The sequence below is a fragment of the Aegilops tauschii genome, chromosome 1 (assembly GCF_002575655.3).
Source record: "Aegilops tauschii subsp. strangulata cultivar AL8/78 chromosome 1, Aet v6.0, whole genome shotgun sequence".
Taxonomy (NCBI): Eukaryota; Viridiplantae; Streptophyta; class Magnoliopsida; order Poales; family Poaceae; genus Aegilops; species Aegilops tauschii.
Window position 1 is genome coordinate 416,618,012 of NC_053035.3, and position 144,179 is coordinate 416,762,190.

The following is a 144,179-nucleotide window of genomic DNA, read 5'->3' on the forward strand; positions in this document are numbered from 1 at the left end:
GCAGCCCAAGCACGCGAAATCCCCCTTCTACCCCTCAGCCGGAAATGAAGCTCCACGTCGCGGTGTCAAAACCGGTGGGGGTACGCTGGTAACTTACCCTACATTTCGGACAAGCGCGTCCCTAAGCTTGGCTCCCCCTCCCCCTTCGCCCCCCCCCCCCCATTCGTACACCGAGGCCGCCAAAACCCGTGAAACCCCACGCTCCTCCGTCGGCCTCCCGACCGCCGCCCAGCCGGAGACTCTTCCCCGACTACGTCGTCCACCGTAACAGCTCGCCGTCCCTCATCCACCGCACCGGATGAGTATCCGTTGTCGATCTCGTCGTCCCGCCGGATCAGCCGCCCCGTCCTCCACCTCCAAGGAGCTGCCCCGATGTTCGCCTCGTCTATCGCGCCACCTCAATCCCCACAGCGCCGTCTTGACCTGCCCTACCGGAACCGCAGCACCCTCACCAATTCCTCCGATGAAGCTGAGGCCAACTCGGCGCCACCAAGGAGGTTCTGCACTCACCGCTGCATTTTATCTTTTATTCGATCTCACGGGGCTGCCGGTGCTCGATACCGAGCAGACATGGCGTGTCTCCATCGACGGCGCCGTCGCCGGCCACATCATCCACGACGTCTCTCCCCCATGTCGTTGCTTCCTCGGCGGCGACTTCAACAACGGCACTAGCTGCAGCTGCTCCGGCTCTCGCTCGCGCTGCGGCTCTGTTCTTGCTGTCGGTCGCGCTGCTGCACTGCTCCTGCTTTCGTTCGTGCTGCTGCTCTGCTCTTGCACTCGCTTGCGCTGCTGCTGCTGCTGCACGACCTCCGGCAGCTACAGGAGTTGCTGCTTTAGCACTCGCTCGCGGTGCTACTGCACGACTTGCTCTCTGCTAGTGCATTCCCTGCTCGAGCGTCTGCTGATTTAGATCACCGCTTCTCTGCTACTAGTGCTCGAACGCCCTAAACATCTATTGCAATGCTCTGTTACTAGTTCAATCAGTTTCGACAGTAAAATTCAGTTTCGACTATGAAGTTCATTTTCTTCAGTTAAGTTCGGAGTGAACAGTACTTACAGCATCTGTCGGAGCGGCCATGGCGCGGCTGATGTGTTTTACATCTACTCCCTCCGTTCCAAAATATTTGTCTTTCTAACATTTCAAATGGACTACAACATACGGATGCGTGTAGACACATTTTAGAGTGTAGATTCACTCACTTTGCTTCGTATGTAGTCACTTGTTGAAATATCTAGAAAGAAAAATATTTAGGAACGGAGGGAGTAGCACTTTTTGGTGATGTATTTTACATCATCTATTGCAGATGATATTAGGGTCCCTCTTCAAATTAACGTTGTCTGTCTTGTCACGCTTCAGCCTCGTCACCGTACACCTTAGCGGAGCTGCTCCAACGACGAAACCGTCCATCATAGCGGAGCAGTACCCTCGGCGCCGTTTCCAGAGGCCTCGGATCTTCTTCCCCGCCTCCGACAGTCACACCAGCATCATCACCATCCTCCACGTCCAACCCAATGATGCTGAGATCCACAAGGCTATGCCAAAGAGGTTGTACACTCGTCGCATCACTTTGTTTCTCCATTCCTCTGTTCTTCCTATTCATGTCAGCCAAACACCCAGGTTGACTGAAATCCTATGTTTCCAAATGCTCTGTTTTGCACGTGCATTCCTATCCTATTCCTGTGTTTTTCCTGTCCCTGCGTTTATAGAATCCTCCAATTGTAAGGAGCCCTTACAGATTTACTTCATTTTTAGATAGGCATCAAAGAAAACTCTGTGTGTTATGTCCTGCTCCTGCCGTGCCGTCATCCACCCCACTTGAGGTGCACCATCGACAGAAGCGTTCACTGCAGCAGAGATCCCCCTGCAGACTTCCTTCCGCCGCCTCAGATCATCTTCCCCGTTGCCGGCAGCCACACCAACTGCATTACCATCATCGACTGAGCAGATGAACCTGAGGACTACACAGTTCTAGAAGAGAGGTCGCAGTCTTTCGTGTTTGCTTACGTTATACATCGGTTATTATTACCTGCTACTTTATCGTTCAATCTTGAGTTTTGAATTGCCCATGGGTCTCATATCGAGCCAGCAACGAATAGTATCTGTCTACTATCTGGTTCATCTGGGGTCTTCTATGTGGTTCATGTTGGGTGGGCAACAAACAATAGATGATCCATTATCTATCTTTTTAAACTGAAGCTATAATCTACCTGCTATCATTAGTTTTGGATCCATCCACTTGTTTGCTACCATCAGTCTTGATTTTTGCATGCACCCCTTAGGCCTTACAAAATCTAACTATTTTTTTTATTATGCATGTCAGATATTGTACACAATCGTACGGAACATGTAGAGAAAAAGAGAAGATCGTTGCGTGCGAATATAATGTCATGCAGACGCCGCTCCATGGTGGGCGAAGTGCCCCCCCCTCCTGCATTTCCAGATTGTATTCCAGAGGAAGATACCTGTTCAGATGGAGATTCAGAAGGAGCCGACCATGCATGTTTACCACCTGAGGTGTTTGCTCTAACCTGGCATGCTGATGTTGGTCATATCATGCATATGGCGCCTTGCATTGCTTACATTATACATCTTATATGTCATCAGCTTAGTTTAGATTTGCTTTGTGTGAATGCCACCTGTTTGGTTTCTATATCATACTCCCACCATTCCTAAATATTTCTATTTTTAGAGATTTCAACAAGTGACTACATACGAAACAAAATGAGTGAATCTACACTCTAAAATATGTCTATATACATCCGTATGTGGTAGTCCATTTGAAATCTCTAAAAAGACGAATATTTAGGAACGGAGGGAGTATATGGGAATTATGCAATGCCATCTTCTTTAGCTAGGCATCATATACGTGAATCATGCAATGCCATCCTGTTTGGCCAGTCATCGTATATGTGAATTGTATTGTGCCATATTTTTTCCATAATGTATTCCATTTGTCAACAATGTTTATACATTCATCTACTCTTCCTGTGCATCAGCCATTTGAGTCGGTCATGGGAAAATCTGGAGTGAAAACAAGGTCTTCTGAGCAGTCAGTGCTACCTATCGATGCAGATTTCTTGCTGGTTACAGATAGCTCCTTAGAGGAGGATTCAGAGAGAGATGACCAGTCGGCTGGGTTATATTGCTCATATCATGCATATGGTGTCTTGCATTGCCATGCCATCTGCTTAGATTAGACATGCTTTGTGTGAATGCCTCCTGTTTGCTTTCTATATCAGATATGTGAATTATGCAATGCCATGTTTTTCAGCCAGTTATCATATATGTGAATTATGCACCGCCATGGAGCCAGGCATCATATATGTGAATTATCTCATGCCATCTTTTTTTTCATTACGTATTCCATTTGTTGACAATCTGTGTATATTGAACTACTCTTCATGTGTATCAGCCATTTGAGCTGGTTATGGAAAAATCTGGAGTGAAAACAAGGTCTTCAGAGCAGGCAATGGTACCTGTTGAAGCATATATCTCGATGGTTACAGGGAGCTCCTCAGAGGAGGATTCAGAGACAGATGACCAGTCCTATATCCCACCTGAGGTGTATGCTCTAAGTTGCAATGTTTATATTTCTCATATGATACATATGGTGTCTTGCATTGCTTAGTTTAGACATCATATGCACAATATTGAATTCTATCTGCTTAGTTTAGAGATCATACATGCGAGTGCCAGCTGCTTAGTATGTGAATCAATTATGTCAATTATATCGTGCCATCCTGTATACTTAGACAACATGTATGTGAATTATTTCATCCCAACATATTTTAGAAAGACATCATATAGTTTTGTCATGTCATCCTGTTTAGGTACTCATCGTATGTTGAATTATGCCATTATATCCTGTTAAGTTATCCATCATATATCTGAAACTGTGTCATGCTATCCTGTTTAGTTAGGCATCATATATGTGAAATTGTGTCATGCTGTCCTGTTTGGTTAGACAACATATATGTGAATTACCACATCTGTCTATCATACAATGTCTGTATGTTCAATTTCTTTTCTTGTTTATCAGCCATTTGAATTGGAGGGGGTGATGGCAGTATCTAAGGGAGCAAAAACCCGTTCTTCACAAAAGACAGTGCTACCCGTCGATGCAGATAGAACCATGGTTGTACTGGCCCACAAACTAGCCCCACCACACATAATCGAGACTCTTCCAGATTGCACACTTACACCGTTGGGCAGAGAACCAGCTACAACCCATCTAACTGCAACCCCAGCGGATAGTAACCCACTTATAGTTGACAAAGCACCATGTCCAGCACAGAGTACCCCCACACGAGCAGTTTCTAAAGCTACTGCAGTGCCCAAAGCATGAAGACCACCACAGCTAACCCAAACTCCACGTTTAAAGCAGAAGAGCAACTGTTCTCAGGTCAGATTCCGTAGCTATGGTCCATACTCCTTTGCTGTTGCATCACTGTATTTACTCATACCAACTACTTTCGAATTTGAAGGATCCAATTGAAACTCCAATGGCGCAACAGGTATGTTTTAAACCTATTTCTTTAACTGGATTGTTGTTCTAACTTCTTGCTCTATGTTGATTTCAGTTTAAGTTGTATAAATAGTTATGTTCTCATGTGATGCACATTACAAGTGCTGCCAATGTTGTGTAGTTTCTCACACTTATATTCTGTCTATGCTGCTGTGTCTTCAAAATATATGAGTTGAACTGTGTCTCTATCTTGATTAGGGAACATAAACTAGAATGATATGGACAATACAGTGACCATAGTACATAGATATATGTTTGTTTCATGCTGTTATCCTGTCCACCTTACTACTGAACCGGTTTACCAAAATGAGTTTCGTATACTACAAGCTAAACATGTGATGTGTCTGCTTGTTTCTCTTGTAGTATGCAAACAGAATATTGGAGAAGAGCACCCCACTATGCAATGGTAGAGAAAGTAATGCAGATAAGGTTCAAGATAGTGAGACAACCCTGTTGGTCTTCAAGAAAGGTGATAAAAATGATCTTGTAGACAGTGAGAAAACCCCACAGTCCTGCGTTGATGTAGTCTTCGAGTTACTGGCCAGTACCGCTGGCACAAGCTCTTCGAACTCGCTGCCTGAATCACTTCGGCTTCTTCAGTCTCAGCTACAAGCTGAAAGGCATCAGTTAGCTGTGCTGCGGCAAGAAGCCAAAGGACTGAGGAAGTCCCTGCAGAATTCAGATGCGTACTTTCTTGTGCAACAGCAAGCGCTGGAGGATTTAAGCGCCAAACAAGAGAATGTTAATAAGCTTGCTAAGCATCTTGCCAGCATTATGGGTACCCAGGATATTGTTTCTTGAACTCTTCTGAAGTGGTTTCAGTTCTGGACTTGTTTTGCTGCGGCGTTTATATGCTGCTTTGTTCCCGATATTTGCACTGGTGGCGAACTTTGATGCCCAGTGGATGTAATATGTGTAATAGCCGTGATAGCGTAGCATAAGTTGCTTGCTTATTTATTTCCTTGTTGTCTTGTTTATTTGTTTGCTTGTAGTCAGTGCAATTCTTTTTCCGCGGTTTGCTAGTGGCTGCAATAACCTATTTTTTAAAACTAGGCCACAATAACCATGGGCTAATATTTACTGTAGTGACACTGGGCCTCCTACGGGCCATAGAAACAGTGGGCCTTCTACGGGCCGTAGAAACAGTGGGCCTTCTACGGGCCGTAGAAACAGTAGGCCTTCTACGGGCCGTAGAAACAATGGGCCTTCTACGGGCCGTAGAAACAATGGGCCTTCTACGGGTCGTATCATCAATGGGCCTTATACGGGCCGTATGATCGATTGGCCAAACATGGGCCAATAACAGGCCGCATTATGGCCGTAAACGGGCTAGAGTTGGAATCGTCCGTTCATGGGCCGACCATAACGGCCATCGTTAATAGGCCATACTTGATGACGCTATGAAAATGGCCCAACGTATTAACGGACCACAAACGGGTCGACTATAACCACGGGCTGAATTTGGCCCACAAGCAGAAAATGACAGTAACGGGCCGTAAGTAAACGAATGCTGGAAATGAGCCCAAGAATAAATGGGCTCTGAGAAGGCCAAAAGATAACATGGGCTGGAAACGGCCCAGCGGAATAACGGGCCGTTAATGGGTATAAAGTGATACAATGTTCATTACGGGCCAGTTTCACCACGGGCCGTTAACGGGTGTAAAGTGATACACTGTTCATTACGGGCCAGTTTCACCACGGGCCGTTAATAGGCCAAGAGTTACATAGGGCCTCATATGACTCGAAAGACGTCATGGGCCATACATGGCCAAGAAGTGAAAACGGGCTGGAATCATATTGGATGGCCCAGATGACGCTACTGGGCCTAATTCGGATAGGGCCTAATGGGCCTTGGGTTAGCGGGCTGTAAATGGGCTATATGCGAACAGGCCGTAAACAAGCTTTCCATGGGCCGGCCTGCCACCTTTTGACCAAGTCAAACGGGCTGGCCTTTTCGCAGGAATGGGCCTCTGTTGGGCCGTGCCACGTGTCGACGTATCATAGGCGCCTTCTGTCCAATGAGTGGATGACATCTGTCCCAACGATGAGCCGACACATGTTTCCTCCAGCCAATGATGATTTTACACGTGGAAAATCCCAATTGGTCGGGGCTGTTAACGGGTTATCGGATCCAAAACTCGACCCGATAGCTTAACGGCGTTCCGTTACGGTGGATGCCACGTGTCGGTCACCCTTGACGAAAGCACTTCTGTGACGCGCGATTTATCGTCATGGAAGTGCACACTTCCGTGATGATAATTTTGGTAATGTCATGGAACACTTCTACGACAGCACGGCTATGACTATCTTGATTCTGTCATAAAATCGTCATGGATGTACATGCATGACAAAAAACGCGACCTACTGTGACAAACACGTATCATCACGGAAGTGTATTTTTTTGTAGTCTTACCACCAACGTCTTATTTTGATTCAGCGGTATTGTTGGATGAAGTGGCCCGGACCAACCTTACATGACCACGTTCATGAGACCGGTTCCACCGACAGACATGCAACTAGTTTTGCATAAGGTGGCTGGCGGGTGTCTGTTTCTCCAACTTTAGTTGAATCGAATTTGACTACAGTCGGTCCTTGTTGAAGGTTAAAACAGCAAACTTGACGAAACACCGTTGTGGTTTTGATGCGTAGGTAAGAACGGTTCTTACTAGAAGCTCGTAGCAACCACGTAAAACTTGCAACAACAAAGTAGAGGACGTCTAACTTGTTTTTTGCAGGGCATGTTGTGATGTGATATGGTCAAGACATGATGTGATATACGTTGTTGTATGAGATGATCATGTTTTGTAAAAGTTATCAGCAACTGGCATGAACCTTATGGTTGTCGCTTTATTGTATGAAATGCAAATGCCATGTAATTGCTTTACTTTATCACTATGTGTTAGCGATAGTTGTAGAAGCAATAGTTGGCGAGACGACCACGACGCTACGATGGAGATCAAGGTGTCAAGCCGGTGACAATGGAGATCATGACGGTGCTTTGGAGATGGAGATCAAAGGCACAAGATGATGATGGCCATATCATATCACATATTTTGATTGCATGTGATGTTTATCTTTTATGCATCTTATTTTGCTTAGTACGGCGGTAGCATTATAAGATGATCCCTTACTAAATTTTAAGGTATAAGTGTTCTCCCTGAGTATGCACCGTTGCGAAAGTTATTCGTGCTGAGACACCACGTGATGATCGGGTGTGATAGGCTCTACGTTCACATACAACAGCTGCAAGACAGTTTTGCACATGCAGAATACTCGGATTAAACTTGACGAGCCTAGCATGTACAGACATGGCCTTGGAACACTGGAGACCGAAAGGTCGAACATGAATTATATACTAGATATGATCAACATAGAGATGTTCACCATTGAAGACTACTCCATCTCACGCGATAATCAGACATGGTTTAGTTGATATGGATCACGTGATCATTTAGATGACTCGAGGGATGTCTATCTAAGTGGGAGTTCTTAAGTAATATGATTAATTGAACTTAATTTATCATGAACTTAGTCCTGATAGTTTTTGCAAATTATGTTGTAGATCAATAGCTCGCGTTATAGCTCCCCTATGTTTTTTGATATGTTCCTAGAGAAAACTAAGTTGAAAGATGATAGTAGCAATGATGCAGACTAGGTCCATGATCTGAGGATTATCCTCATTGCTGCACAGAAGAATTATGTCCTTAATGCACCGCTAGGTGATAGACCTATTGCAAGAGTAGATGCAGACGTTATGAATGTTTGGCAAGCTCGATATGATGACTACTTGATAGTTTAGTGCACCATGATTTACGGCTCAGAACTGGGACTTCAAAAACGTTTTGAACGCCACGGAGCATATGAGATGTTCCAAGAGTTGAAATCGGTATTTCAGACTCATGCCCGTGTCGAGAGGTATGAGACCTCTGACAAGTACTTTGCCTACAAGATGGAGGAGAATAGCTCAGCCAGTGAGCATATGCTCAGAATGCCTGGGTAGTACAATCGCTTGAATCAAGTGGGAGTTAATCTTCCCGATAAGATAGTGATTGACAGAGTTCTCTAGTCACTATCACCAAGTTACTAGAACTTTGTGATGAACTATAATATGCAAGGGATGACGAAAATGATTCCCGAGCTCTTCGCGATGCTGAAATCAGCGAAGGTAGAAATCAAGAAAAAGCATCAAGTTTTGATGGTTAACAAGACCACTAGTTTCAAGAAAAAAGGCAAAGGAAAAGAAAGGGAACTTCAAGAAGAATGACAAGTAAGTTGCCATTCCCGTGAAGAAGCCCAAAGCTAGACCTAAGCCTGAAAATGAGTGTTTCTACTGCAAAGGGAATGGTCACTGGAAGCGGAACTACCCCAAATACTTGGCGGATAAGAAGGATGGCAAAGTGAACAAAGGTATATTTGATATACATGTTATTGATGTTACTTTACTAGTGTTCATAATAACCCCAGGGTATTTGATACCGGTTCAGTTGCTAAGATTAGTAACTCGAAACAGGAGTTGAAAAATGAACAGCGACTAGTTAAGGGCGAGATGACGATGTGTGTTGGAAGTAATTCCAAGGTTGATAAGATCACCATCGCACACTCCCTCTACCTTCGGGATTAGTGTTGGACCTAAATAAATGTTATTTGGTGTTTGCGTTGAGCATGAATATGATTGGATCATGTTTATTGCGATACGGTTATTCATTTAAATCAGAAAATAATTGTTTGTTCTGTTTACATGAATAAAACCTTCTATGGTCATACACCCAATGTAAATGGTTTATTCAATCTTGACTGTAGTAATACACATATTCATAATATTGATGCCAAAAGATGCAAAGTTGATAATGATAGTGCAACATACTTGTGGCACTCCCGTTTAGGTCATATTGGTGTAAAGCGCATGAAGAAACTCCATGCAGATGGACTTTTGGAATCACTTGATTATGAATCATTTGATGCTTGCAAACCATGCCTCATGGGCAAGATGACTAAAACTCTGTTCTCCGGAACAATGGAGCGATCCACTGACTTATTGGAAATAATACATACCGATGTATGCGGTCCGATGAGTGTAGAGGCTCGCGGTGGGTATCGTTATTTTTTAACCTTCACAGATGATTTGAGCAGATAAGGGTATATCTACTTGATGAAACACAAGTCTGAAACATTTGAAAAGTTCAAAGAATTTTAGAATGAAGTGGAGAATCATCGTAACAAGAAAATAAAGTTTCTATGATTTGATCGCGGAGGCGAATATTTGAGTTACGAGTTTGGCCTTAATTTAAAACAATGTGGAATAGTTTCACAACTCACGCCACCTGGAACACCACAGCGTAATGGTGTGTCCGAACGTCGTAACCGTACTTTATTAGATATGGTACGATCTATGACGTCTCTTACCGATTTACCACTATCGTTTTAGGGTTATGTGATACGTCCATTTTGCATCATGTTTTCTTACTGTTATTTATAATGTTTTTATCCATAATAATGCTTTTTGGAGTAATTCTAATGCCTTTTCTCTCATAATTTACAAGGAATACACAAAGAGGGAGAATTCCGGCAGCTGGAAATCTGGACCTGGAAAAGCTACGTCAGGCTACCTATTCTTCACAACTCCAAACAAGCTGAAACTACACGGAGAATTTTTATGGAATATTGAAGGAATATTGGAGCAAATAACTACCAGAGGGGGCCCACCAGGTGGGTACAACCCACCTAGGCGCGCTAGGGAGCCCAGGCGCGCCCTGGTGGGTTGTGCTCACCCAGGCCCACCTCCGGTGCCCATCTTCTGGTATATAGGTCAATTTGACCTAGAAAAAATAAGGAGAGGGTTTTTGGTATGGAGCGCCGCCGTCTCGAGGCAGAACTTGGGCAGGAGCACTTTTGCCCTCCGATGGAGTGATTCCGCCAGGGGAACTTCCCTCCCGGAGGGGGAAATCATCGTCATCATCATCATCACCAACAACTCTCCCATCTTGGGGAGGGAAATCTCCATCAACATCTTCAACAGCACCATCTCATCTCAAACCCTAGTTCATCTATTGTGTTCAATCTTGTTACCAAAACTATAGATTGGTGCTTGTGGGTGACTAGTGTTGATTACGTCTTGTAGTTGATTACTATATGGTTTATTTGGGGGAAGATTATATGTTCAGATCCAATATGCTATTTAATACCCCTCTGATCATGAGCATGATTATTAATTTTGAGTAGTTATTTTTGTTCTTGATGTCACGGGAGAAATCATGTTGCAAGTAATCATATGAATTTGATATGTGTACGATATTTTGATAGTATGTATGTTGTGATTCCCTTAGTGGTGTCATGTGAACGTAGACTACATGACACTTCACCATATTTGGGCCTAAGGGAATGCATTGTGGAGTAGCAATTAGATGATGGGTTGCGAGAGTGACAGAAGCTTAAACCCCAGTTTATGTGCTATTCCGTAAGGAACCGATTGGATCCAAAAGTTTAATGCTATAGTTAGAATTTATTCTTAATACTTTTCTCGTAGTTGCGGATGCTTGCGGGAGGGTTAATCATAAGTAGGATGTTTGTTCAAGTAAGAACAACACCTAAGCACTGGTCCACCACATATCAAATTATCAAAGTACTGAACACGAATTAAACCAACATGATGAAAGTGACTAGATGAAATTCCCGTGTACCCTCAAGAACGCTTTGCTTATCATAAGAGACCGTTTTGGCCTGTCCTTTGCCTCAAAAGGATTGGGCTACCATTCTGCACTTTTGTTACTACTATCGTTACTTTCTTGTTACAAATTATCTTGCTATCAAACTACTCCGCTACTTACAATTTCAGCACTTGCAGACATTACCTTACTGAAAACTATTTGTCATTTCCTTTTGCTCCTCGTTGGGTTCGACACTCTTACTTATCTAAAAGAGCTACAATTGATCCCCTATACTTGTGGGTCATCATTATGCATTAGATATAGTTGCATTCACGTTAAATAGGGCACCGTCTAAATCTGTTGAGATGACACCGTATGAACTGTGGTTTGGCAAGAAACCTAAGGTGTCGTTTCTTAAAGTTTGGGGTTGTGATGCTATTTGAAAAAGCTTCAGCCTGATAAGCTCGAACCCAAATTGGAGAAGTGCATCTTCATAGGATACCCAAAAGAAACTGTTGGGTACACCTTCTATTACAGATCCGAAAGCAAGATCTTTGTTGCTAAGAATGGATCCTTTCTAGAGAAGGAGTTTCTCTCGAAAGAAGTGAGTGGGAGGAAAGTAGAACTTGATGAGGTAATTGTACCTTCTCTCGAATTGGAAAGTAGCTCATCACAGAAAACCGTTCCCGTGATGCCTACACCAACTAGTGAGGAAGCTAATGATAATGATCATGAAACTTCAGATCAAGTTACTACCGAACCTCGTAGGCCAACCAGAGCACGTTCCGCACCAGAGTGGTACAGTAATCCTGTTCTGGAAGTCATGTTACTAGCCCATGACGAACCTACGAACTATGAGGAAGCGATGATGAGCCCAAATTCCACAAAATGGCTTGAGGCCATGAAATCTGAGATGGGATCCGTGTATGAGAACAAAGTATGGACTTTGGTTGACTTGCCCAATGATCGGCAGGCCATAGAGAATAAATGGATCTTCAAGAAGAAGACTGATGCTGATGGTAATGTTACTGTCTACAAAGCTCGACTTGTCGCGAAAGGTTTTCGACAAGTTCAAGGAGTTGACTATGATGAGACCTTCTCTCCCGCAGCGATGCTTAAGTCTGTCCGAATCATGTTAGCAATTGCCGCATTTTATGATTATGAAATCTGGCAAATGGACATTAAAACTGCATTCCTTAATGGATTTCTTAAAGAAGAGTTGTATATGATGCAACCAGAAGGTTTTGTCGATCCTAAAGGTGCTAACAAAGTGTGCAAGCTCCAGCGATCCATTTATGGACTGATGCAAGCATCTCGGAGTTGGAATATATGCATTGATGAGGTGATCAAAGCATATGGTTTTATACAGACTTTTGGAGAACTCTGTATTTACAAGAAAGTGAGTGGGAGCTCTATAGCATTTCTAATATTATATGTGGATGACATATTGTTGATTGGAAATGATGTAGAATTTCTGGATAGCATAAAAGGATACTTGAATAAAAGTTTTTCAATGAAAGACCTCGGTGAAGCTGCTTATGTATTGGGCATCAAGATCTATAGAGATGGATCGAGACGCTTAATAGGACTTTCGCAAAGCACACACCTTGACCAGATTTTGAAGAAGTTTAAAATGGATCGGTCAAAGAAGGAGTTCTAGCCTGTATTGTAAAGTATGAAGTTGAGTAAGACTCAAAGCCCGACCACGGCAGAAGATAGAAAGAGAATGAAAGTCATTCCCTATGCCTCAGCCATAGGTTCTATAAAGTATGCCATGCTGTGTAACCTGTTATGTGCCTTGCTATGAGTTCGGCAAGGGGGTACAATAGTGATCCACGAGTAGATCACTGGACAACAGTCAAAATTATCCTTAGAGGACTAAGGAAATGTTTCTCGGTTATGGAGGTGATAAAGGGTTCGTCGTAAAGGGTTACGACAATGCAAGCTTTAACACTAATCTAGATGACTCTGAGTCTCAATCTGGATACGTGTTGAAAGTGGGAGCGATTAGCTAGAGTACCTCCATGCAGAACATTGTAGACATAAAAATTTGCGAAATACATACAGATCTGAATGTGACAGACCCGTTGACTAAGCTTCTCTCACAAGCAAAACATGATCACACCTTAGTACTCTTTGGGTGTTAATCACATGGCGATGTGAACTAGATTATTGACTCTAGTAAACCCTTTGGGTGTTGGTCACATGGTGATGTGAACTATGGGTGTTAATCACATGACAATGTGATCTATCAGTGTTAAATCGCATGGCGATGGATTATTGACTCTAGTGCAAGTGGGAGACTGAAGGAAATATGCCCTAGAGGCAATAATAAAGTTGTTATTTATATTTCCTTATATCATGATAAATGTCTATTATTCATGCTAGAATTGTATTAGACCGGAAACTTGATATGTGTGGATAGATAGAAAAAACACAGTGTCCCTAGTAAGCCTCTACTAGACTAGCTCGTTAATCAAAGATGGTTAAGTTTCCTAACCATAGACATGTGTTGTCATTTGATGAATGGGATCACATCATTAGGAGAATGATGTGATGGACAAGACCCATCCGTTAGCTCAGCATAATGATTGCTAAGTTTTATTGCTATTGCTTTCTTCATGACTTATACATATTCCTTTGACTATGAGATTATACAACTCCCGGATACCGGAGGAATGCCTTGTGTGCTATCAAATGTCACAACTTAACTGGGTGATTATAAAGATGCTCTACAGGTATATCCGAAGGTGTTTTGTTGGGTTGGCATAGATCGAGATTAGGATTTGTCACTCCGAGTATCAGAGAGGTATCTTTGGGCCCTCTCGGTAATGCACATCATAATAAGCCTTGCAAGCAATGTGACTAATGAGTTAGTTGCGGGATGATGTATTACAGAACGAGTAAAGAGACTTGCCGGTAACGAGATTGAACTAGGTATGAAGATACCGACGATCGAATCTCGGGCAAGTAACATAACGATGACAAAGGGAATAACGTATGTTGTCATAACGGTTCGACCGATAAAGATCTTCGTAGAATATGTGGGAGCCAATATGAGCATCCAGGTTCCACTATTGGTTATTGACCGGAGAGGTGTCTCGGTCATGTCTACATAGTTCTCGAACCCGTAGGGTCCGCATGCTTAACGTTCGATGACGATTTGTATCATATGAGTTATGTGATTTGGTGACCGAATGTTGTTCGGAGTTCCGGATGAGATCATGGACATGATAAGGAGTCTCTAAATGGTCGAGAGATAAAGATTGATATATAGGATGACAGTATTCGGACACCGGAAGTGTTCCGGGATGTATCGGGTACATATCAGAGTACCGGGGGTACCAGAACCCCCCAGGGGAAGATATGGGCCATATGGGCCATATGAGGGGAGCACACCAGCCCACAAGGGGTGGAGCGCCCCCCCCCCTTATGGTAGGAGGCCGAATAGGAGAAGGAGGTGGGGGTTCGCCCCCCCTCCTTTCCTTCCTCCTTCCCTCTTCCCTCTTTTCCCCCTCCGGTAAAAGGAAAGGGGGGAGGCCGAATTGGACTAGGAGCTCAAGTAGGATTCCTCCTACTTTGGCGTGCCCTAGGCTGCCTCTTTCCCCCTCCCTCCTTTATATACGTTGGGAGGGGGCGCCTAGAACACACATCAAACATTGTTAGCCGTGTGCTGCGCCCCCTCCATAGTTTACGCCTCCGGTCATATTCACGTAGTGCTTAGGCGAAGCCCTGCGCGGATCACTTCACCATGACCATCACCATGCTGTCGTGCTGACGGAACTCTCCCTCGACACTTTGCTGGATCAAGAGTTCGAGGGACGTCATCGAGCTGAACGTGTATAGAACTCGGAGGTGCCGTATGTTTGGTACTTGATCGGTCGGACCGAGAAGAATTTCGACTACATCAACCGCGTTAACAAACGCTTCCGCTTTCAGTCTACGAGGGTACGTGGACACACTCTCCCCCTCTCGTTGTTATGCATCTCCTAGATAGATCTTGTGTGAGCGTAGGAATTTTTTTGAAATTGCATGCTACGTTTCCCAACATCTCCTTGCCTCACACCTCTCTTATATTTTTAAAGTTTTCCCAGGGACACCATTTAGGAGAGTTGGGCCCAGCTCTGGATACTCAGGGACCTCAAATTTTTATGAATCTCCACACTTGGCATTGGAGCTGAACTTGCTTAATATGGTTCCCACAAATTTGGCTTTGGCAATGACCTCAACATGAGCGGTGGCATAACTCAAAAGCGAATTTAGCATTGGTATTTGTTGGGGAACGTAGCAATAATTCAAAATTTTCCTACGTGTCACCAAGATCAATCTAGGAGATGCTAGCAACGAGAGAGAGGGAGTGCATCTTCATACCCTTGAAGATCGCTAAGCGGAAGCGTTACAAGAACGCGGTTGATGGAGTCGTACTCGCGGCGATTCAAATCGCGGAAGATCCGATCTAGCGCCGAACGGACCGCGCCTCCACGTTCAACACATGTACAGCCCGGGGACGTCTCCTCCTTCTTGATCCAGCAAGGGGAGAGGAGAAGTTGAGGGAGAACTCAGCAGCACGACGACATGGTGGCAATGGAGCTCGTGGTTCTCCGGCAGGGCTTGGCCAAGCACTACGGAGGAGGAGGAGATATATGAGGAGGAAGGGGCTGCGCCAAGGGAAGGGTATGGCTGCCCTCCCACCCCCTCACTATATATAGGGGGAAGGGGAGAGGGGGCCGGCCCCTCTAGATGGATCTAGAGGAGGAGGCGGCGGCCAAGGAAACCCTAGATGGGTTTGGGTGCCCCCACCCCCTAGGAAACTTGCCCCCCAAGCCGGGAGGGGCGGCTGCTCTAGGGGTGGCGCCCCCACCTCTCCTGGTTACGTGAGAGGGGTTGGGAGGGGCGCACAGCCCCTTAGTGGGCTGGTTTGCCCCTTCCCCTTGGCCCATAAGGCCCCCCAACGCTTGCCGGGGCCTCCGAAACCCCTTTCGGAGATGCTGGCCATAGCCTGGTACCCCCGGAACAATTCCGGACTCCAATACCCTTCGTCCAATATACCGATCTTCGCCTCCGGAGCTCCTCGTCATGTCCGGGATCTCATCCGGGACTCCGAACAACCTTCGGTAACCACATACTATTTCCCATAACAACTCTAGCGTCACCGAAACTTAAGTGTGTAGACCCTACGGGTTCGGGAACCATGCAGACATGACCGAGACGTTCTCCGGCCAATAACCAACAGCAGGATCTGGATACCCATGTTGGCTCCCACATGTTCCACGATGATCTCATCGGATGAACCACGATGTCGGGGATTCAATCAATCCCGTATACAATTCCCTTTGTCTATCGGTATGTTACTTGCCCGAGATTCGATCGTCGGTATCCCTATACCTTGTTCAATCTCGTTACCGGCAAGTCTCTTTACTCGTTCCGTAACGCATGATCCCGTGGCTAACTCATTAGTCACATTGAGCTCATTATGATGATGCATTACCGAGTGGGCCCAGAGATACCTCTCCGTCATACGGAGTGACAAATCCCAGTCTCGATTCGTGCCAACTCAACAGATACTTTCGGAGATACCTGTAGTGCACCTTTATAGCCACCCAGTTACGTTGTGACGTTTGGTACACCCAAAGCATTCCTACGGTATCCGGGAGTTGCACAATCTCATGGTCTAAGGAAATGATACTTGACATTAGAAAAGCTCTTAGCAAACGAACTACACGATCTTGTGCTATGCTTAGGATTGGGTCTTGTCCATCACATCATTCTCCTAATGATGTGATCCCGTTATCAATGACATCCAATGTCCATGGTCAGGAAACCATAACCATCTATTGATCAACGAGCTAGTCAACTAGAGGCTTACTAGGGACATGTCGTGGTCTATGTATTCACACATGTATTACGGTTTCCAGTTAATACAATTATAGCATGAACAATAGACAATTATCATGAACAAGGAAATACAATAATAACCATTTTACTATTGCCTCTAGGGCATATTTCCAACAGTCTCCCACTTGCACTAGAGTCAATAATCTAGTTCACATCACTATGTGATTGTAATGAATCCAACACCCATGGGGTTTGTTCATATCTCCCTTGTGAGAGAGGTTATTAGTCAACGGGTTTGAACCTTTCAGATCCGTGTGTGCTTTCCAAATCTCTATGTCATCTTGTAGATGCAGCTACCACGCGCTACTTGGAGCTATTCCAAATAACTGTTGTACTATATGTATCCGGTTTACTACTCACAGTCATCTGGATTAGTGTCAAAGTTTGCATCGACGTAACCCTTTACGATGAACTCTTTTACCACCTCCATAATCGAGAAAATTCCTTAGTCCACTAGTTACTAAGGATAAGTTCGACCGCTGTCATGTGATCCATTCCTGGATCACTCTTGTACCCCTTGACTAACTCATGGCAAGGCACACTTCAGGTGCGGTACACAGCATAGCATACTGTAGAGCCTACGTCTAAAGCATAGGGGACGACCTTCGTCCTTTCTCTCTCTTCTGCCGTGGTCAGGTCTTGAGTCTTACTCAATACTCACACCTTGTAACACAGCCAAGAACTCCTTCTTTGCTGATCTATTTTGAACTCCTTCAAAATCTTGTCACGGTATGTATTCATTTGAAAGTACTATTAAGCGTTTTTGATCTATCCTTATAGATCTTGATGCTCAATGTTCAAGTAGCTTTGTCCAGGTTTTCCATTGAAAAACACTGTTCAAATAACCCTGTATGCTTTCCAGAAATTCTACATCATTTCTGATCAACAATATGTTAACAACATATACTCATCAAAAATTCTATAGTGCTCCCACTCACTTCTTTGGAAATACAAGTTTCTCATAAACTTTGTAAAAACCCAAAATCTTTGATCATCTCATCAAAGCGTACATTCCAACTCCGAGATGCTTACTCCAGTCCTTAGAAGGATTGCTGGAGCTTTGCATACTTGTTAGCATCTTTCAGGATTGACAAAACCTTCTGGTTGTATCACATACAACCTTTCCTCAAGAAAATCGTCGAGGAAACAATGTTTTGACATCCCATCTGCAAGATTTCATAAATAATGCAGTAACTGCTAATATAATTCCAACAGACTCTTAGCATCGCTATGAGTGAGAAAGTCTCATCGTAGTCAACTCCTTGAACTTATCGGAAAACATCTTAACGACAAGTCGAGCTTTCTTAATGGTGACACTTACCATCATTGTTCGTCTTTCTTTTAAAATCCATCTGCACCCCAGCCTTACAACCATCAAGTAGTTCTTCCAAAGTCTATACTTTGCTTTTATACATGGATCCTCTCTCAGATTTTATGGCCTTGAGCCATTCGTCAGAATCCGGGCCCACCATCGCTTCTCCATAGCTCGTAGGTTCATTGTTGTCTAGCAACATGACTTCCAAGACAGGATTACGTACCACTCTGAAGTAGTATGCATCCTTGTCGACCTACGAGGTTTGGTAGTGACTTGATCCAAAGTTTCATGATCACTATCATAAGCTTCCACTTCAATTGGTGTAGGTGCCACAGGAACAACTTCCTGTGCCCCGCTACACACTAGTTGAAGTGATGGTTCAATAACCTCATCAAGTCTCCACCATCCTCCCACTCAATTCTTTCAAGAGAAACTTTTCCTCGAGAAAGGACCTGTTTCTAGAACAATCACTTTGCTTCCGAATCTGAAATAGGAGGTATACCCAACTGTTTTGGGTATTCTATGAAGATGCATTTATCCTCTTTGGGTTCGAGCTTATCAGCCTGAAACTTTTTCACATAAGCGTCGCAGCCCCAAACTTTTAAGAAACGACAGCTTAGGTTTCTCTAAACCATAGTTCATACAGTGTCGTCTCAACGGAATTGCGTGGTGCCCTATTTAAAGTGAATGCAGTTGTCTCTAATGCCTAACCCATAAACGATAGTGGTAATTCGATAAGAGACATCATGGTATGCACCATATCCAATAGGGTGCAGTTATGATGTTCGGACACACCATCACACTATGGTGTTCCAGGCGGTATTAGTTGTGAAACAATTTCCACAATGTCTTAATTGTGTGCCAAACTCGTAACTCAGATATTCATCTCTATGATCATATCATAGACATTTTATCCTCTTGTCACGACGATCTTCAACTTCACTCTGAAATTACTTGAACCTTTCAATAATTCAGACTTGTGTTTCATCAAGTAAATATACTCAGCATCTACTCAAAACATCTGTGAAGTAAGAACATAACGATATCCATTGCGTGCCTCAGCACTCATTGGACTGCACACATCAAAATGTATTACTTCCAACAAGTTGCTTTCTTGTTCCATCTTACTGGAAACGAGGCCTTTCAGTCATCTTGCCCATGTGGTATGATTTGCATGTCTCAAGTGATTCAAAATCAAGTGAGTCCAAACGATCCATTTGTATGGAGTTTCTTCATGCATATATACCAATAGACATGGTTCGCATGTCTCAATCTTTTCAAAAACGAGTGAGTCCAAAGATCCATCAACATGGAGCTTCTTCATGCGTTTTATACCAATATGACTCAAATGGCAGTGCCACAAGTATGTGGTACTATCATTACTATCTTATATCTTTTGGCATGAACATGTGTATTACTATGATCGAGATTCAATAAACCATTCATTTTAGGTGCAAGACCATTGAAGGTATTATTCAAATAAACAGAGTAACCATTATTCTCCTTAAATGAATAACCGTATTGCGATAAACATAATCCAATCATGTCTATGCTCAACGCAAACACCAAATAACAATTATTTAGGTTTAACACCAATCCCGATGGTAGAGGGAGCGTGCGATGTTTGATCACATCAACCTTGGAAACACTTCCAACACATATCGTCATCTCACCTTTAGCTAGTCTCCGTAGCCTTCTTATTTCGAGTTACTAACACTTAGCAACCGAACCGGTATTTATTACCCTGGTGCTACTAGGAGTACTAGTAAAGTACACAATAATATAACTTATATTCAAAATACTTCTGTCGACCTTGCCAGCCTTCTCATCTACCAAGTATCTAGGGTAGTTCTGCTGTAGTGACCGTTCCCCTCATTACAGAAGCACTTAGTCTCGGGTTTGGGTTCAACCTTGGGTTTCTTCACTAGAGCAGCAACTGATTTGTCGTTTCATGAAGTATCCCTTCTTTCCCTTGCCCTTCTTGAAACTAGTGGTTTTACTAACCATCAACAATTGATGCTCCTCTTGATTTCTACTTTCGCGGTGTCAAACATCGCGAGTTGCTCAAGGATCATCATGTCTATCCCTGATATGTTATAGTTCATCACGAAGCTCTAATAGCTTGGTGGCAGTGACTATGGAGAACCATCACTATCTCATCTGGAAGATTAACTCCCACTCGATTCAAGCGATTGTAGTACTCAGACAATCTGAGCACATGCTCAACAATTGAGCTTTTCTCCCTTAGTTTGCAGGCTTAAGAAACTTGTCAGAGGTCTCATACCTCTTGACGTGGGCACTAGTCTGAAATCTCAATTTCAGTCTTTGGAACATCTCATATGTTCTGCGACATTTCAAAACGTCTTTGGTGCCACAATTTTAAACCGTTAGCATTACGCACTGAACTATCACGTAGTCATCAAAACGTGTATGTCAGATGTTTCGCAACATCTACAGACGGCGCTCGAGGTTCAGCACACCGAGCGGTGCATTAAGGACATAAGCCTTCTATGCAGCAATGAGGACAATCCTCAGTATACGGACCCAGTCCGCATAATTGCTACTGTCAACTTTCAACTAAATTTTCTCTAGGAACATATCTTAAATAGTAGAACTAAAGCGTAAGCTATGACATAATTTGCAAAGACCTTTTGACTATGTTCATGACAATTAAGTTCATCTGATTATCTAATGAACTCCCACTTAGATAGACATCCCTCTAGTCATCTAAGTGATACATGATCCGAATCGACTAGACCGTGTCCGATCATCACGTGAGACGGACTACTCATCAACGGTGAACATCTCCATGTTGATCGTATCTACCATATGACTCATGTTCGACCTTTCGGTCTCTTGTGTTCCGAGGCCATGTCTGTACATGCTAGGCTCGTCAAGTCAACCTAAGTGTTTTGCATGTGTAAATCTGGCTTACACCCGTTGTATGCGAACGTTAGAACCTATCACACCCGATCATCACGTGGTGCTTCGAAACAACGAACCTTCGCAACGGTGCACAGTTAAGGGGAACACATCTCTTGAAATTTTAGTGAGGGGTCATCTTATTTATGCTACCGTCGTTCTAAGCAAATAAGATGTAAACATGACAAACATCACATGCAAATCATAAAGTGACATGATATGGCCAATATCATCTTGCGCCTTTTGATCTCCATCTTCGAGGCGCAGCATGATCACCTTCGTCACCGCCATGATACCATGATCTCCATCATCATGTATTCATGAAGTTGTCTTGCCAACTATTACTTCTACTACTATGGCTAACGGTTAGTAATAAAGTAAAGTAATTACATGGCGTTTTTCATTGACACGCAGGTCATACAATAAATTAAGACAACTCCTATGGCTCCTGCCGGTTGTCATACTCATCGACATGCAAGTCATGATTCCTATTACAAGAACATGATCAATCTCATACATCACATATATATAATTCATCACATCCTTTTGGACATAACACATCACATAGCATACCCTGCAAAAACAAGTTAGACGTCCTCTAATTGTTGTTGCATGTGTTACGTGGCTGTTATGGGTTTCTAGCAAGAACGTTTCTTACCTACGCAAAACCACAACGGTGATATGCCAATTGCTATTTACCCTTCATAAGGACCCTCTTCATCGAATCTGATCCGACTAAAGTGGGAGAGACAGACACCCGCTAGCCACCTTATGCATCAAGTGCATGTCAGTCGGTGGAACCTGTCTCACGTAAGAGTACGTCTAAGGTCGGTCCGGGCCGCTTCATCCCACAACGCCGCCGAATCAAGATAAGACTAGTAACGGCAAGCAAATTGAACAAATCATCGCCCACAACTACTTTGTGTTCTACTCGTGCATAGAATCTACGCATAGACCTAGCTCTGATACCATTGTTGGGGAACGTAGCAATAATTCAAAATTTTCCTTGTCACCAAGATAAATCTAGGAGATGCTAGCAACGAGAGAGAGGGAGTGCATCTTGATACCCTTGAAGATCGCTATGCGGAAGCGTTACAAGAACGCGGTTGATGGAGTCATACTCGCGGCGATTCAAATCGCGGAAGATCCGATCTAGCGCCGAACGGACGGCGCCTCCGCGTTCAACACACGTACAGCCCGGGGATGTCTCCTCCTTCTTGATCCAGCAAGGGGAGAGGAGAAGTTGAGGGAGAACTCCAGCAGCACGACGCCATGGTGGCAATGGAGCTCGTGGTTCTCCGGCAGGGCTTCGCCAAGCACTACGGAGGAGGAGGAGATGTATGAGGAGGAAGGGGCTGCGCCAAGGGAAGGGTATGGCTGCCCTCCCACCCCCTCACTATATATAGGGGGAAGGGGAGAGGGGCCCGGCCCCTCTAGATGGATCTAGAGGAGGAGGCGGCGGCCAGGGGAAACCCTAGATGGGTTTGGGTGCCCCCACCCCCTAGGAAACTTGCCCCCCAAGCCGGTAGGGGCGGCTGCTCTAGGGGTGGCGCCCCCACCTCTCCTGGTTACGTGAGAGGGGTTGGGAGGGGCGCACAGCCCCTTAGTGGGCTCGTTTGCCCCTTCCCTTGTCCCATAAGGCCCCCCAACGCTTGCCGGGGCCTCCGAAACCCCTTTCGGACATGCTGTCCATAGCCTGGTACCCCCGGAACAATTCCGGACTCCAATACCCTTCGTCCAATATACCGATCTTCACCTCCGGAGCTCCTCGTCATGTCCGGGATCTCATCCGGGACTCCGAACAACCTTCGGTAACCACATACTATTTCCCATAACAACTCTAGCGTCACCGAACCTTAAGTGTGTAGACCCTACGGGTTCGGGAACCATGCAGACATGACCGAGACGTTCTCCGGCCAATAACCAACAGCGGGATCTGGATACCCATGTTGGCTCCCACATGTTCCACGATGATCTCATCGGATGAACCACGATGTCGGGGATTCAATCAATCCCGTATACAATTCCCTTTGTCTATCGGTATGTTACTTGCCCGAGATTCGATCGTCGGTATCCCTATACCTTGTTCAATCTCGTTACCGGCAAGTCTCTTTACTCGTTCCGTAACACATGATCCCGTGGCTAACTCATTAGTCACATTGAGCTCATTATGATGATGCATTACCGAGTGGGCCCAGAGATACCTCTCCGTCATACGGAGTGACAAATCCCAGTCTCGATTCGTGCCAACTCAACAGATACTTTCGGAGATACCTGTAGTGCACCTTTATAGCCACCCAGTTACGTTGTGACGTTTGGTACACCCAAAGCATTCCTACGGTATCCGGGAGTTGCACAATCTCATGGTCTAAGGAAATGATACTTGACATTAGAAAAGCTCTTAGCAAACGAACTACACGATCTTGTGCTATGCTTAGGATTGGGTCTTGTCCATCACATCATTCTCCTAATGATGTGATCCCGTTATCAATGACATCCAATGTCCATGGTCAGGAAACCATAACCATCTATTGATCAACGAGCTAGTCAACTAGAGGCTTACTAGGGACATGTCGTGGTCTATGTATTCACACATGTATTACGGTTTCCAGTTAATACAATTATAGCATGAACAATAGACAATTATCATGAACAAGGAAATACAATAATAACCATTTTACTATTGCCTCTAGGGCATATTTCCAACAGTCTCCCACTTGCACTAGAGTCAATAATCTAGTTCACATCACTATGTGATTGCCAATGGAAACAAGGACGATGGTGACAGCTGGGGGTGCCGTCATGCCGATAAGAGATAGGATGTCTGTTAGGATTTCTGCTTTTGACCGGCTGTCCACGCAGGGTGGGGAGGCTTTGGTCGTGGTGGGGCGAGAAAATTCGAACCCGAGGCCTGGGATCGAGGAGACTGACGCACGCCAGCCAATCAGCGACGCAGAGGCGGATCGCTTGATTGCTCCAAATGACGGCCCGTGCCTGCCAGAGACCCATAGATGCTTTGACAGCACATGAGATAGAGCCTCCACGCGATCAAAGCCGGACCGATAGTGCGGCAGATGCTCCGGGAAAAGAGACCAATCATGAAGCAACTATTCCCACGGGAGAGGTGGCCGTTGATAATCCGTCGCATCGCCCAATCATTGAGCATGCACAGCCAGAGCCAGTGCGCGTGGAGGAACCAACGCGGCTTGCAATGCGCGGAGAGAACAAAACACAGCCCGCTTTGATTGAGCGTCGACGGCTAGTGCCACACGTGCAGCCTGATGTAGGTCCAGGGAACAAGCATATTGAGATGTTTTGCATGGAGGGGAGTGCATGTGCAGAGAAGGGACAGGACAAAGAGAGAGAAATAGCACCTGGCGAACTGGATTGCGACCAGGAGGGCGGTGCTGCTTCCAAGGAAGAAGGTGGGCCCAGCACGGAAATCCTCGGCGAACCGACAAGAGAAAATGCCATGTCTATTCCCGAGGAAGTGCCGCTGCAACCAATAGAGGACGAGGGCGTGATGGCTTGTGATTCGCTGCATGGCGCCCTTGACGTGACCACGTCCCGTGCAGCTACTAGAGATTTGCACATGGAAACGAATGAACTTGAGAGCAGACCATGCACGGAACGGGCCATGTATGAAAGGGAGATACTTTCAGAAGTGCAAGACTCGGTTCAGCAAGGAATGACAGCACTAGAGGTGATTGCATTCGCTAAGCTCAAGGCTTTTTGCTCATGCATTGTCAAGAAGCTGGCTCCCCCGCTACTAAAGGAAATCCAGGCCTCATCCCTGCACCCGGCTATCGAGCCATGCACGCCTAGGCGCACCACTCGAGCCACGAAGCGCACCGCGGGAATTGGATCATCCAAAGCGTCGCCTGCAGAAAATGTGCTTCTCCGGACGCTAGGACTTGCGGCAGAGGATCTCGTGGTTGACGATAGAGAAGTGGAAGAGCTCAAGGGGCTGTTTGAGTCACCGCTACGCGAGCAGCACATCCGAGTGATTGCAGCTCTGTTCGGCAAGACCCTGCCCATCAGAGGGGCGCTTGCCCCACAGGATTCGGTAGTTGTGGGAGCGCAGTAGTCCCCGGAGTGGGATGGAGTTGGTGGATGCTCGTTCATCTATGGATCCAAGCCCATCAATCATATGCTGGAATGTGAGGGGGCTGAACAACCCAGCCAAACGAGATGTTGTGAGAGGCTTCGTGAGCACCATTAGGGAAAATGTAGCTTGTTTACAGGAGACTAAACTTGATGTAATTGATCGCTACTCAGTTATGCAATGCTTGGGGCCATCCTTTGATGGTTATGCTTATTTGCCGGCTGTTGAGACTAGGGGAGGAATCCTACTTGCTTGGGATTCTTCTGTGGTGGATGTGGACCAGCTACAGTTGGACACTGACTTTATAACAGGCATGATACATACTAAAGCGGGAGATCGTTGGTGGCTAACGGTTGTTTATGCTCCGCAAGGAGATGCGCTCAAAACGGCCTTTCTGGAGCAGCTTAACATGCGGAGAGAGCTCTGTCCAGGACCATGGATGGTCTTGGGAGATTTTAACATGATCTTGCGAGCGTCGGAGAAAAACAATGCTAACCTAAACCGAAGCATGATGGGAAAGTTTAGGGCTTTCGTGGACAACAACGAGCTCAAAGAAGTGTACATGCATGGAAGGAGATTCACTTGGTCAAATGAGCGAGACTTGCCTACCATGACCAAGATTGATAGAGTGCTAGTCTCGGTGGATTGGGAGTTGGCGAATCCGGACTGTCTTCTCCAAGCTTTATCGTCTGGTGTGTCTGACCACGCCCCGCTGCACCTTCACACGGCAGCCATGTTCTGCCCTAAAAAGAGATTTCATTTTGAGCTATATTGGACCAAGCTGGAGGGCTTTGAGGATGTTGTGCGGGAGGCTTGGGTTTGCGATGATAGCATAGTAGATCCCTTCAAGAGGCTTGATGCATTATATAGAAACACGGCAGTTGCATTGCAAGCATGGAGTCAAAGAAAGACAGGAAATATTAAACTGCTCATGGCCGTTGCAACTTTGGTGATCTTTCGGCTTGATCAAGCACAAGAGAGCCGCATCTTAACGGACCAGGAACTGTGGCTTAGGCGCACCCTTAAACTTGCTCTGTTGGGCATGTCTTCCCTTCAAAGAACCATTGAGAGGCAGAGATCACGGATGAGATGGATCAGGGAGGGCAATGCAAACACAAAACTATTCCAAGCTTTTGCTAACGGAAGGAGAGCTAAAAATTTCATCCCGCACGTCAAAGTTAGAGATGTTGTGTACACGGAGCAAAGACAGAAAGAAGAGGTTTTAACAGCTGCGTTTGAATCCTTGCTTGGGCTTGATCAAGCACGTGACTTCACGATTGATCTGGATTACTTAGATGTCCAACCAATTGATCTAGCTGATCTTGACGACATGTTCACGGAGCAGGAAGTCCTTGATGCTATAAATGAGCTGCACCCCGACAGAGCCCCGAGTCCTGATGGCTTCATTGGAGCGTTCTATCAGAGAGCATGGCCTATCATCAAGAATGACATTATGGCAGCGGTGCACAAGCTTTATGTATGTGATGGAGCCGGCTTTGCGAAACTCAATCGAGCCTACATCATACTTATACCGAAGAAAAGTGATGCTGAGGAGGTGGGCGACTTCCGCCCAATCAGCTTGACGCATAGCTTTGAGAAGTTGTTTGCAAAGATGCTCACAACCAGAATAAGGAGGCAGATGAAAGCCCTAGTTAATGCCAATCAATCTGCTTTTATCAAGGGGAGAGTGCTTCATGACAACTTCTTAATGGTTAGACATGTACCAAGGAGAATCCACGCTAGAAGAGCCCCAGGTGTGTTTCTTAAGCTGGATATATCAAAAGCTTTAGACACACTATCCTGGCCATTCCTCTTCCAAGTGCTAAGAGCCAAAGGTTTTGGTCCAAGGTTCATTCGCTGGCTGGAAATCTTGTTGCAATCTGCGAGCACTAAAGTGGTCGTAAACGGATGTCCTGGAAAAAGATTCTACCACAGCCGAGGATTGATGCAGGGAGATCCTAGCTCGCCTCTTCTCTTTGTTATAGCCATGGACATCCTTACAGCAGTGATTAGCAAGGCAGCTAGTGAGGGTGTACTCTCATCCTTCTCGGGCATTAAAGACACGTAGCGGCTATCCATATTTGCCGACGATGTGGCCCTGTTCATTCGGCCATCTGCTTCTGACCTGGCTTGTGTGAGAGAGGCGCTCAGTATATTTGGGACGGCCTCAGGACTTCGAGTAAACTACAGGAAGACTTCTGCCGTACTAATCCATGGAGATCAAGACGACAAGGAGAGAGTGATGAGCTTCCTAAACTGCCAATCTGGGATGTTTCCATGCAAGTATCTTGGGTTGCCGCTCGCCATAAACCAGCTCACGAGGACTGATTGGCAGCCGCTGCTAGACCAGGTTAAGCATTTCATCCCAGCATGGCAGAGAGGCCTTATACAGAGACCAGGCAGACTAATCCTTGTCAAGAGCGTCATAGCAGCTAGGCCAATACACTATCTGCTCGTCCGGAACCCACCCCTCTGGGTGTTTGAAGAAATCAATACTTGGATGAGATCTTTTTTCTGGGCTGGGAAAGACAAAACTAATGGAGGGCAATGCCTGGTTGCGTGGAACACCATATGCAGACCAACGAAATTTGGAGGCCTTGGAGTCAAAAACCTGCAGTTACAAGCACTAGCTCTTCGAGTCCACTGGGAATGGCTACGCCGTACTGACATTGAGCGGCCATGGCATGGGCTGACAAATGATGTGGATGAGGAGGCGAGAGCGGTGTTTGATAGCACCGTCCAGATCACAGCAGGGAAAGGAAATAAGGTGCTCTTCTGGACTGGTCGATGGATCCAAGGGTTCGCTGCCGCGGATGTTGCGCCCATGATAGTGCCTGTTGTGGATGTGCGCATCAAAAATAGAAGAACGATCCAGCAAGCAATGATTGACAATGCATGGCTCAATGACATTCGAGGTGATCTATCTTACATGGCTCACATTCAACTTATCCACCTCCAACATGTCATTGCTACCACCCCGAGACATGTCAATACAGAGGACGTATTCTGATGGCCATGTGAACCATCAGGATCGTACACGGCCAGATCCACATATGAGAGGTTATGTCAGGGGTTGGTTAGATCGAGCACGGCCTCATGCATCTGGCGAAGTTGGGCGACCCTCAAGTGCAAGATCTTTGTATGGCTGGTTGTGCAATATCGCATCTGGACGTCTGATCGAAGAGCTCGTCATGGGTTACAGGATGTGCCTTCGGCTTGCTATACGTGTCAACAGGATGAAGATAACGTGGATCATATCTTGGCACAATGTGTTTATGCGAGAGAAGTCTGGCACCAACGTTTCCTTATCATGCAGGTCAATGTGGAGATCCCAGACGCTCTGGATACTTTTCAGGAGTGGTGGTTGAAGACAAGGAGCAACTTCCGACAACCATACAAGCGAGGGTTTGACACTTTTGTCATTGCTGCTGCCTGGTTGCTTTGGAAACAAAGAAATGCGAGTGTTTAACCGGGCCGAGCAAGTCAGTTCCCCCACTAGGTTAGCCCAGCAAATTCTAGATGAGATTAAAACTTGGAAGCTTGCGGGAGTGGGAGTGGTAGGGTTGAGTAGATTTGTGAGAGAGTAGTTGTTAGTTTTGTTGGAGTTGGAGTCGGTGTAACCTCGTCGATGTTCGCATCGTCGTAGGGCTCTTGTAAACATTCTGCTTCCTTTTATAAAAATATGGTACGCTATTGGCGTACTCTCGAAAAAAAAATTGTTGGCAATCCTCCGTAAGCGTAACATACTACTTTTTTTCGGGGTAAAGACTACTTTAAACTTACTAATAACTATACTATACCTCACACGTTGCTGCAAAATTGGATATATAGTTTCTAAATATTGTGTGGAATACTAATGCAGTCATTAGGATTTGAGCTTTGTGAGAATTATTTGCATAACCAATAAAAATCTTAACCAGAAAAGTTCTGCATGTCACACTAAAATGCAATGTAGTGTTTTGGGGTCAAAATGCAATGTGATTTAAAGCCCACTTACGAGTATTCTCATGCGAGATGCTAATGGATGAAGCTAGTAAACGTAACGAACACAATAATTTTGATGAAGTTGAAGCACACATTTTGAGATAAAGTATGAGATCACTCGGAATGTAATCTTATTTAGGTTACTGAGATTTATGAAAGCCTCACATAATTGAATTAGCAAACTGACTTAATCGTCCTTGCTGTTACCCGTGGGATTGCCCTTAAACCGATTGATTTTAAAGTGCCGGAGCTCCACCCCGGCCTCTGCCGCAGTCCTGGCCTCGCCGTCGATGGCCAGCTCGGCGAGGATCATCCCCACCGCCGGTCCCATCTTAAACCCATGCCCAGAGAACCCGGCCCCGAGCACCACGTCCTGCCCGAACTCCCCGCCGAGGAAGTCGATCACGAAGTCTTTGTCCGGAGTCATGGAGTACATGCATGACTGCCGAACGACCGGCCCGCCGTCGGTCACCACGTGCCCCGGCATGAACTCCTCGATCCACCGCGCGACCCGATCGGCGGCGTCGCCACCACCGGAGATCCAGTCCCGGCTGTTGGGGTCGCACGGCGGCCCGCCGTCGTAGTTGATTTTGATCAGGCCCGGGAGCTCCAGCGACGGCGTGCTGTACACGTGGGGGTCCCCGTAGCTGGAGAACGTCGGGAACCCGGCCGCCGCAGTGAGGTCTCGCTCGTGGCCCGGCTTGATCTTCCAGTACAGGGTGAGCATGTGCAGCGGCTGGACGGGCAGCTCCAGGCCGGCGACGGACCTGACCAGCTTGCTCGTCCAAGCGCCGACGGTCACGATGCATTTGGCGCCGTGGAACTCCTCGCCGTCGCTCGTCGTCACCCGGACGCCAGGCCCTCCCTCCTCCTTGACGATACCGACGACCTCCTTGTTGTCCCTGAGGACGGCGCCCTTCTTGACGGCCAGCGCCTGGAACATGGCGACGGCCTTGGTGGCGTCCAGCACGCCGCCGCCGAGCTCGCTCACGGCCGTCACCCACCCGTCCGGGACGCGGAACACGCCGCCTCCCCACCTCCCGGCCACGTCCACCTCCGCGGCGCCCCCGTTCCCGACGGCGGCGAGGAGCGCGGCGTTGCTGCGCGGGCCCATGGCGAGGTGCGGCGACGGGGTGAGCACGCGGTAGCCGGCGTCGGCCTGGGCGTCGCCCCAGAGGCGGCGGGCGAGGCGGACCATGGGCGGGTAGCGCGCCTTCGGGTAGGCGTCGCGGATGGTGCGGGAGTGGCCGTGCGAGGAGCCGAGGTGGTGGAGCAGGTCGAAGCGCTCGAGGAGGAGGACCCGGGAGCCGCGGCACGCCGCCGCGTGCGCCGCGCAGCTGCCCATGATGCCCGCGCCCACCACGATCACGTCGAAATCGGCCCGGCCGAGGTCACCGGCGGCGTCTGCGGCCATGATGCCAACGCGCTCTCGGCTGCTGTGGTCGGTTGCTCTCCGGTGCACAGCCAAGTGAGCAGGGCAGATGTGTGCTCTAGTTGAAGAGTGGCAAACAGTATATATAGATGTAGCGGAATTGAGTGCCCTAATTGATTAACTTTTATCAAAGCCGCCACCCCTTTAACATGTGCCCTTGACAAATTAAACGTCACAAGCGAAGGTAAAGAGTGCTAGGACGTACTATCTGTTTATTGCAACACTCTGGAACTTTCTAAGCTCAAGACTAAACAAATCGGGACAACTTTTTTTACTTTACCTTTGGGAGCACAACAACAATCGTCTGCTTGTTATAAAAAAGGCCGGTGGATTAGAGCAACTCCAATGGGGCGACCCATTTCGTCCGCCCGCGTCCGTTTGGGTTGGCGCGGACAAAAGTGAAGGACCAACGCGTCGACCCAAACTCAAATCGTGTCCGCCTGGCGTCCGCGCCGACCCATTTCCGGCCCAAAATTGCGCCTGGAATGCGCCGGCGCGGACGCGCCGCGCGTCTCCTTGCCGTCCGCCGCGTCCCCACCTGGCGGCCACCCAACCGCCACCGGTCGTCTTATTTATGACGACCACCGACAGCGGGCCCACGCGTCAGCCAGTGAAAGCGTCCTTTTTAACCACGCGTGCGGCGGGGTCGGCCTCATCCACTTCTCCCGTCCACATCTGCCCCCCCCCCCCTTGCTTCCTCGCCGGCGACCGCAAACCCTAGCCATGGGCCTCTTCGGCAGCAGCAATGGCAAGGGCAAGGGCAAGGGCACCCCCGGCGCCTCGTCCTCCAGTGCTCCCCTTCCCCTCCTCCTCCTCCGGCGGCGACGCGTTTCCGCCCTGGTCGCCGGCGCCTGCACATCCCGGTGCACCAAGCGCGGTGGCACTGGGAGTACAGGCAGCCATTGCCGTACCCCGATGTCACGCTGCCGCACCGTTGGCATCTGGATCCGCAGTATGATATCATCAACAATGGTGAAAACTAACACTCCCTCTAATCCATTTTAATTGTACCAAATCAGCAACAAATCGAAGGAGTACATTTTTTCAAGGGTTTTTTTTTTCAAGGGTTTTGGCACTTACAGCTTCACCCTAACCTGTCAGCCACAGCCAGCTATGAGTTACAGCTCCTTCACTCACTCCTGGCTTCTACCATGCCATCGCCAGATCGTCCAGACACCAGGTTTTCTGCCATCAATGACAAGTCTATCACTGCAGCTCACGTCTATGAGCTACTCACCTTCAGGGGAATGTCTTGTGTTTATAGTTCATGGGTTTGGGACCGGATCATTCCCCTCAAGCACCGTGTCTTCTTATGGCTCCTGTTCTAGGGCTGGCTCAACACTCGAGATAATATGAAGAAGAAACACTAGACGTCTATCATGACACACCAGGATTGTGATATATGTCCTGCTTCTGAATCTGCATCCCACCTGGTGCTACGTTGCTATCCGGCTTCACTGATTTGGAACGTGTTCGGCCTAAATGACCTTGCCTCCGGTTCTCTAGACCTCATAAGCTTTGTGGAGCAAGCTGAATAGCGTTGGCCGGCCACTAGTAAGTTTCACATTCTCTTTGCTGCCACCGCTGTCACCACATGGCACGCCCAGAATGACAGGGTTTTCAACTCTAAGAGATGGTCCTCGGCTCGTGTAAAACAGTCTGTAACACAGCTGCTTCATCTATGGCAAAATAGGAGCCGTGAGCAAGATGACAACAATGCTATAGCCGCTTGGATACATTGCCTAGCTTAAGCTAGTTTCAGTTTAAGTTAGCTAGTTGTATATCTCTCTCTTCTCTCCTCCCCCTCCTTACTTGTATCTCTCCAAACTGGCAGCTTATAGCCAGGGCACCTTGGTACTAAATATAAGCTTCATGTAATCGACCCCTCCGGTCCCCAGGCTTTGTTGCCTGTTTTGAAATATATAAGGTAGACCATATCTACCTTTCATTTCAAAAAAAAAAGAAGGAGTACATTTTTTTAAAGGGCGTTTTTGCATACATAGTACTACTATATACTACTTTCGTCTTGATTTATCAGTCCCCTTGTATTTGGAGTCATATTTTGACCATAAATATGAGTTACATAGGAAAATTAATATTATCAGAAACTATGTTCAAATACGAAACCAACGATATAATTTTTGATGACATTAACATTTTATTACTTATATCTATGATTAAATTTTAACACAAAATACGAATGGGACAAATAAACTAGGACAGAGGTAGTACCCAACTAGCTGTACAACCTGACCACGAAGTTCAGTTTGCTATAATTGACTCTAATCATCTGATGCACGTTTTCCTACTTATTTTCATGAATATCAGCCGAATGTGTGCACTACTCTACCGATTAAGGTAAAAATGTTGATACTCGTACTTTTAAAGGTTATGTGCATCCCTAGTCAGTGCAAAATGTTAGAGAAATAAAAGTCTTTTCTAAAAATGCATCAGTTATGTGCATCCTAACTATGCATAGACTGGTGTGAAATCACTTTGCTTATATCTTTTTAATGTGACGTTATGAACTAATAAAAGTGACCTTTATTAGAGAAAAATGTGTTATTTTCACCATTCTTGGTCATACTGTCAATGTGCATTTGACGGCGAAAAAAATTTGACATGCTTTCTAAGACAAGAAGATTATTATTTTGAGGTTCTTTGAGAGTATAAACACCTAGGACCGTTCCATTTCTCGGTCCGCCCCGCCTTCGATGGCCTTTGGGCCTTGGAGGTGCGGAGGAACCCGGCCCCTCGTCAGCGGGAGGGATCACATCCTTGTTTTAGGTAGTTTTAGCATCTTTGGGGGGCAAATTTGACAAATTTGACCTATAATCGAAATCAAATCACAGAATGAACTGGTTACGAAACTATTTCACTCCCCTGACCTTTTTGTGCAGCGCCCAGGCGCTGCACTAGTGCAACGCCCAGGAGCTAGGCACTGCACTAGTGCAACGCCCAGGAGCTAGGCGCTGCACTGTGTAGTGTGGCGCCTAGCTCTCAGGCGCTGCACGCTGACTTGGGCACATATGGGTGCGACGCTGGCCGTGTAGCGCCTATCTGGGAGGCGTTGCACAGTAGGTGTGGCGCCGGCATGGCGGGCGCTACACAAAAGGGTCAGGGGAGTGAAATAGTTTCGCAACCAGTTCATTCTGTGATTTGATTTCGATTATAGGTCAAAATTGTCAAATTTGCCTCTTTGGGGGGAGGGGGGGGGGGGGGGGGGGGGGAGGGAGGGACAGGAGGGGGGGCTATGAGGTGACGATGACTTCCTATAGTAGAAATAATGTCTCCCGCGTACCATCCCCTTCTTGCCGGTGCGTCTAGGGCCGATGGAGGGAATGTGAATGTGTGTCTCCGACGAATCTCTTCCAGGATTCGGCCGACGTTAGTCTTCTGTGGATCTGCTTGGATCCAGTCTGCGTTTCGCCTCCGGTGGATCCATCTGGATTCGGCCGGCATAACATTTTCTTAGAAGGTTACATCAAAGGAGGTAAGACCTTTGTCTACTGGTGCCTGGACGATCATATAAAGTAGAGACAGGTTTGTAGGACACGGCCGATTGCACTAAAGTGTGGCCACGTGCTCCCAACTAGCACACGGTGCGGCTGCGCAGCCTGGTTATGTTGTTAATACCTCCCCTGGTAGTAAGTGGTAACTCTTTCATACGCTTAGGTCATCGCTTACGGAACGATCAATGGACCGCTGAGCCCACTAGTATTTGGTGTTCCAAGCTTCCACATGTTTTAGCTAGCCGCCTAGCGAGGATGGAGACGCGAAAATATAGAATTTGGGACGGTGAACGGAACAGGACACAGGTAAAAATCTGAGCCGAACGCGAGACGAGACTAAGCCACATGTTTTTACAGCACCGAGTCTTGACAAGTCGCAGCTAACAGCCAGGGGTCCAGTTAAAACTGACGCTAGCCTACACAGAAACGGATGGCAAGGAGAAGGGAAGACAGATTAGCAGCAGGAAATACATCAACACACGCATCCACCAAGTATCTGAACAAATGGCGGGCACAAAGCCACCATCCGGCAGAAGAGAGGCCAAGTGCGGCATTGACACGACATGGGCATTCTATAGCTCGAAGATAGCTTACTGTCTTCGCAGTTCCAGACGACCGATTATTAACCATCTTCCCAGGAACTAATCTGACATTGGTAGAATCTAGGTAGCAGCACAAACATCTGCAAGGTGAGCAGACAAGTAGTGAGGGGAGCAGATGCTCAAAAGATGGTATATGTTCCTATCCAAACAAATAAGATGGTATATGAACCCACAAGTAAAGCAGAAAGGTGGTAAACATACTAACATCTACAGTAGCTTTAAATACTTTTGAGACGCGGAAAGCGAAGCCTTTCTTATACTGTATGAAGTATAAACACAGATGCAGCTTAGCTATGGGTAAATAGCATATGATGTGCAGCATTTCAAGACTACAAGAGCTGTGCTTTTGCCTATCATCATCATATGTATGCGGTGCCAAGTAATTACAGCAGTTTGTTCGAACAAGAATATTAGTGCTAGAGGAAGATAAAATGCCAAATTCGATGACTAGTCACTCCAGAAATATAGCGATTCGGCATCAGGTGAAATAGATGCATACTTGAGTAATACAGTAAATGGATGAACACATCGGCAATACATAAACCAATCTGGCAGAGAAGATACCTAGCATATTGGCCTGCATGTTGATCCACCACAATATACATGCGCCCTAAATGTAAATCAAAATAACCCGCGACAGGTTAATGATCCACACAGGCAGGTCTTGCCACGACTGGTCCCAGCTCGAACCACACCATAGTCATAAGTTAACTCCGTCATGGGAGGGATGTGATTAAGTGCAAAGAACATTATATGTGGGTGCTTGTCATCTCCATGGTCGTATTGCACTGGTTGCCAGAAGACATTTGGGGAGCAACTGTGGTTTATGAAACGTGAGACATTTCCAATCTGTTTTGCACTTATCTTGATGGGCAGCGGCTGAAATTCATCAGGTGATACATATGTGCTTTCCTCGCCTATCAATTCAGGCCCAGAGTTCCATTTTAGCGTCTTCTCACCAGGGCACACGGTCTGAAAAATGTAATCATCTTCACTATCATCCAAATTAACCTGAAGCTCATCAATGACCTCCCCAGCATACTCGCAAATAAATGCACCAGCACGAATAGGACCCCAACAGCGAAGACCCCAGCCTCGATTTGTGGTCCTGAAGACCTCAAAGTGGTACCTGATCCCCTTTTGGCACACTCTGTTCCGACAATTCAGGCTGCAATGGCAAGCTTCACCACATTCATATATTACTGGCTTGCGGCACACCAACACTCCTGCTGAGCTGTACGGTAGATCACCTCCATTATGTTGCCCACAAGCACAGTTTGCATCGCCGGGTAGGCAAACACTCTGGCAACCGCAACCCTGCAAGGCTCTCATGGAGCTTAGAGGTCTCGGGTATTTGACCTCAGTAGTATAGGTGAAATGCCCAGGTCCTTTCTCATGGTCTTCCTCATTGACGACACAAACTGGGAACGTTTCAGCCCCAGATGATAGGTCATGTTGTATAACCTTGCCTCTTGTTGATGCATTTTGTATCCATCGCTGCGTCCTCTTCCATACCGCAGCTCCATCACGCTGTCCAGGTTCACGCTGCAGCCTGTACTTGAAGCAGTTGATGCCAAACTTTGTTCTCTCCTTCCAGGACTCCTGGATTTTATAGAGGCCATCGTATATGTAGATTTTGCCAGTTATCGTAGCTGGATCTTTGAATCCCCGCACGACCCTTATCTCATTCTTCCTGTGCAAACTCCTCTCGAGAGCAAGGTTGCCCCTCTCAAGCTTCTGGTCATGCCTCTCCTCGGTGTTCCTACTGTTACCCCCTGAACCACTGTACACCAGCGTGTCTGTGTCATCATCGTCATTCTCATAACCACCTGCCGCGACAATACATATAGCTACAGAATCCTCGCCATTTCCAAAGTTAGCACTCATGTAATCAATGCCACTCATGCTAGGCGCGTGCAACCCGATGATGCATAGCTCCATCCTGAAATAGAAAATATCACCTATTTCAACACCAGGAACAGTCCCTACCCTCTTTCCCACATTGGCCCTGATATCACTGGCCATCATGATAGCGCCAGCTTTCAGGTCTGCACGTCTGCTAGCGTCTAGCGTTTCATCCATCTGAAGATGTCTACGCCTGAGTGCCTCAAAGGTCATATGAACTGCTTCCACAGCCTCCCTAGGAGTACTATCTGAAGTGGGCAGAAAAGCAAGCAGCTTGCCAGAAACATGATTCCTGTAGATAGGCTTAGGGCGCTTGACCTTAACTCCATTTGAGCCCTCAGCAGCCAAACCAGCTGACCTCTTAGCCTGACGTTCAGATGCCGAAGTCTGACTAACCGAATAAGGTTCACCGTCATCATTACGTGGTGTAACCCCAGATGATCTCGTCTTGTATGCTGAGACAGGGGTAACATCAATGGGCACACTAGCACTTGTGCCTGCAGGCGAAAAAGCATTCACAGTAGCACTGAAGGTGGCGAACGATCCAAAGGCAGGAAGGCTCCCAGCACCAAATCCTGTAGGAAACTGGCCAACCGGAGTCACAACGACCAACGGTGGGGTGCTTGACTGATTAATGTTGACTCCCATAGGTGCAGGGAACATTGGAGCTAAAGACCTTAATGGCTTGGCATCCAGAAGCTCCTGATTAGGGGCAGGTATGAAATTCCTAGCCCTGTCCATGTTAAATCAACCAAAAATTCCTGCACAAGGAAGGAAAAACCTTAGTGGACTATACAGTAACAAAATCACAAAGGATTAAGCAGCGCTTAGTGAATCCTGAAGCATGGTTGCACCCTTGAAAAAGTACTGCATGCGATTAAAACCAGCATGAAAGTAAGACACCAAGCTAAAATCTCACCTGCTTTTGTTACTCCTTTGATCTTTTCCAAACCAAAACAGAAACCACCTATAGTGAATCTACAAGAATTGATGGGTGCCCTTTGAGAACTACATTGGATCATTGCAGTTATCAACTAGATGAAGCATTTTCTTCCGAGTACTAAACAAGACGTAGCATTGAACCATTGGTACCAGGGTAAAACAGTAGTATATATCAGTAGCATTGATAGTGGAAGAATTACTAGGACACCAAGAAAACACTAAAAAATATATATGTAAACTTACTATAATAACAAGTATCAAGGGTAGAGTAGCCACCAAATGCAAGAGCCATATGAGATGTAATAAGTTGGCTTATATTAGTTTTATGAATTCAATATCAACACACAAGCACAACTCAAGCCATGCAGATTAATATTGCCATCCATACTAAATCAATGACACCATACTCTTTCCATCGATTGCCGGTCACAGAGGGAGGGGGACCAGCAGGACTAGAGTCACAACAAAATGGAAATTGAACATATGTAAGCTGGCGCTGTAGGAAACTGGCCAACCGAAGTCACAACGACCAACCGTGGGGTGCTTGACTGGTTCATTTGGTGGATTAGCAGCCGCCACATTTGTAATTGAACATAAGTAAGCTGGCGCATTTGTATTTGAACCTCTTATGATCCTACTTCATCAATGAAAACGAAGTCTCATTTGTGTTTGAAATGGGAGGTCGTCTGTTCGATTCGTCAATTCAGCATTTCCTTGTTTCTTGCAGCTATTGGAGGAATACATGATATGAAAATGAGAAAGAAAGCATGGGTTGATGGGCTTAGGACACAAAACCTTTACTGCTAGGACAATATAACTGTTATGCTCACATTTAAAGTGTTTCTCTTATTTAAAGTATATATGTCTGACCCAAGTTATATCTTTTCTCTGCCACTGCCACCGTGGATTGCTCTTACGAGAGTGAGGACGAGCAAGGGAAGAATTTGGAAGATAGGAATACTTGATAATTGAAGGGCTAGGATTGGGCCCTGCCATCAGTACTAGATTAGCACGAACGGTGTGGAAGTTCAGGCGAAGATCAGCCAACAAGTGGAGATGCATTATGAAAAAGAAGAGAAGTGGAGGCACATAGCCCGTCGCCCTGTTGCGTCACGCATCTGGCGGCTGCTAGCAATCCGCCCCTGTGTCTCCCCCTTCGAATGAATATGGGAAACATGCACTCCGCTGGGTCTGCCAGCCACGCTCACTCCTTTCTTCCTTGTAGTTATACTGTGGTAAATCTGGGATGCCACTATCTGCCGTGGATGTAGTATTAAGGAACATAGTCGATGACCTCACTCTGTGGTCAAAAAGGCTAAAAACAGCTGATGAAAAAGCCCTTGCCGGTTTGTGGCGGGACTATCTATCCTCTCGGTAGCACTCTGCACACGAGCTTCTTTCAAATATATTCAGGTGGGGATTCACTCCCTCCTGGTGAAAATTTCATCAAAGAGAAAAAAAAACAGATTTAGAGCCAAATTTCGCAAATTAAAACATAAAAGTATTTGCCTGGCTGATCCTCAATCATAGAATTTACACCAAGGATATGCTAAAACGTAGGCATTAGCATGTGTCCGATGATGATCATTTATGCTATGCCCTTTGAGAGCTAAAGAGAATTGGCAGCATCCATTCTTCCAGTGCAATTTCAGCACAATGGTATGGACCTGTCTCCCTATTACTTGAGCCCCGGGGAGCTTAGCCTTTTCAATCCAGTGGGCTTGTTGACATTTAACTGGTCCTTACTTCAAGGATAATGTAATTTGGCTTGCTCGCACATTTGGAAGCAGCGTAATGGCCACATTTTGAAAGGTTCCAGGCCGACTTTTAGAGCTTGGAAGTCTGGCTTTTGCCCCTTTCTTAAGTGTAGGGTGAAGAAACATCTAGTTAACCTTCTGTCACTATGGATTGGTAGACTGTTGAAAACTGTTTTCCTTTTTCCTAGCTGATGTAAACAGTTGATTGTAATTATTTATTTGTTGAGTAACTAAAATGGATGTACAGGTAGCATTGGCAAAGTACATTTCAAGAAGCAAATTTTCATTGAAATCAGTCCACCTATCTATGACTATAGCGAAGGTTTTATCTTGGTAGTACAAACAAATAGCGCAAAAACTTTCTATCTATTATCTATAATAAATAGGAACAGAGCGCAGGGTTCCAATCCATAAACTTGTGTCAACACTCATGGCCAACATTCATTTTTTTTTTTCACCCACAAAAGTCCCTTTCTAATCGCCACTCACTCGGGCCATCGGAATGGAGGAGGGAAGAAAGCAGTATTCGGCCCGACGGGGAAGCCCCGATCACGCGTCCGTCCGTCGGACGGGGAGAAGATAAGAAAACATGTTCCGGTTCGCCGCGAGGCCGCGCGGAGTCCGTCCCCAATCGAGAAATGGGAGCGGGCATGCATGCGTCGGAGGGAGGGAGAGGGTGGAGACGGTACCTGAGCCGAGCGGGAGGCCGCCTCCCGGGGACGAAGGGAGAGGAGCGGAGAGTGGCCGCCGCCGCCGAGGCCGACAGCGAGCGATCTCTCTGACGGCGGTTTGGTCGAAACGAAGAGAGGAAGAGGGCGGCGCCCAGTGTGTGGGTGTGGGACGGGACGGGTGCGCGGCGACTGGGTTTATTTATCGAGGGCTTCGGAGGTCGTGGGGCTCGACCGCATCCCGCGCGTCGGCAGCGAATCCGACGGCGCGGACGGCCCCCGTGCCCGCGTGCGCGTGGCGGCATGGGCCCGGCGCCACCACCTGGCGCCGCGAGAAAGAGACCGGAGTCGCGCGGGGTCCGAGGAAGGAAGATGGTGGTGACGGGGGTGGGTGGGTCTCGGCGTTTTCTTGGGCTTGTTTCGTTGCACGACGAGATGGTACTACCGAGGAAAAGGGGGCTTGCGGCGCGCCCGAGATAGCAAGCCGACGAGGCAGCAAGCTCACACGACGCGAGCAAAGGCGCCGTCTCTCTTGTGCGTTGTTGTTCGCGACCACCGCGAACCACGCGCTTCGATCTTTTTATACGTTTCTTTTTTCAAAAAGATATAAAAAGAGGTAATAGCATCCAGGTACCCAACTTGCACCTCATGTGATGATTTAGTCCCAGGCCAATCACAGCTCGACAATTGGCAGCCAGGTGGCTGGACCGGTCAGCGCACGCACTTTTGCACAAAACCCCCTGCCGTTTCTTTTAATCAACCCGCTGCTCGCCAACTGGTTCCTCGAGTCGTCCGGCAGCGCGTCCCCCTCCGCGGTCGAGCACCCCAAGCTGAAGAACTTCCTGCGCCAGGTCGGGCTCTTGGAGATATCGCGAGCCGACCTCGCCGGCGCGCGCCTGGATGCGCGCTTCGCCGAGGCCCGTGCCGACGCCACCGCGCGCTTCTGAGTGCAGTGCTGAGTGTTTAGTGCTGACTACTCTACTACTCTACTATGGCAGCAGAGAGAGGTGAGGTGTGACGATTTCTCCAAGTGCAACTTTGACCATGACCATCGGTTTCTATTATCATATACTCCATATACAGCACACTGCTTGAGAAAAGGCACTGCTGCTACTATAGAGTATACAATATTTCACGCCTAATCTAGCGGGGTCAAATCCTTGATATCAATATGGGCAAAATATTCCAACATTCATGTTTAAGCTTAAGATTGGCTGGCTTAGACTCTCCAGCAAGTATGTTACTCTACAATGAGAGACTGCTGATGAGCCAACCATATAGTATATGTATGTGTACCAAAGAGGTGTAGGGGCAAATGATCATCCAATTGAAATGGCACTAACTAGTAGAGTATTATTTGCACAATAGCTAACACACACACACTCCCCCACTGCTCATCTTGCCACTTGCTGATTCTGAATTCGATTTCTAAATAGTTCATTCAGGATCCAGCAGCAGAACCAGCAGGGTATGACAAGGGATGAGCCATTTATTAATTAACCACACTTGACAAGCAAATTAAGACTGACTGGGTGCAGCATATCTCCATCTCTCATGCCCCTACCCCCTACCCAACCAAAACAAGAGGAGGGGAGCAAGAACTAGCGACATGGGGGGCACAAGCAAAAAAAGAATCTAGCAATTCCTAGAGAGATCAAATTCTAAGGGATGCTAACATCAAATGCACAAAGAGCCCAAGGAAATTAAGCAGCAGCAGCAAGGAAGGAAGGAACGGAACGGAGGGATGCTACACTGAGGAGGAAGGATCCACATTGCTAGTCTCGGTTAGCATGTCATCGTCTCCTTCCGTGAGCAGCTCCACGTCCTTGTCGTCGTCGTTTGAGAAATCCCTCCTCTCCAGCTTCGAGTTCGCTGCGATGAACACCAGCCGGTGCGCCCGGCCAATGCTGCCCGCGGAGCTCCCCGGCGCGGTGAGCCACCGCGTCATCGACGACGTGCATTTGAACCCCTTGGCGGTTGCATGGAGGAAGATGAGCCTGACGGCCACTTTGCCAAGTGACTTGAACTCGCTGAGACATGTCTCCCACACCAGCCGGCTGCTCTGCTTGTTGGCTATCTTCATCTTCCCCGTTGATGGGTCTGGCTGCCGGACCTGCACCACCTGCGCGTACAATGGGTCGAGCCCTTCCGACCGCCATTTCATCAGCTCCATCAGCGCGAGGTGCGCCTCCTCCGACGAAACCAGCCTCGTGATCAGCCTGTCCACGTCCTTCTCCTGCTCTGGTGTCAAGTAGTTGAACGGTGGAAGGTACCTCCTGCCGGCGTCCTTGATCAGATACAATGGGTCCAGTATGAATGCCGCTGACCACGCCGGGTGGTAGTTCTTCCTGAACCTCCTCTCGACCACATTCATGGCAGTGGCCTCTTCTACGCTGAATTTCCGGCACCAGCCTCTGACCTTGCCACACAGATCCTCCTAGAGCGGTGGGCATTGCTCGACCAGGGGCCTCTCGGTCTCCATCTCCTTCACCAAGTCCATGATCATCTTCACGACTGAATGCGTCGCCTCGACCTCGGTCCAGAACGCCACATTCTGCACCATGGCCGCGATCTCCCTCGCAGAAAGGTCATCGATGCAGACCACCTTGTAGGACTCCTCGAGCACGGCGAGCTGGAGCGGCCGCGCCGAGGTCAGGATGCTCTCGAGCATCACGAACGCGGCGGCAAATTCCCCGCCATTATATGGCGGAGCGGCAATGGGGAGGAGGAAGGCGTGCCCGTGCTCCTGGACTTGGTGCTTGTGCAGCAGCGCGCGCACGGAGGGCGTGGTGTTGAAGTAGCCGGCGATCTTGGCGCAATTTGACGCAGCGTTGTTGAAGAGTGGGAGCTCCCGCGCCATGTCGCTTACCAAGCGGGACAGGCCATGGACTTGGCAGGTAAGGTTCACCATCCAATGGTGCTTGGTCTCGAGATCGCGCAGAGTCTTGGAGCCGAAGCGGTCGGCGATGATGCCGGCGCAATGCCGAATGTCGCCGGAGGAGGCGGAGACGGACGATGCCGCGTCCAGGAACAACTCCTGGGCGTAGTCCGGGGACGCCGATGCCGGCGCGGGCATGGGCACGGCGCGGTGGAACACGGACGTGTCGTTGGGGAGGTTGACGGAGAGGGTGATCACCTGCTCGCGCAGGCCGTCGGCCGCGAGCTGGAAGAACCGCGCCTCGCGGAAGCACGCGGTGGCGTCGGCACGGGCCTCGGCGAAGCGCGCGTCCAGGCGCGCGCCGGCAAGGTCGGCTCGCGATATCTCCGGGAGCCCGACCTGGCGCAGGAAGTTCTTCAGCTTGGGGTGCTCGACCGCGGAGAGGGACGCGCTGCCGGACGACTCAAGGAACCAGTCGGTGAGCAGCAGGTTGATTAAAAGAAACGGCAGGGGTTTTGTGCAAAAGTGCGTGCGCTGACCGGTCTAGCCCCCTGGCTGCCAATTGTCGAGCTGTGATTGGGCTGGGACTAAATCATCATGAGGTGCAAGTTGGGGTATGATGGAGTCAAATTTTGCAAGTTTGAGACTAAATCATCGCATTCTGTGCAAATTAGGGTACCTAGGGTGCTATTACCTCTTATAAAAACTCATTGGAAGTAACAAATGATCTGAAACATAAAGGATGATGGCCTCACTTACAATGCTCGTATGTTGGACCATATGAAATGAGAGGAATGACAGAGTTTTCATGAAAAAATCGCCGCCGTCTTTCTACATCCTAAAACTAATCCAAGAAGAGGCTAAGCTTAGTAAGCTATGGGTCATCGCGAGAGCATAGCACTTGAGTAGGATCATTCCGCGAGAGTAATAACCTTCTGTAATTTCCTTTGGTGGGCTATGTGGTTCATCCGCTGAGATGTACTATGAATTTGAACTCCTTCTCTATAAGTTTTCTTTAGAAAAGGAGGATGATCTGCGGCCTCTGCATCTGGGCGATGCATGTGGCCACTTTATTAATTATTCTCACAAGACCTTACAAAGTCATACAACAGCAAGACTAAAGCCACCGCCTAAGCAACAACTGTCGCTACACCTATCCAATTGATGAAGGGGCGCTGATAGCCTGGGCCTAATACCAAACAGACATCGCAGCCAAACCTAAACATCTAAGACCTGAGGTCCCAACCAGAACGTCTGTCTGGTATGGGGCACCTACCAGTCCGGCGCATTCCTTCTCTATAAATAAATGAGGCAAATATTTTACCCCAGTTTCAAAAAATGCAAACATAGTAAACAGTGGACTTGACAGGAACGACGGGGCACCACTATATCACAATGGTTATAGTAGATTATTTGATCCTTGTGTTGGGGAACGTAGTAATTTCAAAAAAAATCCTACGCACACGCAAGATCATGGTGATGCATAGCAACGAGAGGGGAGAGTGTGTCCACGTACCCTCGTAGACCGAAAGCGGAAGCGTTAGCACAACGCGGTTGATGTAGTCGTATGTCTTCACAATCCAACCGATCAAGTACCGAACGCATGGCACCTCCGAGTTCAGCACACGTTCAACTCGATGATGTCCCTCGAACTCCGATCCAGCCGAGCTTTGAGGGAGAGTTCCGTCAGCACGACGGCGTGGTGAGGATGATGATGTTCTACCGACGCAGGGCTTCGCCTAAGCACCGCTACGATATGACCGAGGTGGATTATGGTGGAGGGGGGCACCGCACACGGCTAAGAGATCCAAGGGATCAATTGTTGTGTCTCTAGGGGGTGCCTCCCTCCCCGTATATAAAGGAGTGGAGGAGGGGAGGGGGCCGGCCACCCTTGGCGCGCCCCATGAGGAGTCCTACTCCCACCGGGAGTAGGACTCCCCCCCTTCCATGTTGGAGTAGGAGAGGAGAGGGAAGGAGAGAGAGGGGGAAAGGAAAGGGGGGGGCGCCCCCCCTCCTTGTCCAATTCGGACTTGGGGGGGCGCGGCTGCCCCTTGGCCGCCTCTCCTCTTCCACCACTTGGGCCCATGAGGCCCAATAACCTCCGGGGGGTTCCGGTAACCCCCCGGTACTCCGGTATATATCCGATAACCCCCGGAACCATTCCGGTGTCCGAATATAGTCGTCCAATATATCAATCTTTATGTCTCGACCATTTCGAGACTCCTCGTCATGTCCGTGATCACATCTGGGACTCCGAACTACCTTCGGTACATCAAAACACATAAACTCATAATATAACCGTCATCGAACTTTAAGCGTGCGGACCCTACGGGTTCGAGAACTATGTAGACATGACCGAGACACGTCTCCGGTCAATAACCAATAGCGGAACCTGGATGCTCATATTGGCTCCCACGTATTCTACGAATATCTTTATCGGTCAAACCGCATAACAACATACGTTGTTCCCTTTGTCATCGGTATGTTACTTGCCCGAGATTCGATCGTCGGTATCTCAATACCTAGTTCAATCTCATTACCGGCAAGTCTCTTTACTCGTTCCGTAATACATCATCCCGCAACTAACTCATTAGTTGCAATGCTTGGAAGGCTTAAGTGATGTGCATTACCGAGTGGGCCCAGAGATACCTCTCCGACAATCGGAGTGACAAATCCTAATCTCGAAATACGCCAACCCAACAAGTATCTTCGGAGACACATGTAGAGCACCTTTATAATCACCCAGTTACGTTGTAACGTTTGGTAGCACACAAAGTGTTCCTCAGGTAAACGGGAGTTGCATAATCTCATAGTCATAGGAACATGTATAAGTCATGAAGAAAGCAATAGCAACATACTAAACGATCAAGTGCTAAGCTAACGGAATGGGTCAAGTCAATCACATCATTCTCCTAATGATGTGATCCCGTTAATCAAATGACAACTCTTTGTCTATGGCTAGGAAACATAACCATCTTTGATTAACGAGCTAGTCAAGTAGAGGCATACTAGTGACACTCTGTTTGTCTATGTATTCACACATGTATCATGTTTCCGGTTAATACAATTCTAGCATGAATAATAAACATTTATCATGATATAAGGAAATAAATAATAACTTTATTATTGCCTCTAGGGCATATTTCCTTCAGTCTCCCACTTGCACTAGAGTCAATAATCTAGATTACACAGTAATGATTCTAACACCCAAGGAGTCTTGGTGTTGATCATGTTTTTCTCGTGGAAGAGGCTTAGTCAATGGGTCTGCCACATTCAGATCCGTATGTATCTTGCAAATATCTATGTCTCCCACCTGGAATTGATCCCGGATGGAGTTGAAGCGTCTCTTGATGTGCTTGGTTCTCTTGTGAAATTTGGATTCCTTTGCCAAAGCAATTGCACCAGTATTGTCACAAAAGATTTTCATTGGACCCGATGCACTAGGTATGACACCTAGATCGGATATGAACTCCTTCATCCAGACTCCTTCATTTGCTGCTTCTGAAGCAGCTATGTACTCCGCTTCACATGTAGATCCCGCTACGACGCTTTGTTTAGAACTACACCAACTGACAGCTCCACCGTTTAATATAAACACGCATCCGGTTTGCGATTTAGAATCGTTCGGATCAGTGTCAAAGCTTGCATCGACGTAACCATTTACGACGAGCTCTTTGTCACCTCCATAAACGAGAAACATACCCTTAGTCCTTCTTAAGTATTTCAGGATGTGCTTGACCGCTGTCCAGTGATCCACTCCTGGATTACTTTGGTACCTCCCTGCTAAACTAATAGCAAGGCACACATCAGGTCTGGTACACAGCATTGCATACATGATAGAGCCTATGACTGAAGCATAGGGAACATCTTTCATTTTCTCTCTATCTTCTGCAGTGGTCGGGCATTGAGTCTTACTCAACTTCACACCTTGTAACACAGGCACGAACCCTTTCTTTGCTTGATCCATTTTGAACTTCTTCAAAACTTTGTCAAGGTATGTGCTTTGTGAAAGTCCTATTAAGCGTCTTGATCTATCTCTATAGATCTTGATCCCAATATATAAGCAACTTCACCGAGGTCCTTCATTGAAAAACTCTTATTCAAATATCCCTTTATGTTATCCAGAAATTCTATATCATTTCTGATCAATAATATGTCATCCACATATAATATCAGAAATGCTACAGAGCTCCCACTCACTTTCTTGTAAATGCAGGCTTCTCCAAAAGTCTGTATAAAACTATATGCTTTGATCACACTATCAAAACGTTTATTCCAACTCCGAGAGGCTTGCACCAGTCCATAAATGGATCGCTGGAGCTTGCATACTTTGTTAGCTCCCTTTGGATCGACAAAACCTTCTGGTTGCATCATATACAACTCTTCTTCCAGAAATCCGTTCAGGAATGCAGTTTTGACAACCATTTGCCAAATTTCATAATCATAAAATGCGGCAATTGCTAACATGATTCGGACGGACTTAAGCATCGCTACGGGTGAGAAAGTCTCATCGTAGTCAACCCCTTGAACTTGTTGAAAACCTTTTGCAACAAGTCGAGCTTTATAGACAGTAACATTACCGTCAGCGTCAGTCTTCTTCTTGAAGATCCATTTATTCTCGATGGCCTGCTGATCATCGGGCAAGTCAACCAAAGTCCACACTTTGTTCTCATACATGGATCCCATCTCAGATTTCATGGCCTCAAGCCATTTTTCGGAATCTGGGCTCACCATCGCTTCTTCATAGTTTGTAGGTTCGTCATGGTCCAGTAACATAACCTCCAGAGCAGGATTACCGTACCACTCTGGTGCAGATCTTACTCTGGTTGACCTACGAGGTTCAGTAACAACTTGATCTAAAGTTTCAATTGGTATAGACGTCACAAGAACCGGTTTCTGTGATGAACTACTTTCCAATAAGGGAGCAGGTACAATTACCTCATCAAGTTCTACTTTCCTCCCACTCACTTCTTTCGAGAGAAACTCCTTCTCTAGAAAGGATCCATTCTTGGCAACGAATGTCTTGCCTTCGGATCTGTGATAGAAGGTGTACCCAACAGTTTTCTTTGGGTATCCTATGAAGACACATTTCTCCAACTTGGGTTCGAGCTTATCAGGTTGAAGCTTTTTCACATAAGCATCGCAGCCCCAAACTTTAAGAAACGACAACTTCGGTTTCTTGCCAAACCACAGTTCATAAGGCGTCGTCTCAACGGATTTTGATGGTGCCCTATTTAACGTGAATGCGGCCGTCTCTAAAGCATAACCCCAAAACGATAGCGGTAAATCAGTAAGAGACATCATAGATCGCACCATATCTAGTAAAGTATGATTACGACGTTCGGACACACCATTACGCTGTGGTGTTCCGGGTGGCGTGAGTTGCGAAACTATTCCGCATTGTTTCAAATGTAGACCAAACTCGTAACTCAAATATTCTCCTCCACGATCAGATCGCATAAACTTTATTTTCTTGTTACGATGATTTTCAACTTCACTCTGAAATTCTTTGAACTTTTCAAATGTTTCAGACTTATGTTTCATTAAGTAGATATACCCATATCTGCTTAAATCATCTGTGAAGGTGAGAAAATAACGATACCCGCCGCGAGCCTCAACATTCATTGGACCACATACATCAGTATGTATGATCTCCAACAAATCAGTTGCTCGCTCCATAGTTCCGGAGAACGGTGTTTTAGTCATCTTGCCCATGAGGCATGGTTCGCAAGTACCAAGTGATTCATAATCAAGTGATTCCAAAAGTCCATCAGTATGGAGTTTCTTCATGCACTTTACACCAATATGACCCAAACGGCAGTGCCACAAATAAGTTGCACTATCATTATCAACTTTGCATCTTTTGGCTTCAACATTATGAATATGTGTATCACTACTATCGAGATTCATCAAAAATAGACCACTCTTCAAGGGTGCATGACCATAAAAGATATTACTCATATAAATAGAACAACCATTATTCTCTGATTTAAATGAATAACCATCTCGCATCAAACAAGATCCAGATATAATGTTCACGCTCAACACTGGCACCAAATAACAATTATTTAGGTCTAATACTAATCCCGAAGGTAGATGTAGAGGTAGGGTGCCGACGGCGATCACATCGACTTTGGAACCGTTTCCCACGCACATTGTCACCTCGTCCTTAGCCAGTGTCCGCTTAATCCGTAGTCCCTGTTTCGAGTTGCAAATATTAGCAACAGAACCAGTATCAAATACCCAGGTGCTACTGCGAGCTCTGGTAAGGTACACATCAATAAATGTATATCACATATACCTTTGTTCACCTTGCCATCCTTCTTATCCGCCAAATACTTGGGGCAGTTCCGCTTCCAGTGACCAGTCTGCTTGCAGTAGAAGCACTCAGTCTCAGGCTTAGGTCCAGACTTGGGTTTCTTCTCTTGAGCAGCAACTTGTTTGCTGTTCTTCTTGAAGTTCCCCTTCTTCTTCCCTTTGCCCTTTTTCTTGAAGCTGGTGGTCTTATTGACCATCAACACTTGATGCTCCTTCTTGATTTCTACCTCCGCAGCCTTTAGCATTGCGAAGAGCTCGGGAATCGTCTTATCCATCCCTTGCATGTTATAGTTCATCACGAAGCTCTTGTAGCTTGGTGGTAGTGATTGAAGAATTCTATCAATGACGCTATCATCCGGAAGATTAACTCCCAGTTGAATCAAGTGATTGTTATACCCAAACATTCTGAGTATATGCTCACTGACAGAACTATTCTCCTCCATCTTGCAGCTGTAGAACTTATTGGAGACTTCATATCTCTCAATCCGGGCATTTGCTTGAAATATTAACTTCAACACCTGGAACATCTCATATGCTCCATGATGTTCAAAACGTCGTTGAAGTCCCGGTTCTAAGCCGTAAAGCATGGCACACTGAACTATCGAGTAGTCATCAGCTTTGCTTTGCCAGACGTTCATAACATCTGGTGTTGCTCCTGCAGCAGGTTTGGCACCTAGCGGTGCTTCCAGGACGTAATTCTTCTGTGCAGCAATGAGGATAATCCTCAAGTTACGGACCCAGTCCGTGTAATTGCTACCATCATCTTTCAACTTTGCTTTCTCAAGGAACGCATTAAAATTCAATGGAACAACAGCACGAGCCATCTATCTACAACAAACATAGACATGCAAAATACTATCAGGTACTAAGTTCATGATAAATTTAAGTTCAGTTAATCATATTACTTAAGAACTCCCACTTAGATAGACATCCCTCTAATCATCTAAGTGATCACGTGATCCAAATCAACTAAACCATAACCGATCATCACGTGAAATGAACTAGTTTTCAATGGTGAACATCACTATGTTGATCATATCTACTATATGATTCACACTCGACCTTTCGGTCTCAGTGTTCCGAGGCCATATTTGCATATGCTAGGCTCGTCAAGTTTAACCTGAGTATTCTGCGTGTGCAAAACTGGCTTGCACCCATTGTAGATGGATGTAGAGCTTATCACACCTGATCATCACGTGGTGTCTGGGCACGACGAACTTTGGCAACGGTGCATACTCAGGGAGAACACTTTTATCTTGAAATTTAGTGAGAGATCATCTTATAAGGCTACCGCCAATCAAAGCAAGATAAGATGCATAAAAGATAAACATCAGATGCAATCAATATAAGTGATATGATATGGCCATCATCATCTTGTGCTTGTGATCTCCATCTCCGAAGCACCGTCATGATCACCATCGTCACCGGCGCGACACCTTGATCTCCATCGTAGCATCGTTGTCGTCTCGCCAACTATTGCTTCTACGACTATCGCTACCGCTTAGTGATAAAGTAAAGCAATTACAGGGCGATTGCATTGCATACAATAAAGCGACAACCATATGGCTCCTGCCAGTTGCCGATAACTCGGTTACAAAACATGATCATCTCATACAATAAAATATAGCGTCATGCCTTGACCATATCACATCACAACATGCCCTGCAAAAACAAGTTAGACGTCCTCTACTTTGTTGTTTCAAGTTTTACGTGGCTGCTACGGGCTGAGCAAGAACCGTTCTTACCTACGCATCAAAACCACAACGATAGTTCGTCAAGTTAGTGCCGTTTTAACCTTCTCAAGGACCGGGCGTAGCCGCACTCGGTTCAACTAAAGTTGGAGAAACTGACACCCGCCAGCCACCTGTGTGCAAAGCATGTCGGTAGAACCAGTCTCGCGTAAGCGTACGCGTAATGTCGGTCCGGGCCGCTTCATCCAACAATACCGCCGAACCAAAGTGTGACATCTGGTAAGCAGTATGACTTGTATCGCCCACAACTCACTTGTGTTCTACTCGTGCATATAACATCAACGCATAAAACCTGGCTCGGATGCCACTGTTGGGGAATGTAGTAATTTCAAAAAAATTCCTACGCACACGCAAGATCATGGTGATGCATAGCAACGAGAGGGGAGAGTGTGTCCACGTACCCTCATAGACCGAAAGCGGAAGCGTTAGCACAACGCGGTTGATGTAGTCGTACCTCTTCACGATCCGACCGATCAAGTACCAAACGCACAACACCTCCGAGTTCAGCACACGTTCAACTCGATGACGTCCCTCGAACTCCGATCCAGCCGAGCTTTGAGGGAGAGTTCCGTCAGCACGACGGCGTGGTGAGGATGATGATGTTCTACCAACGCAGGGCTTCGCCTAAGCACCGCTACGATATGACCGAGGTGGATTATGGTGGAGGGGGGCACCGCACACGGCTAAGAGATCCAAGGGATCAATTGTTGTGTCTCTAGGGGGTGCCTCCACTATAAAAAAAAGACACATCCGTGACATTTTGGGCCGAACGATTTTTTTTTCTGTTATACATATGACACTTCTATGACGATAATTGTGACAAAACCCGGTATCATCATAGATGTGGTGGGCTCCTACTTCTATGACAAAAAATCATGACAGAAAATGGGCTTTTCGTCCTGCGCGGGCCGGAGACGCAGCTGCATGACATTCTTTGGGTCGTCCATGACGGAAAAAATCGTGGTAGAAGCGAGGGGGAGCAAAATTTCGGGGAGTTCCCGGTTACGGTGGGAGGTCGGGGGCCGAGCGATGCGCGTTTCTCTCGTACACGTACGCACGTGTGTGCGAGGCGTTGGCTCTAACTGAACCCGAGCGAGGCGTTGGGCTCTAACTGAACCCGAGCGATTGCACTGCAGGCTACGCGTTACTGAACCCGAGCGATCGATCGATGGCTGTTAACTGAACCCGATCGAGCGATTCCTTCGCTGCTGCTGCTAACTGAAGCCGATCGATTGGATGAACAGTGAGCGTTGCAGGGGGGTTGGATGAACAGTGAGCGGTTGCATTGCCTCTGGATGAACAGGACCCCGTGGTGTGGAGGGCTGGATGAACAGTAGACGGTGGAGGGGTGCCCGTGGAGGGGTGGTTGAACAGGACCCCGTGGTGTGGAGGGCTGGATGAACAGTAGACATTGGAGGGGTGCCGGTGGAGGGGTGGTTGAACAGTAGTCGGTGGAGGCTGGATGAACAGGAGCCCGTGGAGGCTGGAGGAGGTCGACGGTAGCCCGTGGAGGCTGGAGGAGGTCGACGGTGGAGATGAACAGTATCCCGTGGAGTCCCGTTTTGCGGTACGCCACACCCCTCCCGATGAACAGGACCCCCGTTTCGACCGTAGGAGGTCCGTTTCGTCCGTTTTGCGGTACACCACACCCCTCCCGATCAACAGGACCCCCGTTTCGACGGTAGGAGGTCCGTTTCGTCCATTTTGCGGTACGCCACACCCCTCCCGATCAACAGGACCCCCGTTTCGACGGTAGGAGGTCCGTTTCGTCCGTTTTGCGGTACGCCACACCCCTCCCGATCAACAGGACCCCCGTTTCGACCGTAGGAGGTCCGTTTCCTCTGTTTTGTGGTACGCCACACCCCTCCCGATCAACAGGACCCCGTTCCGAACGTAGGAGGTCCGGTTCCTCCGTTTTGCGGTACGCCAGGCCTCGTTTCCATCGCCTGTTCTGTCCAAGCCCTCCCGATGAACACGACCACGCATTCCGTTCCGACCCAGCCGGTTGGCTCCCACGCGTTCCGTTGCCTCCCGATGAACACGACGCATTCCGTTGCCTCCCCATGAACACGACGCATTCCGTTGCCTCCCCACGAACACGACGCATTCCGTTGCCTCCCCATGAACACGACGACGGCGTTGTTTCTCCGTTCCGACCCAGCCATGTACATGAGCCCTGGCCGTACGTATGCGCGAGTAGGCATTCGAGACCCCGCCCGTATGTACACATACGTGGCCGTATTTTCTTTCTCGCACCCTGGCCGATGTACGTACGTGTACATGCTACATGCCTGCCTCTACTACGACACGTGCGTGCCTCTACTACGACACGTGCACGCCTCTACATCGACCAGTATGTACGTACACGTTCGCGACCAGAATGACAACGCTATGTATGCTTCGACCAGGTGGGTCCCGACTGTCAGGCACTTCCTTGCCTGTGAAGATGTAGCTGGTGGGTCCCAGCAGTCAGGGGGCGAATCTTGTTTTTTGCCCGGACGCACTTCCTTGCGTGCGAAGATGTAGCCGGTGGGTCCCAGCAGTCAGGGGGGCGAATCGTTTTTTTTGCCCGGATGCACTTCCTTGCGTGCGAAGGTATAGCTGGTGGGTCCCAGCTGTCAGGGGGGCGAATCGTTTTTTTGCCCGGACGCACTTCCTTGCGTGCGAAGATGAAGCTGGTGGGTCCCAGCAGTCAGGGGGAAACGTTTTTTCCGTGAAATACAGTGGCCCGTCCGGTGGGTCCCAGCTGTCAGGTGGAGGAATCATTATTTTCCGCGTAATAAGGAGGCACTTCCTTGCTGCGGCCGTGGACCCAGCTGCCAGCCTCTCCACATACAGTCCACGTCCGATGGAAGTCATTCCTTGACCACGTTGACCAGGCCACGCCGAGAGCACCACGGCGGTGGACGACGGCGAGGCCTAGGAAGGGGACAACGCGGAGCCGGGGAAGACGCGGCAGTGGAAGCCCGCGCGGAGAGGAGTACGAGGGTTCATTGGTTCGGCTGCAGTGTGAGGCTGCCGTCGCCGCAGGGCCTGGCCAGCGGTGGGAATAGTAGGGGGCGGTGAGGCCTCCGCGGCAGCACGGCCGGCCACGGGAGGCAGGAGCATGCGGCACGACCGGCGCTGCTTTGGGCGGCTGGAGCAAGAAGACCAGAGTTTGAAGAAGCACTACGGCCGTTGGATGGACATCGTACGGTCACTGGAGCTAGAATCGTTCATATTGACTAAGTTGACAAAGCCCTCCGTCCCCGTCAACTTAGTTGGCCCACAAGTCATCCTCCCACTATGGTGGGTCCCAGCTAGCAGGGGGGTATTCATTTTTTTGTGCGTAATAAGGAGGCACTTCCTTGCGTGCGAAGATATAGCTGGTGGGTCCGACATGTCAGTGGGGGGAACGTTTTTTTCGCGAAATACAGAGGCCCTTCCGATGGGTCCCAGCTGTCAGGTGGAGGAATCATTATTTTGCGCGTACAGTCCACGGCCGGTGGATGTTGTCCGTTGACCATGTTGACCAGGCCGCGCCGAGAGCACCATGGCGGTGGACGACGGAGAGGCCTAGGAAGGGAACGACACGGAGCCGGGGAAGACTCGGCAATGGTTGCCCACGCGGTGGGGAGTACGAGGGTTTACTGGTCCGGCTGCCGTCGCCGGAAAATAACAGGAGGTGTGGGTGAGTAGAGGAATGGCCTGGCCAACAATGAAGTAGGGTGGGGCGGTGCGGCCTGTGCGGCAGCACAGCCGGCCACGGGAGGCGGGAGCAGGCAGTCCCACCGGAGCTGGTTTGGGCGGCTGGAGCAAGAAGATCATATATTGAAGAAGCAGCACGGCCATTGGATTAACATCCAACGGTCACTGCTGCTAGAATCATTTGTGGACTAAGTTGACAAAGCCAAAGTACACGTCAACCTAGTAGACCCACAAGTCAGCCTGCAAATCTGTCCCAAACAGCATACAGCCCGAAATTTCTAGCCAGATTCAAATTAATTTTAAATCTAAATATACCTTAATTTAAATTCAATGAAATTTTACCCGCACAAAAACAATGAAATTTAAAATATCAAAATCCGAAAGAAAACAGTATTTTGGAACTAATTGCCTGTTTGCTGTATTTTTTCATTTTCCAACTCATTTATTATTACTTATAGCCCATTTCTTATTACTTATAGCCCATTTTCTGGGCAAAATGCATCCCTCCTCGTCTTGAAAGATTTCCGGCCCAGCAGGGCGTAGAAAAGCAAGTAGGCCTACGTTGGTTATTCTGCAAAAAACAAAATAGCTGGCTAGCCATTTTCAGAAAGGAAGAAAACAAACTGGGTTGGTCATGTGCTAAACATATGAAATAAAAGCCTGGGCTAGACGGGCCACGGGTCCCGCACAACCCAGTTGATACCCTTCTCCGTCCCGAAAAAACAAAATTACTGCGCGCGCTGCTGGGTCGTAGTAGAGGCAGGCATGTAGCATGTACACGTACGTACATCGGCCAGGGTGCGAGAAAGAAAATACGGCCACGTATGTGTACATACGGGCGGGGTCTCGAATGCCTACTCGCGCATACGTACGGCCAGGGCTCATGTACATGGCTGGGTCGGAACGGAGAAACAACGCCGTCGTCGTGTTCATGGGGAGGCAACGGAATGCGTCGTGTTCGTGGGGAGGCAACGGAATGCGTCGTGTTCATGGGGAGGCAACGGAATGCGTCGTGTTCATCGGGAGGCAACGGAACGCGTGGGAGCCAACCGGCTGGGTCGGAACGGAATGCGTGGTCGTGTTCATCGGGAGGGCTTGGACGGAACAGGCGATGGAAACGAGGCCTGGCGTACCGCAAAACGGAGGAAACGGACCTCCTACGTTCGGAACGGGGTCCTGTTGATCGGGAGGGGTGTGGCGTACCACAAAACAGAGGAAACGGACCTCCTACGGTCGAAACGGGGGTCCTGTTGATCGGGAGGGGTGTGGCGTACCGCAAAACGGACGAAACGGACCTCCTACCGTCGAAACGGGGGTCCTGTTGATCGGGAGGGGTGTGGCGTACCGCAAAATGGACGAAACGGACCTCCTACCGTCGAAACGGGGGTCCTGTTGATCGGGAGGGGTGTGGTGTACCGCAAAACGGACGAAACGGACCTCCTACGGTCGAAACGGGGGTCCTGTTCATCGGGAGGGGTGTGGCGTACCGCAAAACGGGACTCCACGGGATACTGTTCATCTCCACCGTCGACCTCCTCCAGCCTCCACGGGCTACCGTCGACCTCCTCCAGCCTCCACGGGCTCCTGTTCATCCAGCCTCCACCGACTACTGTTCAACCACCCCTCCACCGGCACCCCTCCAATGTCTACTGTTCATCCAGCCCTCCACACCACGGGGTCCTGTTCAACCACCCCTCCACGGGCACCCCTCCACCGTCTACTGTTCATCCAGCCCTCCACACCACGGGGTCCTGTTCATCCAGAGGCAATGCAACCGCTCACTGTTCATCCAACCCCCCTGCAACGCTCACTGTTCATCCAATCGATCGGCTTCAGTTAGCAGCAGCAGCGAAGGAATCGCTCGATCGGGTTCAGTTAACAGCCATCGATCGATCGCTCGGGTTCAGTAACACGTAGCCTGCAGTGCAATCGCTCGGGTTCAGTTAGAGCCCAACGCCTCGCTCGGGTTCAGTTAGAGCCAACGCCTCGCACACACGTGCGTACGTGTACGAGAGAAACGCGCATCGCTCGGCCCCCGACCTCCCACCGTAACCGGGAACTCCCCGAAATTTTCCTCCCCCTCGCTTCTACCACGATTTTTTCCGTCATGGACGACCCAAAGAATGTCATGCAGCTGCGTCTCCGGCCCGCGCAGGACGAAAAGCCCATTTTCTGTCATGATTTTTTGTCATAGAAGTAGGAGCCCACCACATCTATGATGATACCGGGTTTTGTCACAATTATCGTCATAGAAGTGTCATATGTATAACAGAAAAAAAAATCGTTCGGCCCAAAATGTCACGGATGTGTCTTTTTTTTATAGTGGAGGCACCCCCTAGAGACACAACAATTGATCCCTTGGATCTCTTAGCCGTGTGCGGTGCCCCCCTCCACCATAATCCACCTCCATTACATTCTGATCTCTGTACTCCTGGTTCCTAGAATGCCACAGTACATCCTCTCTTGTTTCAGCATCATGAAACAACCTCTGCAATCTTGGTGTAATTGGAAAATGTCTCAGAACATTATGAGGAATCCTCTTCACAGCATCGCCATCTTTCCATCTTGATGATTTGCATTTCGGGCATTCACTTAAGTTGGCATAATCCTTCCGGAACAGAACACAGTTATTCTTACAAACATGGATCATATCATATCCAATTCCAACTGCATGAAGGAAATTCTTCATTTTACTGTAGGTGTGTGGCAGCTCAGACGCATCTGGGAAAGATTTGCGGAAAGCAGCCAACATCGCATCGAATGATTTGTTGGTCATCCGCTCAAATGTCTTCACCTGAAGAAAGGTGACCATAGCTGAGAATACTGATAGCTTATTTCCTGGGGTGACAGCAACGTTGCATTGTTCCAACATGCGGGCCCATCGTTTTTCTTCTGCAGGTGAAAGTTCACGGAATGCACGAGCATTTCGTAGCATTGTTTCAATGTTGGTCAAACTCACTGGCTCCGCCACCACCACCTCCTCCTCCTCTTCAACCTGAGCATCAGGCAGATCAAGATGGTGATCTGCTGCTTCCACGTAGTCAATAACATTGACGTTCATAGCTTCACCATGATGAACCCACCTAGTATATGTGACCGACATCCCATACAAGTGTAGATAATTTTGCACAGTTGACTGGGGTCTTGTAACTGAATTCATACAACTGCTACACAGGCAGAGCACATCTAATTTCGGACCATCGTACTCACCTCTGATAAAGTTCATGAAGTTTTCAACCCCCTCGACATATGCAGCGGAGAATCTTTGAGCAGAAGTTATCCAAGTCCTGTCCATCTATTAGACATACAAATTAGTTCTTCTACTAGATATTACAGGAAAAACATATATGCTTTTTTATGAAGTCCAGAAAAAAAATACCTAGGTCGATGTCTAAAGCTATGGCAAGATATTTGGACGAGCAGATCTAAGTAACAAAATATATGTAAAGCTAATTCAGCAAACAGATTTGAGTGCCAAATTATGGCAGGCTGTTTCAGCAGTCAATGAGGCTGAGCACACGGCCATCGAACTATTGAAGGCCATCGCAGCAACAAAGATCGAGTATAAAATGGTGTAGAGCTATTTCACCTAACAGATTGGCTACTAGACCATGGCAATCTACGTCACAATAAATATATGGCAGGATATTTTAGCAGCTAATCGGGCTTGGCATGCCATCTCAGCTAGGCAGATTGAGTGCAGAACAGGGCAAGGAAGCTTCTTAAGCAGAGCATATTGACAGTAAACTACTTCGGCAAACAGTGAGATTAACAGCGTCTATCAGCTAACATTCAGCGCTACACCGACATGAACGGGGCCTCAGCCTAGAATGCGCGTACCGTGGGAGAAGCTGACCGCCGTGCGTCTCCACACGAATGTCGCCAGCGGTGGCGGCGCTGACCGCCGTGCGCCTCCACAAGAACATAGCCAGAGGTGGTGGCGCGGCTAGAGGACGGCAGTCTACGAGAGCGTACTGTGGGAGCGAGAGGATCGCCGAACCGTGGCACCGACGTATCGGCGTGGCGGGGAGGGCGGCTTTGGCGGAGCGAATGGAGTGGAGGGGGACAGGGGGGAGGGGGTTTGGGGAATATTATTGGCTAGTTGGCCGAAGGGCGGTTGAATCGGATTTGGGGGGAATTTTTGGGTGTGGGGGGGGGGATTTTCGCGCGGTGGGCATGGGGAGTTTGGCCCATGGTCGGTTTCTCCAAGTGCAGCCCATGTGTCAGTGAAGAGGCAAGCCAAAGCGCGTTCCGTTTGCGTGAGCCGTGTGCAGGACCGAACGTGTGTGGGGTGCAATGCGACCGCGACAGGAGTGCTGTGAGTGTACCGCCTTTTTCCCTTTTAAACTAGGTGCTTCGCCCCCTCAAAAAAAATTGTTGCTTCGCGCGATCCATCGATACTACTACTAGTAATCCGGTAATCCCGACTAAAACGGCGCGGCCGGGTCTTTTCCCGCGCGATATGCTGGGAGGTTGGCTTAGTTGGGTTTTTTAGGACGAGTAATGCTACACCTACGTAACCCCAGTTACGTAATTAACGTAATGTGAAACGTGTGAGCTGTTGATTGTAGATTGGGGGGTGGGAGGGGCCCACCACCATGAAAATCAGGGGAGGAGAGAGAGAGGCAATTTACGTTAACCCTTTCATAGGTTCCCATAGATGTAGAAAGATGTGAAATGCGTGAATGTGTAGTGGACGTACTATTGGAGTGCCTAAGATAATTTGTGTATGTATAGACCCTATGTGTTTATTTTACTTCGCATGTTAGATTTGTCTCGGTTCAATAAAAAGCAGAGTTGGTGATGATGGTGTGCCTGTCATCCTGCAATATAGGCCGTCCGATCTATATCTAACGGATAGGAAGGAAACTATGACAATTTACCCGCACTCCTCTCCACATTTGCAGATAAGGCTTTCCCTCGTTCATCCTTTTCTCCCACTAGATCTTGATCTTCCGTGCAATGCACGGGCATCTTGCTAGTACTCCTACAATATGTATATTATTGTGAAAGTTCATATACACCGGCCGAGATTAATGCAAACACGGCAGATTTTCATTACATTTTAAACTTTTATAGGACAGAAAAATAAAAGAAACCCGACCCTAAACCTATTCTATGGCGGCGGCCGACGTCCTCCATCTGCGATCTCTATGTACGGGGGCGGGGTTCAAGACCCGTGAAGTGAAGGTGCGGTCTCCGGCGAGGAAGAATAGAACACGGGATACGGACCGGCCAGTTGGCACACCATGCCCTGCCGCCTCCCATGCCCTACTCATCCTTGGAGGAGTCCCCGATCTCGGCGGTGCCGGACGTTGGACGGCGGCAAGTAGGACGCGTGGCTGACGGTGCTCCCGTCGTCGGCCGCCAGCGTGACCACCGCTTGTGCGGTCGCGTCCGCATCCGGCTACGCCGCTATTGCGTCGCGAGAGGCGACTTGAGCGAGGGCGGCGACCTCAAGCTTCATCCCCGAAGACAAGCTCTCCCGCAGAGTGTTCGCACTTGAGGTCATGGCGGATGTGGTGCCAGGTAGGAGGGCGATGCGCTATGGTGTGGAGGTTAGCTGGGCGTTGCCGCTTTAAGTAGCGCATTCCGGTGAGGCCAAGCGTCCGGGTGCGTCATTAAGTCGCCGGAGTTGGTTCCTCGGGCACCGAGCCTCTTAACGACGACATACGAACGGACGACATGAATGCGGGAGCTGGCGCCGGCTGGGAATGCACCATGCGACGGTGCGAGGGACGAGGGTTTTGGTGTGCCAGGGTAGTCAGCTGCGGTCGTGGCAACGTTGGAGATGCCCTTTGCTCACATGCGATCCCCGCATGTCATTGAAAAAGCAAGACGACCCGGCATGGTCTCAGGTCCAGAGGATACAGTTGGCCGCGCTACACCACTCCGCGGACGCGTCGCGGCGTCCCGTGCATCCTCGACGAGCCGGGTGTTGGGGTGTGTTTGGATTGTGGCCAAAGTGCACCTTACCAAAATTTTGGTCATGACCCAAAGATTGGTCTTTGTTTGGATGGTTGCCATTTTTTTGGCATGCCAATGAACTCTAGCAACCTCTAGTTCATTTTTCTTGCCAATGTCGGCCAAATCATGGGCAACCAATACCTCAACCAAAATTTTGGTCATGACCCAAAGATTGGTCTTTGTTTGGATGGTTGCCATTTCTTTGGCATGCCAATGAACTCTAGCCAACTCTAGTTCATTTTTCTTGCCAATGTCGGCCAAATCATGGGCAACCAACACCTCAGCCAAAATTTTGGCTACCCAATGCTTTGATGGGGCAACCTTGGGCACAACCAAACATACCGTTGGTCGTGCCACAGCACTAACGCCACCCTCGGCACACTGAAACCGACCGTGTCTAGCGATGATATGAGCGTGTCGCTCACCGCGGTCGCCGTGTCCAGAGGCGGTGCTGGAGCTGCGCCCCGTTGTTGGCCCCAACGACCCACATGAACGGTTGTCGGTGGCGAGGAGGTCGTGGGCCAGCTCCTCCATTGGACTAGTCTGCGCTGCGGCGTCCTGATGGGTGTGCCCCACATGTCGGTTTCCCTGTTTTCCCGGCCACATTCGAGCGTCAGTGCTCCGCGTTGCGCATTAGGCCTTTCACTATGTAGGCCAAGCGAGACAACTTATTGTTTATTTGAGCCGTTCAAGTATAATCATGTGGCGTTTGCTTATTTCTCATTCCTCTCCAACCCTCTTCTCCATCGATCATGTCGCCCTCCAGTCGAGTCCATCCTCCCGCATGCCTCATTTGAACATTCCGCCGAGTATCATTCGCATGTACCCACCCTAGTCCTCTTTCAATAGATCTCCGGACCCCGAGATGAAATCGAGAGGGAACGAGTGGGGGCACGTGATACCTAAGGCGGATTCAAAAGTTTGAACCGGTGATCATAGCATCCGCAAATCATATACAAAGGGTATTCAATGTTCGTTTCGTTTTTGAACGTACAATATACTCCCCCTATCCTTTCTAGTTTACATATAAGTTTTATGTGTAGTCAAAGTATCTCTACTTTGATAAAAAAAGGTATCAACATTCAACAACGCCCAATCAATATTGTTAGATTCGTACGTACTCCTAGATTTGTACTCGAGATGGTTTCCAATTTGACTATTGACAAGATTAATAGTACATGAGATGTATAATGTGAAAATTATATCATTGGAAACTCCTTTCACATACGAATTTGACCATATGCTTTGTGTAAGTTGCATGTCATATATTATTACTCTAACATTTGGTCAAAGTTAGCCTCGAAAAACGCATTAGACCCTGTATGCTTTGTGTAAGTTGCATGTCATATATTATTACTCTAACATTTGTGTAAGTTGCATGTCATATATTATTACTCTAACATTTGGTCAAAGTAGTATAGTGGAAGTGGATCCTCTGACGTAGGTATCCCTGCCTTACCCTCCCTTTCGGTCACTTACTGGCGGACCCCATGCTTGCTAGGCCCCGCATGTCAGTTACTCAATGGGTTCGGCCACGTCAGGGGATCCTCATCCGTAGTATACTCCCTCTATTTTTATTTACTCCGCATAAAATGGAGGGAGTGGTGGTATAATAAATGACGCGCGTGGGGGAGGGGGAGGGACGTCGGTTTGCTCTCAACTGTGGTCCCACAAGCGAGCGAAAACGCAAGACGAAGCGCGTTCCATTCGGTGAGTGACGTGGAGGGTCCAGCGTGCCGGGCTGCAACGCGAACGCGACAAGAGCGATGTACAGTCAAAACCGATTGACCGGTCGTCACCGGAACCACTATTCACACCAGAACCTTCGCTGCTCGGTCTACGCTAGCCACTGCCCTAAAACCACACCAAATCTCCAGCCCATTCCCCCACCTTTCGATCCCCTAGCCCGCATCAAGCGTCCCCTAGTTCGCCGGAAAGCCATGGTGCGCCGCAAGATCACTTACTACAAGACGCTGACGCCGGAGCACTGCGCAGAAATCGCGGCGGCAGTCGGCGCCACAGACCTCCGTTCCCAAGCTCGCTTTGCGGCGGGCCAATCCCCGAGTTCTCTGGAGCCAAGGTACGAGGAGGAGGAAGCCGATCCAATGTTCATGGCGGAGGTCGCGGCGCAGAAGGCCCCCGATGGGTATGAGACGATGGACGTCGACTTCGTGCCGGCGTCCGAGTCCCCCATGGTGCAGGCGGACCAGCGGTTCAACATGGCGATACTAAAGGAGGACCGGGAGGCAGAGGCTCAACTCGACGCGGAGCACGCGCATGCCGCTGCCATCGAGGCTCTCCTGCAGGCGGAACTGGATGTCGTGGATGTGAACCGAGCGGCGGAGGCTCAACTTGAGGCGGAGTGCGCGGATGCCGCTGCCATCGAGGCCCTCCTGCAGGCGGAACCGGACGTCCTGGACTTGAACCGAGCGGCAAAGGCTCGACTCGACGCAGAGCGCGCGAATGCCGCTCTCATCGACGCCCTCCTGCAGGCGGAACCGGACGTCCTGGACCTGAACCGGGCGGCGGAGGCTCGACTCGACGCGGAGCGCGCGGATGCCGCTGCCATCGAGGCCCTCCTGCAGGCGGAACCGGACGTCCTCGACTTGAACCGGGCTGTGCTCTCGTCTGTGTAGAGCGCCCGCACGCTCCGCTTGAACGAGTAGCTGGAGGCCGAGGACAACCACGGTGCGGAGACACACGTCGGCAGCGACGGCTGGTTCGCGCCGGCAGCCAAAGACGACGAGGCCGTCTCTTTCCGCGAGCAGTGATAGTTTTTCTTTATGTTGTTGTTTTTATGGATCTTTTGCTGTGTAAAAACATATATTTGTTATGCAAGTAGCCAGACTTGGGTCAGTCTACCATTTCAGGCGGTTGGATGAATATCCTACGTCTCCTAACCCTTCTTTCCTTCTTCCTCACCTCTTCTTCTTCCCCAACAGACCACCGCACGGGCCATATGGATACTCCCCAACATGCGGTTGGATAAACATACTCTATGAACGAAAATTATGTGTCAGCGATAGGATGGCTGAGTTTGGTTTGTTCACATGCGACAACACGTGTTAGTGAGGGTGCGTTCCCTTGGTTGGGTTTGCGGCGTGCAAGAGTGACTGTGTGAGGGTGCGGTGCGACCGCGGCGTGCAGGAGCGACCGTGTGAGGGTGCGGTGCGACCGCGACAGCCGTGCGCAAGTGTACCTCCTTCTCATTTTGAAAACTTTAGGCAAGCTTGGCAAAAATGTGTGGCGAAGTTTGTCAATGCAAGGCCTAGACCCAAACAGGATAAGTACGTACGTACTAGGAGTACTAGTGTTAAAAAAGAAAGGCGGGTTTTTCCTTTGCGGGATTTAATCGATACAAATCCTCGTTTCACGTGTCAATTAATGCGTATTTTTTTTTCAAAGACCAAAGAGCTAACCATCTCACTCCACATCGCTTGATTAATGCAGCGCCATGCAAACCAACCTTCTCACTTCCGCATGCATGCAGGGGATATTAATGTCCTTGGTTGCTAACCCCATCAATTTTGCCTCGATTAGTGTTAGTGGCCCTTTGCAAATTGTAATTTTGATATACTGGCCTTGTGTACAAAAAAATGGAGGTAGTAACTATATTTGACTTCCTTCCCCATTGCGGTGACGTCGACGATATCTTTTTTTTGGTGATTTGGCGAAGTGCGTTCGACGGAGAACACCATTGAGGGAGACCACGGTAAGTTGTTCGCAAGTGCCGCCTGCAAGCCGAGACAACCGCCTTATTTGCATCCAGGAAGTCCTTTACTAGTACTACTAGGAGTACTAGTGCGGTGAGATGGTTTCTCAAAGAAGACGATGGAGAAGCGGAGTCAGCGAAGAGTGAAATGATGGTTGCTTCGTCTGTGCTTTTGTGATTTGACGCCTCACTGCTTTGTGATTTGTGATAGAAGGGACAGGGGAGTAGACTCTGTGCTCTATACTGTACTACATGCGTCCAAGCATGGAGAAAGAGGAGAGACGTTGCATTTTTCTATTCCTTCAATCAATCAATCAGGGAGCTTCGGTTCCATCTTTTTGGCTTTGGCAACACCGTCCACAATGGTTCCCACGATGCCAAAAGCTATTTTCACATTTGGCTACACATTGTGGATGCCCTTAACCGTACCACTTGGTTTTGCTCTTGTGTGCTATCTATACAAATCTCAATTATATTGATCTAAAAAATTATAGAATCAAGATTAGTAAAAAGGAGGTGATTTTGCCGCGCGGATGGCGGGGGAGGTTTCTTATTTGAGCAATGCTACATCCACGTAATGGTTTACGTAAAGTTACGAACTGATGTGATGTGGGACTATTTGATTGGATTAAAGGAGAGGATTAGGCCCACCCACCTGAAAATCAGGGGGGCATATATAGATTAGATGGAAAGTATATGTAGTAGCTACGTAGCCCTTTGTAAGTCTAGGATTAGGCTTCTTATTTTCGGAGGACGTTGTCCTGGCGGTTTGCTAACATGAGGTCCCACGTGTCAGTGCTTTACCAAGCCGATCCGCGTCCCACATGAGGCAGAACAACGGCAGAAGCAACACGTGGTTAAGTTGAAGAGGATGAGGGAGAAGCGGATTCAACAACGAGTGAAATGATGTGATGGTTGCTTCGTCCCTCCAACTTAACTGCGGGAAAGGTGCAGCTTTGTGATTTGACGCCTCATTGCTCATTACTACGCCGACGCCATGACTGGGGTGCTTCACCCCGGCTGCTCTGCACTGTATTCCGGTATGGCACATGGACCCGGTAGCTTGATGTCCCACATGTCGGCGAAAGGGACTAGAAGATTTATGAAAGCGAGCGCTCCACTCTTACGACGGAGGAGTAGACGACACGACGGCCCAGTGAACTGTCACTTGTAGTACTGTATAGTACTATAGTTTTGCTGTTTCGCACGATCCATCGATACAAACCCGATTAAACAGGAAAGGGCGGGATTTTTCCCGCGCGGTAGATGATACTGGCCATACATTTCAAAGGCAATTTTAATGTATGCAAACTGAATAATTATAAGTAACAATATGATATCTAGTAAAACTAAAAACACATATGATTTATTGTGTTAGAGTGTAGTAGTAGTGCTGTATTGCATAGTTGTTAGATGTAACATGCGAGAACGTGTAGAGATGTAGTTTTGGAGGGCCTACAGAGAGAAAAGTGTAATACGGTCACCGAACTTCAGAATAAGCTGATTACGGTCACTATATACGTTTTGCGGTGATTATACGGTCACTTGCTCACAGTTCAGCATCGGATTGCACTCTGTTGACCGGCCAAATAGTCTGCGTGGCGCCATGTTGACTAGTTAAATTGACCATGTTCCTTGTGGGTCCCACCTGTCAGTTCGCATAGGCAAAAGGTCAGATAAACACAAATTTACGCAGGCGCGACAAGGCTCCAACCCGTGCGCGGGAATCACCTGGTTGTGTATGTGTCTGTCAGGGCCTGATGTGTGCGCATGCACGTGTAGGTTGAGCACTTGAGCGTGAGAGTGTGTGTTGGTCGTGTGGTGTACTGGTGTGTGCATGCATGCGTGCGTGTGTGCGTGTGAGTGTTGCGTGCGTGCGTGTGAGTGTTGTGTGCGTGCGTGGCTGCGTGTGTACGTGTGAGTGTTGCGTGCGTGCGTGGGTGCATGTGTTTGTGTGAGTGTTGCGTGGATGCAGTTCGTGTGCATGCGTGCGTGTGTGTATAATCACCACACCAGCTCTTGTGTGTTAAAACAGACGGCTCAGCATACCAATACAAGGCCACCTTGTCCGATGTGCCCACGGTCATGACTTCGAACCACCGTCCAAATATATTTTTGTCGTTTGTTTTCATTCTTACTAGCAAGATGCCCGTGCGTTGCACGTAACATCAAGATGCATTTGTATGACGTTTATCTTGTGAGAGAAAAGGATGAACGAGGGAAGGCGTTATTTGCAAATGTGGAGAGGTGTGTGGGTACCTTTTTGCAAAATTGCCATAGTTTCTTTCCTATCCGTCAGATATAAATCGGACGGCCTATATTGCAGGATGGCAGGCACACCATCATCACCAACTCTGTTTTTTATAAGAGTGTATTTTATGTATTTTATAAGAGTGTAGATGTAGAGTAGATACAAGTCGACAGGTGGGCACGATGGTAGTGAGATAATGTGATGCAACACTAGAGGTGCCACATGGAGCGTTTAACTGGTCAACTAGTCATGTCATGAGCAAATACAGAGTTGTATGGTGAGCCCGTGACTGTATAATAACCACTAAACATAAATGGTGACCGTAATGAGTGGATTCTGAAGTCCAATGTACGTATCGTGCTTTCGCTTCAAATACAATGATCGTCATTGCATATATCGCGAGAGAAAGATGAAACATGCGTGAATTTTCTGGGGGCTTACTTTTAGAGGACCTGGAGATAGTTTTGCGTGCATACGTGAAAGGGGCGTATGGGGGGGGTATGCGATGGAGAGAGAGATGCTCTTCGTTTCTCTTTATTATGACTAACTTTGTATATAGTATAAAAATATACAAATTCACAGTGCGGAATAAATATCATTGTGGGCACCATGCAATGCAAATTAGCGTTCGTACTCCTCCATATAACTTTGTAATGTTGTATATATGTAGAAACTCTAAAATAATTTTTTGGCCACACTTTATTCAAAAGGAATGTTGTATGCGAAATAAACGTGAAGAGAGGGCTTTTTAGATCAATAGGGTACGTGATGTAACATGTGTGAATGTGTAGTTGATGCATTTGGCGGGGCCAAGAGAGGTATGTGTGTGTATTACGTATTCGAGAGAGGCATGGATAGAGGGGCCGACGGGGGAGGGGCGTGGGAGAGATAGCATGAGAAATGAGAGTGGTCTAGAGAGAGAGACAAATATGACGTCACGACAAGAGATTCCATTCCCTTGAGTGTGTATATGCAAGGGGGGAGGGAATAGAGGCACCAGGAGAAATTTTCTGTGTGTGTGGTGTTTGTGTTGGTATGTGTGGGTGTGAGAAGATAATGAGACGTGGGGGCAGAGGGTGTGTCACCGCGTGAGGTCCGGTGGGTCGAGGTGAGGCCCTTCGTTTGGTTCCGTCCTGCGCCACATTGGTCGGCCCATGACGCATTTAGGAAGACCCATGGATGACTAGTCGTACAAGACAAAGATAGCAGAATTGTGAAGGACTCTGTGTCCACTGACAAAGCCGGCTAGGATTTGTAACCCTAGGTTCTCGGACTAAGGTAACCCCTTTATCTCTGATATTACTATTCATCCAACCTAACTTTAAGGAGCATCCTACAGAATGCTCTGCTAGAATCGTACTCGTCGATTAGGAAGAGAGGTGTGAGACAATGCGTGAGAGACAGGCGTAAAGATCATGTGCGTACATGAGACACGTAGGCAGGTCCATGTATATAGAAAGGGTCGATGAGTATTGTGCGTGTGTATGTTTGCGAGAGGAAGAGTGCTTGTGATAAAGGTTAGTGAAAACAGTTGTAAATGGTTACGAGAGGGAGGGAGGGTTATATCTAGAGCATGTGTGCGAGAAAGACACCTCGGGAGAGAGTGTGTGAGCATGTGTGAGAGACCACCGATGGAGAGTGAAACTACACGTAAAAGACTGCTCTACGCATTGATTAAAGATATAAATTGTATCCAAATATTAGGATGGGATCATGATATTTGCAATTCGCGTAAGGAGCGGTCATTGATCCATCAGACATCTAGATTCTATCGAATTTGAGCATGTCTATGTTATTATTCGACACAATTGATCCACATAGTTAGTATTTTGAACTCCAGACAATGCATCGCTTTAGCAATCGAATATAAACGTGAGTATAGTTCATGTTGTGTGTGTAAAGCACATTATACATACGAAAGTTACACAATGGACATTATAAATAGCTACCTATGAACTAGCATACATTTGAATTCAACTTAAGGTGGTTTAAAAAAATCAAATTCAACATGAAGTCCATTCAATTATTTGAATTTGATATCATGGCATTTGTAAACCATACCTAAATTATGGGGGCACCAATCTTTGCTCTGATTTTGTACATAATAGCATATGTAGTCGTGTACAAAATAGATTCAAATTTAGCTCCTCCATTCCAAAATAATCGTAGTTATAGGATTTTCAAGTGTCAAAATTTCAAAAAGAAGCGGATAATTTAATGAGGTTTTCAAACATACAAGGTCAAATATAACGTTGTCTATTTAGGTCAATCCTCATAGTTCAAGAGTACTCTAAACGTGAATGCTTATGTTTCAAAATTTCGAACGAAGCGCCAAAAGAGCCTCTACTCGCCCGAAACCGCGTGAGACCAATGTTTGGTAGTACAAGGAAATTACTTTTCTAATAACTCCGACCCGTGAAACCTACCGGCCCGACGTCCAAAGGTCTAAACCGGGGTAGGTTTGTAGCTTCATCTAGACGCCACGCAACCGCATCCGAAAAATATTCATACACAATGGCCGCCTAAGCACACATGCGCGCGGCCGAAATCGCTCCCGCCCACTATTTGGGACACCTGGGATTACCATCCTACCCCCGACCCGCAGTAGGTCCGAAATTTAAGAGGGGGGCAAAGTTTGTACTTTCCCCAAATTTCAAACAAGCGCGTCCCATCTTCTGTTCAAAAAAGCCAAAAACAAGCGCGTCCCAGACCGAAACATGGTTCCCCCCACTCGTCCGATTCCCCATTCGTACTCCGTGGGCGCCAAAACTACCTCTCCACCAGCCGCGAAACCCCGGCGTCCTCCGTCTGCCACCCCATCCCACCCATCAGCCGCCGCCCTCCTCCATCACGCCGGAGCCGATACCCCGACGTCGTCGTCCACCGCAACCTCAACCGCAACGCCCTCCACGGCTAGTAGTTGAAGCCGAGGCCGAGCCGTCCGTACCCGAGCGAGTTCAACCACGCCGTCCTGCGCCTCACCGCTGCCGCTCCAACTTCGCCACCCTCCACCGCACCGGAGCTGTTCCTGCTACGCCGTCCTTCGCCGCCTCGGATCTGCTTCCCCTCCGCCGACATACGGCCAGGGCAACACAGTCAACAATTTGGCCATGGGTTCGTCCAAGCCTGCACCCTCCAGAACATCGGTTTCCCCGGTAAAAAGAAGAAGATCGGCGCGACATGTGGAGGTGACCACACCAGCAACCGAAAAAGGTACTCCTCTTCCCTTATTCGTGCAAATCTTACGTCTCTGCTTGCACGGTATTCATCCCACAGAAGACACTAGTTGACCGCTTCTTCTTGATACTAGATGTTCCTAGTAACTCGCGATGCACAAGGTTTCTCCTCATATACTATTTCACCTTAGCTAGAGGTCCGTCGCCCCCCTGAATTTCAATTTCTGGCCAGTTGATTCCCAATTAACGGAAGCATTCCCCGGCGTAACAGGCGCTAGTACGCCTATTACGCCGGGGAAGCAGCGCCTTGGTGTTTATCTTAGGGGCGTGTGCGGCCTAGAGCTACTAGCGCCCGACCTGGAGGTCGGCCGGGATTAAAGGGATGGCCTGGGGGCGCTGCCAAGCACGGCGGTGGTGTGAGGTCGATGGGAGGGCGGGGAGGCGGAGGCAGGGGTCTGGGCCGGTGGTCGCTGGCGGTTCGAGAAAGATCATCAACAGTGACTGGCGGGAGGTAGACGAAGGCCATCTGCCCGTTCCTTATAGATCGGACGGTTCATTAAAAAAATCGACTGACCTATTTATTTTCAGTCGACTATTATCTTAGATATGACCACATGTGGTGGTGTGCTGGTGGAGTACCTGCATTTCCTGTCCTCATATATTACAAAATCATACGGAGTAGAATCTAATTGTGTTTGCCATGCAATGTTGTAGAGCTATCATATGTCTCCTGTCATTTATTTTTCAGCCACCTGCTATCTGCTACTTTTACAGTGCACTAGTTTTGCACACACTTCACCCTTACTCTCACTATTGTGTTTTTATGCAAGGGTATTTCAGACTCTGCTGCCATGAGAGAAGCCAAAAAGAAAAGAGAGAAGTCGCTCCAGCTTCGTATGCGAGTAGGCAAGACACGTTACAGCGCTATAAAGGGTGCAGTGTCAGCAGATGGAGACGGTAAACGTAGCTCTGGAGTTGATGACCTCGCTCGCAATGAACCACCATCCCAGGTGCTTGCTTTAACTTCGGGGTGTCATATGTGGTTGCATGTTCCATATGGTGTCTAGCTTGTATTCGAAAGGCCGAAGTCGGTAAGATAAGGAAAGATATTTTTTTACATGAACCACCATCCCGTGAGCACCAGAAGACAAATAGCTAGTTAGGGCACTGGCCGAGCCAGTGACAAGCCCAGCAAAGATAAGCATCACCTGGAAGCCAACTAAAAAGTTGCGATGGTGGCGAAGCAGCCCGCCTCCCACCAGGCTCTCAGGTCCTAGATGATCATGCTCACCACTCCAGCCGGATGTCTAGCTTGTATTGCTTCCAATTTGGTTAAATTGCATCTGCTTAGCTTACACATTATACCTTTGAATATGACATACCTTTCTGTTTTTGGGACATACTAGTACATCTGTGTATTAACCATGTTCTTACATCAAACTAATGTTCTTGTGTATCCCTCATCAATCACTTATGACGAGGTAGGCAGGCAAGGGGACTACTCATTTAAAGAATGCAGCGTCAGCCTCCCGACATGATTCTCAAGAAACAGAAATGCTAGATGAAGATAGTGAACGTAGCTCTATAGTTGATTACAGCATTTCCCCTACACTAGCATCGCAGGTGCTTGCTCTAACTTGGCAGCGTGATATGTGGTTGCATGTTGCATATGGTGTCTAGATTGTAATTCTTCCAATCTGGTTAAACTGCATGTGCTAGTCTGCTTAGCTTATACATTATACCTGTTAATGTGACATGCCTTCCTGTATTTAGTACATAGTACATCTGTCTATTAAGCATGTCCTTACATAAAACTATTGTTTTTTTTGTATCCCGCATCAATCAACATGACGAGACACCTTTAGTATATGCAGTGCGATATTAGTTGCATCTTTCATATGATTTATAGCATGCGCTGCTTCTAATTTGTTGAAATTCCATTTATGATGGGACACTTTTAACTTGGCAGAGTCATATTGGTTGCATCTTTCATCTGGTGTCTAGCTTGCATTGCTTCTTATTTGCTGGAATGGTTTCTGCTTAGTTTACACAAACAGTTGTGAACATGCCATGCCGTCCTGTTTTTCGTACATATTCCATCCTGGTATCATGTGTTTGCCTTACATCAAAGTAGTGATTGTCAGTATCATGCATGAATGAGTTCTGAAGAGAGAATTTTATTGCTTTCTCTTGTCGGTTTTACTTGACAATTCAAAATCAATAAAGCGGAAGGAAGTTAGCAAGGCAGCGGATAAAGGTGGTCCTTCCGAATGGAGGGCCTCTACAGTTTCTACTCCTCCACACCCCCAAGATGATTTCCAAGACAACACATGCATAGACACTCAACAAAGCTGTGTTTATGATGAGCACGTCTCCCCTAGTGCAGCATCACCGGTACTCCCTCTAACTTGGCACTGTTATGTAACACCCCGGATGTAACTTTCCATATTTGTAACTCCAACTCTTGCCATTTTTGGCTATGTGTTATGATATTCCCTCCGTGGTTGGGTTTTCGTTTTCGTTTTTGCATTTTGTTCATGGCATGCATCTCATATCATGTCATCATGTGCATCTCATTTGCATACGTGTTCGTCCCATGCATCCGAGCATTTTCCCCGTTGTCCGTTTTGCTATCCGGCACTCCCACCTCCTCCGGCGCACCCCTCTTGTTTCTTTTCATGAGCGGGTGTTGAACATTCTCGGAATGGACCGAGGCTTGCCAAGTGGCCTTGGTATACCACCGGTAGACCACCTGTCATGTTTCGTGCCATTTGGAGGTCGTTTGATGCTCCAACGGTTAACCGGGTAACCGCAAAGTCCTTTTGTGTGTTGCGGCAAAAAACCCCTCCAAACAGCCCACAAACCCATCTAAGTCACCTCCATGCTCTAGGTCGTTCGATCACGATCGTGTGGGCGAAAACCGCACTCCATTTGGAGCCTTCTAGCTCCCTCTACCTATAAATATGTGTCTCTCCCGGATTTCTCACGCAGTTGAAACCCTAGCCCGCTCCCCTCGCGCCGCCGGACACGTCCGGTCCGAACCAGACGAACCCGCGCCGCCGCCCTCGCCCACTCACGCACCGCCACGTCAGCAACCCCGCCGCCCGTACGCCCGCGGCCCGGGAGCCCGCAGCCGGCCCCCGCGGCCCGCATCCTCCGCGCGCGCGCCTCCTCGCCCGCGCCTCCCGCCGCCTCGCCGCTCCGCCGCCGCCGCCCGTCCTCTCCGCCGGCGCCGCCGCGCCTCGCCGCCCGCCTCGGTGCCCGCGTCCGCCGCCCTCCAGCACCGGCGCCGCCGCGCGGCCCCCTCCGACCCCTCTCCACGCCTCCCCGAGCTTCCTCCGGCTGCCGCGCGTCGCCTCTGCTCCGGCGAGCTCGAGCCCGAGCTCGGCCCGATCCGATCTGAACCAGCGGTTGACTTTCTTCTCCCCTCCCCCGAAATTTCTCCAAGTCCTATATTTTTTTCACTTCATATGCTCCTGTTCATCGCATCATAACTCTCTGCAATTAGCTCCGTTTCGTGCGTGTAATATACCGAAATGTTGGTCTTGAGATGCTCTTCATTTTATTCCATTATGCCATGCTCATTTGAGTCCATCTTGATGCCCAAATCTCTGGTGCAAGAGTGCTAATTGCTGTTAACTGCTGTTACTTATCAGAACTTGAGGATTTGTTATTTTTGTTGCTATTGATGTGTGCACCTTATGGGCATGAGCTCTACATGTGTTTTGATACATGCCATGCCATCTTTACAGAGATTTATGCCGTGTATTTTTGTGATCTATGTGGTGACTAGCAAAAGCATGCAAACTAGGCTTCGTGATGTTTCTGTTTTCAGAGACTTAGTAATTTTACTAAGTCTGTGACTGCTGTTATTTTGTTGCTATGTATCCATGTGGCTACAGAGAGATCCATGCTCCTTTTGGTGATGTTCAGTAAGGATGTTTTGTAGATATAGTTGTGCTCTATCCATCCATGCCCCTGTTTGAAATTATGGAGTGCCATAGCATATCTTAATCTTGCTCTACTTTTGCTATAAAATATTTCTGGCAGATTGTTAACATGATATTCAATTTTGCCAAGGTTGTTGTAGTTGTTTCATACATGCTATGATCTTTCCCTTGCCATGGACAGCTTCATATATATGCTATCTTGCTGTAGGTATGCTTGTTTTGTCATGCATTGCTTTGTGGTGAGTGCATCAAGCTCACCAAGATGCCCTCATGATGCTGTTTCTGCCATGCTCTGTTTTCTGCCAAGTCTGAAACCTGTTAACGAAACTTGCTTTGTTTACATCGGTGCCATCATATCTTCTGGTACTTTTTGGCTTATAGTCAGTAAGGGACTTTTGTTCTATGCATCTAGTAGATTCATGCCATGCCTTGCTTTGCTATGTTAGGTTCCTGTAGCATGTGTTTTTGTTGCTCTGAACAGTGCTACCTGATGCTGTTTCAGCCATGTCCAGTAATTTCACTCTGTGAACCTGATATCTTTTGCACTTTTGCCATGCTTGTTTGAACCTGTTATGTTGTGAACTAGCCGTATCTCAGTGTTCATCTTTTGTAAAACATCTCCTGTAGATTATTGCCATATGCTTTGTTACTATGTTAGTGTGCGGTAGCATAGCTACTTGATGTATTCTAAGTGCTATCATGCTGTTAATCGCAGAATCGTGTCATTCTTGTTTTGCTAGCCTTTTGCAAACCGTGCATCCGTTTCCGGTGATCTTTATATCGATTTCGACCGAAATCATCTCATCTTTCCAGTGGCATACTTGTTTTGCCAAGTTACTGCCTTGTTCATCATTTTTCTTCCGGAGCACGCATATGCATCGCATATCATATCTTGCATATCATTCGTGTTTTGCATCTTGTTGCTTGTGCATTTTCCGTGATTGATTGTGGTTCCGTTGCTTGTGTTCTTGTTTTGGGTAGAGCCGGGAGATGATTTCGTGAATGAGGAACCTTTTGAGTACGCTTACGAGGATCAAGCTTTCGACAACTCTGGGGAACCTTGCAGGCAAGATGACCATACCCTCGAAATCACTTCTATCTTTGCTTTGCTAGTTGTTCGTTCTATTGCCATGCTGCGCTACCTACCACTTGCTATATCGTGCCTCCCATATTGCCATGTCAAGCCTCTAACCATCCTTTCCTAGCAAACCGTTGTTTGGCTAAGTTACCGTTGTTGCTCAGCCCTTCTTATACCGTTGCTAGTTGCAGGTGAAGTTAAAGTTGGTTCCATGTAGGAACATGGATATTTTGGGATATCACAATATCTCTTATTTAATTAATGCATCTATATATGTTTGGTAAAGGGTGGAAGGCTCGGCCTTATGCCTGGTGTTTTGTTCCACTCTTGCCGCCCTAGTTTCCGTCATACCGGTATTATGTTCCTTGAGTTTGCGTTCCTTACGCGGTTGGGTGATTTATGGGACCCCCTTGACAGTTCGCCTTGAATAAAACTCCTCCAGCAAGGCCCAACCTTGGTTTTACCATTTGCCACCTAAGCCTTTTTCCCTTGGATTTTCGCGAGCCCGAGGGTCATCTTTATTTAAACCCCAGGGCCAGTGTTCCTCTGAGTGCTGGTCCAAACTAGAGCACCGTGCGGGACCGTCCCTTGGCAACTTGGGTTATGTTGGTACCTGTACGCTTCGCTTATCCGGTGTGCCCTGAGAACGAGATATGTGCAGCTCCTATCGGGATTTGTCGGGACATTCGGGCGGCTTTGCTGGTCTTGTTTTACCATTGTCGAAATGTCTTGTAAACCGGGATTCCGAGACTGATCGGGTCTTTCCGGGAGAAGGTTTATCCTTCGTTGACCGTGAGAGCTTATAATGGGCTAAGTTGGGACACCCCTGCAGGGTATTATCTTTCGAAAGCCGTGCCCGCGGTTATGAGGCAGATGGGAATTTGTTAATGTCCGGTTGTAGAGAACTTGTCACTTGACTTAAATTAAAATACATCAACCGTGTGTGTAGCCGTGATGGTCTCTTCTCGGCGGAGTCCGGGAAGTGAACACGGTGTGTGTTGTGCATGAACGTAAGTAGTTTCAGGATCACTTCTTGATCATTTCTAGCTTCGCGACCGTTGCGTTGCTTCTCTTCTCGCTCTCACTTGCGTATGTTAGCCACCATATATGCTTAGTGCCTGCTGCAACTCCACCTCATTACACCATCCTTTTCCTGTAAGCTTAAATAGTCTTGATCTCGCGGGTGTGAGATTGCTGAGTCCTCGTGACTCACAGATTCTACCAAAACTGTTGCAGGTGCCGACGATGCCAGTGCAGATGACGCAACCGAGCTCAAGTGGGAGTTCGAAGAGGAACGTGGTCGTTACTATGTTTCTTTTCCTGATGATCGGTAGTGGAGCCCAGTTGGGACGATCGGGGATCTAGCATTTTGGGGTTATCTTATTTTCATTTGGATCTTGACCGTAGTCGGTCTATGTGTGGATTTTGGATGATGTATGAATTATATTTATGTATTGTGTGAAGTGGCGATTGTAAGCCAACTCTCGTTATCCTATTCTTGTTCATTACATGGGATTGTGTGAAGATAACCCTTCTTGCGACAATACCACAATGCGGTTATGCCTCTAAGTCGTGCCTCGACACGTGGGAGATATAGCCGCATCGTGGGCGTTACAAGTTGGTAATCAGAGCCATCCCCGACTTAGGAGCCCCCTGCTTGATCGAATTGCTGGCGTTGTTGAGTCTAGAACAAAAATGTTTTGAGTCTTAGGATTATATATATCGGAGAGTAGGATTCTTTTACTCCTCAGTCCCTTCGTCGCTCTGGTGAGGTCTCCTGATGTAGAAGTTTTGACTCTTCTCTCCTCAAATTTCACTAAAAAAAATTAGGATCACGCGGGTATCTTGGAATCGTTCCGATGGTTTTGTGACGAGAACATTGTTCTTGGTGCCTCCAGACATTTAGGGGTTGTGGCAGTGTCCCGGGGAGTTGAGCTCCGAGGTGTTGTCGTCACAATTTTATCGTTGCAGTTCTGGAATACCTGAGTTTCGCCGACATCGAAATCTCTTTTATGCAGTTGTTGGTGAGATCACCTCGACGCCACCAAGTACTGGGGCGGGAGTTCGGGAGTATTGCCATAACTCGTATAACGGATGCTTTTCGAAGGTTGAGGTACACGATTTCCGAAGGTTTCTTGGTTATGTGTTGACGGATGGATACAGCTGGATCTAGGGATTGCTAATTTGGGTGAGATATTTTGTGTCCCCTGTATCCCCAACACCAGATTGCATAACCAGAAAGTTTTGGGAGTTTATAAGTGGGAATTCAAGTAGCTCCTAGGATATCTTTCCGACAGACGCATGATATGAGATTGGGGTTCGACGTCTAGTGGTCCGCCTTTCCACGGTTGGTTTTACAATGGTCTCGTAGTGTGTCGTGGAATTGTCACGGCAGATGTCCTCGAGCTAGGACTTAGTCGTGGAGCCATCGCAACTAGGAAGCTTGAAGGGGTTAATGCGGGACAAGGAACACGAGGGTTTATACTGGTTCGGCCCCTTACGGTGAAGGTAAAAGCCTACGTCCAGTTTGAGGTGGTATTGATTAGGGTTACGATCACCAGGGAGCTAAACAGCTATGCCCGGCTCTCGATGAGATTTTTATCGCCCTTAAACCGCTGCCGGGTCGTCCCTTTATATAGGGAGGCTGACGCCCAGCAGCCCTTAGAGTCCCGGCCGGCTCATAAGAGTGTCCTGCTCGGACTCTCAACTATACTTGCCTTACACTACAAGTTCTACCATAATAATGATTGTAACTACGGGCTTGAAGCCATATCCGGGTCTCAGCCCATCTCTGGCCCATCGTCTTCAAACTTGGCTCCGGGCTTCTGGCAATGACCACGCGAGTAACCCGGCCCCTCCTGGCGGGTGACTCTAAGGTCTATATCCTCAACATTAGGCCCCAGATTGATTTGAGCCGGCTCATGTCAATCTTCCACTCTTCTGACAGAAAAAAGCTCCGGCTTACTGTTCATGTGAAGGCCATAACCCGGAGTGACGTCATCCTCTGGACTCCGGATAATCCGCCGTGACGTCATCCTCTATTAAGTCCGTTTTTTACTCCGTCAGATCCGCAATGGATCTTTGCTTTTACTGTCATTCCGAAAATCGAGGCGTCGTGGGGGGAGATAACCACGCCGTGGTCTCCTTGAATCTCGCGCCCACTTATGACCTTGCCTTATAAATAGGCCGGCCCGACGGGCTCTTCTCACGCTCCCTTCTTCCTCCTCGCGCCGCTATCTTTCTCACTGAGCTCGCACTCCGCCGCCGCCGTCTCGCCTCCGGTCTTCGTCAACCTCGGCCGCTGCATCACCCTGACTCAGACCAGATAAACGGCGGCGACTCCCGCACCTCTTCGGCTCCGGTAAGTTCTCACCACCCCGTAGACTAGATCTGCAGTAGAGTTCATCCACGTTCTTCGTGTTCGTCACCATTGCCCGTAAGTTCGGTAGTTCTCCTAGTTACTGCTCTTGTTTGATCTTTAGTCTTGTATAGAACCAGTGCGGCAGTTGTTTAGGACTCATTTCAAATGCCCGTAGATCTCTTTCTACTACATGAATGCTTCGTTCGAGCTCAAGAACATCCCCTGTGCCCGTATTTTAGGTCTAGAAAATTTTCTTTGGACCGACCATTTTGATCCAAAAAAGTTACTGCAGTATGTGAAACCTGTTTTACCACACTTAGTAAAAACTGCAACCATTGAATCTTGGCGGCTTATAATTCCGGTTTAAAGAAACCACGCGACGTAGAATCTTCCGGCTTAAAGGAAACCATGCTTCATAGAATCCTCCGGCTTAAATAACCCACTGTATTTGAGTATATACCATTAGTCCCCTTCATAAGCCGCCACCGTAGTTTTGAACTGTAGATCTCCGGCTTATGATTAACTCGGACATTTTTCCTTTTTTTCATAGACCACCGACTTTCACCATGCCTCCCAAGGCTCCCATCACTTGCAACTGGATGAGGTCCAACGTCACCAACGAGACCCTAGCCAATTTTGTTAAGTCCGGATATTTGCCTAAGAAGGAAATCATGTCCTATCGTGCCCCTGACCCGTCGGAAGAGAGACCACAGCCAAAGGACGGGGAGGTGGTGATTTTCGCAGATCATATGAGCCGGGGCTTCGCACCGCCCGGCTCAAAGTTTTTCAGGGACGTGCTCAACTTCTTCGACTTGCGGCCTCAAGATATAGGACCCAATTCCGTATCCAACATCTACAATTTTCAAGTCTTCTGCGAAGTTTACCTAGGAGAAGAACCTAGTCTGCTGCTCTTCAGAGAGCTTTTTTACTTAAACCGCCAGAATGAGTGCGCCAACGGGCCAAGTCTGGAGCTAGGTGGCATTTCCATCCAGCGGCGTAGGGACTGTCTGTTCCCTTATGCAGAGCCGCCGAGCCACCCCAAGGACTGGAACATGACTTGGTTCTACTGCCAAGATACGTCCCCGGCTGACGAAAGCCCGCTGCCCGGCTTTCGCCCAACACGTCTAGAGCCGACTCACCCACTGTCGGACAAGCTGACTCCAGCGGAGCGCCAGCCTCTGCTTCCTACTATCAATAAAATCAAGACCCTCCTGGGCAACGGTCTGAACGGAATCGACCTGGTCCGGGTCTGGATCTCATGGCGGGTGATCCCATTGAGCCGCCGCCCCGGCTTAATGTGTGAGTACACCGGGCGAAAGGATGACCCTCAGAGGCACAGTCGCAATGATCTTCCAGAAGACGTTGCAGAGGAGGAGACCAAGGCTCTTTTAAACGAGAGCCTGGCAGACTGCGGAAGGACCGGGTTAGCCCCCTTCTGCAAGACCAATCCAGCCCCAGCGGTAAGCCGCTGACCTTAACTTTTATCTTCGTCTGCATATAACCTTCATCTGAACCGTTTTAAGAATCCATCATTGCATTTTTCAGGCTGATGATAAGTTCTGGCGGGTCAAATATGACCATGAGGCGGCCAAGAAAGCCAGGAAGGCGAAGAAAGCCGCCAAGAAAGCTGCCCCTCGCAAAAAAGGAAGCAGGCCTACTGCTTCGGAGCTGATGCAATTAAGCGACAGCTCCGAGTCAGAGGTAACTCCTGAGCATTTAAATCCTTACTATATTCACTGTTTGCTGATGTCTGCCTTATCAATACTTGCTCATTGACAGGATGACACCGGCGCAAGTAACCCGGTGGTTGAAGAGGTAATGTCACTTTCCTCCGACTCGGAGCCCTTGCCACAGCTGAAAGTCCGAAGGGTAACCCGGAAAGTAAGCTTTTCACATCCTTTAGCTCACCAAGACCCTCAATTTATTTTGAAGCGACGGGTTCATGAAAGCCGGCGTCCCACCCGGACCAACAAGGACACCGATCTTTCCTCTGGGTTACCCGACGCAACAAGGAAGCGTTGAACTGAGGTTTTTTCTCACTTGTACCCTTTTCATCCGTTGGCGGGTGTTATCCGTCAGCCACTCAACTCTTCTGACTCCAATTATCAGGAGACCTCCCCTTCTTCGGGTGACTCTATGAAGTCGAGTCTTCCGACTTTCAAGACCGCGCCCGGGTAATGACAACCATCTCACATTATACTTGTCTGTACTTACTCTCTTTGTGCTGAATGTTTCTGTCCTTTCAGCGCCCAGGCAAAGCTCACCAAAAGAGCGAAGAAGACCAGGTCAGCCGGAGTGCCGGACTTACCTGAACCGGAGGTGACGGCTCAAGAGCCGCCAGCTGCCTCCGCCCCCGAAGCCACCAATCTAATGGACACGGCACCTGAAGCCACTGCCCCAACTAACAAGGCAACGACCGAAGCTTCGGTTAACCCGGAGGCCTCCGGCTCAGCTCCACCAGCAAACGACCCGGACGTGGTAATCACCCGGACGGAGTTCGTTGAGCCGGGGAGACCGACCGTGCTGGCCAAACGCTCCGCGAAGGGGGAGTTGCTGTAGCCCCCCCGGGTGAACCTGGACCTCTCCGACTACACCAACTTGAGCATTGGAGAGCTCGTCTCTGGCTACATCATCCAGGTGCACAAGAGCCGGGACGCGGAGGTCGCCATGGTAAACCAGATCCAACAAAAATCTGAGGTATCCTTCTGCTGTCTTCTTACTTACTGCATAGTTACCTTTGCCATGCTAGCCCCCAAGTCGACGACTTATGATTGAATATGTTGTAGACTTAAGTTCCGGCTTACTCAACTGAGCCGGCAGTATGTAGATAGATACATTCAATATGCATTAGCCCCCAAGTGCCAAGTGTCTTTGCTTGGAAAATGCTTGGGACTTATATAATAACTGTTAATAACCCGTAAATGTATATAGGCTGTGAGCAAGAAGCTAGAGGCGGACCTTGCGGATCTCAAAAGCCGGCTGAAGATGCAGGAGATGGAGACCCGGAAGGCAAACGCCAAGTTTGTATCCAGCATCGCTACTCAAGAAAAGTTGAAGACCGAGTTTGATGCTGAGAGAAAAGCCTGGGCCGAAGAGAAGGCCGCACTGGTGACCCGGGCGGAACAGGCGGAGAAGGCTCTCTCTGAGAAGACCGCCGAGCTCTCCGGCCTGAAGCGCCAGGTTTCCCAAATGGTGGCCGCCATCTTCGGTAAGTCGCCTCACCGACTTTCATCAATGTTAGAAAGTTTATATCTCAGTATTCATCCTTGCCGCCGGCTTATCTGATTCTGTTAAACAGGTCCCAGAAGTGCCAACCTTAACCAGAGTGTGGTCACCAAGCTAAAGGCCGTGTATACCCTGGTGGAACAGCTCTACACTGGGTCACAGCGTGCCTTAGCTGTGGTGGCCCTATCCAACGAGGTGCCAACTCATCTGGCCGAAGTCCTGCGCCGGCTCGCCGTTCTGCCTCAGCGGATCCAAGAGCTGCGACGGGCCTCCGCGAGAGCCGGAGCAATCGCCGCGCTGAGCCGGGCCAAGGCATTCCTGCCGGAGCTAGACCCGGCAGACATCGCCCTGGGTTATCCAAGCCTGAAGGAAGACGGCTCAGCTTTCGATCAGAAGGACTTCGCGGCATGCGTGAAGGCTGTACGCCCGGTGGCCACCCTCATCGGGAATGACACAGATCTGACCAAATACCAGCCGGGTTATGACGCGGAGAATCAGAGGATTCCAACCCCTCGCTATGAAGCCCTCAACCTGATCCCGCCGGCTCGTCAGCACACCTTCGCCCCGGAGATTGACCCGGCCGGGTTAATTGACGAGGAAGCCCAGTTCGAGGCTCTCAGCGGCATCGACTGGAAGTCATGAACCTTCCAAGTCTTGGGATCAGCCGGAGGAGAGGACAGGAACGAGCCAGAGACTTCCACTCAGCGGGCATCGTAACTCGGCTGTCGGTTTACCAAACAATGCTCCACCCTTGTTAGCTTTGATGAACTTTGTAATAAATTAGGTGCAACAGTCTATCTCTGCCGTGCCATCGTGCACGTATTGAATGCCAAGGTCTTTTGAAGTTGTCTCTTTAATGTTTCTCCGGGTCATAATCATCCCTTTGTTTTTCTCAACCTCAAAGAGGTACCTTTAAATATCCTGCATAGAAAGGCAAATCACAAGTCTCGAGGCGGCTTACCGCCCTGAGAATCAGGTGTTTGAGATAGATAACCCAGAGTATGAATAAAAAAAGACTGGTCCTTAATTATACCCTTAACATAGCCGTAATAACACACTTAACGGCTTGTAAGCATACTTCCGGTTTAGATAACCCGGGTAGCACGGTCGGTACCTTAACTCCGATTTACTTGCCTTGATGACACCCATGATGTTCAACTAACACTGTAAACCAAAGTTAAGCCGGCAAAGTGAGACCCGACCATGCACACCTTGTCATAATCAGAGTAAACTTGTGATAAAGCAGAAGAACTTAGGGGCTTCCGGTTCGAATACGACCAGAGACCCGGCCCAAAGGGGTTAAGCCAAGATTCGGATACGATCATATAGCCCCCAGTGGGTGTGGCGATGCCAATCAAGAGGGTACCGACAGCTATGGTCTCTTTGGTTCGAATACGACCCATGTTTGAACAGGAAGCCCCCAAGTGATTTCAAGAATTGTTTAACGACGCTGATTCAAATACGATCCACGTCGGTTCTCAGAGGGGTTAAACTATGATTCAAATATGACCAAAGGTAACTTCCCAATGAGCTCGGCACTTTGCCAATCAAATGGGTATCGACAGCTATGTTCTCTTTGGTTCGAATACGACCCATGTTTGAACAGGAAGCCCCCAAGTGACTTTACCGCTTACGGCTAGATTCGAATACGATCATAAGCCGGATCCTCCTTTAAGTCATTATGTAAACAACACGTGCATATTTGGAGGAGAAAAAAGGATAGAGGTCCTGCTTTATTGCTTATCATAATATATACATGGCTGAGAGAAATATGGACACCACGAGAACCGGTGGCTCAAGTGTAGTAAGGCCGAAGCTGAGCTATGTTCCACGGCCGACGGGTCTCTTCCTCCGACTTATGTGAATCTTTGTGCTCCCGAATGTCAATGAGGTAATATGATCCGTTGTGCAAGTTCTTGCTGACCACAAAGGGCCCTTCCCAAGGTGGGGATAACTTGTGTGCATCTGTTTGATCTTGGATGAGCCGGAGCACAAGGTCGCCTTCCTGGAAGACCCGGGATTTGACCCGGCGGCTATGATAACGGCGCAGGTCTTGTTGGTAAATCGCTGAACGGGCTGCTGCCACATCACGCTGTTCATCCAACAAATCAAGAGCATCTTGGCGCGCCTGTTCATTATCCGTCTCAACATAAGCCGCCACGCGAGGTGAGTCGTGACGGATGTCGCTGGGGAGGACTGCTTCTGCTCCATAAACCATGAAGAAAGGCGTGAAGCCTGTAGATCTGTTAGGAGTAGTATTGATGCTCCATAAGACGGAGGGCAACTCCTCCACCCAACAACCCGGCGTCCGTTGCAAAGGGACCAAAAGCCGGGGCTTGATGCCCTTTAGAATCTCCTGATTAGCTCTCTCAGCTTGACCATTGGATTGAGGATGAGCCACTGAGGAAACATCAAGTCGGATATGCTCTCGTTGACAAAACTCTTCCATGGCGCCTTTGGAAAGATTGGTGCCATTGTCAGTTATAATGCTGTGCGGAAAGCCAAAGCGGAAAATCACCTTTTTCATAAATTGAACCGCCATGGCTGCATCGCACTTGCTAACTGGCTCAGCTTCCACCCACTTTGTGAATTTGTCAACTGCCACCAAGAGGTGGGTCTTCTTATCCTTGGACCGTTTAAAAGGCCCCACCATATCAAGCCCCCAGACCGCAAAGGGCCAAGTGATTGGGATCATCCTCAACTCCTGAGCCGGCACGTGAGCCCGTCGTGAGAACCTTTGGCAACCATCACATTTACTGACCAAGTCCTCTGCATCAGCATGAGCCGTCAACCAATAAAAACCATGACGGAAAGCCTTGGCCACAAGGGATTTTGAGCCGGCATGATGGCCACAATCCCCTTCATGGATCTCACGCAAGATCTCTTGACCTTCCTCAGGGGAGACACAACGCTGAAATGCCCCTGTAACACTGCGATGATGCAACTCGCCATCGATAACGATCATTGACTTAGCCCGCCGGGTTATTTGCCTGGCCGAAGTTTCATCTTCAGGCAACTCTCCCCGGGTTATATAAGCCAGATATGGCATTGTCCAGTCTGGTATGACATGAAGAGCCGCCACCAGTCGTGCCTCCGGGTCAGGGATAGCCAAGTCTTCCTCTGTAGGCAACTTAACCGAAGGGTTATACAGGACGTCCAGGAAAGTGTTAGGCGGCACCGGCTTTCGCTGAGAGCCCAGCCGGCTTAGAGCATCAGCCGCCTCGTTGTTCCTGCGATCAATGTGCTCCACTTGGTAGCCCTGAAAGTGCCCAGCAATGGCATCAACCTCGCGGCGATAAGCCGCCATGAGAGGATCCTTAGAATCCCACTTGCCTGATACTTGTTGAGCCACCAAGTCTGAGTCACCAAAGCACCTTACCCGGCTTAAGCTCATCTCCTTAGCCATCCGAAGACCGTGGAGCAAGGCCTCGTACTCAGCCGCATTGTTAGTGCAAGGAAACATCAACTGTAGCACATAATGGAACTTGTCACCCTTAGGGGAAGCCAATACAACGCCAGCCCCCGAGCCCTCCAACTGCCTGGACCCATCAAAGTGAATAGTCCAATAAGTGTTATCCGGCTTTTGCTCGGGCACTTGTGACTCTGTCCAATCATTGATGAAATCCACCAAGGCCTGAGATTTAACAGCAGTGCGTGGCACATATCTGAGACCATGAGGTCCAAGTCTATAGCCCACTTAGCAATTCTCCCTGTGGCCTCTCTGTTTTGAATGATATCGCCAAGGGGAGCAGAGCTGACCACAGTGATGGGATGACCCTGAAAATAATGCTTAAGTTTCCGGCTTGCCATGAATACACCATATACCAGCTTCTGCCAATGCGGGTATCGCTGCTTGGACTCAATGAGCACTTCGCTGACATAATAAACCGGCCGCTGAACCGGATGCTCCTTACCCTCCTCCTTGCGCTCCACCACAATAGCCACACTAACGGCTCGTGCGTTTGCTGTCACATACAGTAGTAAGGGCTCCTTATCAACCGGAGCAGCAAGGACTGGGGGCTCTGCCAGCTACTTCTTCAAATCCTCAAAGGCGGTACTAGCTGCATCATTCCAGACAAAGGTATCAGTTTTCTTCATCAACTGATATAGGGGCATGGCCTTCTCACCCAAACGGCTTATAAACCGGCTTAAAGCAGCGATGCGACCCGCCAAGCGCTGAACGTCATTTATACATGTTGGCTTAGCCAGGGAGGTGATGGCCTTGATCTTCTCCGGGTTAGCCTCAATGCCTCTGTCCGAAACCAAGAAGCCCAAGAGTTTGCCTGCAGGAACACCAAATACACACTTGGCCGGGTTAAGCATCATCTTATAGACCCGGAGATTATCAAAGGTTTCCCTTAAATCATCTATCAGGGTTTCCTCTTTGATGGATTTAACCACAATATCATCCATGTAAGCGTGAACATTGCGCCCGATCTGTTTATGAAGACAGTTCTGTACACAACGCTGGTAAGTCGCCTGTGCACACTTGAGTCCGAAGGGCATAGATACATAGCAGAAGGCTCCAAAGGGAGTGATGAACGCCGTCTTCTCCTGGTCCTTAACTGCCATCTTAATCTGATGATAACCGGAATAAGCATCCAAGAAACTTAAACGTGCACAACCTGCCGTAGCATCAATGATTTGATCAATACGGGGGAGGGCAAAAGGATCAGCCGGACACGCCTTGTTCAAGTCCGTGTAGTCCACACACATCCGCCAGGTGCCGTTCTTCTTGAGTACGAGCACCGGGTTAGCCAACCACTCTGGGTGAAAAACTTCAACGATAAACCCGGCCGCCAAGAGCTGGGCTACTTCTTCACCAATAGCTTTCCGCCTTTCCTCATTAAACCGCCGAAGGAACTGTCTGACCGGCTTAAATTTCGGATCAACATTGAGAGTATGCTCAGCGAGTTCTCTAGGTACACCTGGCATGTCAGAAGGTTTCCATGCGAAGATGTCCCTATTCTCACGGATGAACTCGATGAGCGCACTTTCCTATTTTGGATCCAGATTTGCACTGATGCTAAACTGCTGAGATGAGTCACCTAGAACAAAATCAACAAGTTTAGTCTCATCAGCTGACTTAAATTTCATTGCCGGCTCTTGTTCTGTGGTTGGCTTTTTCAGAGAGGTCATATCTGCTGGGTCAACATTGTCTTTGTAAAACTTCAACTCCTCTGTAGCACACATAGATTCTGCATAAGCCGCGTCGCCTTCCTCACACTCCAGAGCCACTTTCCGGTTGCCGTGAACCATAATAGTCCCATTGTGACCCGGCATTTTGAGCTGTAAGTACACATAACACGGCCGTGCCATGAACTTGGCGTAAGCCGGCCGTCCAAATATAGCATGGTATGGACTTCTTATCTTGACCACCTCAAAGGTCAATTTCTCCACCCTGTAGTTGTTCTCATCACCAAAGGCCACTTCCAATTCGATCTTGCCGACTGGATACGCCGACTTACCAGGTACCACACCATGGAAGATAGTGTTTGACTGGCTGAGGTTCTTATCAACCAACCCCATACGGCGAAAAGTCTCATAATAGAGGATGTTGATGCTGCTGCCTCCATCCATGAGCACCTTTGTGAACTTATATCCTCCCACCTGAGGAGCCACCACTAAGGCCAAGTGGCCCGGGTTATCCACTCGGGGAGGGTGATCCTCCCTACTCCACACTATAGGCTGCTCAGACCACCGCAAGTAGCGTGGGACCGCCGGCTCAACAGCATTCACAGCCCTCTTGTGAAGCTTCTGATCTCGCTTGCACAGACTAGTGGTAAACACATGATACTGTCCACCGCTAAGCTGCTTTGGATTGGTCTGATAACCCCCCTGCTGCTGTTGATGACCCTGGCCCGACTATTGATTAAAGCCCCCTTGACCGTTCTGAGGACCGGAATTTGAGCCGCCGCCTGGGCCATGAAAGCCGCCAGCGCCTGAGCCGCCGCCCGGGCCATTGTAATTCTTAAAGGCCTTCATGATTGCACAATCCTTCCACAGATGAGTCGCCGGCTTCTCTCTAGAGCCATGCCTTGGACAAGGTTCATTCAACAGCTGCTCCTGCGTCGGACCTGACCCGCCGCCTCGGGGAGGGGGCCTCCCCTTGCGTTGCTGGTTATTACCTTGGGAGTTGGTGTTGGCTACAAACTCTAGGCTGCCATCAGCCTTGCGCTTGCCTCCTCCTTGGTTCCCCGGGTTAAACTGAGGACCCTTGCCATTGCCGTTCTTCTTTCCCTTCCCTGTCCTTTCATCATCTGAAGGGGGATCCTTGGTACCATCGGAATCGGCGTACTTGACAAGAGCCGCCATTAGCGTGCCCATGTCACTGCAGTCGCGCTTAAGCCGCCCGAGTTTCATCTTCAGGGGCACGAAGCGACAATTCTGTTCCAACATTAACACTACAGAGCCGGCATCCATCTTATCTGATGAATGTATGATCTCCTTAACCCGGCGAACCCAATGGGTCGTGGATTCACCCTCCTGCTACTTACAGTTAGTCAAATCCACAATTGACATAGACTGCCTACAGGTATCTTTGAAGTTTTGGATGAACCGGGCTTTCAGCTCAGCCCAAGACCCAATGGAATTCGGTGGTAGCCCTTTCAACCAAGTGCGGGCAGTCCCATCTAACATCATGGTGAAATACTTGGCCATGGCCGCCTCACTGACCTCCAGCAGCTCCATAGCCATCTCATAACTCTCGATCCAGGCTGCGGGCTGTAAGTCAGCTGTGTAGTTAGGCACCTTCCTAGGGCCCTTGAAGTCCTTAGGTAGACGTTCATTACGGGTAGCTGGCACTAAACAAGGGACACCCCCGGTCCTGGTGGGGATACCCACATCAATGGAAGTCGTCGGATAAGCCGGGGGGGTCTGGTAAGCCGTCAACTGAGGTACTTGCTCTGCCTCTTGCCGCGCTTGGTCCGCTGCGTAAAAGGCTCCATTATGAGCCGGGCCATGGCCAGGGGGCGGGTCATGGCGTCAGACGTTACTTGAGCAGGTTGCTGAGACCATGTGCCGGCTGTAACTCGGGCTCTGGCCTGGACGAGGAGTCGAGTGGATCCTGTCCCGGCTGTAGGAGTATGCCTCTTGCTGCGCCAGTGCTGTCTGAAGGAGTTCCCTGACCCGGCGGGTCTCAATAGCCGTCGGAGAGTCGCCGTCAACTGGTAGAGCCGCCAGCCGTGCTGCCGCAGCGACCATGTTCTCCAGCGGGTTATTATAATGACCCGGGGGTATTGGCACATACTGAGGCGGGGCAGGGGGCACCTGGGGAGGCACCATCACTCGTGGCTGAATAAGGGGTCCAGACCCGGGCGCTATGACCCCTGGCGGGTTACTAGACCCTGCACCTGGCGTGTTGAAGAGGTTGCGTGGATCGTAAACCGGTGGGAGTCGAGACTGGGCCTTTTGATGCCTCCTTCTCATGACCTCATTGGCCGCGTTCTGATCCATCATGAGTTGGAAGGACTGCGCCTGAATCAGCTGAGTCTGGGCATCGAGAGCTGCCCGCTCCGCAGCCAGCCTGATCCCTTCTGCTGCAAGATCCTCTTTAGCTTTTATCAGATCCAATTTTAACTGTGCCACCTCCACATCATGCTGAGCTTGATCCGCCGGGTCAACCATGGCGGTTAACAGGGCCGTCATCTTGTCCGTGTGATCCATTAGCACCTGAGCCGGAGAAGGCACCGGGTTTCCCGATCCAGCAGCGGGGTTCTGAACAGGCTGCGCACCAGCCATAAGAACTCCAACCTGACTTGGCGGCTCAAAAAGGTCCGGAATACTGTCGCCATCGGAACAACCCATGAGCCTGCCATCTTGAAGTTGGTACAACGAGTTTGACTCATCGGTGGCCGACTCGCCGTCAGAGCCGGCGGCCGTCCCATCACCAGATCTAGATTGATCGGAGAGTCCTCCATGGATACACCCCACAAAAGCATGCCTTAAGGCAGGCCGGGCCTGGGCGGGTCGCACAAGCTGAGCCATCTCGATGAGATCAGCACAGAGACCCGGCTCAGGGCCCGGCTCACCAATCTTGCCAATGAAAACGTGAATTCCGCCGAAGGGGACCCGGTACCCGTACTCAATTGAGCCGGCGTCGGGGCCCCAGTTTGCATCGTCGATGTAGAGCTTGCCGCGACGACTCTTGGTCATCCGGCCCACAGCGTATCCCTTGAGCCCTTCGAAGCTGCCCTTCAAGAACTCAAATCCACCGTGCGCTGGCCCCACGGTGGGCGCCAACTATCGTGGAATTGTCACGGCAGATGTCCTCGAGCTAGGACTTAGTCGTGGAGCCATCGCAACTAGGAAGCTTGAAGGGGTTAATGCGGGACAAGGAACACGAGGGTTTATACTGGTTCGGCCCCTTACGGTGAAGGTAAAAGCCTACGTCCAGTTTGAGGTGGTATTGATTAGGGTTACGATCACCAGGGAGCTAAACAGCTATGCCCGGCTCTCGATGAGATTGTTGTCGCCCTTAAACCGCTGCCAGGTCGTCCCTTTATATAGGGAGGCTGACGCCCAGCAGCCCTTAGAGTCCCGGCTGGCTCATAAGAGTGTCCGGCTCGGACTCTCAACTATACTTGCCTTACACTACAAGTTCTACCATAATAATGATTGTAACTACGGGCCTTAAGCCATATCCGGGTCTCAGCCCATCTCTGGCCCATCGTCTTCAAACTTGGCTCCGGGCTTCTGGCAATGACCACGCGAGTAACCCGGCCCCTCCTGGCGGGTGACTCTAAGGTCTATATCCTCAACATAGTGTCTTAAAGAGTCCTTGGCTATGCCGACTCGAGGATGCTTCGTATGTCATGTGCACTGCCTTGTACATGATGATGTTGTACGATCGAGCCCGTGTGGGCCCCACCACGAAAACTTCGGACGAAATCTCTATCATATGTTTGTTCCGGCTTATTCTGTAAGCCAATACTTTGTTTTGTTTTGAATTGTGGTATTCGAGTTGCTTCGAAGTCAAATGTTGATTCCATACCTTTTTCTAAGTGGCTTCTCAACTTAATGGAAGTGTGATGATTTACTATGGAATTCATTCGTTCATCCTCGTTCGAATGTTTATTGTGAAGACTATATGTTGCAATTTCTATCCGTTGATTCAATTTGCATATCTGTCTATCAAGATGCTAACGGATGTCACCCTCTTCAGGATGGCTCCGCCAACGCGTCAGAATCCGGAACGCAATGAAGGGAGTCAGGCGAACCCTCCGCCACCACCTCCGCCTCCGGAGGCATGGCAAGCTATCATGGCAGCCACCAACGCCAATGCTCAGATGATTCTGCAACTCTTGCAAGAACGCACCCAAGGGCAAGGCAATCAAGGAAATCAATGCCAAGGCAACAATCAGCCTCACTTCGCTACCCTCAACCAGTTTCTCGCTAATCAGCCCAAGTCTTTCAGCTACTGTGCCGAGGCCACAGATGTCGATGATTGGCTCATGGACATCAACAAGCATTTTGAATGTAGCAATGTCAGGCCTGAGGACTTTGTCAAGTTCGCTTCTTTTCAGCTCAAGGACCAAGCTACTGATTGGTATCAACAATACAAAGATTCCAGAGGAGGTCGTGTGATCACTTGGACTGACTTCTGTCGGGACTTCAAAGCGCACCACATTCCACAAAGTGTTGTTGAGAGCAAGCGTGAGGAGTTCCGCAATCTCAAGCAAGGCAACATGTCTGTGTATCAATTCAACATCCAGTTTCAGAAACTTGCTCGCTTCGCTAAACAAGACGTTCCTGATGAAAAGAGCATGATCTATCACTTCAGAGGTGGCCTTAGAGAGGATCTGCAGTTAGCTCTCGTTCTTGTTGAGCCTACTCAGTTTGATCAATTCTATAACATGGCACTGAAGCAAGAGGCTGCTCAGCTCAAGTGTGAGGCTTCTAAGAAGAGAGTTAGGGACGCAGTTCAGTCTTCTTCTTCCTCACTAGTGGCTGCTAAGCAACAGAAGTTCTGGTTGCCTCCTCCTCCTCCGTTTCGTCAGCCTTAGCAGTAGAAGAACAAAGGTGGCCATGGATATTCCCACTCATCCAACCCTGGCTATCAGAACAAGTCTCAGAATCAAGCTCCAAAGTCCAATGCTCCTTATCATCGTCCACCCTCAGAGGCGACTTGCAACAAGTGTCAGCAGAAAGGTCACTATGCTAACAAGTGCTTCAACCAAAGGCGTCTTTCGCCTCCTCCTCCTGTGAGATCTTCCAGCAATGCAGTGGTCAAGCATAATCCCGAGACTGCAAAGGTGAACATGATGAATGCAGCTCAAGCGGAGGAATCTACTGATGTGATAATGGGTAATCTCTCAGTTAATGATATTCCTGCAAAAGTCTTATTTGATACTGGTGCATCGCTTTGTTTCATGTCAAGATCGTTCTTTGCAAAGAATGATTTTACTTGGTCTTACCTGGATAAACCATTGGGTGTTGTTTCTCCGGGGAAGTCAATGAGAGCCAACTCGATAGTTCCGGATGTTTCCATCAAGATGGGAAACTATAAATTTCTGTCTTCTCCAATTGTTCTTGGTGACTCGGATATTGATCTAATTCTCGGGATGGACTGGCTTTCTAAGCACAAGGCTCAACTTGATTGTGCTGCCAGGGAAATTCAATTGACACACTCTTCTGAGGATGTTATCATCTATGCCACTCGTGATGAAACCATTCGGTTATTTTCTCTCAATGAGAAGGGAGAATTTAATGCCATCTCTCAAATTCCAGTCGTTTGTGAGTATCAAGATGTCTTTCCAGAAGAGCTTCCGGGTATGCCTCCTCACCGACCAGTTGAGTTCGTTATCGATCTTGAGCCTGGCACGGAACCCGTTTGCAAGCGTGCTTACAAGCTTGGACCCAAGGAGCTGAAGGAATTGAAGAAATAGCTCGATGAACAAGAGCGTCTGGGTTTGATCAGACCAAGTTCATCTCCATGGGGTTGTGGTGTTCTTTTTGTCCAGAAGAAGGATGGCACGGAACGACTTTGTGTCGACTACCGTCCATTGAACAAGAAGATAATCAAGAACAAGTATCCACTTCCCAACATCAATGAGCTATTCGAGCAACTCAAAGGTGCTAAAGTATTCTCGAAGATTGACCTTCGTATGGGTTATCATCAGATTCGCATTCGTGAAGAAGATATTCCCAAGACAGCATTCAGAACAAGCTTTGGTTCTTATGAATATACTGTCATGTCTTTCGGCCTTGTCAATGCTCCTCCAACATTCTCTCGGATGATGAATTTCATCTTCAACCCCTATACCAATGAGTTCGTCCTGGTGTATCTCGATGATATCTTGGTCTTCTCCAAGAATAAGAAGGATCATGCCAAACATTTGCGATTGGTGCTCGACAAGCTCAGAGAGTATCAATTCTATGCGAAGTTTTCAAAATGTGAGTTTTGGCTCGATGAAGTTCTTTACCTTGGTCATGTCATCTCTGCCAAGGGCATCGCTGTTAATCCCGAGAAGGTGTCCGCAATTGTGAATTGGGAACCTCCTCAGAATGTCAAGCAGCTTCGCAGTTTTCTTGGTCTTGCAAGCTATTGCCGAAGATTCGTTGAGAATTTCTCTAAGATTGCAAAGCCTCTTTCCAACCTCCTCTAGAAGCATGTGAAGTATGTCTGGTCTCCTGAGTGTGACATTGCTTTCAACACTCTCAAAGAGAAACTCGTCACAGCTCCTGTCTTAACTCCTCCTGACGAATCCAAGCCATTTGAAGTTTTCTGTGATGCTTCTCTCCAAGGTCTCGGCGCTGTGTTAATGCAAGAGAAGAAAGTTGTGGCCTATACCTCTCGTCAGTTGAAGCCCAATGAAAAGAACTACCCCACTCACGATCTTGAGTTGGCGGCAGTTGTCCATGCATTAATAACGTGGAGACATCTCTTGTTGGGAAGAAAAGTGGACATTTTCACCGATCACAAGAGTCTCAAGTACATCTTCACTCAGCCTAACCTCAACCTCAGGCAAACTCGATGGGTCGAAATGATTCAAGAGTGCAATCCGAGTATTGAATATACTCCAGGCAAGGCCAATGTCATTGCAGATGCTTTGAGCAGGAAGGCTTATTGCAACAGCTTAATTCTCAAGCCATTCCAACCGGATCTTTGTGAAGCTTTCCGCAAGCTGAATCTCCAAGTTGTTCCTCAAGGCTTTCTTGCCAACCTCATAGTCTCTCCTACTTTGGAAGATCAAATTCGTGAGGCACAACTCCTGGATACCATGGTGAAGAAGGTGAAACGTGGTATCGACAAGGGTCTTTCCAAATACAAGTGCTATCGCATTGATGACAGAGACACTTTATTCTTTGAGGACCGGATTGTGGTTCCTAAAGGTGATCTAAGGAAAGTCATTATGAACGAGGTGCACAATTCTCTTCTTTCCATTCATCCTGGAAGTACGAAGATGTACCATGACCTCAAGCAGTCGTATTGGTGGACTCGAATGAAGCGAGAAATCGCTCAATTCGTGAATGAATGTGATGTCTGTCGAAGAGTGAAAGCAGAACATCAACGACCAGCTGGTCTCCTCCAACCTCTTGCTATCCCAGAATGGAAGTTTGATCATATCGAAATGGACTTCGTGACTGGATTTCCTAAGTCCAAGCGCGGAAATGATGCTATCTTCATTGTCATCGACAAGCTTTCTAAAGTGGCTCATTTCCTTCCAATCAAAGAATCTATCACAACAGCTCAGTTGGCAGAGCTATACACCTCCAGGATTGTCTCCTTGCACGGCATTCCACAATTGATATCTTCAGATCGTGGAAGCATCTTCACTTCTAAGTTCTGGGACTCCTTCCAGAAGGCCATGGGTACCAACATTCGCTTCAGCACAGCTTTCCATCCTCAAACTAGTGGCCAAGTCGAGCGAGTAAATCAAATTCTTGAAGATATGCTCAGGGCTTGTGTCATTTCCTTTGACATGAAATGGGAAGATTGTCTTCCATATGCCGAGTTCTCCTACAACAACAGTTTCCAAGCGAGTTCGGGCAAGGCCCCATTCGAGATTCTCTATGGCAGAAAGTGCCGTACTCCTCTCAATTGGTCAGAGACTGGTGAACGCCAACTTCTTGGCAATGACTTAATCACAGAGGCTGAAGAAATGTGTAAAGTCATCCGTGAAAATCTCAAAGCCGTGCAATCGCGCCAGAAGAGTTACTATGATAGTAAGCACCGTGATGTGGCTTTCGAGATCGGAGACCATGTCTACATTCGCGTCTCTCCAATGAAAGGCACTCGTTGCTTCGGTATCAAAGGGAAGCTTGCCCCTAGATACGTGGGTCCTTTCAAGATCATTGGCAAAAGAGGCGACCTCGCCTATCAACTTGAGCTTCCCTCCAACTTCACGAACGTGCACGATGTGTTCCTCACAGCTCCGCAAGTGCTTCAAGACGCCTGAGCGCACCATCAACTTCGAAGAGATTGATCTCAGAGAAGATATGTCTTATCATGAGCACCCTGTTGCTATTCTTGAAGAAACTGAGCGCAAGACTCGCAACAAGTCAATCAAATTCCCGAAAGTGAAGTGGTCGCACCATTCCGACCAAGAAGCCACCTGGGAACGTGAGGACCACCTCCGTTCCGAATATCCGGAGTTCTTTCAGTCCTAGATCTCGGTACGAGACCCTCTCGTAGTGGTGGAGTGTTGTAACACCCCGGATGTAACTTTCCATATTTGTAACTCCAACTCTTGCCATTTTCGGCTATGTGTTATGATATTCCCTCCGTGGTTGGGTTTTCGTTTTCGTTTTTGCATTTTGTTCATGTCATGCATCTCATATCATGTCATCATGTGCATCTCATTTGCATACGTGTTCGTCTCATGCATCCGAGCATTTTCCCCGTTGTCCGTTTTGCAATCCGGCACTCCCACCTCCTCCGGCGCACCCCTCTTGTTTCTTTTCGTGAGCGGGTGTTGAACGTTCTCGGAATGGACCGAGGCTTTCCAAGTGGCCTTGGTATACCACCTATCGGGGATATACCCTGCGGTACGACCCGGCCGGACTTGGCGCTTCACCGATGACCCGCCGGAGGACTGACGACTCACGAGCCTGACGACTCATGGATGGCCCCGATGGTGGGTCAGGTAGAAGACAAGGCCCAAGGCCCAGAGAGCCGGCTCACATTTATGATGGGTCGGCTTAAGAACAAAGGGATGACGAATATTTCCTTTACGAGGAACCAAGACCCGGACTTGTATTCAACTTGTAAGAAAAGATAGACTTGTCCTAGTCCTACTAGGACTCCACATGTAACCCGCCCCTCTAACTTATATAAGGAGGGGCAGGGCACCCCAAAGGGGGGACAAGAAACAATCTTTAGGGCTAGACACAAAGAGTCGGCTGAGCCGGCGAATCACTCATGATCATAATGAGACCTAGCCTCAAACAGCATGTAGGGTTATTACCGGATGATGTTTCTCGGGGCCCGAAGCTGTCTAAATCCCTGTCTTGTGTTGTGTCTCTCGATTCCGCCCAACCCCTCTCAAGCTACCGCATAGATGCATTGGCCTCGCGACTAAGTCCTGACACTAAGGACATCTTCCGTGACAATTCCACGACAGTTGGCGCCCACCGTGGGGCTTGCGCACGGTGGTGTTGAGTTCTTGGAGGGATATTTTCTAGGGTTCGAGAAGTTCATGATTTCCGGATGAAGAAGAACCGGATTTGAAGGATATACGTCGTCTCCATGACAAGCAGACGGAACGACATATATGAGATGAAGATCAAGAGAAATTTGGCATGTGTCGGGTGTGCCGCTGCTAAAAAAGTGCTCTGCCAAATTAAAAGTTTCATCGAGATCATCGACAATTTTTGCTGCAGCATATTCGATCTATACAGCAGCCGAAAGACGAGACAAGCCAAGTCGCTGATTCGTGGCGACTACTCCTGAGGAGAAGAAAATTCATACCAGCCCACGCGTGATTCATCCGCCGAGACCTACTTTTAGCCGGGCATCGTCTGTTTCCATATTAAACGTAGCATGACTTGTAAGGCTACAATACCAAGATGAGATCGAGCCAGAGCGCTCAGAGTCCCTAGGAAAATCATCGACGCAACTTAATTGTCACGGTGTGCGCAGAACATCTCCAACCATAGAAGACCGGAGTCCGTGTGTCTGCACAAAACAAAGGAAAAAAGGGGGTTGTCAGGCAGCCATGGACCCACGTCCCCACGCCAGATTCCACCCAAAGCACCGCTAATTGCAAAGCATGGTGGAATGCCCAAAGAGCTCTTCACGTGGAGATTAAATAAGTCACAAGGTGCATCTAGTGCTATGCGGATTTCAAGGTTGTGCTGGATGAAGAAAAAAACTTATACGAGGGAAACAGCCCACGACCCAGATATGAACACGGTTTCTGCCAAGCTCCGCTTCGTCAACCGCCGCCTGCGCGGCGCTCGCGTCGGAATCGTCACATCGCCGGCCGTCTCCATGTCCACGGCCTCTCAAGTCGCCGCCTTGCGTGACGGGCTCTCCACCGTGGCCGCGGAGTTTTCCTCACCTGCGGTCTACTACCAGGCCGCCGGGCTCTGCTCCGCTGCTATTTCTCCCGCTGACCTCGCCAAATCGCCGCAGGCCGCTTCCACCGCAACCCATTGCGGCCTCGCGCCATCGCTAAGTCGCCGTCACCGTGGCTTTGCCGGGTTTGCCGCCGTCTCAAACGGCCGCACAGGCCTCACGGCTCATGCCTGTTGTGAGCCGCTGGAGCAGTCCTCCAAGTCTCGCAGGTTGCCGGCCTGCCACCTCGATCTGCTTCCTCGGGGTCTCTTGAGCCGCCCGGTCTCGACCTGCTTATGCGGCGAGTCGCCGTGCCATGAGCTGCCGCACTTCAAAGTGCCGCCGTCCTCCTTGGGTTGCCAGGGCCTTGCACCGTCTACGGCAGCCGCCTCCGTCACTTCTTCTGTGGCCTTGTGCCTTTCCGTGCTGCGCTTCGTCGCTGCGCTAAGTCGCCATGTCTGCTACACATGCATGTGAAGACAAAAGACAACAGTAGGGGCAGAAACAAGTTGCTCCTGCCACTGCTCACGTGAAAGACTTCACGGCCGAGTATCAATTGAGTACTTTTTACTCACATGATCATCTAGCACAAATTGCTAGCATTGATAAACCATTACTACATCGATGTGAGGTTCCAGTGTGCAAGGATGGAGCGAGTCGGCTGGAATAAAAATATATAATAAGGAGGAGATTGACCCGGTGGATAAGAGATAGGCCTCATGCCTCTTAAAAAAATAGTCAAACATGACCCGGAGGATCACTTTTGAGACGCCCACTGCTGCGTTTTAAGCCGCCACCTCTGTCATCATTGTTGCAACCCTACGGCTGATAGTTTCCGGTCAAACATATCAGGTGAAATCCATCCTGTCAAGTTTCTATTGATATATTTCTATTTTCTTCGAGAACAATTACTCTCGTTTGTGCAATTTCTTATGCAGAATTCACCATTACAAAGGAGGCCATCAAGCTATGGCCCTTACCTGCACCGGATGGGTCAATGGACAGGGTCAATTATAACCCACCGAGATTCAACATATTTCAGCAACCCACTGGTCATATCATGATCAAGCATGGAGAGTCTCAAGCCAACTCCTCGGGTAGTCTTAAGGCTCGGGGGCTACGATGACATGCCTTAGTAAACATTGTGAGATTCAAGACCCCGGATCATTGGAGGGAAGATAACCCGGTTCCGGAGGCTACGGACATATTGGTGAAAATTTAAAAACCATCAGAAAATTGTCGGCTCAAAATTAAGATTCTGGTTTAAAATCCAGCTCAAGAGACATCTCTCTCCCACAAGGCACTGAAGCTCTTAATATTCGGTTTAAAAACTGGTACATGGGAAATTTATCTACCACAAAGCTTCGAAGCTCTCAAATCCGGTTCAAAATCCAGCTCAAGGTAAATTTTTCTCTCACAAAGATTTGACACTCTCAATATCCGGTTTAAGAATTTTCGGTTCAAAAAGATTTAATCTCTCGCAAGTTCGAGTTCTCAGAAAAATTAAAGGGACCAAAGACAGTATGTTGTAAAGGCACAGCTCAAACATAGGTACCCCTTGGGCACAGCCCACAAGGTCATTTGGGGGCTTCCTGTTCAAACATAGGTCGTATTCGAACCAAAGAGAACATAGTTGTCGGTACCCTCTTGATCGGCATACTGCCGAGCTCACTAGGGGGCTCCTTGATCGTATTCAAATCATAGCTCAACCCCTTTTGGGAACCGACATGGATCGTATTCGAATCAGCGTCGTTAAACAACTCTCAAGGTCATTTGGGGGCTTCCTGTTCAAACATAGGTCGTATTCGAACCAAAGAGAACATAGTTGTCGGTACCCTCTTGATCGGCAATGCCAAAGCCACTAGGGGCTATATGATCGTATTCGAATCTTAGCTTAACCCCTTTGGGACGGTTTTCTGATCGTATTCGAATCAGAAGCCTCAAAAATTTTGAAGTCTCTTTTTGCAAACAGTTTTTGGATTTTATTTGAAGCTCTTTTGATCATATCTAAAGTGTATATGAGTGGTTGCTATTTAACCCGGTTTGACTTTGGATGATAAGTCGCCATCATATGACAATCATAAACATTTGGAAGTCTTGATTTCTAAAAATTGGGTTATCACCCTTACTGCACAGGTCATGTAAACCGGCAGTACAAATTCAATATCACAATGGTTATATGTGAGATATTATGACCCGCCCTGCGGTAAACCGTCAAGGGATTTTGTGATCTACTTGTGTGCAGGATAAGACTACATTTGGGTGGTTACCCGTCCTGGCTTTTGACGTTAAGTCGCCAGGGCATATGTTGTTTAATCTCTGTGCAGGATTTATAGAGCTATGACTTACATAAATGATTAAGTTCAAGCCCATCATCAAAGATTGAAATTGGTGTCTCAAAAGGGTTATCAATTCTTGATTTTCTCAAAGGCTATAAGCCGCCGGGTTATAAAAGTTTCGGCTTACAATGGAGGCGTATTAAATTGCCATCGGCCAAGAGCCGCCGGGTATTTAAACTCCGGATTTACTTATCAACAGATGAGGTATTCAAAGTCGCTTTGGCGCACTGGCTATTATTTTATCAATGGATATGATTTATTATAGAATGGAAGGAATAGTCCCGAGTCGCTGCAGGCTTACGACCCGGCACTTGGGGGCTACATTATTCAAATTGATATTATATCGAATATGCAAGTCCCATGTTACTGCCAGCATATACCATGGCACTTGGGGGCTAATGCAAAGTCATTTTTTCTCAACTTATTGAAGACCCGAATCATCACATTCTAAATGAGCCGGCCCTTGGGGGCTACCAATTGCTCCTGTCGAAAATTCAAGGTACACAAGCCTTAATCCGTTATATTGAAAGATCCACTACTCAGTTGGTACGGTACAAAGCTGTTAACCTTGTGGACGTGGGTTCAAGCCCCATGGTGGAGATTACATCATATGCTGTTATTATCAATGAATCATATACAAGGTCCCAGCTCGGTAATATCTTACTGACCCGGCCCTTGGGGGCTACATGTTGCTGGTCAAGATTACATGATCATATTTACAAACTCCCTGCTCATTATTGCATAATGACCCGTCCCTTGGGGCTACACTGGTTGAAGTTTTCATGAGTATAAGGCAATTACAAATCCCAGGTTGCTGCAAGCATGACAACCCGGCACTTGGGGGCTACAGGTGATATGCATATAAGAGAGAAAAAATTTCAAATTCTCGGTTTGGAGCAGACCAGATTAACCCGGTGTCTGCAACAATCATGACCCGACATCATATATTTATAACCCAACAATTTTGGCAATCATAAATTGCGCCATTGTCAGCAAATGGATTATGAAGCTGGCCTATTGACTCGGATTTTCCAGGAAAAAATGTCAAGGACTTAAGGATGATCAGGTGCCGGCTTACAAGAATATTTAACCCGGAACACAACCTGTCAACTTTGTTCTTGTGTTTGTTTTACAGGATCAGTTTAACATGGATAAATCCAAAATTAAACTAGGGGCTAATGTCGGGGATATACCCCGCGGTACTACCCGGCCGGACTTGGCGCTTCACCGATGACCCGCTGGAGGACTGACGACTCACGAGCCTGACGACTCATGGATGGCCCCGATGGCGGGTCAGATAGAAGACAAGGCCCAAGGCCCAGAGAGCCGGCTCACATTTATGATGGGCCGGCTTAAGAACAAAGGGATGACGAATATTTCCTTTACGAGGAAGCAAGACCCGGACTTGTATTCAACTTGTAAGAAAAGATAGACCTGTCCTAGTCCTACTAGGACTCCACATGTAACCCGCCCCTCTAACTTATATAAGGAGGGGCAGGGCACCCCAAAGGGGGGAAAAGAAACAATCTTTAGGGCTAGACACAAAGAGCCGGCCGAGCCGGCGATTCACTCATGATCATAATGAGACCTAGCCTCAAACAGCATGTAGGGTTATTACCGGATGATGTTTCCCGGGGCCCGAAGCTGTCTAAATCCCTGTCTTGTGTTGTGTCTCTCGATTCCGCCCAACCCCTCTCAAGCTACCGCACAGATGCGTTGGCCTCGCGACTAAGTCCTGACACTAAGGACATCTGCCGTGACAATTCCACGACACCACCGGTAGACCACGTGTCAAGTTTCGTGCCATTTGGAGGTCGTTTGATGCTCCAACGGTTAACCGGGTAACCTCAAAGTCCTTTTGTGTGTTGCAGCAAAACCCCCCTCCAAACAGCCCACAAACCCATCTAAGTCACCTCCATGCTCTAGGTCATTCGATCACGATCGTGTGGGCGAAAACCGCACTCCATTTGGAGCCTCCTAGCTCCCTCTACCTATAAATATGTGTGTCTCCCGGATTTCTCACGCAGTTGAAACCCTAGCCCGCTCCCCTCGCGTCGCCGGACACGTCCGGTCCGAGCCGGACGAACCCGCGCCGCCGCCCTCGCCCACTCACGTGCCGCCACGTCAGCAACCCCACCGCCCGAACGCCTGCGGCCCGGGAGCCCGCAGCCGGCCCCCACAGCCCGCAGCCGCCGCCGCCTGCCTCCTCCGCGCGCGCGCCTCCTCGCCCGCACCTCCCGCCGCCTCGCCGCTCCGCCGCCGCCGTCCTCCTCCGGCGCCGCGCGCCGCCGCCCGTCCTCTCCGCCGGCGCCGCCGCCCGTCCTCTCCGCCGGCGCCGCCGCGCCTCGGTGCCCGCGTCCGCCGCCCTCCCGCGCCGGCGCCGCCGCGCGGCCCCCTCCGACCCCTCTCCGCGCCTCCCCGAGCTTCCTCCAGCCGCCGCGCATCGCCTCTGCTCCCGCGAGCTCGAGCCCGAGCTCGGTCCGATCCGTTCTGAACCAGCGGTTGACTTTCTTCTCCCCTCCCCCGAAATTTCTCCAAGTCCTATATTTTTTTCACTTCATATGCTCCTGTTCATACCATCATAACTCTCTGCATATAGCTCCGTTTCGTGCGTGTAATATATTGAAATGTTCGTCTCGAGATGTTCTTCATTTTGTTCCATTATGTAATGATCATTTGAGTCCATCTTGATGCCCAAATATTTGGTGCAAGAGTGCTAATTGCTGTTAACTTCTGTTACTTATCAGAACTTGAGGATTTGTTATTTTTGTTGCTATTGATGTGTGCAACTTATGGGCATGAGACCTACATGTGTTTTGATGTATGCCATGCCATCTTTACAGGGATTTATGCCATGTATTTTTGTGATCTATGTGGTGACTAGCACAAGCATGCAAACTAGGCTTCGTGATGTTTCTGTTTTCAGAGACTTAGTAATTTTACTAAGTCTGTGACTGCTGTTATTTTGTTGCTATGTATCCATGTGGCTACAGAGAGATCCATGCTCCTTTTGGTGATGTTCAATAAGGATGTTGTGTAGATATAGTTGTGGTCTATCCATCCATGCCCTTGTTTGCAATTATGGAGTGCCATAGCATGTCTTAATCTTGCTCTACGTTTGCTATAAAATATTTCTGGCAGATTGTTAACATGATATTCAATTTTGCCAAGGTTGTTGTAGTTGTTTCATACATGCTATGATCTTGCTCTTGCCATGGATAGATTCATAAACATGCCATTTTGCTATAGGTATGCGTGCATCAAGCTCACCAAGATGCCCTCATGATGCTGTTTCTGCCATGCTCTGTTTTCTGCCAAGTCTGAAACCTGTTAACGAAACTTGCTATGTTTACATGGGTGCCATCATATCTTCTGGTCCTTTTTGGCTTATGGTCAGTAAGGGACTTTTGTTCTATGAATTTAGTAGATTCATGCCATGCCTTGTTTTGCTATGTTAGTTTCCTGTAGCATGTGGTTTTCTTGCTCTGAACAGTGCTACCTGATATTGTTTCAGCCATGTCCAGTAATTTCACTAAGTCTGTGAACCTGATATCTTTTGCACTTTTGTCATGCTTGTTTGAACCTGTTATGTTGTGAACTAGCCGTATCTCAGTGTTCATCTTTTGTCAAGCATCTCCTGTAGATTACTGCCATATGACCATACCCTCAAAATCACTTCTATCTTTGCTTTGCTAGCTGTTCGTTCTATTGCCATGCTGCGCTACCTACCACTTGCTATATCGTGCCTCCCATATTGCCATGTCAAGCCTCTAACCATCCTTTCCTAGCAAACCGTTGTTTGGCTAAGTTACCGCTGTTGCTCAGCCCTTCTTATACCGTTGCTAGTTGCAGGTGAAGTTGAAGTTGGTTCCATGTCGGAACATGGATATTTTGGGATATCACAATATCTCTTATTTAATTAATGCATCTATATATGTTTGGTAAAGGGTGGAAGGCTCGGCCTTATGCCTGGTGTTTTGTTCCACTCTTGCCGCCCTAGTTTCCGTCATACCGGTATTATGTTCCTTGAGTTTGCGTTCCTTACGCGGTTGGGTGATTTATGGGACCCCCTTGACAGTTCGCCTTGAATAAAACTCCTCCAGCAAGGCCCAACCTTGGTTTTACCATTTGCCACCTAAGCCTTTTTCCCTTGGATTTTCGCGAGCCCGAGGGTCATCTTTATTTAAACCCCAGGGCCAGTGTTCCTCTGAGTGCTGGTCCAAACTAGAGCACCGTGCGGGACCGTCCCTTGGCAACTTGGGTTATGTTGGTACCTGTACGCTTCGCTTATCCGGTGTGCCCTGAGAACGAGATATGTGCAGCTCCTATCGGGATTTGTCGGGACATTCGGGCAGCTTTGCTGGTCTTGTTTTACCATTGTCGAAATGTCTTGTAAACCGGGATTCCGAGACTGATCGGGTCTTTCCGGGAGAAGGTTTATCCTTCGTTGACCGTGAGAGCTTATAATGGGCTAAGTTGGGACACCCCTGCAGGGTATTATCTTTCGAAAGCCGTGCCCGCGGTTATGAGGCAGATGGGAATTTGTTAATGTCCGATTGTAGAGAACTTGTCACTTGACTTAAATTAAAATACATCAACCGTGTGTGTAGCCGTGATGGTCTCTTCTCGGCGGAGTCCGGGAAGTGAACACGGTTTGTTTTATGCATGAACGTAAGTAGTTTTAGGATCACTTCTTGATCATTTCTAGCTTCGCGACCGTTGCGTTGCTTCTCTTCTCGCTCTCACTTGCGTATGGTAGCCACCATATATGCTTAGTGCCTGCTGCAGCTCCACCTCATTACACCATCCTTTTCCTGTAAGCTTAAATAGTCTTGATCTCGCGGGTGTGAGATTGCTGAGTCCTCGTGACTCACAGATTCTACCAAAACAGTTGCAGGTGCCGACGATGCCAGTGCAGATGACGCAACCGAGCTCAAGTGGGAGTTCGATGAGGAACGTGGTCGTTACTATGTTTCTTTTCCTGATGATCAGTAGTGGAGCCCAGTTGGAACGATCGGGGATCTAGCATTTTGGGGCTATCTTATTTTCATTTGGATCTTGACCGTAGTCGATCTATGTGTGGATTTTGGATGATGTATGAATTATATTTATGTATTGTGTGAAGTGGCGATTGTAAGCCAACTCTCGTTATCCCATTCTTGCTCATTACATGGGATTGTGTGAAGATAACCCCTCTTGCGACAATACCACAATGCGGTTATGCCTCTAAGTCGTGCCTCGACACGTGGGAGATATAGCCGCATCGTGGGCGTTACATGTTATGTGTGATGTCTAGCTTGTATTGATTCTAATTTTGTTGAATTCCATCTGCTTACTTTACACATTATACTTGAATAAGACACGTGTTCCTGTTTCTAGAACATACAATATCTGTCTACCACACCATCTTCTTACATCAAATTACTACTGTTGTGTAACCTGCAACAATCACTTATCATAAGACACGTTTGACTTCGGAGTGTGATATAGGTTACATCTCACATTCTTTTCTAGCTTGTACTACTAATTTGTTGAAATGGCACTTATGACAAGACAGTTTTAACTTGGTAGAGTGATATTCGTTGCATCTTTCATATGGTGTCTAGCTTTCATTGCTTCTAATTTGTTGAAATGCCTTCTCCTTAGTTTAGACATCATAAGCTGTGAATATGCAATGCTGTGAATATGCAATGGCACTAATGACGAGAGACCTCTAACATGGTAGTGTGATGTTGTTTGCATCTTGCATATGATTTATTTCTTGTACTGCTTCACATTTGTTTAAACGCCATTTATGATGAGACACTGTTAACTTGGCAGAGCGATATTTGTAGCATCTTTCATATGGTGTCTACCTTCCATTGCATTGATTCTAATTTGGTGAAATGTCTTCTTCTTAGTTTACACATCATAGTTCTGGTTATCTCTTCCGTCCTGTTTTTCATACATATTACGTCCTCCTATCATGTGGTTGTCTAACATCAAAGTTCAGTTCATCTGCATCACGCATCAATTTGTTCTGAAGAACTAAATTGTTATTCGTTTTTCTTGTCGGCTTGACTTAACATGGCACAGAGAAAGAGGAAGAAACACAGAATGGCAGGGAATGAGAAGCGGATGAATCCTGCAGATTCTGCTGGTACTGATGGTGCAATAGAAGGTCAAAGTCCAGCGAAAATTCTACAAACACGGCATCCCATGCTACACGAGTTGCAAAAAAAGCCAAACAGAAACAAATAGCTGCCACCAAACAAGCAGAGACAGCCCTAGTTCTTGCAACACCTACCACAGTACTACCAGCTGCACGACTTACTCGTGCGTCAACTGAGCTAGCAGCACGTTCCCAAGCTCCCTTGCCACCTGACACTACTTCCCAAGCACTCTTGACACAAGACGAGTTGGCAATATCAGATGAACCTTGTGAGCTTCAACAGCAAGAAGGTAGTTGCTGGAGTCAAGTTACAGTTGCATGCTTCTTTATATGTAGTCTCACAGTTTGATGTACACTGACACTTCCTATGTTCGTTGTTGGACTAGCACCTAGGCGCAAGAGGAAACAAACATCAGGGATAATGCTCGATAGGTTAACTAAATCTAGAGGAGGAAGAATGGAGATCCGTTTTGAGGCAGGTTTAAAAAGGCCACGTGATGCTACAGAGTCAGCCAAGTTAGTATCAGAGGCAGCGGTTGCCGTTAGGTGTCATGTACGTATCCTCCCAACATGGATTCAGTACAGGAATACAAAGATGAAACCCAGTTCAACACCTTCCTCAACCATTTATCTGTAAGTATGGTTATGTATGGAAACTAGTAATATCGTCTTGCTCTATCCCATACTTTCTAGGTTGCTGATAATGAGACTCCCATAATTTTCAACAGATGAGGTTCAAGTTGGATAGCCAAGATGATGCAACTAGACAAGCTTGCACCCATGTTTTCAAGTCTGCTCTGCGACAGTATCGGTATAACTTGAGGAAAACTCACTTTGAAGGCAAGGCTAACAGTGAACTTTCCCAAACATCTGCAGTGGAAAATATATCGGATGAAGACTGGAGGGGCCTTGTTAAACACTGGTCTGATCCGAAGTATCAGGTACATTATATATATGTGATCAGATCACATGTTGAAGTCCTATTTACGCATGTGCCACACAAATCTATCTTCTTGTAGGTGAACTGTTCAAAGAACAAGGCCAACCGTACGAAAGTGAAATTCCAACAGATGACAGGATCTCGTAGCTATATTGCACACTGCGAGGCTCTTTTAATTAGCTGATGTTTCACTCTTTTCGCTGTACCATATTATCAGATCTATATTGAATTGTTCGAAATGTAGAGGAAAGCCCGCAAGGACCAAAAAGTACCTGAACCAAATGCTGTGGAAATCTTCAAGGACTGTCACACCAGCAAGAAGAAGGGCATGACTACACCAGTCAAAGCCGCTGTTGTAAGTCCTTAATCCTCATGCCTTTTAACTACTACTTACTCTGACTTGTGCCTTGAACTGCATGGTCTGCAGCCAATGTCTATTACTCTTTTCAATTTTATACACAATTGTCTTAGCGTATCATTGCACATTACAAGGTTTAAAAGAGAGGAGTGATGTTCCTTTGATCTTGACCCGTAATCTAGTTCCGTGCTGGACTTGCCCACACAACGTTACAATTGCCTGTTTGTTTGTTCTCAGTTGTTTTGTGATATGAATGATGTCATACTATGCTTACCGTATTATAAACTTCGTCTCTTTATCCTTAGCCCTCAATACAATGTGAAGAAATAGACAATACATTAGCGATGGTACATGGTCATATGTTTGGAACCTGGTTTTATTATGTACTTTGCAATAAAATACAACTAATATTTTACATGGGTTCACCAGAATAAGTTCTGTATATAGACCAAAGCTATTTTGTTTGGTTTTGCTGCCTCCTTAATATCTTCTGTTCTGGTACTACTAATGTAAAACCTCAACTTTTCAGCGAGCTATGGAAAAAATGGTGGAACCGCCACCTTCTGAAGGTGGCGAGGAAACTATAACCGCAATGTCAGCTCTTGCTGCAGTGGGTCAGTACCTGTCCACTAACAGTGCCAAAAGCACGTTCCTGCGTAATACTGGGTTGGTTGTTAAGGCAATATCGTCCAAACTGCCTCATGATCAAGATATGTAAGCTCAAAGCAATGTTGTATCTGCGCTCCAGACACAAGTCCATTCCCTAACAGAGACCCTTTGTGAAACAAGGAGAAACATTGCTCAATGTCGTCAAGATATGCATGGTTTTGAAACCAGACTACCAGACATTTGCTATGTTGTTCAGGAGCCTAGGGGAAATGAAGGCGAGGGTTATGGTGCTCCATCGGACAATACAGCATGAAAACGTAACAGTCAGGTCAAATGAACTGAGCTTCTGAACTTCTGGTGGTGCATTTATCTGCTAGACTGTTAAGTTTTATGCCAACCTTCCTTTTGTTATATAGTTGTAATTTGTTTTGGTGCGATACAAAAAATATTCTTAACGTGCAGCCACCGGCTGAAGAAAACAGCAAGCCATTTTTGTATAGTGTAGGGTGTTCCCTATATTTGCACTGGTGGCGATCTTTGATGCCGAGTGGATGTAATCTGTGCAATCGCCTTAATAGCCTAGCGTTAGTTTCGGCCTTATTTATTTCCTAGTCTTCTTTTTCCCTGGTTTGCTAGTGACCGCAACTACCATGGGCCATATACGGGCCGTAGGATCCATGGGTCTCCTACGGGCCGTCGATAAATGGGCCTGTAATCGGTGGGCCTCGGGCCGTCGGATAAATGGGTCTACATGGGCCGTAATCAGGCGTAATTGGTATCGGCCCAGCACGGTAACAGGCCGTAGGACAGCAAAGGCTTAATTCTGTCACAGGCATAACGGGTCGTTAATGGGCCAGAATATAGGATGGGCTGGAAACGGCGGAACGGGTTAACAGGCCAGAAACGGGCCGACTCTTGCCATGGGCCGAATTTGGCCCATTAGGGTAACAGGCCAGTAACGGGCCGACTCTTGCCATGGGCCGAATTTGGCCCATTAGGGGAACCGGCCAGTAACAGGCCGACTCTTGCCATGGGCCGAATTTGGCCCATTAGGGGAACAGGCCAGTAACGGGCCGGAAGTAATCGAGGGCCGAAAAGGAGCCCAAGAACGTATGGGTTGTCAATAGACCGAAATCTAACACGGGCTGGAAACGGACCATGTAAATCACGGGCCGTTAACGGGTATAAAGAAAATTACTGTTCATTATGGGCTAGAGTCACCGTGGGCCTGTAAAGGGCCGAAAGATACGAAGGCCTCATATGGGCCGAAAGACGTCGTGGGCCATACATGGGCCGAAAGTGAAATGGGATGGTGTTATATTCGATGGCCCACATGACGTTGTTGGGCCAATTTCCTTTAGGGCCTAACCGGCCGTGAGTTAACGGGCCGTAAAATGGGCTATTTGCGAAGAGACCGTTAACAGGCTTTTCATGGGCCAGCCCGTTAACTTTTGACCAAGTCAAACGGGCTGGCTTTGTAAGCTAAATGGGCCAGTGGTGGGCCGTGGCACGTGTCGACATATCATAGGCGCTTATCTGACCCACTGACAAGCTGACACGTGTTTCGTCCGGCCAATAAGAATTTTACACGTGGAAATTTCTCATTGTTCGGGGCTATTAACGGGTTATCAGATCCAAAACCCGACCCGATAGCTTAACGATGTTCCGTTACGGTGGATGCCACGTGTCGGTCGCTCTTGACGAAAGCACTTCTATGACACGCGATTTATCGTCATGGAAGTGGACACTTCCGTGATGATAATTTTGGTAATGTCCTGGAACACTTCTACGACAGCACAGGTATGACTATCTTGATTCTGTCATAAAATCGTCATGGATGTACATGCATGACAAAAAACGCGACCTACTGTGACAAACACGTATCATCACGGAAGTGTATTTTTTTTGTAGTGCTCCCTCCCCGTATATAAAGGAGTGGAGGAGGGGGAGGGGCCGGCTACCCTTGGCGCGCCCCATGAGGAGTCCTACTCCCACCGGGAGTAGGACTCCCCCCCCTTCCATGTTGGAGTAGGAGAGGAGAGGGAAGGAGAGAGAGGGGGAAAGGAAAGGGGGGCGCCGCCCTCCTCCTTGTCCAGTTCAAACTTGGGGGGAGGGGCGCGCGGCTGCCCCTTGGCCGCCTCTCCTCTTCCACCACTTGGGCCCATGAGGCCCAATAACCTCCGGGGGTTTCCGGTAACCCCCCGCTACTCCGGTATATATCCGATAACCCCCGGAACCATTCCGGTGTCTGAATATAGTCGTCCAATATATCAATCTTTATGTCTCGACCATTTCGAGACTCCTCGTCATGTCCGTGATCACATCCGGGACTCTGAAATACCTTCGGTACATCAAAACACATAAACTCATAATATAACCGTCATCAAACTTTAAGCGTGCGGACCCTACGGGTTCGAGAACTATGTAGACATGACCGAGACACGTCTCCGGTCAATAACCAATAGCGGAACCTCGATGCTCATATTTGCTCCCACATATTCTACGAAGATCTTTATCGGTCAAACCGCATAGCAACATACGTTGTTCCCTTTGTCATCGGTATGTTACTTGCCCGAGGTTCGATCGTCGGTATCTCAATACCTAGTTCAATCACGTTACCGGCAAGTCTCTTTACTCATTCCGTAATACATCATCCCGCAACTAACTCATTAGTTGCAATTCTTGGAAGGCTTAAGTGATGTGCATTACCGAGTGGGCCCAGAGATACCTCTCCGACAATCGGAGTGACAAATCCTAATCTTGAAATACGCCAACCCAACAAGGACCTTCGGAGACACCTGTAGAGCACCTTTATAATCACCCAGTTACGTTGTGACGTTTGGTAGCACACAAAGTGTTCCTCAGGTAAACGGGAGTTGCATAATCTCATAGTCATAGGAACATGTATAAGTCATGAAGAAAGCAATAGCAACATACTAAACGATCAAGTGCTAAGCTAACGGAATGGGTCAAGTCAATCACATCATTCTCCTAGTGATGTGATCCCGTTAATCAAATGACAACTCTTTGTCTATGGCTAGGAAACATAACCATCTTTGATTAACGAGCTAGTCAAGTAGAGGCATACTAGTGACACTCTGTTTGTCTATGTATTCACACATGTATCATGTTTCCGGTTAATACAATTCTAGCATGAATAATAAACATTTATCATGATATAAGGAAATAAAGAATAACTTTATTATTCCCTCTAGGGCATATTTCCTTCACCTTGATGTACCAATTGACCTGTCTGTACACAATGCAAGCAGAATCTATCAACGACAACAAAAACAAAGGGATTTGCTTGATGAAAATAAGGAAATATTTCTTTCTCCCAACCTGCCCGTCAACATAGTAAGCTACTTAAATGGCATCAAGCAAAAACTTAAGGACCAATTTGTGTAGCCCCGTATCTCTGAAAATTTGTTAAGCAATGAGCAATAAATTATGTGCTCAATAAGGACAACTCAAAATGTTATATAGAATTCAAATGTCGTATCAACGTCCATTTTTATCACTATGCTCCCATATGTTTGAATTTATTTTGCACAAATAAGAGCACAAACCATAGACTTCATCAAATATATAAACTACCATATTTGATAAGCTTTAGTTGAAAATTTAGAAGTCGATACTGATGGTGTCTTAGACTAGGGGGTACCAGCCTAGGCGACCCATAGTCCATGGGCTAAATTTACGGCCCGTCGATCTCCGTAAGGAAGGACTCCAGAAGCTTTGAATCATGGTGTGATCAAGACGGAAGCCGTCGAAGACTTGGCGTATACTTCAAGGACAACTCTAATAGTCAGCGTGTTTATTCCTAGTTGGCAACCAACCATATATAACCCTAGATACCGTCGGTGCCTATATAAGCTGAGGGGTTTAGTTTGTAGAGACACAATTACAAGCCTTAGGATTTAGAACACAACATACGATCTCGAGGTAGATCATCTTGTACTCGATACTCAATCACATCGATATAATCAGAGCAGGACGTAGGGTTTTACCTCTTCGAGAGGGCCCAAACTTGGGTAAACATCGTCTCCCTTGTCTCCTGTTACGCATTGTTCCCAAATCCACAGCTCGGGACCCCCTACCCAAGATCATCCGGTTTTAGTAGCGACATTGGTGTCCCATGCAGGTACCGCTGTGTGGTCAGAAAGGATCAATGGCTCGTCTTCAGATCAACAGGAATATTGGCTGTGGTGACATCTTCGTCCCCGGCCAGCTTTTTGCGTTCGGCAGCGTCGTTCTTCACGCCAACTCGACTGGCCATCTCGACCGTGTTGAGAGCTTCGTCCTGAACCAAGTCATTACGTTTGGGAGTTTGGAATATACCGCCGACTCCCGTGGCGATCTCGCCCTCTCTGGCTGGAGGCCAGATCGGCTCGAGAACCCTTCAGGCACCGTGGCCTTAATCCCGGAGCCGGCCTCTGACCCAAGCCTCGGGCTAGATCTCGCATCGGACTCACTCCAAGTGCGGATCCGATCATCATCACATCAGGCCCAACCTCAAGTGTCGATCTGACTGCTATCTCATCGGGTCTCGACCTTGAGCCAAGTCCGACCTTGGAACCAGTGTTAAGCTCGGATCCGATCTCTTCGCCAGCAGACCAGGAGCTAACCCTGGCTGGCCAAAGCTCTGAGGTTGTGTCAAGCGTCCCACCGAGCATACTGCAAGTTCGCCCGGCCTACAGTCAAGTGATGAACCCGGCAGGTCTCTCGCACCTAAACGAGATGCTAGACCGAATTCAGAATCTCGCAATTTCATCCTCAATCTACGACCAAATCGGATGTAAAGCCAATGATAGGGAAATTTACGTCTCACCCATCACCCACCTAGTCACTACGGTCGAAGATTTAACCGACGTACTGAACTACTCCTCCGATGAGGCAACCGACATGGATGAGGATGTCGCTGGCACATCAGGAGCAAACTCGCCAATGGCCATATCTCATACTGGCAACTGGGTCGCGACCTCTACCTATGATGTTTATATGGTAGACACCCCAAGAAGGACGGGGAAAAGAAAAAAAAGACTACCCCAAGCGCCGACGTAGGCGGTCCAGGGGCGTTGGTAGGGGCAGGCAGAGCTAAAATAATAATACATATGCCACGGATAACCGCACCACCCCGGATGACGCCGAGGACCAGGGTGACAGTGATAATGCCACACCCGGCCAGCTTAACGGCCCTACATGGATGTCCGATGATGAGAACCCTGAAGATCCTAAGGATGAGGAGGAAAGTAACTATCTCCCCGAATCCGAGGAGGAGGTCAGTCTCAGACCCGAGGATTTCATCGTCCTGATTGCGCTTGAAGCTACGTCGGTATTTCCCCAAAGAGGAAGGGATGATGCAGCACAACGGCACTAGGTATTTCTCTCGGATATGGAACCAAGGTTATCGAACCAGTAGTAGAACCAAGCAACACAACGTAAACAGCCCCTGCACACAGATAACAAATCCTCGCAACCCGGCGTGTAAAAGGGGTTGTCAATCCCTTTCGGGTAGCGGCGTCCCAAGATGGGCATCGTGAATAAAATTGTAGTAGATTGATAGATCGAACGCCAAATAAAATAAATAAGAATAAATTGCAGCAAGGTATTTTTGTATTTTTTTGGTTTAATAGATCTGAAAATAAATGCAAAAGAAAAGTAGATCGCAAAGGCAAATATATGAGAAAGAGACCCGGGGGGCGTAGGTTTCACTAGTGGCTTCAATCGAGAAAAATAGCAAACGGTGGGTAAACAAATTACTGTTGGGCAATTGATAGAACTTCAAATAATCATGATGATATCCAGGCAATGGTCATTATATAGGCATCACGTCCAAGATGAGTAGACCGACTCCTGCCTGCATCTACTACTATTACTCCACACATCGACCGCTATCCAGCATGCATCTAGTGTATTAAGTTCATGGAAAACGGAGTAATGCAATAAGAACGATGACATGATGTAGACAAGATCTATCTATGTAGAGATGGACCCCATCGTTTTATCCTTAGTAGCAACGATACATACGTGTCGGTTCCCTTTCTGTCACTAGGATCAAGCACCCTAAGATTAAACCCACTACAAAGCACCTTTTCCCATTGCAAGATAAATAGATCAAGTTGGCCAAACAAAACCCAAATATCGGAGAAGAAATACGAGGCTATAGCAATCATGCATATAAGAGATCAAAGAAACTCAAATACTTTCATGGATATAAAAAGATATAACTGATCATAAACTCAAAGTTCATCAGATCCCAACAAACACACCGCAAAAAGAGTTACATCATATGGATCTCCAAGAGACCATTGTATTGAGAATTCAGCGAGATAGAGGAAGCCATCTAGCTACTAACTACGGTCCCATAGGTCTAGAAAGAACTACTCACGCATCATCGGAGAGGCACCAATGGAGGTGGTGAACCCCATCCGAGATGGTGTCTAGATTGGATCTGGTGGTTCTGGACTCTGCGGCGTCTGGATCAATATTTCGTTGACTCCCCTAGGGTTTCTGGAATATTGGGGTATTTATAGAGCAAAGAGGCGGTCCGGGGGGCACCCGAGGTGGGCAGAACCCACCAGGGTGCGCCTGGGCCTCCTGGCACGCCTTGGTGGGTTGTGCCCTCCTCGAGGCACCCTCCAGGCGCAGCTAGGGCCCATTACGTTCCTTTTGGTCCAAAAAAAATCTCCGTAAAGTTTCGTGGCATTTGGACTCTGTCTAATATTGATTTCCTGCGATGTAAAAAACATGTAGAAAACAGCAACTGGCACTTGGCACTATGTCAATAGGTTAGTACCAAAAAATGATATAAAATGACTATAAAATGATTATAAAACATCCAAGATTGATAATATAATAGCATGGAACAATCAAAAATTATAGATACGTTGGAGACGTATCAGCATCCCCAAGCTTAACTCCTACTCGTCCTCGAGTAGATAAGTGATAAAAACAGAATTTTTGATGTGGAATGCTGCCTAACATGTCATATCATATTCTTTTCTTTGTAGCATGGACATTTGGACTTTTATGTGATTCAAAGCAATAGTCTAGTTTTGACATGATAATTTAAATACTCAAGCATATCAACAAGCAACCATGTCTTTCAAAATATCAACGCTAAAATAAGTTATCCCTAGCCCATCATGCTCAACCATTGATCCATTCATGAAACACACTCGCATATTAGCTACACCCAATACTTAAGTACAATCATATTGCCTCCTATTTTGTGCTTTTATAAGAGAAGATGGAGACTCAAATTCAAAATAAAAATTGCATAAAGTAAAAGAAAGGCCCTTCGCAGAGGGAAGTAGAGATTTGTAGAGGTGCCAGAGCTCAAAGTGAAAAACTTAGAGATAAAAACATTTTGGGAGGTGTATCCATCCCACCAAAGAAAATGACTTAGAGTTCCCAACACTTTCCATGCTAGATATGTCATAGGCGGTTCCCAAACAGAAAATAAAGTTTATTTCTTTTCCACCATACTTTCACTTTCCATGGCTAGCCGTATCCACGGTTGCCATCCATACCAACACTTTCCAGGGAATTTATTATTTGACAACATAAAGTAAATTCATTTTTTGCATTTCAGGACTGGGCATCCCTAAAACCTTTGCCTTACTCTCGTGCAATGACAAGTGAATAAACACTCATCGTGAGAATAATACATCCAGCATGGAAAATATTAGCCACCCCTCACCGCTCCGCGAGCGAAACAAACACACAAAAGAGAAGTTTATTTTGAAAATTAGAGATGGCACATGCAAATTTTCTTAGAACGGCAAAAGAATACCGCATATAGGTAGATATAGTGGACTCATGTGGCAAAACTGGTTTAAAGGATTTTGGATGCACAAGTAGAGATCATACTTAGTGCAAAATGAAGGCTAGCAAAAGGTTGAGAAGCGACCAACCAAGAAACAAATAATCTCATAAGCAAGCATTAAGCATAATTAACACCGAATGATGCACCACAAGTAGGATATAATTTCATTGCATGGCTATTGACTTTCGTACTTGCGTAGGGAATCACAAACCTTAACACCAATATTCTTACTAAAGCATAATTACTCATCAACATAACTCACATATCACATCATCATATCTCAAAACTATTACTAAGAATCAAGTTTATTTTGTCCAATGATCTTCATGAAAGTTTTTATTATATCCTTCTTGGATATCTATCACTTCGGGACTAATTTTCATGAGTTGCTTTTCATAAGCTCAAACAAATATAAGTAAAGATCATGAACATAATCTCTCTTTCTCTCAAAATAATTTAAGTGAAGTAAGAGAGAATTTCTTGAAAATTTTACTAACTCTCAAATAAATCTAAGTGAAGCAAGAGAGCATTTCTTCAAAAATACTAAAGCACACCGTGCTCAAAAAGATATAAGTGAAGCACTAGAGCAAGTCCATAGCTCATAAACATTTAACTGAAGCATAGAGAGCAATTCTAACAAGTCATGACATAATTTTGGCTCTCTCAAATAGGTGTGACCAGCAAGGGATTAAGACATAAAACACAAAATAAAACAAGCAAAGACTCATATCATACAAGACGCTCCAAGCAAAACACATATCATGTGACCAATAAAAATATAGCTTCGAGTAAAATACCGATGGCCGTTAGAAGAAAGAGGGGATGCCACTCGGGGGCATCCCCAAGCTTAGTTGGTTGCTCATTTTTGGATAATAGCTTGGGATGCCGGGGCATCCCCAAGCTTAGGCTCTTCTATCCTTCCTTCGTCCATCGTAAGATAACCCAAAACTTGAAAACTTCAATCACACAAAACTCAACAAAACCTTCATGAGATCCGTTAGTATAAGAAAGCAAACCACTATTATAAGTACTGTATCAAACCAATTCATATTTTATTTTTGCATTATATCTACTGTATTCCAACTTTTCTATGGCAAAAACTCGTCAAGGAAAACCATAGAGCCATCAAAATAAGCACACAACACAAAGAAAATAGAATCTGTCAAAACAGAACAGTGTGTACTAATCTGACTATTTCGACTACTTCTGTAACTCCAAAAATTCTGAAAATTTAGGACGACCAGGGTAATTTGTGAAGAAAACATGCCCTAGAGGCAATAATAAAGTTATTATTTATTTCCTTATTTCATGATAAATGTTTATTATTCATGCTAGAATTGTATTAACCGGAAACATAATACATGTGTGAATACATAGACAAACAGAGTGTCACTAGTATGCCTCTACTTGACTAGCTCGTTGATCAAAGATGGTTAAGTTTCCTAGCTATAGACATGAGTTTTCATTTGATAAATGGGATCACATCATTAGGAGAATGATGTGATTGACTTGACCCATTCCGTTAGCTTAGCACTTGATCGTTTAGTTTACTGTTATTGTTTTCTTCATGACTTATACATGTTCCTATGACTATGAGATTACGCAACTGCCGATTACCGGAGGAACACTTTGTGTGCTACCAAACGTCACAACGTAACTGGGTGATTATAAAGGTGCTCTACAAGTGTCTCCGATGGTACTTGTTGAGTTGGCGTAGACCGAGACTAGGTTTTGTCACCCCGATTGTCACAGAGGTATCTCTGGGCCCTCTCGGTAATGCACATCACAATAAGCCTTGCAAGCAATGTGACTAATGAGTTAGTTACGGGATGATGCATTACGTAACGAGTAAAGAGACTTGCCGGTAACGAGATTGAGCTAGGTATTGAGATACCGACAATCGAATCTCGGGCAAGTAACATACCGATGACAAAGGGAACAACGTATGTTGTTATGCGGTTTGACCGATAAAGATCTTCGTAGAATATGTAGGAGCCAATATGAGCATCCAGGTTCCGCTATTGCTTATTGACCGGAGACGTGTCTCGGTCATATCTACATAGTTCTCGAACCCGTAGGGTCCGCACGCTTAAAGTTTGGTGACGATTGATATTATGAGTTTTTGTGTTTTGATGTACCAAAGGTAGTTTGGAGTCCCGGATATGATCACGAACATGACGAGGAGTCTCGAAATGGTCGAGACATAAAGATCGATATATTGGACGACTATATTCGGACACCGGAAGTGTTCCAGATGGTTTCGGAGAAAACCGGAGTGCCGGAGGGTTACCGGAACCCCTCCGGGAGAAATAGTGGGCCTTATGGGCCTTAGTGGAGAGAGAGGGCTGACCTAGGGCAGGCCGCGTGCCCCTCCCCCTCTGGTCCGAATTGGACTAGGAGAAGGGGGGCGGCGCCCCCCTTTCCTTCTCCCTCTCCCCCTTCCTTTCCCCCTCCTAGTAGGAGTAGGAAAGAGGGGAGTCCTACTCCTACTAGGAGGAGGACTCCTCCTCTTGGTGTGCCCACAAGGGGCCGGCCAGCCTCCCCCTTGCTCCTTTATATACGGGGGCAGGGGGTACCTCTAAACACACAAGTTGATCTGTTGATCTCTCCCAGCCGTGTGCGGTGTCCCCCTCCACCATAATCCACCTCGATCATATCGTAGCGGTGCTTAGGCGAAGCCCTGCGTCGGTAGCATCATCATCACCGTCATCACGCCGTCGTGCTGGCGAAACTCTTCGGCGAAGCTTTGCTGGATCGAAGCTCGCGGGACGTCATTGAGCTGAACGTGTGCTGAACTCGGAGGTGCCGTGCGTTCGGTACTTGGATCGGTCGGATCATGAAGACGTACGACTACATCAACCGCGTTGTGTTAACGCTTCCGCTTTCGGTCTACGAGGGTACGTGGACAACACTCTCCCCTCTCGTTGCTATACATCACCATGGTCTTGCGTGTGCGTAGGAAATTTTTTGAAATTACTACGTTCCCCAACAATTTGTATATTAATCTTCTGCAAAAAGAATCAGGGCAAAAGCACTTTTTCTGTGATTTATGAAACTTATTTTCGTGAGTGCATAAGTTTCTGTTTTTCAGCAAGATCAAACAACTATCACCCAAGAAGATTATAAAGGCTTTATTTGGCACAAACACTAATTAAAACAAAAAAACACAATCATAACAGTAGCATAATTGTGCAAACACACAAGAACAGAAAGCAAAAGGCAAAAATAAATTTTATTCATTGGGTTGCCTCCCAACAAGCACTATAGTTTTACGCCCTTAGCTAGGCATAAAGAAAGGATCTAAGTTTTGTCATCCTTGTCTAACTCTTCAATCAAACACTTAGAATCCTTCAAAGATTTAGCATGAAGATATTCAATAACAACACTCCTAGGAATAAATTTAAAGAATTCATTCTTGCAAAAAGGATCTCTTATCACTTCAACAAAATCCGGGTGAATACTAATCATCTTAAGATCACCTTTGTTACCATTACTAGAAGTTGCACCTTTGTTCCTGGTTACTTGAGTAACTTTGCCACTCTTTACGGGAGTTTTTTCGATAGTTTTAGCGGAAGCAAAAGCCGTGCTTAGATTATTAATTTATCAATCCGAGACGGGCTTTCTTCTATTCTTTCATGGATTACAGTACCCTTTTCTTTTAACAACTTAAAAATATCTCCCGCTTTTGACCCAATTTTAGTGGCAAAATTATGCATCTTTTTACCTATAATTTCCATATGATCTTCGGTGAGCATTTTCTTTTCAATAGCATCTAGTCTTTCCATAACATGCTCAAGAGTCAAAGTTGTTTCATTAATCATGAGAGGTGGTTAGCCCACTAAGTTTCCCATAGCATTAAAATCATCAAGGGAAGGACACATCAATAAATTTCCACCGGTAATTGTATCAAGGACGAATCTATACCAAGTGGTGATGCCAACATAACAACAGCGAAGAAGAACAATGGTAGATTGCTTACGGATGGATCTATTATGAGCAATGCAAATTCTATACCAAGCATCTTTTAAACTTTCTCCTCCCCTTTGTTTAAAGTTGAGAACCTCGTTCTCGGGAGTGCAAGCAATAGAGGAGGAACTTTCCATAACGATAATAACGGCAAACAAGATTGCACACAAAAATAGATCCGGCAAGAAAACGGCGAACGAAAAAAGAGAAGCGAATAAAACGGCAAATTTTGTGAAGTGGGGGAGAGGAAAACGAGAGGCAATGCAATCGCCTTGTGATTGCTTTACTTTATCACTAAGCGGTAGCGATAGTCGTAGAAGCAATAGTTGGCGAGACGACAATGATGCTACGATGGAGATCAAGGTGTCGCGCCGGTGACGATGGTGATCATGACGGTGCTTTGGAGATGGAGATCAAAGGCGCAAGATGATGATGCCCATATCATATCACTTATATTGATTGCATGTGATGTTTATCCTTTATGCATCTTATTCTTCTTTGATTGACGGTAGCATTATAAGATGATCTCTCACTAAATTTCAAGGTATAAGTGTTCTCCCTGAGTATGCACCGTTGCGAAAGTTCGTAGTGCCGAGACACCACGTGATGATCGGGTGTGATAAGCTCTACATTCAAATACAACGGGTGTAAGCCCGTTTTGCACACGCAGAATACTCGGGTTAAACTTGACGAGCCTAGCATATGCAGATATGGCCTCGGAACACTGGAGACCGAAAGGTCGAGCGTGAATCATATAGTAGATATGATCAACATAGTGATGTTCACCATTGAAAACTACTCCATCTCATGTGATGATCGGACATGGTTTAGTTGATTTGGATCACGTGATCATTTAGATGACTAGAGGGATGTCTATCTAAGTAGGAATTCTTAAGTAATATGATTAATTGAACTTTAATTTATCATGAACTTAGTCCTGGTTGTATTAGCATATCTATGTTGTAGATCAATAGCTCGCGTTTAGCTCCCCTATTTTATTTTTGATATGTTCCTAGAGAAAACTAAGTTGAAAGATGTTAATAGCAATGATGCGGATTGGATCCGTGATCTGAGGATTATCCTCATTGCTGCACAGAAGAATTATGTCCTTGATGCACCGCTAGGTGACAGACCGATTGCAGGAGCAAATGCAGACGTTATGAACGTTTGGCAAGCTCGATATGATGACTACTTGATAGTTTAGTGCACCATGCTTTACGGCTTAGAATCGGGGCTTCAAAGACATTTTTGAAACGCCACATAACATATGAGATGTTCTAAGAGTTGAAATTAGTATTTCAGACTCATGCCCATGTCGAAAGGTATGAGACCTTTGACAAGTACTTTGCCTACAAGATGGAGGAGAATAGCTTAACCAGTGAGCATGTGCTCAGATGGTCTGAATACTACAATTGCTTGAATCAAGTGGGAGTTAATCTTCCAGATAAGATAGTGATTGATAGAGTTCTCTAGTCACTATCACCAAGTTACTAGAACTTCGTGATGAACTATAATATGCAAGGGATAACGGAAATGATTCCCAAGCTCTTCGTGATGCTGAAATTGACGAAGGTAGAAATCAAGAAAAGCATCAAGTGTTGATGGTTGACAAGACCGCTAGTTTCAAGAAAAGGGTAAAGGGAAGAAGGGGAACTTCAAGAAGAATGGCAAGCAAGTTGCTGCTCAAGTGAAGAAGCCCAAGTCTGGACCTAAGCCTGAGACTAAGTGCTTCTACTGCAAAGGGACTGGTCACTAGAAGCAGAACTACCCCAAGTATTTGGCGGATAAGAAGGATGGCAAAGTGAACAAAGGTATATTTGATATACATGTTATTGATGTGTACTTTACTGGTGTTTATAGCAACCCCTCAGTATTTGATACTAGTTCAGTTGCTAAGATTAGTAACTCGAAATGGGAGTTGCAGAATGAACAGAGACTAGTTAAGGGTGAAGTGACGATGTGTGTTGGAAGTGGTTCCAAGATTGATATGATCATCATCGCACACTCCCTATACTTTCGGGATTAGTGTTGAACCTAAACAAGTGTTATTTGGTGTTTGCGTTGAGCATGAATATGATTTATTGCAACACGGTTATTCATTTAAGTTAGAGAATAATTGTTGTTCTGTTTACATGAATAAAATCTTCTATGGTCATACACCCAATGAAAATGGTTTGCTGGATCTCGATCGTAGTGATACACATATTCATAATATTGAAGCCAAAAGATGCAAAGTTGATAATGATAGTGCAACTTATTTGTGGCACTACCGTTTAGGTCATATTGGTGTAAAGCGCATGAAGAAACTCCATACTGATGGACTTTTGGAATCACTTGATTATGAATCACTTGGTACTTGCGAACCATGCCTCATGGGCAAGATGACTAAAACGTCGTTCTCCGGAACAATGGAGCGAGCAACAGATTTGTTGGAGATCATACATACTGATGTATGTGGTCCAATGAATATTGAGGCTCACGGCGGGTATCATTATTTTCTCACCTTCACAGATGATTTGAGTAGATATGGACATATCTACTTAATGAAACATAAGTCTGAAACATTTGAAAACTTCAAAGAATTTCAGAGTGAAGTGGAAAATCATCGTAACAAGAAAATAAAGTTTCTACGATCTGATCATGGAGAAGAATATTTGAGTTACGAGTTTGGTCTTCATTTGAAACAATGCAGAATAGTTTCGCAACTCACGCCACCTGGAACACCACAGCGTAATGGTGTGTCCAAACATCATAACTGTCGTGGAATTGTCACGACAGATGTCCTCGAGCTAGGACTTAGTCGTGGAGCCATCGCAGCTAGGAAGCTTGAAGGGGTTAAACGGGACAAGGAACACGAGGGTTATACTGGTTCGGCCCCTTACGGTGAAGGTAAAAGCCTACGTCCAGTTGAGGTGGTATTGATTAGGGTTTCGATGACCAGGGAGCTTAATTGCTATGCCTGGCTCTCGACGAGATCTTACTTGTCCTGAACCGCCGTCGGGTCGCCCCTTTAAATAGAGAGGTTGACGCCCAGCGGCTCTCAGAGTCCCGGCCGGCTCATAACAGTGTCCGGCTCGGACTCTTATCTATTCTTGCCTTACACTACAAGTTTACCCTAACGGCGGCTAATGCTACGGGCCTTAAGCCATCTCCGGGTCTTGGGCCCGTCATTGACCCGCCGTCTTCATCTTTGGTACTGGGCTTCGCGTAGTAACCATCATGGGTAACCCGGCCCCTCCTGGGCGGGTGACTCCAACGGTTATATCCTCAACATTAGGCCCCAGATTGATTTGAGCCGGCTCATGTCAATCTTCAATCCTTTCGATAGAAAATCTCCGGCTTACAATCGTGTAAAGGCTATAACCCGTCGTGACGTCATCTTCTGGATTCCGTAACCTGCCATGACGTCATCTTCCATTAAGTTAATTTTTTATTCTGTCGCATCTCCAACGGATCTTTCTTTAATGGTCATCCCGAAAATCGAGGCGCCTTTGTAGTGAGATAATCACGCCGCGGCCTCCTCGTTTCTCGCGCCCACTTAAGAGCCTCGCCTTATAAATAGCCCGGCCCGATAAGCCTCCAGTCACTCGTCTTCCTCCTCTCGCCACTATTCTCCCGCTCGAGCTCCATCGCCGCCGCCACCGCGGGTCTTCCTGTCTTCTCCAACTCAGGCCGCTGCATCAACCTGACGTGACTAGATAAACGGCGGCGACCTCCGCAACTCTCCAGCACCCGTAAGCCCTTGTTACTCCATAGAATAGATCCGCGTTAGGGTTCTTGCTGTTCTTCCCGTGTTCGTCGCCGTTCATCGCGAGCTCTTGGTAGATTTCATTATTACCACCCCTTCTTGATCTGTAGACTGTATAGAACTGTTGCGGTAGTTGTTTCACACCCGTTTCCAATGTATATAGATCCCTTTTCCCTGCATAAAGGCTCCGTTCGAACCTATGAACTTCTTCTGCGTCTGTTTTAGGTCTAGAAACTTTCCTCTTTAGCCGACCGTTTTGATCCAAAATAATTACTGCGATCTGTGAAACCTGTTTTCACCATACTTAGTAAAAAACTGCATCTGCTGAGCTATGGCGGCTTACATTTCCGGCTTAAAAGAAGCCACGCGCCGTAAAATTTTCCGGCTCAAAGAAACCACGCGCCGTAAAATTTTCCGGCTCATTTATGATAAAGCTGTAGACAAGTTGAATTACTCTCAATACCTGCAGCGGCTTAGATAACCCGATGCATTTAGCCATATGTCATTAGGCCCCTTCATAAGCCGCTACATTAAACATTAAACTGTAAACTTCCTCCGGCTTATAATTGAACCGGACATTTCCTTTTATCATAGGCTTCCGTCTTTCACCATGCCTCCCAAAGCTCCCAAAGCACCCATCACGTGCAACTGGATGAGGTCCAACGTCACCGACGAAACCTTAGCGGACTTTGTGAAGACGGGTTACCTGCCCAAGAAGGATGTCATGTCTTACCGCGCCCCTGACCCGTCAGAGGAGAGACCACAACCAAGGGACGGGGAGGTGGTAATATTTGCGGATCACATGAGCCGGGGCTTCGCACCGCCCGGCTCAAAGTTCTTTAGAGATGTGCTGAATTTCTTTGATCTGCGGCCACAAGACATAGGACCCAATTCCGTGTCAAATATATACAACTTCCAAGTATTCTGCGAAGTCTACCTTGGAGAAGAGCCCAGCCTTCTGCTCTTTAGAGAGCTATTCTATTTGAACCGCCAGAATGAGTGCGCCAACGGACCGAGCCTGGAACTTGGTGGAATCTCCATTCAACGCTGGAGAGACTACCTCTTTTCCTACGCTGAGCCGCCCAGCCATCCGAAGGATTGGAACCAGACGTGGTTTTATTGTCAGGAAACTTCTCTGGCTGACGAGAGCCTGCTGCCCGGCTTTCGTGCCCTGCGTCTGGAGCCAAATCACTCTCTGCCGGATAAGCTAACTCAAGCCGAGCGCCAACCTCTGATCCCCACCATCAACAAAATTAAGGCTCTCCTGGGAAATGGCCTCAACGGCATTGATCTGGTCCGGGTCTGGATCTCGTGGCGGGTGATCCCCTTGAGCCGCCGCCCCGGCTTAATGTGTGATTACACGGGCCGGAAAGATGACCCCCTGCGACACAGCCGCAACGATCTTCCTGAAGACGTTGTTGACGATATGACCAAGGCCCTCTTGAATGAGAGCTTGGCAGACTGCGGGAGGACCGGCTTAAACCCCTTCTGCAAGACCAACCCGGCCCCAGCGGTAAGCCGCTGATCTGAACATCTTATTTTCTCCTTAGATAGTTTTCATCTGAACCTTAAGAAGGCTTCATTGTATTTTTCAGGCTGATGATAAATTCTGGAAGGTCAAGTATGACCATGAGGCGGCTAAAAAAGCCAGAAAGGCTAAGAAAGCCGCCAGGAGAGCCGCTCCCCGCAAGAAAGGAAGCAGGCCTACTGCCTCAGAGCTGCTTCAACTAAGTGACAGCTCCGAGTCAGAGGTAACCCCTGAATCTGTAAGCTCTTGTCTTGTTTCTTGTTTATTCCTATCCACCTTATTGATACTGATCATCAGCAGGATGACACCGGAGCAAGTAACCCGGTAACTGAAGAGGTAATGACACTTTCCTCCGACTCGGAGCCCTTGCCAAGGCTGAAAGTCCGAAGAGTAACCCGGAAAGTAAGATTTTCACATCCTTTAGCTTTCAAGATCCTCAATTTCTTTTGAAGCAACAAATTCATGAGAGCCGGCGGCACACCCGGACCAACAAAGATGCAGACCTCTCTTCCGGCTTACCTGAAGCGTCGAGGAAGCGCCGGACCGAGGTTATCTCCCACTTATATCCTTTTCATCCTTTGGCGGGTGTTATACGTCAACCGCTCAATTCTTCTGATTCAAACTATCAGGAAACTTCACCTTCCTCTGGTGACTCGATGCAATCGAACCTGCCGGCCTTCAAGACCGTACCCGGGTAATGATGATCATCTCTTGTTGTGCTTATCTTTACTCATACTTTTGTACTAACCTTTTTGTCCTTTCAGTGCCTAGGCAAAGCTTAGCAAGAGGGCGAAGAAGAATAAGTCGGTCGAAGAGCCGGTCTTGCCTGAGCCGGAGGTTTCAGCTCAAGAGCCGCCAGCTGCCTCTGCTCCTGAAGCCACCACTCCAACCGACGAACCAGCCATGGAGACTTCCACTAACCCGGACATCTCCAGCCCGGCTCAGCCGGCCGATGACCCGGACGTGGTAATCACCCGGACGGAGTTTGTCGAGCCAGGGAGACCCACTGCGCTGGCTAAGTGCTCTGCGAAGGAAGAGTTGCTAGAGCGCCGCCGGGCCAAGCTGGACATCACCAACTACGCCAACCTGAGCGTTGGAGAGATCATCTCCGGCTATGTCAATCAGGTGCACAGTAGCCGGGACTTGGAGATTGACATGGTGAAGCAGATACAGCAGAAGTCTGAGGTACCACTCTATCACTTACTGCATAGTCATCTTTACCATACTAGCCCCCAAGTCTACTACTTATGATAGGATATGTTGTAGACTTAATTTCCGGCTTACTTCCATGAACCGGTAATTTGTAGATAGAAACTTTCGACATGCATTAGCCCCCAAGTGCCAAGTGTCTTTGCTTGGAAAGTGCTTGGGACTTTAAAATCGCATAATAATTGTTCATACTATAACCCGGAAATTGTGCAGGCTGCTTGCAAAAAATTTGAGGCTAATATCTCTGAGTTGAAGAACCGCCTGAAGACTCAGGAAACTGAGACCCGGAAGGCCAACGCCAAATTTGAGTCCAGTATTGCTGCTCAAGAGAAGCTGAAGAAGAAGTTTGAGGCTGAAAGGAAAACTTGGGTCGAAGAGAAAGCTGCTCTGGTAAGCCGGGCCGAATAGGCGGAGAAGACTCTGACGGAGAGAACCGCCGAACTCTCCGGCTTAAAGCGCCACGTGTCACAGATGGTCGCCGCAATCTTTGGTAAGTCATTCCACCGGATCTCGTCAAGTTTATAATCTTTATGTCTCATAACTCCCATCATTGCTAGCGGCTTATCTTACTCTGTTAAACAGGTCCCAGAAGCGCCAACCTCAATCAGAACGTGCTGACCAAGCTGAAGGCCGTGTACACCCTGGTGGAGCAACTCTACACCGGGTCACAGCGCGCTTTGGCCGTGGTGGCCCTATCCAATGAGGTTCCGACTCACCTGGCGGAAGTTCTTCGCCGGCTTGCCGTTCTTCCTCAGCATGTCCAAGAGCTGCGACGGGCCTCTGCAAGAGCCGGAGCCATAGCTGCTCTGAGCCGGGCCAAGGCGTTCCTTCCAGAGCTAGACCCGGCTAACATTGCACTTGGTTACCCCAGCTTGAAGGAAGACGGCACCCCCTTCGACCAAAAGGACTTTGCTGCCTGTGTGAAGATCGTGCGCCCGGTGGCCACCCTGATTGGGAATGACACCGATCTGACCAAGTACCAGCCGGGCTACGACGCAGAGAATCAGAGGATCCCCACTCCGCGTTATGAAGCCATCAGCTTAGTCCCGCCGACTCGTAAGCACACCTTTGCCCCAGAAATTGACCCGGCCGGGTTAATTGACGAGGAAGCTCAATTTGAAGCTTTGAGCGGCATTGACTGGAAATCGTCAACCTTCCAGGTCTTGGGAACAGCCGGAGGAGCGGAGAGGGATGAGCCGGAAGCTTCAACCCGGCAAGCATCTTGACTCTTTAGGCGGCTTATTAAACAATGCTTCACCCTTTTGGACTCGGGGAGTCTTGTAATAGAATAGGACCAACATTTTAACTTTGTCGTGCCATCGTGCACGTGTTGAAGGCTTAATTCCATTGAAGTTGCTTCCTTATATTCTTCCGGGTCATAATTGATCACTCATTTTCCTTAAGCTCAAATAGCTGTCTTTAACTATCCTGCATAGAAAAACAAATCACAAGTCTCTAGGCGGCTTACCGCACTGAGAATCATAGTCTCATATATATATAACCCGGAATATGAATCTAAGTCACGAAAGACTGGTCCTCAATTATGTCCTTGATATAACCGTAATAACACACTTACAGACCTTCAAGTACACTTCCGGTTTATACAACCCGGATAATAAGGTTGGTACCTCAACTCCGGTTTACCAGTCTTGATAATGCTGATTGTGTGCGACTAGCACTTGTGAATCAAAGTTAAGCCGGCAGAATAAGAACCGCCGTGTACACTGTTATACAACCAGAAGAACTTGTTGTAAATCAGAAAATCAAAACTTAGGGGCTTCCGGTTCGAATACGACCAGAGACCCGTCCCAAAGGGGTTAAGCCAAGATTCGAATGCGATCATATAGCCCCCGGTGGGTTTGGCGATGCCGATCAAGAGGGTACCGACAGCTATGTTCTCTTTGGTTCGAATACGACCCATGTTTGAACAGGAAGCCCCCAAATGACCTTAAGAGTTGTTTAACGACGCTGATTCGAATACGATCCACGTCGGTTCCCAAAGGGGGTTGAGCTATGATTCAAATATGATCAAAGAAAACTCCCCAATGAGCTCGGCACTTTGCCAATCAAATGGGTATCGACAGCTATGTTCTCTTTGGTTCGAATACGACCTATGTTTGAACAGGAAGCCCCCAAGTGATTATATTGCGTACGGCTAGATTCGAATACGATCATAAGCCGGATCCACCGCCAAGTTACCATGTGATCTTGTAATGGAAACAACACATTTACCTTTGGAGGAGAAAAAAGGACAGAGGTCCCGCTTTATTGCTTATCATAATATATACATGGCTTATAGAAATATGTACATTATGAGAGCCGGTGGCTCAAGTGTAATAAGGCCGAAGCTGAGCTATGTTCCACGGCCGACGGGTCTCCTCCTCCGACTTGCGTGAATCTTTGTGCTCCCGAATGTCAATGAGGTAATATGACCCGTTGTGCAAGTTCTTGCTGACCACAAAGGGCCCTTCCCAAGGCAGGGATAGCTTGTGCGCATCTGTGTGATCTTGGATGAGCCGGAGCACCAGATCACCCTCCTGGAACACCCGGGACTTAACCCGGCGACTGTGATAACGGCGCAGGTCTTGTTGGTAAATTGCTGAGCGAGCTGCTGCCACGTCACGCTGTTCGTCCAACAAGTCAAGAGCATCTTGGCGCGCCTGTTCATTATCCGCTTCAACATAAGCCTCCACTCGAGGCGAGTCATGACGGATGTCACTGGGGAGGACTGCTTCCGCTCCATAAACCATGAAGAAAGGCGTATAACCCGTAGACCTGTTAGGAGTAGTATTGATGCTCCATAACACGGAGGGTAACTCCTCCACCCAACAACCCGGCGTCCGTTGCAAAGGGACTAAGAGCCGGGGCTTGATGCCTTTCAGAATCTCCTGATTAGCCCTCTCAGCTTGACCATTGGATTGAGGATGAGCCACTGATGAAACATCAAGTCGAATATGCTCTCGTTGACAAAACTCCTCCATAGCACCCTTAGATAGGTTGGTGCCGTTGTCAGTTATAATGTTGTGTGGAAAGCCAAAGTGAAATATCACCTTTTTCATGAACTGAACCGCTGTGGCTGCGTCACACTTACTAACTGGCTCTGCTTCAACCCACTTTGTGAACTTGTCAACTGCCACCAAGAGGTGGGTCTTCTTATCCTTGGACCTTTTAAAAGGCCCAACCATATCAAGCCCCCAGACCGCAAATGGCCAAGTGATTGGTATCATCCTCAGCTCCTGAGCCGGCACATGAGCCCGTCACGAGAACCTCTGGCAACCATCACATTTACTGACCAAGTCCTCTGCATCAGCATGAGCCGTCAGCCAATAAAAACCATGACGAAAAGCCTTGGCCACAAGGGATTTTGAGCCGGCATGATGGCCACAATCCACTTCATGAATCTCATGCAAGATTTCTTGACCTTCCTCAGGGGAGACACAACGCTGGAACGCCCCCGTAACACTGCGGCGATGCAGCTCACCATTGATAACAACCATTGACTTAGACCGCCGGGTTATTTGTCTGGCCAAAGTTTCATCCTCAGGCAAATCTCCCCGGGTCATGTAATCCAGATAGGGCACTGTCCAGTCCGGGATGATGTGGAGAGCCGCCACCAATTGTGCCTCCGGGTCAGGGACAGCCAAGTCTTCCTCTGTAGGCAACTTAACAGAAGGGTTATGCAAGACGTCCAGGAAAGTATTGGGCGGCACCGGTTTTCGCTGAGAGCCCAGCCGGCTTAAAGCATCAGCCGCCTCGTTCTTCCTGCGATCGATGTGCTCTCCTTGGTAACCCTGAAAGTGTCCAGCAATGGCATCAAGTTCACGGCGATAAGCCGCCATGAGAGGGTCCTTGGAATCCCACTTGCCTGATACTTGTTGAGCCACTAAGTCTGAGTCGCCGAAGCACCTTACCCGGCTCAAGCTCATCTCCTTAGCCATCCGAAGACCATGGAGCAAGGCCTCGTACTCAGCCGCATTGTTAGTGCAAGGAAACATCAACCGTAGCACATAATGAAACTTGTCACCTTTACGGGAAGCCAATACAACTCCAGCCCCCGAGCCCTCCAATTGCCTGGACCCATCGAAGTGAATAGTCCAATATGTATTATCCGGCTTTTCCTCGGGCACTTGTAGCTCTGTCCAATCATTGATGAAATCCACCAAAGCTTGAGATTTAACAGCAGTGCGTGGTACGCATTTTAGACCATGAGGCCCAAGCTCTATAGCCCACTTAGCCACTCTCCCTGTAGCCTCTCTGTTTTGGATGATATCTCCAAGGGGGGCAGAACTAACCAAAGTGATAGGGTGACCCTAAAAATAGTGCTTAAGCTTCCGGCTTGCCATGAATACGCCATAAACAAGCTTCTGCCAATGTGGATACCGCTGTTTAGACTCTATGAGCACTTCGCTGACGTAATAAACCGGCCGCTGAACCGGATGCTCCTTACCCTCTTCCTTACGCTCCACCACCACAGCCACACTGACGGCCCGTGTGTTAGCAGCTACATACAGCAATAAAGGCTCCTTGTCAACCGGAGCAGCAAGGACTGGGGGCTCTGCCAGCTGTCTCTTCAAATCCTCAAAAGCAGTATTAGCAGCATCATTCCAGACAAAGTCATCATTTTTCTTCATCAACTGGTACATTGGCATGGCCTTCTCACCCAAACGGCTTATAAACCGGCTTAAAGCAGCGATACGAACCGCCAGGCGCTGGACGTCGTTTATACACGCCGGCTTAGCCAGAGAGGTGATTGCCTTGATCTTCTCTGGGTTAGCTTCAATGCCTCTATTAGAAACCAAGAAACCCAAAAGCTTGCCTGCAGGAACACCAAAAACACACTTGGCCGGGTTAAGCATCATCTTGTAGACCCGGAGATTATCAAAGGTTTCCCTCAGATCATCTATCAAGGTTTCCTTCTCCCTGGACTTAACCACAATATCATCCACATAGGCATGAACATTGCGCCCAATCTGGTTATGAAGACAGTTCTGCACGCAACGCTGATAAGTTGCCTGTGCACTCTTGAGTCCAAAGGGCATAGACACATAGCAGAAGGCTCCAAAGGGAGTGATGAACGCCGTCTTCTCCTGGTCCTTAACTGCCATCTTAATCTGATGGTATCCAGAATAAGCATCCAAGAAACTTAAGCGCTCGCAACCCGCCGTAGCATCAATGATTTGATCAATACGGGGAAGAGTAAAAGGATCAGCCGGACATGCCTTGTTTAAGTCCGTGTAGTCCACACACATCCGCCAGGTGCCATTCTTCTTGAGCACGAGCACCGGGTTAGCTAACCACTCTGGGTGAAAGACTTCAACAATAAACCCGGCCGCCAAGAGCCGGGCTACCTCTTCACCAATGGCTTTCCGCCTCTCTTCATTAAACTGCCGAAGGAATTGTCTGAACGGCTTAAATTTCGGATCAACATTGAGAGTGTGCTCAGCGAGTTCTCTACGTACACCTGGCATGTCAGAAGGTTTCCATGCAAAAATGTCCCTATTCTCACGGATGAACTCGATGAGCGCGCTTTCCTATTTTGGATCCAGATTGGCGCTGATGCTAAACTGCTGAGATGAATCACCTGGAACGAAATCAACAAGTTTAGTCTCATCAGCCGACTTAAATTTCATTGCCGGCTCATGCTCCGTAGTCGGCTTTTTCAGAGAGGTCATATCTGTTGGGTCAACATTGTCCTTGTAAAATTTCAACTCCTCTGTTGCACAAACAGATTCTGCATAAGCCGCATCGCCTTCCTCACACTCCAAGGCCACCTTCCGGCTGCCATGAACCGTAATGGTCCCATTGTGACCCGGCATCTTGAGCTGTAAATATGGCATGATACGGACTCCTTATCTTGACCACCTCAAAGGTCAATTTTTCCACCCTATAGTTGTACTCGTCCCCAAAGGCCACTTCCAACTCGATCTTACCAACTGGATAAGCCGACTTACCAGGCACCACACCATGGAAAATAGTATTGGACTGGCTGAGGTTCTTATCGATCAACCCCATACGACGAAAAGTCTCATAATAGAGGATGTTGATGCTGCTGCCTCCATCCATGAGCACCTTAGTGAACTTATATCCTCCCACCTGAGGGGCCACCACCAGGGCCAAGTGACCCGGATTATCAACCCGGGGAGGGTGATCCTCCCTACTCCACACAATAGGCTGCTCAGACCATCTTAAATAGCGTGGAACCGCCGGCTCAACAGCATTCACAGCCCTCTTATGAAGCTTCTGATCTCGCTTACACAGACTGGTGGTAAATACGTGATACTGTCCACCGTTAAGTTGCTTTGGATTGGTTTGATAACCCCCCTGCTGCTGTTGATGACCCCGGCCAGACTGCTAATTGAAGCCCCCATTGACTGTTCTGAGGATTAGAATTTGAGCCGCCTCCCGGGCCATGAAAACCGCCAGCGCGTGAGCCGCCGCCCGGGCCATTGTTGCCATTAAAGGCATTGGAATTCTTAAAGGCCTTCATGATTGCGCAATCCTTCCATAGATGAGTAGCTGGCTTCTCCCTAGAGCCATGCCTTGGACAAGGCTCATTCAACAGCTGCTCCAGCGTCGGGCCTGACCCGCCGGCTCGGGGAGGTGGCCTCCCCTTGCGTCGCTGGTTATTACCCTGTGAGCTGGCGTTGGCCACGAACTCTAGGCTGCCGTCGGCCTTACGCTTGCCACCTCCTTGGTTCCCCGGGTTATGCTGAGGACCCTTGCCATTGCCGTTTTTCTTTCCCTTCCCTGTCCTTTCATCATCTGAAGCGGGGTCCTTAGTACTATCAGAGTCGGCGTACTTGATGAGAGCCGCCATCAGCGTACCCATATCATTGCAATCGCGCTTAAGCCGCCCGAGTTTCATCTTTAGGGGCAGGAAACGACAATTCTGCTCCAACATTAAGACTGCAGAGCCAGCATCCATCTTATCAGATGAATGTATTATCTCTTTGACCCGGCGAACCCAATGCGTCGTAGATTCACCCTCCTGCTGTTTACAGTTAGTCAAATCCACAATTGACATAGACTGCCTACAGGTATCTTTGAAGTTTTGGATAAACTGGGCTTTCAGCTCAGCCCAAGACCCGATGGAATTCAGTGGCAGCCCTTTCAACCAAGTGCGGGCAGTCCCATCTAACATCATGGTGAAGTACTTGGCCATCGCCGCTTCACTGACCTCCAGTAATTTCATGGCCATCTCGTAACTCTCGATCCAGGCTCCGGGTTGTAAATCAGCCGTGTAATTAGGCACCTTCCTAGGCCCTTTGAAGTCCTTGGGTAGACGCTCATTGCGGAGAGCCGGCACTAAACAAGGGACACCTCCAGTCCTCGTAGGGATACCCACGTCGACGGAAGTCGTCGGATAAGCCGGGGGTGTCTGGTAAGCCGTCAACTGAGGCACCTGCTCCGCCTCTTGCCGCGCTCTGTCTTGGTCTGTTGCGTGAAAAGCTCCGTTATGAGCCGGGCCATGGCCAGGGGGCAGGTCATGGCGTCGGACATTGCTTGAGCCGGTCGCTGAGACCATGTGTCTGCTATAACTCGGGCTCCGGCCTGGACGAGGGGTTGAGTGGATCCTGTCCCGGCTGTAAGAGTATGCCTCTTGCTGCGCCAGCGCTGTCTGAAGGAGCTCTCTGACCCGGCGGGTTTCAACAGCCGTTGGAGAGTTGCCGTCAATTGGGAGAGCCGCCAGCCGCGCCGCCGCGGCGACCATGTTTTCCAGTGGGTTAGCATAATGACCCGGTGGTATTGGCACATACTGAGGCGGGGCAGGGTTCACCCGGGGAGGCCCCATCACTTGTGGCTGAATAGGTGTCCCAGCCCCGGGTACTATGATCTCCGGCGGGTTACTAGACCCTGCACCTGGCGTGTTGAAGAGGTTTCGAGGATCGTAGACCGGAGGGAGTCGAGATTGGGCCTTTTGATGCCTCCTTCTCATGACCTCATTAGACGTGTTCTGATCCATCGTGAGTCGGAAGGACTGCGCCTGCATCAACTGGGTCTGGGCGTCGAGAGCCGCCCTCTCCGCAGCCATCCTGATCCCTTCCGCCGCCAGATCCTCCTTGGCTTTCACTAGATCTAACTTTAACTGCGCCACCTCCGCGTCATGCTGAGCTTGATCCGCCGGGTCAACCGTGGCGGTCAACAGGGCCGTCATCTTGTCCGTGAGATCCATCAGCACCTGAGCCGGCGAGGGTACCGGGTTTCCTGACCCAGCGGCAGGGTTTTGAACAGGCTGTGCACCGGCCATGAAGATTCCAACCCGGCTCGGCGGCTCAAAAGGGTCCGGAATACTGTCACCATCGGAACAACCCCTGAGCCTGCCATCTTGAATTTGATACAACGAGTTTGACTCATCTGTGGACGACTCGCCGTCAGAGCCGGCGGCCGTCCCATCACCAGATCCGGACCCATCAGAGAGCCCTCCATGGACACATCCCACAAAAGCATGCTTGAAGGCAGGTAGGGCCCGGGCGGGTCGTGCGCGCTGAGCCGTCTCGATGAGATCGGCGCAGAGAACCGGCTCAGGGCTCGGCTCACCAATCTTGCCAACGAAGACATGAATTCCGCCGAAGGGGACCCGGTACCCGTACTCAATTGAGCCGGCGTCGGGGCCCCAGTTTGCATCGTCGATGTAGAGCTTGCCGCGACGACTCTTGGTCATCCGGCCCACAGCATATCCCTTGAGCCCTTCGAAGCTGCCCTTCAAGAACTCAAATCCACCGTGCGCTGGCCCCACGGTGGGCGCCAACTGTCGTGGAATTGTCACGGCAGATGTCCTCGAGCTAGGACTTAGTCGTGGAGCCATCGCAGCTGAAGGGGTTAAACGGGACAAGGAACACGAGGGTTATACTGGTTCGGCCCCTTACGGTGAAGGTAAAAGCCTACGTCCAGTTGAGGTGGTATTGATTAGGGTTTCGATGACCAGGGAGCTTAATTGCTATGCCTGGCTCTCGACGAGATCTTACTTGTCCTGAACCGCTGCCGGGTCGCCCCTTTATATAGAGAGGTTGACGCCCAGCGGCTCTTAGAGTCCCGGCCGGCTCATAACAGTGTCCGGCTCGGACTCTTATCTATTCTTGCCTTACACTACAAGTTTACCCTAACGGCGGCTAATGCTACGGGCCTTAAGCCATCTCCGGGTCTTGGGCCCGTCATTGACCCGCCGTCTTCATCTTTGGTACTGGGCTTCGCGTAGTAACCATCATGGGTAACCCGGCCCCTCCTGGGCGGGTGACTCCAACGGTTATATCCTCAACAGTAACCGTACTTTATTAGATATGGTGCAATCTATGATGTTTCTTACCGATTTACCACTATCGTTTTGGCGTTATGCATTAGAGACAGCTGCATTCACGTTAAATAGGGCACCATCTAAATCCATTGAGACGACACCATATGAACTGTGGTTTGGCAAGAAACCAATGTTGTCGTTTATTAAAGTTTGGGGTTGTGATGTTTATGTGAAAAAGTTTCATCCTGATAAGCTCAAACCCAAATCGAAGAAATGTGTCTTCATAGGATACCCAAAGGAGACAGTTGGGTACACCTTCTATCACAGATCCAAAGGCAAGACATTCGTTGCTAAGAATGGATCCTTTCTAGAGAAGGAGTTTCTCTCAAAAGAAGTGAGTGGGAGGAAAGTAGAACTTGATGAGGTAACTGTACCTGCTCCCTTATTGGAAAGTAGTTCATCACAGAAACCGGTTCCTGTGACACCTACACCACTCAGTGAGGAAGCTAATGATATTGATCATGAAACTTCATATCAAGTTACTACCGAACCTCGTAGGTCAACCAGAGTAAGATCCGCACCAGAGTGGTGCGGTAATCCTGTTCTGGAGGTCATGTTACTTGACCAAGGCGAACCTACGAACTATGAAGAAGCGATGGTGAGCCCAGATTCCGCAAAATGGCTTAAAGCCATGAAATCTGAGATGGGATCCATGTATGATAACAAAGTGTGGACTTTGGTTGACTTGCCCGATGATCGGCAAGCCATAGAGAACAAATGGATCTTCAAGAAGAAGACTGACGCTGACGGTAATGTTACCGTCTACAAAGCTCGACTTGTTGCGAAAGGTTTTCGACAAGTTCAAGGAGTTGACTACAATGAGACTTTCTCACCCGTAGCAATGCTTAAGTCTGTCTGAATCATGTTAGAAATTGCCGCATTTTATGATTATGAAATTTGGCAAATGGATGTCAAAATTGCATTCCTGAATGGATTTCTGGAAGAAGAGTTGTATATGATGCAATTGTAAGGTTTTGTCGATCCGAAGGGAGCTAACAAAGTGTGCAAGCTCCAGCGATCCATTTATGGACTGGTGCAAGCTTCTCGGAGTTGGAATACACGCTTTGATGAGTTGATCAAAGCATATAGTTTTATACAGACTTGCGGTGAAGCCTGTATTTACAAGAAAGTGAGTGGGAGCACTACAGCCTTTCTGATAAGTATATGTGAATGATATATTGTCGATCGGAAATGATGTAGAATTTTCTGGAAAGCATAAAGGAGTGTTTGAAAGGAGTTTTTCAAAGAAAGACCTCGGTGAAGCTACTTACATATTGAGCATCAAGATCTATAGAGATAGATCAAGACGCTTGATAAGTTTTTTCAACGAGTACATAGCTTGACAAGTTTTTTAAGTTGTTCAAAATGGAACAGTCAAAGAAAGAGTTCTTGCCTGTGTTGCAAGGTGTGAAGTTGAGTAAGACTCAAAACCCGACCACGGCAGAAGATAGAGAGAGAATGGAAGTCATTCCCTATGCCTCAACCATAGGTTCTATAAAGTATGCCATGCTATGTTCCAGACCTATTGTATACCCTGCCCTGAGTTTGGCAAGGGAGTACAATAGTGATCTAGGAGTAGATCACTGGACATTGGTCAAAATTATCCTTAGTGGAATAAGAATATGTTTCTCGGTTATGGAGGTGACAAAAAGGTTCATCGTAAAGGGTTATGTCGATGCAAGTTTTGGCACTAATCAGGGTGAATCTAAATCTCAATCTGGATACATATTGAAAGTGGGAGCAATTAGCTAGAGTAGCTCCGTGCAGAGCATTGTTGACATAGAAATTTGCAAAATACATACGGATCTGAATTTGGCAGACCCGTTGACTAAACTTCTCTCACAAGCAAAACATGATCACACCTTAGTACTCTTTGGGTGTTAATCACATGGCGATGTGAATTAGATTATTGAATCTAGTAAACCCTTTGGGTGTTGGTCACATGACGATGTGAACTATGGATATTAATCACATGGTGATGTGAACTATTGGTGTTAAATCACATGGCGATGTGAACTAGATTATTGACTCTAGTGCAAGTGGGAGACTGAAGGAAATATGCCCTAGAGGCAATAATAAAGTTATTATTTATTTCCTTATTTCATGATAAATGTTTAATATTCATGCTAGAATTGTATTAACCGGAAACATAATACATGTGTGAATACATAGACAAACAGAGTGTCACTAGTATGCCTCTACTTGACTAGCTCGTTGATCAAAGATGGTTAAGTTTCCTAGCTATAGACATGAGTTATCATTTGATAAATGGGATCACATCATTAGGAGAATGATGTGATTGACTTGACCCATTCCGTTAGCTTAGCACTTGATCGTTTAGTTTACTGATATTGCTTTCTTCATGACTTATACATGTTCCTATGACTATGAGATTATGCAACTCCCGATTACCGGAGGAACACTTTGTGTGCTACCAAACGTCACAACGTAACTGGGTGATTATAAAGGTGCTCTACAGGTGTCTCCGATGGTACTTGTTGAGTTGACGTAGATCGAGACTAGGATTTGTCACTCTGATTGTCGGAGAGGTATCTCTAGGCCCTCTCAGTAATGCACATCACAATAAGCCTTGCAAGCAATGTGACTAATGACTTAGTTACGGGATGATGCATTACGTAACGAGTAAAGAGACTTGCCGGTAACGAGATTGAACTAGGTATTGAGATACCGACGATCGAATCTCGGGCAAGTAACATACCAATGACAAAGGGAACAACGTATGGTGTTATGTGGTTTGACCGATAAAGATCTTCGTAGAATATGTAGGAGCCAATATGAGCATCCAGGTTCCGATATTGGTTATTGACCGGAGACGTGTCTCGGTCATGTCTACATAGTTCTCGAACCCGTAGGGTCCGCACGCTTAAAGTTCGGTGACGATCGATATTATGAGTTTTTGTGTTTTGATGTATCGAAGGTAGTTCGGAGTCCCGGATATGATCACGGACATGACGAGGAGTCTCGAAATGGTCGAGACGTAAAGATCGATATATTGGACGACTATATTCGGACACCGGAAGTGTTCCGGGTGGTTTCGGAGAAAACCGGAGTGCCGGAGGGTTACCGGAACCCCCCCCCCCCCCGGGAGAAATAGTGGGCCTTATGGGCCTTAGTGGAGAGAGAGGGCTGACCTAGGGCATGCCACGCGCCCCTCCCCCTCTGGTCCGAATTGGACTAGGAGAAGGGGGGCGGCGCCCCCCTTTCCTTCTCCCTCTCCCCCTTCCTTTCCCCCTCCTAGTAGGAGTAGGAAAGAGGGGAGTCCTACTCCTACTAGGAGGAGGACTCCTCCTCCTGGCGCGGCCACAAGGGGCCGGCCGGCCTCCCCCTTGCTCCTTTATATACGGGGGCAGGGACACCTCTAAACACACAAGTTGATCTGTTGATCTCTCCCAGCCGTGTGCGGTGCCCCCCTCCACCATAATCCACCTCGATCATATCGTAACGGTGCTTAGGCGAAGCCCTGCATCGGTAGCATCATCATCACCGTCATCATGCCATCGTGCTGGCGAAACTCTCCGGCGAAGCTTTGCTAGATCGAAGCTCGCGGGACGTCATCGAGCTGAATGTGTGCTGAACTCGGAGGTGTCGTGCGTTCGGTACTTGGATTGGTCGGATCGTGAAGACGTACGACTACATCAACCGCGTTGTGTTAACGCTTCCACTTTCGGTCTACGAGGGTACATGGACAACACTCTCCCCTCTCGTTGCTATACATCACCATGATCTTGCGTGCGTGTAGGAATTTTTTTGAAATTACTACGTTCCCCAACAATTTGTATATTAATCTTCTGCAAAAAGAATCAGGGCAAAAGCACTTTTTCTGTGATTTATGAAACTTATTTTCGTGAGTGCATAAGTTTCTGTTTTTCAGCAAGATCAAACAACTATCACCCAAGAAGATTCTAAACGCTTTATTTGGCACAAACACTAATTAAAACACAAAAAACACAATCAGAACAGTAGCATAATTGTGCAAACACACAAGAACAGAAAGCAAAAAGCAAAAATAAATTTTATTCATTAGGTTGCCTCCCAACAAGCGCTATAGTTTTACGCCCTTAGCTAGGCATAAAGAAAGGATCTAAGTTTTGTCATCCTTGTCTAACTCTTCAATCAAACACTTAGAATCCTTCAAAGATTTAGCATAAAGATCTTCAATAACAACACTCCTAGGAATAAATTTAAAGAATTCATTCTTGCAAAAAGGATCTCTTATCACTTCAACAAAATCCGGGTGAATACTAATCATCTTAAGATCACCTTTGTTACCATTACTAGAAGTTGCACCTTTGTTCCTGGTTACTTGAGTAACTTTGCCACTCTTTACGGGAGTTTTTTCGATAGTTTTAGCGGAAGCAAAAGCCGTGCTTAGATTATTAAAGATTTCTTCTAATTTATCAATCCGAGACGGGCTTTCTTCTATTCTTTCATGGATTACGGTACCCTTTTCTTTTAACAACTTAAAAATATCTCCCGCTTTTGACCCAATATTAGTGGCAAAATTATGCATATTTTTATCTATAATTTCCATATGATCTTCGGTGAGCATTTTCTTTTCAATAGCATCTAGTCTTTCCATAACATGCTCAAGAGTCAAAGTTGTTTCATTAATCATGAGAGGTGGTGAGCCCACTAAGTTTCCCATAGCATTAAAAGCATCAAGGGAAGGACACATCAAGAAATTTCCACCGGTAATTGTATCAAGGACGAATCTATACCAAGTGGTGATGCCAACATAAAAACAGCGAAGAAGAACAATGGTAGATTGCTTACGGATGGATCTATTATGAGCAATGCAAATTCTATAACCAGCATCTTTTAAAATTTCTCCTCCCCTTTGTTTAAAGTTGAGAACCTCGTTCTCGGGAGTGCAAGCAATAGACGAGGAACTTTCCATAACGATAATAACGGCAAACAAGATTGCACACAAAAACAGATCCGGCAAGAAAACGGCGAACGAAAAAAGAGAAGCGAATAAAACGACAAATTTTGTGAAGTGGGGGAGAGGAAAAACGAGAGGCAAATGGCAAATAATGTAAATTGCGAGGAGATGAGATTTGTGATTAAGAACCTGGTATATGTTGAAGATCCTCCCCGGCAACGGCGCCAGAAATTCCTTTTGATTGCGCCTGAAGCTATGTCGGTATTTCCCCAAAGAGGAAGGGATGATGCAGCACAACGGCGGTAGGTATTTCCCTCAGATATGAAAACAAGGTTATCAAACCAATAGGAGAACCAAGCAACACAACGTAAACAGCCCCTGCACACAGATAACAAATCCTCGCAACCCGACGTGTAAAAGGGGTTGTCAATCCCTTTCGGGTAGCGGCGCCCCAAGATGGGCAAACGGGCGTGAATAAAATTGTAGTAGATTGATAGATCGAACGCCAAATAAAATAAATAAGAATAAATTGTAGCAAGGTATTTTTCTATTTTTTTGGTTTAATAGATCTGAAAATAAATGCAAAGGAAAAGTAGATCGCAAAGGCAAATATATGAGAAAGAGACCCGGGGGCCGTAGGTTTCACTAGTGGCTTCTCTCGATAAAAATAGCAAACGGTGGGTAAACAAATTACTGTTGGGCAATTGATAGAACTTCAAATAATCATGATGATATCCAGGCAATGATCATTATATAGGCATCACGTCCAAGATGAGTAGACCGACTCCTGCCTGCATCTACTACTATTACTCCACACATCGACCGCTATCCAGCATGCATCTAGTGTATTAAGTTCAAGGAAAAACAGAGTAATGCAATAAGAACGATGACATGATGTAGACAAGATCTATCTATGTAGAGATAGACCCCATTGTTTTATCCTTAGTAGCAATGATACATACGTGTCGGTTCCCTTTCTGTCACTGGGATCAAGCACCGTAAGATCGAACCCACTACAAAGCACCTCTTACCATTGCAAGATAAATAGATCAAGTTGGCTAAACAAAACCCAAATATCGGAGAAGAAATACGAGGCTATAAGCAATCATGCATATAAGAGATCAAAGAAACTCAAATACTTTCATGGATATAAAAAGATATAACTGATCATAAACTCAAAGTTCATCAGATCCAAACAAACACACCGCAAAAAGAGTTACATCATATGGATCTCCAAGAGACCATTGTATTGAGAATTCAGCGAGAGAGAGAAAGCCATCTAGCTACTAACTACGGACCCGTAGGTCTAGAACGAACTACTCACGCATCATCGGAGATGCACCAATGGAGGTGGTGAACCCCATCCGAGATGGTGTCTAGATTGGATCTGGTGGTTCTGGACTCTGCGGCGGCTGGATCAATATTTCGTCGACTCTCCTAGGTTTTCTGGAATATTGGGGTATTTATAGAGCAAAGAGGCGGTCCCGGGGGCACCCGAGGTGGGCACAACCCACCAGGTCGCGCCTGGGCCTCCTCGGGACACCCTCCAGGCGCAGCCAGGGCCCATTACGTTCCTTCTGGTAAAAAAAATCTCCGTAAAGTTTCATGGCATTTGGACTCCGTCTGATATTGATTTCCTGCAGTGTAAAAAACATGCAGAAAACAACAACCGGCACTTGGCACTATGTCAATAGGTTAGTACCAAAAAATGATACAAAATGACTATAAAATAATTATAAAACATTCAAGATTGATAATATAACAGCATTAAACAATAAAAAATTATAGATACGTTGAAGACGTATCACGTCCCTGAGGACCCATTCGAGCAAAAAAGGTTTTGACGACATCTCATTGCAACCGCCCGAAGCCTGAAAAAGAAACAACAACTTCAAACTGATCAAAACACGCTCAATGATAAGTGGGTAGAGAGGTCCTCCCAGTTGAACAAAACTTTGAGTCACGGCGTGAGGAACAAGTTAAATCCTACCCATGATGGCATTTACTTCCAGCATTCGATGACGAAGTCGCCAAAAACGTGCCATTCAAGCACAATCGAGCTGATCAACCAGACAATCCTTCTCGGGGACGGGGCAGGCCAACAGGGAAAATAAAAATCCCCTCACAATACCTCGCCGTGAAGGCAAGGACCTAGTCCAATACCCTGAGCGTACGATTTGCAAAGGAGATTAACCTCAGACCCTGCCCCAGCGAGATCCATATATGGATCAAGAGGACATGCACCTGCTGGACAGGTCGGCTATGAGGCCTGGCTGGACAGGCATGGGAGGGCTCGGGAGCAGACACATGCTTGGATGCCAATGGATACCTGGCACGAAGCGGCTCGTTTTCGAGGGCCTGTGCACCCAATATGTTTCACAGACAAGGTCATGGAGCACCAGTTCCCTGAAGGGTTTAAATCCATCAATATCAAACAGTACGATGGAATGACTGACCCAGCTGTGTGGATCGAAAACTTCCTTCTCCACATCCATATGGCTCGAGGAGATGATCTCCGTGCCATCAAGTACCTACCGCTGAAACTTAAAGGACCGGCAAGGCATTGGCTCAATAGCTTGCCCGAAAACTCTGTCGGGAGCTGGGAGCAGCTCGAGGACGCCTTTAGGGCAAACTTCCAGGGTATCTATGTTCGGCCCCCGGATGACGATGACCTGAGCCACATCATTCAGCAGCCCGGGAGTCTTCTAAGAAATTTTGTAATTTGTTCTTAACTAAAAAGAATCAGATGGTAGACTGTCCTGACGCAGAAGCGATTGCTGCTTTCCAGCATAGCATCCGGGATGAGTGGCTCGCGCGACAGCTCAGACAAGATAAGACGAGAACCATGACAGCCCTTACCTCTTTGGTGACTCGATTCTGCGCGGGCGAGGATAGCTAGCTGGTTCGTAGCACTCAGCGCAATGAGGCCGGCACATCAAAAGTACGCGACGGAAACGGAAGGCCTAGGCGCAACAAGAACAACAAGCGTCGGCACAAAAACAGCGGCAGTGATGCCGATGACGCAACTGTCAGCGCTGGATTTAGCAATCCAAGGACTGGCCAGAAAAAGAAGCCCTTTAAAGCGAACAGGGACGGTCTTACTGCACTCGATAAAATCCTCGACAAGCCTTGCCAGATTCATGGCACTTCGGACAAACCTGCGAATCACACTAACCGGAACTGATGGGTTATCAAGCTGGCCGAAAAGATTGTAGTCGAAGGCCCAGGCGAGAGTCAGTCTCGCAGCGAGGACACACGCGATCCCTGAGCTCCTGCGACACCCATGGAAGCGCATTGTACGACCCGCGCCCCTCCATGGACGGCTTGGCGCTACCCATGCCAGTGTCGCCGCTGCTCCGGCTTCATTTAAACCTCCACGTCACCCTCGTTGCCGCCCATCGCCGCCCGCCTACTTTGGGGCGAAAAGGAGAGATGTGCAGGAGCTTCACCACCTTCCTTGGGCTGCAGCTGGGGGGCTGATAGGACGCTACAGCAGCGCCAGCACGGGGCGGGGCTGCTGGTGGGAAACAAGGGCGACGACAATCATGGCGCAGGCACAGGTGGGGCTGGGACGCAGCAGCGGCGGCAAATTCAGCATGAGAGCGAGGGCGAGGGGAGCGAGGGATTTTTACTTGTCCGCCTCCAAGCAGAGTAAAAATACTCCTTGGATGGGTGGAGTAAATTTTTTACTCCTCTAACTGGTTTAGGCCTCCTTTGGTTCATAGGGTAGGAAAATCGTAGAAATAGAAATGTTATAGGAAATGAGATGACATGTATCTCAAATCCTATGAGTAGGAATAGGAAAGGAGATGCCCTTTGATTCACATCATAGGATTTTTTTTTTCCATTAAGTCTAGGCTAATGTTTATTTTCCTATGAAATGTGAAAGATAGGAAGAATTCTTCCATAAGAATAGGATTTCATTCCTACAAACCAAAGGGCTCTAAAGGATTTTTTTTTTCCTATAGAAATCCTATCCTATGAAATACCTACAAGATTCCTCTAGACCAAAGGAGGCCTTAGGAGATCAGCTAGGCGTCTGTTAGAGTAAAACTAAGATCTTACTCTATAGCCTGACCGGGTAGAGTTGCTCTTAGGCCACGCGTGATTAAGATCTATGACAAACATGTTCGGATTTCAAAAGATTTAGTGTGTGACCAACAGCAAGCAGAATACGATTCGCTACAAAACACGAGAACCTCTGCTTGCTACCTCGACTGGGATGGAATCATGGAACCGAAAG

The 144,179-nt window shown here is 47.6% G+C and overlaps 4 protein-coding genes and 1 pseudogene across 5 annotated transcripts in view; 1 reads left to right on the top strand and 4 right to left on the bottom strand.

Annotated features, from left to right (window-relative positions):
• Positions 1-26,017: 26,017 nt before the first annotated feature.
• LOC141035893 (uncharacterized) lies at positions 26,018-27,475 on the top strand. The gene has a single exon (XM_073506351.1). It carries the CDS (start codon positions 26,018-26,020, stop codon positions 27,473-27,475), a length of 1,458 nt encoding a protein of 485 aa, XP_073362452.1.
• A 2,050-nt stretch (positions 27,476-29,525) lies between these two features.
• On the bottom strand, positions 29,526-30,844 carry LOC109767279 (probable sarcosine oxidase). Its single transcript, XM_020326044.3, has one exon. The coding sequence runs from the start codon at positions 30,803-30,805 to the stop codon at positions 29,579-29,581; it is 1,227 nt and encodes a 408-aa protein (XP_020181633.1). The 5' UTR covers positions 30,806-30,844; the 3' UTR covers positions 29,526-29,578.
• A 3,806-nt stretch (positions 30,845-34,650) lies between these two features.
• LOC109767262 (histone-lysine N-methyltransferase, H3 lysine-9 specific SUVH1-like) lies at positions 34,651-40,383 on the bottom strand. The gene is made up of 3 exons (XM_040388526.3): positions 40,231-40,383; positions 35,502-37,603; positions 34,651-35,017 (listed from the first exon to the last, which is right to left on the bottom strand). Exon 2 carries the CDS (start codon positions 37,581-37,583, stop codon positions 35,559-35,561), a length of 2,025 nt encoding a protein of 674 aa, XP_040244460.1. The 5' UTR covers positions 37,584-37,603; positions 40,231-40,383; the 3' UTR covers positions 34,651-35,017; positions 35,502-35,558.
• Positions 40,384-41,956: 1,573 nt separating this feature from the next.
• Positions 41,957-97,161, bottom strand: LOC109767273 (uncharacterized; annotated as a pseudogene).
• A 46,883-nt stretch (positions 97,162-144,044) lies between these two features.
• Positions 144,045-144,179, bottom strand: part of LOC109767259 (proteasome subunit alpha type-3) — a 3,938-nt gene continuing 3,803 nt past the window's right edge. For both annotated transcript variants that reach the window (XM_020326022.4, XM_020326023.4), the window contains one exon: positions 144,045-144,179. This exon is cut by the window's right edge and continues 183 nt beyond it. The gene's annotated coding sequence lies outside the window, so the exon portion shown is untranslated.

Excerpts from the sequence above, each read along its gene's own strand:
- LOC141035893 (XM_073506351.1), top strand. The coding sequence starts at position 26,018 with ATGACCAAGATTGATAGAGTGCTAGTCTCGGTGGATTGGGAGTTGGCG.
- LOC109767262 (XM_040388526.3), bottom strand. The coding sequence starts at position 37,583 with ATGGACAGGGCTAGGAATTTCATACCTGCCCCTAATCAGGAGCTTCTG.
- LOC109767279 (XM_020326044.3), bottom strand. The coding sequence starts at position 30,805 with ATGGCCGCAGACGCCGCCGGTGACCTCGGCCGGGCCGATTTCGACGTG.